Genomic DNA, 144,179 nt, shown 5'->3' on the forward strand with positions numbered 1-144,179 from the left:
AATTTCATTTACTGATTTCAAAAGGTTCCCATTTTAGCAAGTTTATTACATAAGGGAAAACTGATTGTACCGTGATTAAAAAAAAAAAAGTTAATAAAGTTTTTCTAGGTTCATTAGCTTTCCCCTACCACAAAAGCTCAGTTTGCACAGCAGGACTTTTTTCTTGAATGTGAACTATTTCAAATACAATACATTCTTCTACAGAGAAAACAATTTTAATGGTTACACCCTGTAAAGATGGTCTATTGAGGGCATTACTAATTGAGGTCATTGCTATTAATGAACTGAGGGTGGAGGGGAAAGACAACTGGAATGGGATATAGTTGGGTTCGCAGTCCAACCAAATGTTTAGGGCTGGAACAGAGTAAAAAGGTATTGGGGGGCTAAGAAGGGAAAGGGGAGTTTCTGCATTTTTGGAGATACATAGATAAGGAGGGGGCAGGGCCAGGGCATCAGACTCAGGAGAGATGCTGCAATAATGTTTACATGGGAAGAAAGTGCAGGAAAGGGCTTATAACTCTTTTATGTGACTTGGCATTCTGGAAATATAACAATTTCTTGGGTGGATAAACCATCTGTCCCAGCAACACAATTAAGACCCTGTCTAACACAGGCTGGATCCATTTACCTACCTTGTAGTGCTCAGCTGAATGCCCCTGACTTTAAAATAAGAGTTGGGTGGACCTCCCTGGTGGCGCAGGGGGTTGAGCGCAGCGCTGTGAAGCTGTCCGCAGCCTCTGCAGAGGTGGTTCGATTCCTGGCCGGCCAGGGAGATTCCCGCGTGGCAGACCTCTCCTGTCTCTCCTGCTGCTCCCCTCAGCAATGTTTTCAGTCCTTCTGCCTGCTCTGCTCCCTGCTCTGTCTCTGGTGAATTCTCTCACCCTTCTGTGCCTCTGGCCTGTACCCCAGTGCTTGTATAAATAAATAAATCTTGGGGAAAAAAAAAGAGCTGGGGTTGTGAGGAGGGATTGTAAAATGATTAAAAACTGAGGAGCTCTCTTCAGTGAGGTGACCAAGAACTATGAAGGCATAGGAACAACTGAGGTATAGACTGCTAGGGGTTCTCTTCAGACAACAAAATGAGAGAAAGGGATCACATGTTAAAGTGGGGTTTTAAATATACTGAAAAGAGAGGTGTATAGCTGGATATTGGCAATGAGAGAAAGACAGTGAATTCAACACAAGATCTGCCCTGCAGTCATTTTAATCCACACATCACAACCTCCCCATAGTGGAGCCAAGACAGTAATTCCTTTGCAGAGGTAAATATGGAGGCAGCTTTGCAGCTGAACCCTGGTTCATCTATAAGTTGGGACAAAATCAGTATTGTCCTACAGGGTTCTAAGAATGATGTGACATCCCTGTGTCTATGCTGCTACTTGAGTGTCACATGAACAAGATCTTCTTCAAGGCACCTACATGCTCCATCAGAATCAGCACTCAACTCCATGTTGCACTCCATGCAATGATTAGTAGGTGAAGAGCTGTGAAATTATGGAGAGGAACATGCAAATAACTGTCTTCCTATGTGTCTTCCAGGGGGATTGACAAAACCATTTGATAATGTGTTTAACATAGTGTGACTCTTACAGGCATAAAGCTTCAAGGAACAGAATTTCCTAGGTTGGCTTTCCAAGGAATATTAATGAGATATGCCAAAAGAAATAACTGGAGTTGACTCTCCCCTTTCTTATTTTAGTTTCCTTTGGAATGTAGTAAAATCTGAACTGTTTATTAAAAAGTGCACTATGAGCATAAAGCAATCATATGCAAAACAATCGAGCACACAGAGCTTGGTAGAGGCAGGTTAAGAATCTTCAAACTTGGGTCTGTTTGTTTCAATTCTGATTTTATCAGCACTGAAATATGAAAAAAATGCATATGTTGAAACAAGGCATATAGCTGGCCCCATAGGCCGAACTATGAGTGTCTGCAAGGCCACATGCAGGCAGGAAGAGTCCGGAGCCATAATCAACACAGAGCCAAAAAGTTGTTTCTTCAATGAGGACAAATCTCACTTTAATTGCAAAAGTCTTCATTTACAACACATTCAATAATGAATAAACAGGAGAGATGTGACTTTTGGACATACAAACATACAAAAGTCCCTTGAAGTTCAGGTAGTCAAGAAAAGAAACAAGGCATGAGCAAGGTACCCCTCCCCATTTTCTTGACTGTTTTACATTGTAAAAGATGATGAGTTTCACTTGGAAGCTTAAAGTAGTAGGGTGTGCCTTGCAGGGAGAGAAGATGAAAACCTTTATCTTTGTTATCAGGCAAATAAACACATATCAGCAATTCCACTGATAAAGTAAGGAGGGGAGGGCAGAACACAGTGTCAGGGGCCTAAGGTGGGATGAGAAACCTGGAGAAAGGGAGCACCAGATCCCATGCTGTGCCAGTACGTCAGCCCCACCCTTCAACTGCAGACTTGGGGTACAAGACAGTTGGGATTGTCAACAGGTTTCAACTTAGCCTTGGCCAGCAAAGTCAAAATGTCACTGAATTTAATTCATCAATGATCTTTTAGGAAATTTTTTTTTTTTTTATAGATAGATGGACTCTTACTTGCCTAATTAGAGCAATGATTACAGAGTTAACATTCCTGTTTTTATACAGGTTTCTCCTATATAAAGAGAAGACTGAAGAAAAAGCAGTATCTAGTTTTGATTTTATTTTACACACTCAAAAAAGACAACAGGGAACAGAGAAATAAAGTGTTAACTAATTCCCAACTCTGGGGCACAGCAGGTACAAAAACAGATTCCTCTAACTCAAGGTTCATCCACATTACTGGGAGGTTTCAATGCCTATAGAAGACCAAGGAAGCCCATTACACCCTACCCCTACAGAAAGAATTCCACAATTAATCTATCACAGTCCTCCAGCTAAAATGCACATGTATGACTACAGAGGGTTTCAACTTAATATCTAAATTTTATCAGGGTAGCATTTTAGCAATAAATAAGCTCAGAGAGCTCATCTCAGAAGTGAAATCAAAGAGCTACTACTCTGAAAATTCAAGTTGCTGCTCTCGGCCCCACCCCAGCATCTGGCTCAGGCAGACACGTAAGGTGGCGGCGGCTCCTTGGCAGCACCATTCACAGTGGCATCATCATAGGGGGGTAACAGCACCTGAGAGGAAAGAGAGGATTAGGGTCAGTGTTTCAAAGTGCATGTAGGTTCCCCTGAGCTTTTTAATTGGACTTTTGCACAATTAAACATTTCCACAACCTGTACCAATTTCAACTTCGCAGCAAGTGGAAACACTGATGAGAGACTTTGAAAATCCTTACAGAAGCAAATGGGATGAGACTTTTGACCCTTTGAGTTTTCCCAAACCAGTCCAGATGTGCCTGTGCTATCAGCCTGTACTCCAAGCCTGGCTCAGCCCCATTTTATCAGCGTGATCTCAAGCTACTCAACCTCAATTTCCATGTCTATAAAATAGAAATATCCGAGACTTAGAGGTGTGTAAAATACCTAACACACCAGGGGGGAAACTGAATTCTCTATAGCAAAGCTTTAGCTTTCCTCTTGGGGGCTGATCATCTGACTTTTGGAATCAGCCTCAGTGGGTGCATGTAGATATGGTGGTGTATCAACTGCTGTGATCAGCACTAGAAATGTTAACTTTTACATAACCCCAGCATTATGCTCCACAAACTCATTGAACAACGGATTGAGTCATATCTGTCATGATCTCCTTGGACAAGTTTGCCTAAAACACTGAACTACTTAAAAAGGAAAAGACATCGGCCATCCTGTCTAACTTATTTTTCTCCCTGAACAAAATAGAACACTCAAATCCCCCATAGTGTTCATAGAAGATTAAACACAAAATTTTCTTAAAGAAAAAAAAAAAGGTGTATTGCAAATGTGTCTGTTTAAATAAATTTATTTTCCCATTAATTTTGGTAATTTGTCACTATTTCTTGCTATTTGACTTCAAACTTTTTTAAAATCAGTATTTTAATATCCTAGAGGCTTTATCTCTCCAAGAGTCTATGCCTCAGACCCTTTATCCAAAGTCGAGGTGTCTGTAGGTGTCTGTAAGGGCAGGACAGGACACTGAGCAGGTTTTCTATGATCCAGCAGACCGGGTAAAGGAGGAGTCAGAGTCCTCAGTAGTTTTTTGCAGGTTTTTACTGGGATTTACCCGGTACACAGCAGGCAGGGGTGCTGGGGGGTCAGGAGGCTGGCAGGCCTCCCAGCCCACAGCAAGTCTTCACTCTATCTGGACTCTCTGGCCTTCTCTCTGCTCCTCTTCTTTCAGCTTCTGTTTGTTCTTGGCTTCTCTTTTGGCTTCTGCTGGCGTCCCCGTGACGCCGCCCTTAAAAGCCCAGTCTCAGCCCAGGTGAATCCCATCTACCTATGCCCACACCCTACTCCAGGTGCCCGCCATCAGGCATGCACTCAGGACTGCAAGGATCCATCATCTATCCTGATGGCGGGAGGGCAGAAGAGCCTGACATTTTTCCTTACCCTACAGCGTCTCTCCTTTCACTCAAGTTTCTGACTTGTCTTCACTTCTTGTTACCACGTTCTAACTGCTGAATGCAAAATCATCTCACCAGGCATCTCGTGCTACTGCACTACTTTCCAAAGTTCTCCAAATGGAATTAGTTTTAAATTCTTAAGGGACAGAGTCATCTTTCTAACCAACTGATGTTAATATTACTGATTTTTAAAGGCAGGGGTGAAGTAAGGATTGCCATCCTGTATCTAGAGCAGAATATTAATACTGATTAAAATCACTTGTTATTTTCCTTTTCAACTAAGATCAATGAAGCACTTACAAATCTGAGAAAATAACTGCAGGGTCAATTGAGGGAGGATATGCCAATTTAGAGGTCATAAAACAAAAATGGTGAAAACTTAGTTATTTTGACATTTTTACAAGTTGGCATTTAGTTAAACCCAGTCTTTTATTTTCTAATTTTAAAATTGAATCATTCACAATGAGTAACTGAAAATAATCTCTGAGGACTGAGAATATAGGCCAGGTCCCACTTTAAAGTCATTGCCTGGTGAACAGCAGCTACCAGTGAGTAGAGAAGCCAAATGCACTGCTTTGCTTCAAGCAACATTCAGTATAATCACATTCTCATCTAAATCAGTCCCTTGCAGTTTGCTGAATAGCATCTCAACACCAGGGTGACTGCATGATGGTGTCACTCTCTTGCACACAGATTAAAAAAAAAAAACCTCCCTCTTGTCAATGACCCTGGAAGGCATCAATTAGAAAGATTAACATCTTATCTAAATATAGTGGCTCCTCAATTGGTAATCACCATTCTAGGTGACAGCATGCTGGTGGGGAAGCTATTCTCGGTTCATTTCAATTCCATTCAACTAATATTCACTGTTACCAGGGGAACTTCATCCTTTTTAGTCACATCAACACACAGAACAGTTGGAGGGAGACATACATTTACATCAAAGGTCACAAAATCTAACACCCTGGTGTAGAAATGATTCCAACTGGGTGTAAGCCCACAAGTTACTAAAACTTGGGACATTAAACCACTCCATCAAATATTAAGACATGACAAAATGCTCAAGAGGAAAGAACTACTTGGTGAAAATGGAAAATGTTAAGGGACTGTGGATATTTACTGTAATATTAGAGTTTTAAGCCAGTAAAGGCTTATTTGGAATGCTGCCATTGCTAGGATTAAATTCCCAAAAGTATTATGTATACGTTACATAAATTTCTTCAGACATACTTTCACAAAATGATATGCCAAATTTTGTGTTATACGTTTATTTTCCTGGGGAGTGTTTAGAACTTTCATCAGATGCTAAAAGAACCACCTCTGGAGATTCAGGGCCAGGAGGCAGGACAAGGTACAGGGCACTTTGTACCAGAAGTCTGTGTTGGCCCCCATCCTAACAAGGGTGATTAGGTAAAGGGAAAATGAAATTGAGGCCCAATCTGATGGCTGGGTGACATTTTTGTCTACCTTGGAGATGGAGGGAGAGTGTACCAGGAAAGACAGAAAGTAGACAGATTATCTTATAGAGCCTAACATTAGGGAAATAATATTAACTGGTAACTTGACAGCTGAAAAAACAAGGCCAATCTTTGCTTCACAAAAACAAAAATTGCGTGGGCCTCCCCTGGTGGCACAGGTAGTTGAGTGCAGTGCTGTGAAGCTGTCTGCAGCCTCTGCAGCCCATGGGTTTGCTCCTGGCCAGCCAGCAAGAATCCTACATGGCGCGGCAGCCCTCTCCTATCTCTCCTGCTGCTCCCCTCAGCAGTGTATTTCAGTCTGTCTGCCTGTTCTGTTCCCCACTCTGTCTCTGGTGAATCCTCTCACCCTCCCGCACCTCTGGCCTGTACCCCGTTCTTGTATGCATCAATAATTTTTTTTTTTTTTTTAAAAAGTGATATCCTTTAAAAAAAAAAATTGTGGGCCTCCCTAGTGGCGCAAGGGGTTAAGACCAAACTATATGGAACTGTCCGCAGCCACTGCAGCACAAATTCGATCCCCTGGCTGGCCAGGGAGCAACCCACATAGTGCAGCAGACCTTTCCTGCCTTGCCCACTGCTCCCCTCAGCAGTGCATTTCAGTCAATCTGTCTGTTCTGGTCCCCACCCTCTGGAGAATCCTCTTACCCCTCCCAACACCTTTGGCCTGTACCCCAGCTCTTGTATGCATAAATAAATATTTTTTTAAAAAATTGCTTAAGATGGGCTTCCCCAGTGGCGCAGCGGTTGAGCGCTGGGTTGCAAAGCTGCCCACAGCCTCTGCAGTGCCGGTTCGATCCCCGGATGCTCCCCGGCCACAGAGGGGGTCCCCACATGGCGCGCAGACCTCTCCTGCCGCCCGCTGCTCCCCTCAGCAGTGTACTTCGGTCCTTCTGCCTGCTCTGCTCCCCGCTCTGCCTCTGGTGAATTCTCTCACCCTCCCTCGCTTCTGACTGTACCCAGTGCTTGTATGTATAAATCAATAAATCAATCAATAAATAAATAAATCTTTAAAAAAATTGCTTAAGAAAGGGGATGTACACCATGGAGCTCTACACTGAACAATGTTCACATATTTGCACAAAGTAAACACTAACTGATGTTGTCACCAAAAATCTGGTATCAGGAGGATGAAGGCCGCAGACACTGTGGGGAGGAGAGTAAGAGTTAAATCCCATGCAACAAGAAGCCAAAAGAGAAGTTGATAAGCAAAACATTAGTGAAGGTATTTTAAAATATGGAGGTAAATATGATGGAAAACAAGCAAAAGATTTTACAGTATTTTCTGCTGGGGTAAAAGTGAATGAAGGGCAAGAAAGAGAATGTCAGAGGAATACTACAAAACACATTTGATACTGTGAATCTTAACTATATATATATATATATGTAACACTGCATTCACAAACACTCATGGAGTCTTGAAGGGAAGAGGAAGTCAGTCTTGAGGGGCAGCCAGCTGTCAACCTGAGGATGACAAGCAAAGAGCCACCTCATTCCTTTCACCTTCTCAGTTGGCAGGTGAGTTGTGGATTTGATAGGAGCTTCTGTAGGGGCCTAGAATAAATAGCTCCAACTTGTGAAAGATGCCACTTTCAGTGCAGGAAGGGCGTAGGGCCAGACAAGTTCAGTACAGACACTGAACAAGGTAATAGGAAGCAAGGGGCTGTTTGAAGTTAGGGCCTACACGGTGAAATCTGTTTTTGCAGAAAAGTTGGTCAAGACCCGGCCCTCACCAGCTCAAGACACTCGGCCAGTCCTGTAAGGCTCAATCTCCACATTAAAACACAATAGAGAGTGACCCCAAACACCAAGGGAAGCCAGAGCATTAACTGCCGTGAGGTGTCTCCAAGGGGACAAATGCACCCAATGGGAAAACAAGCATTTCCCTTACTTAACACTACATCCCTTGTGCCACTCAGGCCCAGGCGAGCAGCAGCCCCAAACCTGACTTTATCCTACATAATTTATTTCCATGTTCATTACCAATCTGACTCCCTTTTCTTGTGACTTTTTTTTCCTGAAATGTTTTTCTATCTTATGTCATTGCATACAAAGTCCAAACAACCCAAGGCTCAAGTTAAATTCACTTCAAACATAGAGAGGTGAAATATTCCAACCTTACTATCTCCCTTCTCCTCTTTAATTATACTCTGCTAGGGCAGAATAAAAATGTCCTTAAAATCAAAACACTGTAATGATATGTTCATATTCTTTTTAGATAATATAAAGTCATAAGAATGATGCTTGAAATGGTGGTCATTATATTATGGCCCGCTGAACTCACGTATAAAATCACTTGCCTGAAGCACTTACATAATTTATCAATTAAAGGACATGCTATCTTATACTACTATTAACTGACTTGTATGCATTTATGTTTCTCTTCTGCAAAAAGTTTCTAAAAGGCAAAGTCTTAGACATCTGTATCTTTTCACATCACTGGCTCCCAGATAGTGGTGTTTTAAATTGAGGTCCTGTCACAAAGTAGCTGTGTGCTTAAAACCAGAGGCAATGTAGTGGTGGAGAATCAAACACAAGGACTCTCGGGCCTTCCCTGGTGGCGCAGCCTTGGCTGTGAAGCTGCCCCCAGCCTCTGCAGCACTGGTTTGATCCCTAGCCACAGGGAAGGGTCTCTGGCGCACAGACCTCTCCTGCCACCCCGCTGCTCCCCTCAGCAGTGTATTTCGTCAGTCTACCTGTTCTGTTCCCCACTCTGGCTCTGGTGAATTCTCTCACCCTCCGGCGCTTCTGACTGTACCCAGTGCTTGTATAAATAAATAATCTTAAAAAAAAAAAAAAAAAAAGGACAAAACACAAGGACTCTGAAAACAGACCAAGGCTCAAGTTCCAGATCTAAAATGTATGAACCCCAAGGCCCTAACTTACTAAATCTACCTGGACTTTAGTTTCTACATCTATATAATCTATAGAACAGGAAGGACTATGGTAAGGATATAAGTGAGGCAAAGTGGCCCACTGAGGTGGGCTGTGGTGCTGGGTGCTAGGGAGGCAGAGGTGAAGGTAAGTGACTGAAATCTGGAGCAGGATACCTGGTCTTAACCAGGCAGGGCTCATCACAGGAGCATGGGGAAGCAATGTAAGCTGCATGTCACACAGGACTAAGACACACAGGTATAGGTGTAGGTGGTGTGCTGTAGTCAGAGGGCCAGGTGTGGGAGGTGGGATTATGAGAGATGACTCTGGAACAACAGGCAACATCCCAACTGGCCTTGGAAGCAATGACAGGGAATTGGACCTTCTTCTGTGAGAGCTAGTGGTCCTCACCATGTTGGGGGGGTTGGGGAGCTGTGGGGCTGTCCCCAAGTAAGACTGCTGTGGGCACATGCAGATGTGTTGTCATGAAATCAACTATTCTCTCCTGACAAGCATGGGAAGATAAGGAAAATATCACTATAAAACAGAGACTTCTCTTTCTTCTTTTTTTCCTTCTTCCATTGGGGGTAGAGGGAGGGGAGCGAGGGCATGGTGCTCATGAAAGCACAGTTGCTCCCAAGGGCTGCAGCTGTGGGTACCATCTCAGTAACAGTCAATCAAAGCTGCTTCACCAAGATGGACTTGGCAGGATGAAGTTACAGCTCCACTCCCCCCTCTCACATCCAGAAAATATTAGGCTGCAAACAGCTGAGACTGATGTCATTGTAGGGGTAATCGGGAATCTGTTACACTAAGAAAAACAGTGGCTGAGAGTGGGCAGAGTCGGCCATCTGGGGGCGCCACTTTCCAACCCTTCATGCCTCCCTTTCCTCCAACTATAAATGGGGACAAACCAGGCTCTATCTCACAAGGTTGGGGAAATAAATGTAAGGCCAAGTAATTAATGTGCCTCGGACAGTATAAGGCATGTACCAAGGCTCAACAAATCTTAACTATATTCTATACATTTGTGAAAGCAGTAGATGCTTGTGCTATTGGAAATAATGCAAAATAAGACAACTGAGTGTTAAAAAGGACCCAGAAATAAGGCAAAATGAACATTTTTCGGTTATGAAATTTTCACTTCTATATACCATTGACTAGACAGACATATAGATAAATAAAGGGAGAAAGGAAAAGAGAAGGAAGGAGGACAAAGGTGAATATTACATTTTTCTGGTAGCAAATTAAAACAGGATTTTCTAGGATGAATCTTTGCATCCTAGGTGATCCTAACACTGCATGGACAGCTGTCACTTTCACTATGGGTTTTCAAGCAAATTATTCTTTTATTGATTTTCCTCTATAGTGTATAAACATAAACCTGATTTAGAGATGTAGGCAAAAATAATAACTATGGGAGAAAACATTGTCAGGAAAAATATATCCTTAAAAGGAATGAAAAGATGAGGTGCTGTTATTTGTCAACCAACTTCAAGAGGAAAGGACTCAACTTTGAGGTCTATCTAGCCTTAAAGCAGGGTTATTAGATTTCCTGGGATGGTTCAAATAGTTGAGCTACAAATGTCTAGAAAATTAAGCTCAAATTTTGATGAAGGCAGGGCATTTGTGGACTATCTGGGCCAAATCTGGTCAGCCACATGTTTTTCTTGAGATCTTCAAGCCAAGATTGTTTTTTATATTTTTTAAATTGTTTAAAAGAAGAATGTTAGTGAAATGTAAAATTATATAAAATTTAAATTTTGGTATTCATAAATATTTACTGGAACCCCAACACACTTTTGACTGTATTTTTTTTAAAAGATTTATTTATTTATACATACAAGAACTGGGGTACAGGCCAGGTGTGTTGGGGGGGGTAAGAGGATTCACCAGAGAAAGTGGGTAACAGAAGTAGCAGACTGAAATACACTGCTGAGGGGGGCAGCGGGCATGACAGAAGATGGTAGCCATGTGGGTAGCTCCCTGGCAGGCCCAGAGATTGAACTCATGCTGCAGAGGCTGCAGATCGCTTCACAGTGCTATGCTTAACCCCTTGCACCACCAGGGAGCCCCGACTTTCTATTGTTGCTTTGATACTACCATAGCAGACCTGAACAGTTATGACAGAGGCCATATCATCTACAAAGCCTAAAATATTTGCTATCTGGCCCTTGTAGGAAAAAAAAAAATGCCTTTGCCTGCACTAAGGGAAAGTATTATCCTGAATTCCGAACTTGGAAGATATGATAATGTAAGACGCGAAAGTAAACAGAGCCAAAATAATCTTGCCATTCAGAGGTACTTTAGCCTAAATATTTTCTTTTCTTCTCTTCATCATGTTATACCCCTAACAGTGTACAATTTATCTTGTTTAAAACAAGCAGCACGTCTATCAAATGCTTGGTCACGTGCATAATGGGCACATCTGCCGATTTAGATATGAGCTTCCTTTACTCAGGCCAGATAGGCAAGGGGAGACATCAGCTTCCATGATTAACTGAAATAACCATTTGGGCACATGTGGGATAGGATCAACACAAAAGGAAGTCTGAGTTAAAAAAAAATAGAATAACTGTCTCTAAAGTTTTTGATTGCCCCCCACCTATAACATAGGTAAGTAAACACACACAGTGCCATATATTTTGGCTACACATTTTTGTATGCTTTAATATCTCTGAATTAAGGTTGTATTTTATAATGAGGAACACCTTACAAATAAGAGGTAGCCCCCAAAATGATACAATTTATAACTGATGGCATCTTGTATTCAATGAATTGAAAATACCAGGAGGCCAAGAGGACGAAACAAATTTTGGATGATTCTGAGAAGCTCTCCCCAACAACTCTTATTTCCTCCCCTATCTCGGCCTGGAATAAAGTAATTGTTTGTTCCCAAAGGTAGATAAGATAGGTCATTTTATCCTAAATTCACTGCAAAACTACTACAAACTGTCTTCACCAGCCAGGATGCTGAAATCATAATCTTGCCAACTCACTAGTCATGTGACCTCAGGAAGTGACCCATTTGGCACCTCAATTTCCCTCTTTTGTACATCAGGATTAAGAGTCTATTTCAAGGACTTGTATGATAAAGAGTTCATACATGTAGCGCACCTGGCCTGGAGCCTGGCAGGCGGCAACCACTATATAAACATTTGGGGAGAAACCTACAGTACAAAAGCTACAGAGGAAAAAGTAGAAAAGATGAGATAAAAGCAGAACAGCACTGTAATTATTGAGTCTTTAGCTGGATGACATTTGTGGGAAAAGTTGAAATGAATGCATTAAGAGGTAGCTAGATCAGATAACTTTTCAAGACCCTGTCGTACCTTTCAGGTAAGTGATTTTTCTGCAGTTACAGTCACACATGAAATAGCCTCCAGAATGGTCTTACCCATAATCCCCTCAATTACCAATTGTCATGTGTACCTCCTACAATTTTCTCAAGTCCCTTGCTTCTTCTTCATTCCCTCTGCTCTGGCCCTGGATCCAAACTTCATCAACTTCATCATTAAAATAACCTGACTTTGGCCTTCCTGGTGGCGCAAGGGGTTAAGCACCGCACTAAGAAATCCGCAGCATCTGCAGCACGAGTTCGATCCCCAGCCAGGGAGCAACCCACATGGCGCAGCGGACCTTTCCTGACTCGCCTGCTACTCCCCTCAGCAGTGTATTTCAGTACATCTGCCTGTTCTGTTCCCCGCTCTGTCTCTGATCAATCCTCTCAACCCATCCCCCCACCCCCCCACACACACCTCTGGCCTATACCCCAGCTCTTGTATGCATAAATAAATATATCTTTAAAAAAAAAAATAAAGTAACCTGACTTTGGAAATAGTTTCTGGGCTGTTCTCTTGGCTTATCTGGGATTTCACCAAGTGCATATTAAACTCTCATACTGTTACAGGACAGGGAGAGGGGCACTCCAGACCCCGCAAACCTGCCTCCTCTAAACGGGTTCTGCCATCCACTGCATTGCATCAACACAAAACATATGAGACTTTAATGCGAAGGAACTTTAATACAATTAGGAAACAATACAGAAAAGACAAAGAATATAGTTTCTAAATCAAGCACCCAAAGTTGCCCATCCCCTTGTGGGTAAAAGTCCATCCAAATGGGATTGGCCCAGAGCAAGGCCCCAAAACCTGCCACAAGTCTAAGGCATCTTCCAGAGGGGACCCACAGAAAAGGATCAGAAACAACCAGACAAGTCTGGAAGGAAAAGAGCAAAATCAAAATCAAGACAAAAACCGTCATTGTCACCTCCCCATGGGTCTCTCACCCACATCTGTGTCAACCAGTCCACAACCAAATGGCAAGTATAGTTTCTTCATGTGTCTCTATGCTCCATGTGCCTCCTCCAGGTCTCCTGTGGCTCTCCATCCTGCTTCCTTCCTTCCTCAGTCTCCTCTGCAGCTTGTTCTCTCTGCTCAGCTCCACCCTCTCTTGGGTGGGTCAGGAAACCTGGAACCTCCCCCTTTCCTGGGAACCACCCTATTACAATATCTGCTCTGGTCTTTTAAGGGAGCAGAGGGAGAAGTCATGCAAACTATTAAATTACAAGGGAAAAGAGATACCTAAATTGAAGATGCTCCCTTTTATATTCCAATACTTAACAAGCTAGAAGTTTCAGAGCCAAGAAATCACAGGCTAGAGTTTCAACCCCTTTGTTTTGTTCTTGAGAACCTTCTTTCCTTCTCCCCACCCTTAGTGACTCCTGGGTCCTCTAGTTCATACAGGCAGATAACAATAGTGAAAGGTTTGCTTTGGTCATGGACATTTTAAGTGCACAAGTCTGGAATGGCCAGGACTGAAAGAGATCTTAAAATGAAAGCCAGTCTGGTTACCAGTGTTTAGGTGAAGGCCTTTTCAAGCCATTTCAGAAAAGTTAGGCCTTTTCTAAAGCATCTGCAAGATGATGAGCATTACAATCTAGCTTCTCAGGTATGAAGGAACTTCTGAAGTCTATAGAAACTCTCTCCGGTAGTCAAGTTAGTTCATTCCCTCTCTTTTTTTGTCTCTCCATACTGGAGGAGGTAGTAAACAAAATTCATGTTACCTATGCAAGAACTTGTTTCTAATCATACCCAACCTGTACCTAGGAAGTAATGAACAGCCTGACTTTTAAAAGCAACCAGAGAGGAAAAAAAACAGTGGAATTCTTTATGAATTTTTGAAAGTCCTTGAGACCACTATTAACTCCCTCCCCACCCCCAGTCTCTCTCAGTCAACTGAGAATTTTTTTTGACAGCCCAAGGTCAGTCTAATTAACCTTTGGCAGCTCAAAGAGAATCTAATGGGAAAGGACTGCTGGGGAGATAATCTGGCTTTCACCCAGGTCACTAACTTGTCTCTTAATTGTGTTTTCCAAGCAGTCAAACTCAACAGAATGCCCCACACAACAAATACTTTTTGAATGCAAAACAATAAGCTAGTAGAGTGTTAACCAAGACTAGAACCTACAAAATACCATGGCAAAACAGACTCCAAGAAGTTTAATTTTCTCCTATTTATCCCTAAATATTTGGAATTTTCCCACATGACTCAAGTATTTTATCTGATTATTTTATCTGGAATCAGAATGTTAGACACCATTTTGGCTAAATACTAATCTCACTCCTTTTAAAGTGCCTCAAGCTGGGTTTCTTAGATTTGGATTTAGCAAGTCTTTTATTTATTTATTTTTTAAAAGATTTTATTTATTTATACAAGAACCAGGGTACAGGCCAGATGCACGGGAGGGTGACTCACCAGAGATAGAGTGGGGAACAGAACAGGCAGACTGACGAAATACACTGCTGAGGGGAGCAGCAGGCGAGACAGGAGAGGTCTGCCGCACCATGTGGGACCCTTGCCGGCCAGCCGGGATCGAACCCCTGCTGCAGAAGCTGCGGACAGCTTCACAGTGTGGCGCTCAACTGCCTGTGCCACTAGGGGAGGCCCAGATTTAGCAAGTCTTTTTTTTTTTTAATAAAGGCATGTTTTATTTATTTATGTTTGTTTGTTTGTTTATACAAGCACTGGGTACAGTCAGAAGCACAGGAGGGTGAGAGAATTCACCAGAGCCAGAGCGGGGAGCAGAGCAGGCAGAAGGACTGAAGTACACTGCTGAGGAGAGCAGTGGGCGGCAGGAGAGGTCTGCGCACCATGTGGGACCCTCCTCTGGTGGCCGGGGAGCAGCCGGGGATCGAACTGGCGCCGCAGAGGCCACGGGCAGCTTCACAACCCAGCGCTCAACCGCTGCGCCACCAGGGAGGCCGGATTTAGCAAGTCTTAACCATGATTCAAACCTTCATTAATATTAGCAGTATTAGCAAAACAAGGTTGCATAGAACAGTTTTTAATGTCTCAATTTGCATACATTTTAATGTGAAAGAAATCTGTTTCTGTAATCTATATTCCTAGTACTTTAATACAATGTTTTTTCCACTTAGGGCAAATTTTGACTGAGCGGGTGAGAGGATGTGGTGTTAGATAGCATGTGTGCAGAATGTGATTTCCTCAACAATGTTCTGAAAGGAAGGTGGCATTTCCCAGGGTTCCCAGCAGTGTGCAGCAGTGGCTCAAAGGGGCAAAGCGACACCAGTTAGGTGTCATATAACTAGGACTCATAAGTTGTCTGGGCCCAACAACTTAATGAAAGGATAGGTATGTACTTCTTTTGGGCTAAGGGCACCATGAGAAAAATGCCGAGACCATACATCATAATGAACTAACAGAAACCCCTATGCCTTAGGCATGTCTTTTAAAGATTTTTTACTTTGGTTTGGTTGGGAAATTGAAGGAGAGATTAACTTAGGTAGCAATGGCCAATATCTAATAAACTCTTACCTACCCTCCCTGTGAGTAGTATTTGGAAAACCCCATCTGGCTAATAATATCGATAGGGGCTGGGAAGGGGGAGGAGATTGGGTGAGACACTAAGCTGGGATAGTAGGAATCTGCACACACATATTGTTTGTAGCCTGTCTGCTCTGGTTCATTTTCCAGCCCAAGGACGCGTCTGGAGGAGTGCGAGGAGGCAGTGCTATCTGAAGACCAGCCTCAGCATGGGGGGATGAGCCTGAGAGCAGGTTTCCAGGAGGGCAATAAGGAGCTCCAGGGACTGGACATTATAACCTCCTGGCAGTCCTGAAGGCCTGCTGACTGCTGCTGAACTCGCTTTGTTCAACTCACTATAAAAAGGCAGATGGAAATGAAATGTTAAGGCGGTTTCTTTAGGGTGTTAACTCCTCGTCTTCCAGATTGCTGCCTGTCTGATTAAAACTCACTTTAAAGATTCAATTCCTGTCTCTACTTTATTGGCATTCTGTGACAGGTAGCCCGCACTCTGGTCTTCCGGTTACAATATGTATACTATTTTAGAAAAGAAAAGGTGTATTTATTTTCTACCAAGAACCCCATTCAGTATCTTTCCACAAAGGGCACCCTGAGACTACTGAATCTGGGAGAAAACCCATCTGGCCTAACGTTTGGTAGGATGTGAAAGACACAATACATTTTTTTTATCAGTGAGGATTCCCAATGAAGACACGGACAGACGAGGACTGAGCGTTATTACACACTATGAGGATCTTTATACAGCCAGGGAGACTAGGGGAGATGACAAAACTACGGAGATGACAAAACTAGATCATTCTGCCTCCCATTTAAGGTCTCAGTGAATCTCCAAAATACTTGGTTTTCTTAAGTCAGAAAGTTGCATCAACTCCTTTAGTTCTACTCAAAACAATCTTTACATATGCAAAACCCTGCTTAAAAAAAACAACAAACAAAATGTTCCTCCAGCCCCAGAGATCCAGCTTATGGTCTCCACCAAAAAGAAGGAAGACTTGGGCCTCCCCGGTGGCACTGCGGTTGAGCGCTGGGTTGCGAAGCTGCCCATGGCCTCTGCAGCGCCGGTTCGATCCCCGGCTGCTCCCCGGCCACCGGAGGAGGGTCCCACATGGCGAGCAGACCTCTCCTGCCGCCCGCTGCTCCCCTCAGCAGTGTGTTTCGGTCCTTCTGCCTGCTCTGCTCCCCGCTCTGGCTCTGGTGAATTCTCTCACCCTCCCGTGCTTCTGACTGTACCCAGTGCTTGTATAGACAAAAACAAACAAACAAACAATAAATAAAAAAAATAGAAAAAACATGCCTCTATTAAAAAAAAAAAAAAAAGAAGGAAGACTCCTTGACATATGGCTGGTTCCAGGACTGGAGCAGGAAATGGAAAGATGAGTCTAGAATGCTGCATCAACCTGAGAGCAAGGCTGTCATGGAAGACCAACAACATTGTGGCAAAAGACTGGGGTGGCAGTCTGGAGGCACTCCAGTTGGCCAAAGAAGGCACAGTGTAAGCATTAATCAGGATATTAACTATAAAGCGCTAGCTTTTTAGAGAAAACATCCTTGCCTCCTTTGAAAGGGTCACAGTAGGTCTGGAATAATAGGTAATAATTTAGGCTTACTGATCAAATTTATTAAAATAGATGTACTTTCCCACTGGACACTCCCACCTCCCTTTTCATTGCTTCATTCTCTTTTTTTATTTGCATAGAAGAACTGGGGTACAGGCCAGAGGTGCAGGGGGTGAGAGGATTCACCAGAGACAGAGTGGGGAACAAAACAGGCAGACTGACTGAAATACACTGCTGAGGGGAGCAGTGGGTGAGACCGGAGAGTCTGCTGCACCATGTGGGTTAGATCCCTGGTGGGGGATTTATCTCAGGCCATAGCCGTGATAGAGCTGAGACCTAATCAATAGGCTACAGAGAGGCCCTCATTAGTTCATTCCTAAGAAAATAAATAAGAAAAACCTCATCATTAGAGAACAACAGACCAATCTGTGGTTTTGCAAGCAAATAAACAGAATCAAACACAAGTACCAAGGATCAACCAAACTACACATGAGGGAAAGCTCTTCTACAGGAATATTCCAGCTAATAAATGAAAAATGAGTGACAGAATGCAGTTATATTACAACCCCCAATGAATCAATGCATTAGGCATCAGGTAACAATGGTCATTGATATCCCCCCCAAAATAGATAGAATTAATCTTGCAAAAAAAGGGGGTGATAAATGTGAGAAATCTCTAGATCCAAATACTACTTTCCTGGAAATTCAGAGGACTACATTATATGTATGCAGTCAGAAAAGTCTAGCTTGTGGGACCGACTGACAAGTTTCTTTAACAAAAAGAGTCTTAAAATACATAGTGACCTACAGCTCCTGTTTGTTAGAACAATTATAACATTTATGAGACAATTAGAAATCTGAGCACTGACTGGATACTTAATGATATTAAGGAATTGTCATAGGAATAACAGGTATCTTATGTATAATAAGGACACTTTAAAAACAAGTACAATACCATTCTATTTTTTTTAATACTGTCATAAAATTGAAAATTCCATTGATGATCTAGCCCCAAGTTTTAAAGTGGACTATCAGTACAACAAAGTTATGAGGAATCATAAATCTCCCTTTCCTGGGAATATCACTCTTTCAAAAAAAGAAAAAGATTCCCTGGGAACACTGAGAAAGTAGTTATCAGGAATTCAATTTCCTCATCTTAAAAATGTTAGGTTGATACAGAACGACTGAGGAAATAATGACAAATAACATTCGTCAAACTATTTCCAAGGATCTTCTGGCAACACACCATAGGGGGGAAAAAAATCATAGTTGGCACTAGTACATAGTCCCAAATCCTACTTACTACAAACTAGTGCCAGGCTGGAAACCTCCCGGAAGAGGTCTATTATTAAAAGAGCTGCAGATGTGTAGTGGAAATATACAACTACTACAATTTGATCTCAGCCTAATAACACTTACTTGCTATTCCATACCTAATTTTAAAAGTCAGATAAGGAAAAAAAGAAGTTTCCTTTACAAAGCTAGTGGGTTACATTTTAGGGAGTTATTCATGGTGTCTTAAATTCTCTAAGTACCTCAATTTCTAGAAATTTCAGAATATCCTTTGATTTGAGGTATATCTATACAATGTGTATATTTTTAGCCCACCCATTTTGCTTCTATTGAAAATACACACACACAAAAAGAAAATGTTACACACAAGCCTTTAGAAAAGCACTGAAAAAATCACCACACAAAGTATATCAAGACAAACACATGGGCCTCCCTGGTGGCACAACGGGTTGAGTGCAGCACTGTGAAGCTGTCCGCAGCCTCTGCAGTGCTGGTTCGATTCCCGGCCAACCAAGGAGATACCCACATGGCGCAGCAGACCTCTCCTGGCTCGCCTGCTGCTACCCTCAGTAGTGTCTTTGGTCCGTCTGCCTGTTCTGCTCTCCACTCTGTCTCTGGTGAATCCTCTCACCCTCCCGCACATCTGGCCCATACCCTGGTTCTTGTATAAATAAAAATAAATCTTAAAAAAAAAAAAATACATACTGCACAGGTGTGATCTTCTCTGAGGCTCTTGAGAAACATGGCAGTGTCACAAGCCCCACACATCGTGCTACTGAGGGCAAGTTTCTAATGTACCTTGCTAGTTTATTGATTCATTAATTCCTCAAACTCAAAAATCTCAGTCTTTGTGCAGACATCTGATAGTTCAGGAGAACAATAAATGTACTGAGACTCCTTTTTTTTTTTTAAAGATTTATTTATTTATATAAGAACCGGTGTAGTCAGATGCGCGAGAGGGATTCACCAGAGACAGAGTGGGGAACACAACAGGCAGATTGACAAAATACACTGCTGAGGGGAGCAGCAGGTGCAATAGGAGAGGTCTGCTGCACCATGTGGGACCCTCGCCGGCTGGCCGGGATTGAACCGTCGCTGCAGAGGCTGTGGACAGCTTCACAGCTCGGCGCTCAACTGCCTGCGCCACCAGGGTTGGCCCAAGACTCCTTTTTTTAAGAAAAAAAAAAAAAAAAAACAGAAAAAATGAACTTCCTAAATACCCAGAAACTCAGAAAGAAGGGAAAAAATTCATTTAAGTCAGTAGTAATCTTATCCAAATCAGTCATCATGAACAGCAACTTTTTTCAAGATTCTTACTGACTAAAGAGGAATTCTTTAAAGGGTCGAGTAAACATGTGCAATGTAATCAGTGTGCAGCATATGCAGACCCCAGGAGAGGACCCTGCAGCACCCGCCTACTGGCCTTGCACCTCTTCACGGCAGAGCCTTTTCTTAAACAGCTACTCATGCGTACTCGATTCCATTCAACAAATGTTTGATGAGCACATAGGGAAATTATTCATGCCTAATATGCTTGCTCTCAGCAATCCCACAGTTCTCAATAAAGCCAGCTTGCAGCTATATATTTCACATAACATGAAACTGTTTTGTTCTCATTTTACATGCAGGAATATAAAATCAGGGACAGGTTAAATCATTTCACTAAGTGAACATGCTACCAGGATTTATATATATATATATATATATATATATATATATATATATATATACTCAGTTCCAGGTTAGACTTCACATACCATTTACCCCTTATCTGTCGCATCCATTCTATCCTGTCCAGTCCTGTCAATTCTGACCCATTCCACATGCTCACATCACCCATCACCATCTTTCCACTAACCAGCCCTGGAGCACTTACTTACTTGTAGCAAGCATTGTCTTGGGAACTGTGCTGAATGAAAAGATGAAGGAGTGACAGGGAGGTTGACACCTAGAGGACTCGTGTTTTCATCTTTACCTTCAGCCTGTTTATCTTTACCATATGGCAGTTTCAAGATAATTTACACAAAGTGCAAATTATTCCAAAGACTCTTCCAGTGAAGACACATTCTCCAAAATCATATTTGGTAGGTTTAAAAATTCTAAGTATGAACAACTAGTAATAGAATAGAGATCACATAAATTATTTTGATAAGGTTTTCATACACCGCAAGTTCTAAAGATACAGTAAGCTTTGTCATTCTTTGCTACCTATAAAATCACATTTCTAAGTCTGACTTCATATGTGAAAGGTACAGTCATTCTACGGAGAATGGAGCTCTAGAATTATGTGTCATAGTTTATTGATTCAGGTTGAAGACCCATAAATATGGAGAAGGTACAGATATTATTTGTAATATTTTAAAAAATATACCAGAGGTTGAGCCATCTAGATTTTAATATCCAACAAAGAAAATGAAACAAATTTCATCCAACTAAGATCCTTTCATGACTAATCAGCTCATGAGAATGGTTCAACAGTAAGAACACAGCAAACACTAGGAACATTCTGAAGTCATCAGAATGTGTCTGGAGATGTCCACAGACTTCACACCTACCATAGTATCGTTGCTGATGGCATAAACCAGGACATCGGAGGAGTTCCTGCCATTGATGTAGTGGTAGCAGTTCCAAACAGAGTTGATCAGGCAAAGCTGAAAGGTAGTGGTGATTATGTCATCTTCTTTTTTCAAACTTCAGGCAATTTTAATCACCACAATAGATATAGGTATATTCTAAAGCTTCAATTTACATAAATTATAAATGTACTTAATAAGTATTAAACCAAAATAATGTGATTAAGAAATGTACATCCCCGCAGAGCAGAGGTGAGCTGGGAAGCACCCCCATGCCAGGCCCCACCTGGTCAGCAGTCCGAGCCCAGAGGGGAAGCAGGCAGCCAAGGCCGGGGCACACCATGCGCGCAGGAAAGTGAGTCTCCACCTTGCCATTTTATAATAGGGACCTTCCTTCAATAAAGACTGCTTGAAACAGGAAGAAGGCTCCCTGTGCAGTCAGAGGTGAGCTGAAGGCCCCCACAAGCCTGGTCCCACCTGGCAGGGAGTTGGAGCCCAGAGGGGGATTCAGCGATTTGGAGCCTAGAATGCAATCCAGCCACCCCTCCTCCAGGGAAGTCTGTGGGACTTCAAGACTCACCTTTGGAATTAAACAAACATAGAAGGAGGAGATATTCTGTGACAGCGACCATTAACATACTCAAAATATCACTGCCTCACTGGACTTCTGGCATAACAGTATTTGACTCGTTTGGACCGCCAGTTTCCAAAATCCCAGAAAGAGAACATCAAAAAGATGCCAGCCAGTACTAGCGACCAGTGTCCCAACACATAGGCCAAATTAGAAAACAGGCAGCAGGGAGAAGAAAAACTACATGCGACCTAGCAACTCCTCAGGAAAAAGACACACCACAAAAAGAAAACCACCCACCAGATTGCAACAACAGTGACTTGGAAGAACTTCTGAGCCTTCTAGAGAGAGAATTTAAAATTGCCATGATGAAAAAACTGACAGAAGTCATTAAAGAAAACAACACTTAGAAGAATGAAATTGAGTCCCTAAAGAGGGAAATGAAGGAAATGCAGGAGATCAAAGGATTAATGGAAGAGCTAAAGAACCCTGGGAAAAGCAGTGATAACAGAATAGATGAAATGGAAGAATGAATAAGCACTCTCGAAGACCCAGAAATAAAAAAAAGCAAAACAGAAAAGGAAAAAGAAGTACAAATGAAAAAGACTGAAGAAAGACTTTGGGAACTATCTGACTCCATGAGGAAAGGAAATATAAGAGTTATAGGAATCCCAGAAGGAGAAGAGAGAGACCTAGGAACAGAGAAAATATTCAAAGAAATAATTGAAGAGAACTTCCCAAACGTGAAGAAGGAGCTGAAAATAGACATACAAGAAGCACACCAAACTTCCATGATGAAAGGAAAAATACAGCAAGACACATAACAGTAAAGCTCCTGAGAATCCAAGACAAGGAAAAAATAATGAAGCCGACAAGAGGGAAGAAATAGATAACATTCAAAGGAAAACCAATCAGACTTCTCCAAACAAACACTATGGGCAAGGAGAGAATGGAGGGACATAGTAAACAGACTCCAAGACAACAAATGCCAAGCAAGAATACTCTATCCTGCAAAGCTTTCCTTCCTCTGTGAAGAAAGAATAAGGACCTTCCCAGACAAACAGAAACTCTGGAATTTCATTACGACTAAACCCCCACTCCAAAAAATACTACAAGGAGTTTTAAAGCCAGAACCAACAGAGGGATGAATAACAGCAAAACAAGGCCAAAAAAAAGTTATTAAAGAACAAATAAATAAAATCAGAGGAAAGACAAACACAATGACGAATACAGATGCTAACATATCAATATTAACTCTAAATGTAAACTCTTCAATAAAAAGACACAGAGTTACAGGTTGGATTAAGAAACAAAACCCAACCTTTTGCTGTCTCCAGGAAACACATTTAACTACAATAGATAAAAATAGACTCAAAGTTAAAGTATGGAAAACAATCCTACAAGCGAATGGACCAAAAAAGAAGGCAGAAACAGCTATACTTATATCAGATAAAACAGATTTCAAACTCAAAAAGGTAAAGAAGAGACCCCAACGGTCATTACATTATGATCAAGGGGACAATACTTCAAGAAGAAACATATACTCACCAAATGAAGGAGCACCAAAATATATCAGACAACTATTATCATCTCTGAAAACTGACATCAGAGAAAACACATATGTAGTAGGAGACTTCAACACACCACTATCAACAATGGATAGATCAACGAGACAAAAAATAAGTAAGGACACTAAAGCTCTAAATAAGGATCTAGAGCTCATGGGCTTAACAGACATCTATAGAACACTAAAACCAAAAAAAGTCTGAGTACACATTTCTCTCAAGCACACGCGGATCATTCTCTAGGATCGATCACATACTGGGACACAAGACAAACATCAACAGATACACCAAGATTGAAATCATACCAACTATCTTCTCTGACCATGAAGGCATCAAACCAGAAATAAACCATAAAAAGAAGGCAAGGAACTCTCCTACCTCATGGTGATTGAAACCCACACTACTGGAAGACCACTGGACTAATGAGGAGATCAAAGAAAAAATTAAAAAATACTTTGAGTTGAATGACAAGGAGGACACCCATTTCCTAAATGTATGGGATGCAGCAAAAGCAGTAATAAGAGGAAAATATATAGCAATAGAGGTTCACATCAAAAAACAAGAAAGAACTCAAAGAAACAACCTATTCTCAAAGCTCAAAGAACTAGAAAAAGAACAAAAAAACCCCAAAACCAGCAGAAGAAAAGAAATAATAAAAATCAAAGCAGAAATAAATGAAATCGAAACTAAAAAAACAATCCAAAAGATCAATGAAACCAAAAACTGGTTCTTCCAAAAAATAAATAAAATAGACAAACTCCTAGGCAGGCTCACAGAGGAAAAAGCTCACAGAGGAAAAAAAAAAAAAAACGAGAGAAAGCACAAATAAATAGGATCACAAATGACAGAGGAGGAATCACAACAGACATAGCAGAAATCAAAAGAATAATCAGAAACTACTATGAACAGTTATATGCAAACAAGTTCAACAATCTAGAAGGGATGGACAAATTCCTACAACTCTACAATCACCCAAAGCTAGATAAAGAAGAAAGAGAACATTTAAACAGACCAATTACAAGCAGAGAAATTGAAATAATAATCAAAAACCTCCCAAAAAACAAAAGCCCAGGACCGGATGGATTTACAAATGAATTCTACCAAACATTCAGAGACGAATTAGTGCCTATCCTTCACAAACTCTTTCAAAAAATTGAGAAGGAAAGAATAATACCAAATACATTCTATGAAGCCAACATTACACTAATACCAAAACTGAACAAGGACAAAACAAAAAAAATAAACTACAGGCCAATCTCCCTAATGAACACGGATGCAAAAATCCTCAATAAAATTTTAGCTATCAGAATCCAACAATGTATCCATAAGATAATTCACCATGACCAAGTAGGATTTATTCCAGGGACACAAGGATGGTTCAACATCCAAATGTTGATTGCAATGTTATCCAACACATCAACAAAAAGAAATATAAAAACCATATGATAAGGGCCTCCCCGGTGGCGCAGCGGTTGAGCGCTGGCTTGCGAAGCTGCCCGCGGCCTCTGCGGCGCCGGTTTGATCCCCGGCTGCTCCCCAGCCACTGGAGGAGGGTCCCACATGGCGCGCAGACCTCTCCTGCCGCCCACTGCTCCCCTCAGCAGTGTACTTTGGTCCTTCTGCCTGTTCTGCTCCCCGCTCTGGCTCTGGTGAATTCTCTCACCCTTCCACGCTTCTGACTGTACCCAGTGCATGTATAAACAAACAAACAAACAAACAAACAAATAAAAAAAAAAAACCATATGATAATATCTATAAATGCTGAGAAAGCTTTTGACAAAGTACAACACCCATTTATGACAAAGGCCCTTGAAATTCTTGGGATACAAGGAACATACCTCAACATCATAAAGGCCAGATATGACAAGCCCATAGCCAGTATCATTTTCAATGGTGAAAAGCTGAAAGCATTTCTATTAAGATCTGGAACAAGACAAGGATGTCCACTCTCACCACTGCTTTTCAATATAATACTGGAAGTCCCAGCCAGAGCAATAAGAAAAAGACATACAAGGAGTCCAAATAGGGAAGGAAGAAGTTAAACTATCACTATTCACAGATGATATGATAATATACATAGAGAACCCCAAAAACTCCACAGAAAAACTACTTCAACTAATCAGTTTAGTAAAGTGGCAGGATACAAAATCAACACGCAAAACTCAGTAGCCTTGCTATACACAAACAATAAATCTGAAGAAGAAGAAATAAAAAAACCATCCCTTTTATTATTGAAACAAAAAATCGAATACTTGGGAATAAACCTAACAAAAGAGGTAAAGGACCTATACAAAGAAAACTATAAAACACTGTTAAAAGAAATAGAAAAAGACACAAAGAAATGGAAAGACATCCCCTGCTCATGGATTGGAAGAATTAACATTATTAAAATGGCCATCCTACCAAAAGCAATTAAAGATTCAATGCTATTCCAGTAAAAATTTCAATGACATTCTTCAAAGAAATAGAATAATTATTGATGAAATTCATATGGAATCACCAAAAACCCTGAATAGCCAAAGCTCTCCTGAAAAAAAAAAAGAAGGGAATGGGGGCATCACACTCCCAGACTTCAAAGCCATAATCATCAAAACTGCATGGTATTGGAACAAGAACAGACACACGGACCAATGGAACCAAACAGAAAATCCAGAAATAAACCCACAGATTTATTGTCAACTAATCTTTGACAAAGGAGCAAAGAATATGCACTGGAGCAAAGAAAGTTTGTTCAATAAATGGTGCTGGGAAAACTGGGTCACTACATGCAAAAGAATGAAGCTTGACTACAACCTCACATCATGCACAAAAACCAGCTCAAAATGGATTAAAGAACTAGACATAAGACCTGAAACCATAAAATACATAGAAGGAAATATAGGCAAAACACTACATGATATGCATCTCAAAGACATCTTTACAGACACATCACCCAAAGCAGAGACAGTAAAAGCAAAGATAAACAGCTGGGACTACATCAAATTAAAGAGCTTCTGCACAGCAAAAGAGACAATAACCAAAACAAAGAGAAATCCCACTGACTGGGAGAAAATTTTTGCACACAACACTAATGATAAAGGACTGATCACAAAAATCTACAATGAGCTGATGAGACTCAGCAAAAACAAAGAAAAGAATCCAGTCAAAAAAATGTGTAGAAGAGCTAAAAAGAAACTTCTCTGAAGAAGAAATACAAATGGCCAACAGGCATATGAAAGAATGTTCAACATCACTTGTAATCAGGGAAATGCAAATCAAAACTACCATGAGATACCATCTCACACCAGTGAGAATGGCACATATTAAAAAAACTAGCAACAACAAATGTTGGCGAGGTTGTGGAGAAAAAGGAACTCTCCTGCATTGCTGGTGGGAGTGCAAACTGGTCCAACCACTGTGGAGAGCTATGTGGCAATTTCTTGACCTACTAAAGACAGAGCATCCATATGATCCAGCAATTCCACTCCTGGGTACTTACCCAAATGACACAAACATTAATTCCAAAGGGCACCTGCACCCCTATGTTTATAGCAGCACTATTTACAATAGCTAAGCTATGGAAACAACCCAAATGTCCAAAAATAGATGGCTGGATCAAGAAGATGTGGTACATATACACCATGGAATATTACTCAGCATTCAAAAAAGATAAACACATGCAATTTGCAGCAACATGGATGGCGCTGGAAGGGATCATGCTCAGCGAAATAAGCCAGAAAGAAAAAGAAAAATACCGGATGGTCTCACTCATAGCAGGAATCTAGAAAACTTAAATAAAGGACCAGGAAAATGAATAACTATAAGAAAGAAAATATCAAAATCAACAAAAAACTATGAACCAGAGACACTCTATGGGGGATGGGGGGCAGGGAAAAGAGGGATTGGGGTCAAAATATGGGGGTTGTAATTGTATGGGGAATATAAAAATAAAATTTCAATTAAAAAAAAAGATGTGGTATATATACACAATGGACTATTACTCAGCAATCAAAAAAGATAAACATATGCAGTTTGCAGCAACATGGATGGAGCTAGAAGGGATCATGCTCAGTGAAATAAGTCAGAAAGAAAAAGAAAAATACCGATGGTCTCACTCATAGCAGAAATTTAGAAAACCTAAATAAGGGACCAGGAAAAAGACTAATTAATACAAAGTAAATATCAAAATCAACAAGCAACTATAAACCAGAGACACACTAAGGGTGGGGAGAGGAAGGACTAGGGTCAAAATAAGGGGGGGGTGCAATTGTATGGGGACTATAACCAAAATGAAAATGCATACATTGTGCAAAAATGAAAAATGATCTAAGAATTACATAAAATAAAAAAAAAGAAATGAAATATACAATTGTTGGGTCTAGTAACTTCCTAGCAAAGATGCTACTACTGTAGCTTTGTTCTATTACACTACCCTCAAAGTTGGCAGAGGCACTGAGAGCAAAATTAGAAATTTCTAACGAAAAGTAGTTGGAAAAAACCTTACTCCCAAATTTACTAAATCTTCCATTTACTCAACAATGCTACTGTTTCTTTATTGAATAAAAAAAATCCTTAGACCTTTTGAGAATTATAATACAAATAAAAAAGGAAAGTGAGGGTAGAGAATTCACCAGAGCCAGAGCGAGGAACAGAATAGACAGACTGACAAAATACACTGATGAGGGGAGCAGTGGGCGCAGCAGGAGAGGTCTGCGCACCATGTGGGGACCCTTGCCGGCGGCCAGGGATGTAACTGGCGCTGTGGAGGCTGCCGGCAGGGGCTCAACTTCTGCACCACCAGGGGAGGCCCTAGAATGACATTCTTAACAGAAAGGTTAAACAGCAGAAGGGAAGTGCCCAGGGTCTGGAATTTCATAAGCCCAGAATTCCCAGGACCCCTTGCAACACCAGGTGCATTCACTTATTAAACACTCCAAAAAGGAAAATAAACCCTGGCCTGTTGTCTCAAAAACGAATATTCCATTATTCTAATGACCTTATTCTTACTTGACAGCTCTGTAATCTCGAATAGAGAAATAAATATTTAATATATTTCTCAAACTTGCATTGACATACTACATCCATCATCTACTTGCCAGGGGGGAAGCACTGCTCCCTTTATTGTCTTTGGGCAGAAGGAAACTGCAAATGTCCTGGCTTGGGGACATGTAAATATTGAAATATTCAGAATGGTGTTTTATGGAGGAAAATATAGACCTAAACGATTTTCATTCTCTTTCTACTTCTCTTCATCATATTTCCTTCTTAAAATGATTTTTCTCCCTACATTCAGCTTCCACAAATATACTAAGACTTGCTTTTTGAATAATTAGTTAATTTATGCCAAAACAAATGAAGGATATTAAGAATTAAAAGTTTAAAGTCTAGTAACCTTTTGAAAATTCTGAAATTACTAGCATCAGGCAAGCCCAAATTATGGTGTTTTTAATTATTAGGTTGACAAAGACAAAAAAGAGTAGACAGCACTTAATTGATGAGGTAAGGGAAACACTGCTGATGAGGGTGTTAAGTCAACTTTGGGGGAGATCAATCTGACAACCTATCAAAGTCTTCAAATTATGCATACATTCTAGCTTTAGGAGATGTATCTTGAGATGCATGAAATATATTCATTGTAGCACCATGATCAGAGAAAAAGTAGAAACCACCTCATTGTCCTGTCCAGCAGTAGGCAATTTATTAAAAAATGATAAATTCATGTAATAGACTGATATAGAATATTCAGAATGTATCACATCATAAAAACTTCTTTTGTATGTTTACATACATTGTGTTGGATGCTGTGCTATACTATACATGCTGGGTAATGTACAACATATTAACTTATTCCCATCCAAATAGATTCTGGAATAACCCTTGTTTAGCCTAAGGAAGCTTTGTTAGTGTTTATCTCTAATGTGGATAAAAGAGTAACAGAATTATTAGGAAATCAAAAAACACTTACTTAGTTACCTAAAGCAAGATATTGAACTGACTGAGTGAAGACAGCTGACTCCTTTGGCATTCATGAATATGTTTAATAATGTTTAAATCATAAATAAATTATTCATGCTTACCTTAATTAACAAGATAACGATGACAAACAGGAAAATAATAATGTCCAAATAGGGAGGCTCCATTGACATAATATCATCTCTGTAGGGAAAATTAGGAGGCTGCAAAGGAAAATGTCTCATTAGCAAACCTCATGAATCAATCTATCATTGTATTCCATCAGCATTAACTAGAGGGACTTATCAGAAAGCAATTAGTTAAAGCAGCAGAGTTATCAGGTAAGACCAGTACAATATTCCTACCTTACCTCTACTAATGACGAAGTTACAGTATGTTGGGGGAACGATAAGTCTGTTCCTATCAGACAATCACTCACAAAAAGAAAAATCTGCAGGGCAAGTTGGCAAAACCTATTGAAACAGAGTCTTTATATAGAGAGTGATTTGCTGATGCTGTTTCAAAAAGCAAAATCTCTTATACTAGTAGGTAGTATTCACAGCATTAAAAAAAAAAAAGGTCAAGACTTACCACCTGACCACACAAATTAATTACCAGGTCAAAAGAAACCTTTATGATGAGGATTAAAAACTGTTACTATGGTCAGTGTCACAGAACTTCACTGTGAATCCACTGCACAGCACTGATCCAAGTCCTCCCTTTAACTGGCCTAGATAAATGGGCAGGGAAGGGAGACCAAGATATTATGTGAACTGTTATCATGCAATGCTATCTGTTTGGATTACACATTAGCAGTATTCTGAGACATAACACACAATTTGGAAATGTTAAGGAAGACTATGAAGAAAGCTCTTGATTTCTGTGCTTGGCTCCTCCTCCCCAGCGTGAACAATATCCAATAGTTTGGGGAAAAAAACCTAAAAAGTAAAATCAAAGTCACTCTGTTATCTAGTCATGAAATTGGTCCTTCCCCTTGGTGCCTGGAAATACTGGTTGTACTGATAATAAAGGGTAATAATAAAACAAATTATTGCTTTCTCAAGACCAGCATGAAATCTACTGTTCCATGTACGATAGAAAAAGGGGTTAAGGGTTAAAGTGGGAGTATGTGAGCCTATCCAAAAAGATCTCTACACTCTATTCCCCCCAGAAAACTGAACATAGTTTCTATGTCCAGTTCAGACCTAAAAAACCACATGCACAACTTATTTAAACTGCATTTTACAAGACTTCACATAAACAGAACAGGCATTAGAATTAAGCAGTTGCTGCCCTGCTCCCCCACCCTTCTCAGATAACAGTCTCTCCAGACTCATCTCTCCACTTGTCAACAAGGGACCCATACCAGAGGTATTTAACACTCCAGACACTGCTGTCCCTGAGGCCTTGCAGCAGACCTCACCTTCCCAATCTAGACTGATCTTTAACTAGAACAAATGGAAGATACTTACTTGTATTATTTGGTTTGCAACTGCAAATAAAAATGGGCGGTGACTTTTTTGATAACTGATAACACAATTACTGTGAGCATCACAAACACTATCAGCTTACCACTGGTGGCTCTAAAGCAAATGAGTATGGAGTAACTGAACAATATGGGCTATGATGAAAGTGTAGGTAGTATTCTAATGTTCTGCACGCTTGCCTACATTTTAGGCTTTGTACTCCTTATAAATCTCTGTAATAGATGGAACGTAGCACACAATACACTAATCATATAGTCCTGGGGCTGCCACATGGCTTTTCTTACCCAGTGTCACCCTTCCCCAGCCCCTCAAACGGCAGTCTGTGCTGAGATTATGTTTCTCTCATGCTTCCAAGGTTGATTTTAGGAACCGAGTACCAGATCATCGTTACACAGTAAAAACCCAGACCTTAAAAAGAGGTAATTCTACAACCTGCTTATCAAAGATAAGCCCCTTCATGCAGAAACACTTGACTGTACCACCTGGGACAATATGTAAAATTAGGACATGGGAAATACTTAAAAATTCTCAATACTACATTCTACCCAAACATGGACCTGTTCCTAAAATAAAGAGAAGCAGTTACTAACAAGCATGACAGCCACAACAATGACTTTCAAGAAGCGAAACTTTTCAAGCTAAGTGTGCTGGATCTCAGTTAATGATCTGGGGGCATTACTGCCAGCAAGATCAAAAACTTCTGTTCCCATATCTCTCCAGCCCCACCTCTATACCCTCTACCCACTCCATGTCTCTCTTTCCACTGAATTTCTTGACTTCCATTGTCACATTGAATACCCCACCTCAACTCTCACATCTCAGAAAAGTCTAGCTCCTCCCCTCATGCTTAGATAATACCATTAAAATCTCCAAAGAGTGAAAGGTCTGTTTAAAACATTCTAAGATTTTGAAAAAATTAAATGTTAAGGTTTTCACCATTTCCATTTAAAAGAGAAAATTTCAAAAATGTGAAGACACAGAAGTTTTCTGATCTCATACCGCCACAAGCTTCTTAATGAGCAGTCACCAATATTTGCTTATGTGGGCACAAAGGACAGACATTTAAGGGAAAACTTGATCCAAAGATGCTTGGAGAAAAAAAGGGGGTTCTAAGGTTAAATAAGTTTGGGATCTATTGTAGAGTTCTACTTTTCCCATAACAGCAAAGACAAAAGCCATCTTTTGTTAATAAATGGAGTAAATTGTATTTTACTAACATTAAGATAATTAATAATTAGTTTGTAATTTAGGTAGGTGAATCTAATATTATCATCATAGTCCCCAACTTATCTGCCTCAGGAGAGAGCCCAGATACCTTTCTCAGGCTAGCTCAATCTTCCCAAAAAGCATTCTAAGGATCTGCAAGAAAACATTCAAGCTTCTCTAATCACTAACTCAGATGCAAGTGAAAAGCCCACAGATTAACCTGTGTGTGTACGCTTATCACCATACCTACAGCTTCCGTACCTCACCACGTTTCATGAAGAGACACAGTAACTGGGACACCACGTACCAGCTGTCGGATGAATTCCGGGGTGGAGTATGGATAAACGACCATAGTGAATACAGCAAAGGTGATCAGGGCAAAATCAAAGATCTGGTAACAGAAGAACGGGATGATCCAAACAGCGTGTTGCTAAACATGAGAGAAAACAGGACATGCATGTGTTCAATATTACAAAACACTTGCAGCTGACTTCAGAGACATCTTTTTTTAATCTGAATGGAAATGGAGGAATAGAAATTCATTGAACCAGGTCTCAATGGCAACTGGCACGCCAGAGAGAAGCAGTCCAAATGAGCCTCAGTGAACATTTCTGCTACTATAATACTGGTTTTCCCAAAACTGCCTAATATTAGTGAGAGATTTAATCTTGCAAACATTCTTATGGGAAACTGAGAATAACTATTCCTCACAGATCACACAAATAAGGGACAGGGGAAAAGACCCAGCACCTTATTCCAATGCTGCTTACCTTGTATGCTCCATAAGTAGCCATTGTGCCTACCAGGAATAGGAGAAGAGAAACTGCAATAGTAATCCACATTTCTGCCAAAAAAGTAAAAACAATAACAAAAAAAGATAATCAGTAATAGAAATACTGTTTAAAGATTTTGCAGTCTTTCTTTAAATGCATTCTGTTTATAAACCAATTCTAAGTGAGAGCTTTACATTAAGTAAACCACCAGAGTTCTTCTGGGTTTTGAGAAGATGATAGTTAATGAAAGTTAAATGCCCCAAAGATGGTCACCGTAGACATCATATTAATGTCTAATTAAGAGATGGAATTTACACATAAGTTTCTTCAAAAATAGAAAGACAATGGTTATGGATATTTTTTAAAAAACTTAGTCTTTCCACCCACTGAATTCTACATATATATAAAATGAATCAGGTAGTACTCTAACATATAGGAGTCTGACTTATATTTTATAAACCTATGTTTGTCAAGTCTCTATTAAAATGCTCACCAGGGCCTCCCCTGGTGGCGCAGATGGTTGAGAGCAGCGCTGTGAGGTTGTCCACAGCCTCTGCAGCACTGGTGTGATCCGGGCTGGCCGGCAAGGGTCCACATGGGGTGGCAGACCTCTCCTGTCTCCCCTGCTGCTCCCCTCAGCAGTGTATTTCAGTCAGTCTGCCTGTTCTTTTCCCCGCTCTGTTTCTGGTGAATCCTCTTACCCTCCCGCGCATCTGGCCTGTACCCCAGTTCTTGTGTAAATGAATAAAGAAATCTTTAAAAAAAAAATAATAATAAATAAATAAAATGCTCACTGGCTTAGCAACTCATTTAAAATAGAAGTTTAATTTCTTATCACAGCCTTTATGTCTGTTTATCCTAAGCATGCCCACCTCTTTAATCTCAGCCCCCCACGTCTCCACACTTTCTTGCACACTATAATCCAGTCACACCTCCTGGTTCCCTACACAGCAAGATCATCCCAATGAAGTGCTTTGTGTTTGTAGTTCCCACTGACCACAAGAAAAGCTCACTAAGAGATGGTCCCTGAGTATTCTAGCTCAAGTAGCCTCTCAGCACCTCCACCTTGGAATGTGTTTTCTCCACAGCACATAGAGCACTAGCACCTTATTTCTATTTGCTGTGTATTGTTTATCACCCTCTGCTAGAGGAACTTCCTGAGGGAAAGGCTTTTTTTCTAGCTAGTTCACTACTACAGCCCCAATATCAAAAAGGTGACTGAAACCCAATACAGTTGCTACTACTAAAACGAGGGCATTGAAATGTGGTCAACATGAACTGAAATGTGCTGTAGGCTTCAATTATATTCCAGATTTTTTTTAAAAGTTTTTTTTTTTTTTGAGATTTATTCATTTATTTATACAAGCACTGGGTATAGTCAGAAGCGCAGGGGGGTAAGAGAATTCACCAGAGCCAGAACGGGGAACAGAACAGGCAGACTGATGAAATACACTGCTGAAGGGAGCAGCGGGCAGCAGGAGAGGTCTGCTCGCCATGTGGGACCCTCGCCGGGGATCGAACCAGTGCTGCAGAGGCTGTGAGCAGCTTCGCAGCCCAGCGCTCAACGGCTGCACCACCAGGGGAGGCCCTATATTCCAGATTTTAAGGACTTGGCACCAAAAAAAAAGTAAAATATCTCATTTATAATTTTTATACCAATTATATGCTGAAACTATTTTGGTCATGAGTTAAATAAAATAAACTTTTAAAAAATAAACCATTATTAATCTCACTTGTTTCTTTTTTCCTTTTTTTTTTAATGAGGCTACAAGAAATTTTTAAATTACATGTGTTTTATTTAAAATTACTTGCATTAGGAACCAGGCGCCCAGGCACGGGAGCGGTGCAAAAGGCGCCATTCCTGCGCCACTGAACTGGGCTACAGCCCGCGTCCTGGAACTGAGGGCTTGAACTGAGACCCGGGGCACGAAAATTCGGGGCGTGGTTTCTCCACGACGGTGGGGCACAAGGCAGACACAGCACCCCAAAGCTGTTGAGGTGTACCCTACCATTCCCGCTCTGTTCTCTGTCCCACGGGGTGGGGGGAGGCGAAAAACAGCCCCCCAAGGACAATAGGAGAGATCTCTGGCGCCACCTAGCGACCAGGAAAAAAAAAAGTCACTAACACCCTATAAAACAGGACATTTCTTAAGACTGCTTGAAAAGGGCAGAAGGTTTCTGGAGGACCCAGTGGCCAGCCGGGAAGTTATTCCACGCCAGGCCCCTTCCGACCAGCAGTCTGAGCCCACAGAGGGAGCAGGCACCCACGTCCGGGGCAGACCGGGTGCGCAGAAGAGTGTGCCTGAAACCGGAGGCGCAGGGACTGCATCCCGCTTCGCCATTTGAGAACAGGGACATTTCTTCAGTAAAAACTGCCTAAAACCAGCAGAAAGCTCCCCCAGAAGACAGAGATGGCTCCTGGAAGAGCCAGAGGGGAGCGGAGAAGTTCACCCAAGATGTCAGTCAGTCCGAGCAACACAGTGTCCCAACGCATACGACAAATTAGAAAACAGACAGTAGGGAGTAGAAGAACCACACGCAACCTAAAAACTCCTCAGGAAAGAAGCACACCACAAAAAGAAAACCACTCCCAGATTGCAACGACAGCAACTTGGAAGAACTTCTGAGCCTTCCAGAAAGAGAATTAAAATTGCCATGATTAAAAAAGTGATAGATCAGAAGAAGGAAATTGAGTCCCTAAAGAGGGAAGTAAGAGAAATGCAGGAGATCAAAGAATTAATGGAGGAACTAAAGAACTCTGGGAAAAGCAATGAAAGCAGAATAGATGAAATGGAAGAACGAATAAGTAATCTTGAAGACACAGAAATAAAAAGAACCAAAACAGAAAAGGAAAGAGAAGTACGAAGGAAAAAGAATGAAGAAAGACTTCGGGAACTATCTGACTCCATGAGGAAAGGAAATATAAGAGTTATAGGAATTCCAGAAGGAGAGGAGAGAGATGTAGGAACAGAGAAAATATTCATGGATATAATTGAAGAGAACTTCCCAAATGAGAAGAAGGAGCTGAAAATTGATATACAAGAAGCAAGAAGAACACCAAACTTCCACGACAAAAGGAAAACACAGCAAGACACATAATAGTAAAACTCCCAAGAATCCAGGACAAGGAAAAAATAATGAAGCTGACAAAGGAAGAAACAGATAACATCAAAGGAAAACCAATCAGGCTGACATCAGACTTCTCTGAAGAAACACTACGGGCAAGGAGAGAGTGGAGGGACATAGTCAACAGACTCCAAGAAAACAGATGCCAACCAAGAATACTCTATCCCGCAAAGCTCTCTTTCCTCCATGAAGAAAGAATATGGACCTTCCCAGACAAAGAGAAAGTCCGGAATTTCATTGCGACTAAACCCCCACTCCAAAAAATACTACAAGGAATCCTAAAGCCAGAACCTCAGAGGGACGAATAACAACGAAAGAAGACCAAAAAAAAAAAAAAGTTATTAAAAGAATAAATAAATAAAATCAAAGGAAAGACAAACATAATGGCAAATACAGATGCTAACATATCAATATTAACTCTAAATGTAAATGGACTAAACTCTTCAATAAAAAGACACAGAGTTGCAGCCTGGATTAAGAAACAAAACCCAACCTTTTGCTGTCTCCAGGAAACACATTTAGCTACAAAAGATAAAAATAGGCTCAAAGTCAAAGGATGGAAAACAATCCTACAAGCAAATGGGCCAAAAAAGAAAGCAGGAACAGCTATACTTATATCAGATAAAACAGACTTCAAACTCAAAAAAATAAAAAGAGACCCCAATGGTCACTACATTATGATTAAGGGGACAATACTTCAAGAAGAAATAACACTCATTAACATATACTCACCAAACGAAAGAGCACCAAAATATATCAGACAACTGTTGTCCTCTCTGAAAACAGACATCAGAGAAAACACATACGTAGTGGGAGACTTCAACACACCACTATCAACAATGGATAGATCAACAAGACAAAAAATAAGTAAAGAAACTAAAGCTCTAAATAAGGACCTAGAGCATTTGGGCTTAACAGACATCTATAGAACACTAAACCCAAAAAAAACGGAGTACACATTTTTCTCAAGCGCACACGGATCATTCTCCAGGATCGATCACATACTGGGGCACAAGACAAACATCAACAGATACACCAAGATTGAAATCATACCAACCATCTTTTCTGACCACGAAGGCATCAAACTAGAAATAAATCATAAAAAGAAGGCAAGGAACTATCCTACCTCATGGAGATTAAAAGCCACACTACTGGAAGACCACTGGACTAACGAGGAGATCAAAGAAGAAATTAAAAAATTCTTTGAATTGAATGACAAGGAGGACACCAATATCCTAAATGTATGGGATGCAGCAAAAGCAGTAATAAGAGGAAAATATATAGCAATAGAAGCTCACATCAAAAAACAAGAAAGAACTCAAAGAAACAACCTAATCTCGAAGCTCAAAGATCTAGAAAAAGAACAACAAAAAACCCCAGAACCAGTAGAAGAAAAGAAATAATAAAAACCAAAGCAGAAATAAATGAAATTGAAACTAAAAAAACAATCCAAAAGATCAATGAAACCAAGAGCTGGTTCTTTGAAAAAATAAATAAAATAGACAAACCCCTAGCCAGGCTCACAAAGGAAAAAAGGGAGAAAGCACAAATACACAGAATCATAAATGAAAGAGGAGAAATCACAACGGACACAGCAGAAATCAAAAGAATAATCAGTAACTACTATGAACAGTTATATGGAAACAAGTTCAACAATCTAGAGGAGATGGACAAATTCCTACAACTCTACAATCACCCAAAGCTAGATAAAGAAGAAATAGAACACCTAAACAGACCAATTACAAGCAGCGAAATTGAAATGGTAATTAAAAACCTCCCCAAAAACAAAAGCCCAGGACCTGATGGATTTACAAATGAATTCTACCAAACATTCAGAGACGAATTAGTGCCTATCCTTCACAAACTCTTCCAAAAAATTGAGAAGGAAGGGACAATACCAAACACGTTCTATGAAGCCAATATTACACTAATACCAAAACCGAATAAGGACAACACAAAAAAGGAAAACTATAGGCCAATCTCCATAATGAACACTAATGCAAAAATCCTCAATAAAATTTTAGCTATCAGAATCCAACAATGCATCCATAAGATAATTCACCACGACCAAGTAGGATTCATTCCAGGGACACAAGGATGGTTTAACATCCGAAAATCAATCAACGTTATCCAACACATCAACAAAAAGAAATATAAAAACCATATGATAATATCAATAGATGCTGAGAAAGCTTTCGACAAAGTGCAACACCCATTCATGATAAAAGCCCTTGAAATTCTTGGGATACAAGGAACATACCTCAACATCATAAAGGCCATCTATGACAAGCCAACAGCCAGTATCATTCTCAATGGTGAAAAGCTGAAAGCAATTCCATTAAGATCTGGAACAAGACAAGGATGTCCACTCTCACCACTGCTTTTCAATATAATACTGGAAGTCCTAGCCAGAGCAATAAGACAAGAGAAAGACATCCAAGGAATCCAAATAGGAAAAGAAGAAGTCAAACTATCACTATTTGCAGATGATATGATAATATACATAGAGAACCCAAAATCTCCACAGAAAAACTAATTCAACTCATCAGTCAGTTCAGTAAAGTGGCAGGATACAAAATCAACACGCAAAATTCAGTAGCCTTCCTATACACAAACAATAAATCTGAAGAAGAAGAAATCAAAAAAACCACCCCTTTTATTATTGAAACAAAAAAAATCAAATATTTGGGAATAAATCTAACAAAAGAGGTAAAGGACCTATACAAAGAAAACTATAAAACACTGTTAAAAGAAATAGAAGAAGACACAAAGAAATGGAAAGACATCCCCTGCTCATGGATTGGAAGAATAAACATTATTAAAATGGCCATCCTACCAAAAGCAATATACAGATTCAATGCTATTCCAATCAAAAAATCTCAATGGCATTCTTCAAAGAAATAGAACAATTATTGATGAAATTCATATGGAATCACCAAAAACCCCGAATAGCCAAAGCTCTACTGAAAAAAAAAGAAGGAAATGGAGGCATCACACTCCCAGACTTCAAACTCTACTACAAAGCCATAATCATCAAAACTGCATGGTATTGGAACAAGAACAGACATACAGACCAATGGAATCGAATAGAAAATCCAGAAGTAAACCCACAGATTTATGATCAACTAATCTTTGACAAAGGAGCAAAGACTATGCATTGGAGCAAAGAAAGTTTGTTCAATAAATGGTGCTGGGAAAACTGGGTCGCTACATGCAAAAGAATGAAGCTTGACCACTACCTCACACCATACACAAAAATCAACTCAAAATGGATTAAAGAACTAGACATAAGACCTGAAACCATAAAATACATAGAAGGAAATATAGGCGAAACACTACGGGATTTGCACATCAAAGACATCTTTACAGACACATCACCCAAAGCAGTGATAGTGAAGCAAAGATAAACAGCTGGGACTACATCAAATTAAAGAGCTTCTGCACAGCAAAAGAGACAATAACAAAAACAAAGAGAAACCCCACCAACTGGGAGAACATTTTTGCACCCAACACTAATGATAAAGGACTGATCACAAAAATCTGCAAAGAGCTGATGAGACTCAGCAACAACAAAGAAAATAATCCAGTCAAAAAATGGGCAGAAGAGCTAAAAAGAAACTTCTCTGAAGAGGAAATGCAAATGGCCAACAGACATATGAAAAAATGTTCAACATCACTTGTAATCAGGGAAATGCAAATCAAAACTACCATGAGATACCATCTCACACCAGTGAGAATGGCACATATTAAAAAAACTAGCAACAACAAATGTTGGCGAGGATGTGGAGAAAAAGGAACTCTTGTGCACTGTTGGTGGGAGTGCAAACTGGTCCAACCACTATGGAGAGCTGTGTGGAGATTTCTGGACCTACTAAACATAGAGCTTCCATATGATCCAGCAATTCCACTCCTAGGTATTTACCCAAAGGACACAGAAACATCAATTCCAAAGAGCACCTGCACTCCTATGTTTATAGCAGCACTGTTTACAATAGCTAAGCTTTGGAAACAACCCAAATGCCCAAAAGTAGATGACTGGATCAAGAAGATGTGGCACATATATACCATGGAATATTACTCAGCATTCAAAAAAGATAAACACATGCAATTTGCAGCAACATGGATGGCGCTGGAAGGGATCATGCTCAGCGAAATAAGCCAAAAAGAAAAAGAAAAATACCGGATGGTCTCACTCATAGCAGGAATCTAGAAAACTTAAATAAGGGACCAGGAAAATGAATATAAGAAAGTGAAAATCAAAATCAACAAAAAACTATGAACCAGAGACACTTTTTGGGGGTGGGGGGCGGGAGGGAAGGATTGGGGTCAGAATGGGGCGTTTGCAATTGTATGGGGGAATATAAAAATAAAATTCAATATTTAAAAAAAAAAATAAAAAAAATAAAATTACTTGCATTATATTTCTACTGAGCAGTGCTGCTCCAGAACAAAGTCTTTATCACAGGAGGAGCCAACAAAGCACTCATGCAAGAGGTGATGGACTGTATCTCCAGGAGATTCTGATTTGCAGTACGGGGTGACTGGGTTTATGACGAGGTTCCTAGGGCAAGGGTTATCATGAGGCTATGAGAGCACAAACACCCATGCAATAAAGGAACAGGATAGTGATCACAGTTTCCAAGGCATTTTCAAAGATCTATCATTTCATCTTCCTAATTCTTGGACAGACTGTTCCCATCAGACAGATTATAAAGCTAGGGCCCTGAGCTTATGTGAATTGATAACAAATGTGATTTGCATTTGTATCAAAAGGCTGAACTATTATTAATCCTGCCCTTACTATTTTGTATTTCTCTTCCTACTATAATATGCTGCTTCTACTTAAGTTTTGAGTACTGACCTATGGACCAATCTGGGTTGCCACTTCCTACAGCTATCTCTCCAAAAGGAATTATTCTACTTTAGATCCATCCTGTCTACATCCTCAGCTTCAGAGAGGAGAGAATGTTACAAACAGAAACACAGGTAAAAGGACATTCTAGCACAGACATACAGACATATTAACAAAGACCATTTGCCCTCTTAAAAAGACAAAGGTTCCTCAATTGACCTACATTTAATTTAATATAGTCACAACAATGCTGATGACTGCTATTAAATGAGTGAAAATTTGATCCTCTTAAAAGTAAAAAAATAAAGATTATAAGAGTCTTAAAGAATGAGTAACACCAGTCAGTACTTTTAAGGTTGTGATTTTTTTTAGAATGCCTATACATTTTAGTTTATTTTATGATTTTAATGCTAAAATAACTTCTCTTTTCCTACTTATAAAGGAAGAAATACCAACAAGGAAATTTCACACTTCCCTCAGGGCAAGGAGGAAAAATTAAATTAATATTTGATATTTATTTAATAATTTAATAATTTAAAAGTAATTTTCCTTGCAGGTTTAATGGGAGGTATAAACATGAATGAATTCTACATGCAAATCCAAGTTCAAGAGACTTAACTCCTTAAATGCAAAGAGAAAGTCTATTTGCTTTCACATGCACACATGCATAAGTATACACACGTGCATTCTAGTTCTGTAATTTGCATATGAAACATTAAGCTTCCTGCATGAAGTTATCACCACAATGGAATGACCACCATTTCCTATTTTCCCCACTTAGAAGTGTGCTTTTTTCCTCAGTCAACTAGGCACTGTGTTCTTTCATTTAATCCTTCTAGTAACTCTAAGAGATAGGTTCTGCCATTATTCCCTTCTTAGAGATGACTAAGAGAAGGCAAATGACCTACCCAAGGCTGACCAGCTACTGAGTGGAAACAAGATATTCTACCCAACAAGACTAATTGCAGAGTCAAAACCCTTAGCTGGTATGCTACCTAGTTGTGAAGAAGGTGGATCAAATGAAATAGGGGAGGTCAAATGCTGGAAAATCATAATTTTCCCTAAAAGAAGCTGTACATCAATACGTACCTACTATGTGCAAAGCCTATTAGAATTTGTAGCAATCTCTGAAACCTGAACTTAGTCAGAAGTTTATTATTTTTCTTCTTTGCCTACTTTAATGGCTTTCAAATTTTTACAAGTGTATTTTTTAATGAGAAAAATAGGTTATTATTTTTAATGAGAAAAATAGGTTATTCTTTGACTACCTCATAGACTTTAAAAGACATAAACAAGCAGACTAATTCAAGTCCTTATTCAAAAAATAAAATATTAGGGCCTCCCCTGGTGGCTCAGACAGTTGAGCACAGCGCTGTGAAGCTGCCCGCAGCCTCTGCAGTGCCGGTTCCATCCCCGCTGGCCTCAGAGCAACCCACATGGCAAGCAGACCTCTCCTGTCTCGCCCACTGCTCCCCTCAGCAGTGTATTTCGTCAGTCTGCCTGTTCTGTTCCCCACTCTGTCCCTTGTGAATTCTTTCACCCTCCCACGCATCTGGCCTGTACCCCAGTTCCTATATAAAATAAATAAATCTTTAAAAAAAAAAAGATGAAAAGGACATAATCTTTGCTCTGAGACACTTGGCACTACTAGGAAGAGAAGGAAGAATTTAGTAGGTGCTAGGAGATGAAAAACTAGGGTGGTTCAGATCAGAGGAGACATTATTTTCAGACCAAGGGAATGATAAGGGTTGATCAGAGGAAATGGGTATTACATTGACTTAACACATCAATTTTTTAAATTACAATATAGTTCATATACCATCAAATTAATACTTTTAAAAACTGTAAAATTCAGTGGGTTTTTCTTTTTAGTATATTCACAAAGTCTCATAATCATCACCACTAATTCCAGGAATAGAAAGCTGGGTGGGGAAAACGCATTTGGAAAGGCTAATGAAAGACTGGTGTCTGAAAGTTCCACTTAACCAGACTATTTTCATCACCTATTGGAAACTCATCCCCTGGGCCCCACCCAAGTCACAACTTTCTCTTTTCAGCTTATTCTAAGAAAAACTATCTGCTCTGCACAGAAGGAACTGAGGCAGAATAGCCAATACCTGCTGTTGAATGTTTAATCACAGAAACAGTCTCAACCAGCTCTGCCCCATGGCAGAATTGCTCCTACCAGAACTGCTCTGAACTTTGACTTGGTGCCGCCATAGAAGTCTGTCCACAACTGCTTAAATACCCTGGCTTAGCACGGTGACTCCTCCCCTATGAAGGCTCTTCTTTCTGGCAGCTATTCCTAAGATAACTTCACGAAGGACCAACTTCTATAACACCACCACAGTACACAAAAGAGATTTTACTTGTTGGGTGTTATCAGTATGGCCCAGGACATGGGGCAATGTACAGGTGGGAGCCCCACTGACAACTCCAAGGTCTCTGGATGCTCTGTTTATTGGGGCTATGCTAGGGTAGACAACCTTTTAGTAGTCATCCAAATTGAGAAAAGTCTGGAATGAGATGGAAGTGGTAATTGATATTTTCAAACTCTTTACATTTCATGGTACACCAACATTAACCCATGCTTTTCCAACCTAACCTGAAACTTCACCTGCATTCCTTGGTATGTACAGTTGGCAAGTCCAGAGGGTTATTTGCTCTTTTCCAGAAATAAGTGCAGCTTATACAATGCTAGGTCTGCCTGATGGGACTTCCACAATGTGTCCACCGGCACGAATTGAATTTTATTTGATCAAAATTACAAGGAATGGAAAAAGAAAAAAAAAATCCCTCAACCCCCCCAAAAAAGCAGGCAGACAGTTGACATCCAGGCTGTAATTATCCTTACTGTGCTATATTTGGAGTACAAGGTTTACATGACCGGCAATCATCATGGGGGGCAGGAGAGTGGAATACCAATTCTACCATAAACCCAACCAACAGAAAAATACCACTGGCATGGTTTGTCAGTAGTTAAAATGACTGGCTGGGATGGTGTCACAGTGCTTGGGGTACTGAAAGGCCAGGGAGTTTAGAGAGTCGAAAAGGCAAGACCTATTCAGGCTCACACAGGTGTTTACTTGCACGCCAACCCACCCCCTTCCCTCCAGTCTGTCTTCACCTACCTCTGAGAATAAGGGCAGCAGGCCTAATATTAGCAGGAACTCATTGCCTTAATTGGCTCTCTAGTAGGGTTGACAACCCAGACCATTTATAGCACATTAACCATCGCCATGAAACGTCAACGGTGGCATCCAGGGAGGCGTCTCCCATAGCTTCCATGGTTGCGATTGGTTGCCCAAGAAAGAGGTCTGAAGTTTAAACTCTTGCAAAAGTTCACTTGCAACTATGTTCCTGAATAGCTGTATAGCTCTGGACTGTCTTGCAGCCCATGAGGTGGTGTCTGTACCTTGGCTAACAATTTCTGTTGTTTGTACACCAGTGCCCGTGGAGCAACAGAAGAGCGTGTGGCCACTGTTTTAGAAAAAGTCAAGTGCATCACCAAAGAGGGCACAGGGTATCCAGATCACATCTGGAAGGGAATCAGACAGGCTTTACCCTGTTTCTCCATTTCCTAGAGATCCTCTCAGTCATTATTCTCTTGCTGCTTTTCTGATCCTGCATCTTAAATTGTCTGGTCTCCTTTGTTTCTAAACATCTCCAGGCTATCAAACTTCAAATGGCCATTATCCAAGGAGTAAAGCAAGTAGGCCTCCAACCAGGCAACTCAGACCTACCTAGGAAAACCTTGCATTCCTTAACCAGCCCCAGCACAACCCTGTATCATAGGAGGAAGTTGCTATGGAAGACTCAGGAAGTCATTATGATACAGTTAACAAGTTTGTCTTTTCCCCATTTCTTGCAATTCCTCCTTATCTAGCATTAACAGGATTAATAGCTTGTCTTTCCCATTTGTTGCAGCTTCCCCCTCCCCTTGAGAAGAAAAACAACCTGGCGCCCACCAGTTTCCTGCAGACCCTTCCCCCGCCCCCTAATGAAAACAAGCTGGCAATCACCTGTCCCTGTGCTGACACCTTCCCCTTCCCTTAAGATGAATGAGTTGACACCCATCGGCCTCTGTGAAGACCCCTTCCCCTTCCCCATCTCTTTGTCGAGGTGGCGCCCACTTGTCTCTGTGCAGACCCCTTCCCTCTTCCCTTGGCAAATCCCTACTCATCTCCCCCTAGTATAAATACCCCTGCCCACTGCCAAAGAGCAGGACGGTGGTCTTTCAGACATGAGTCTGCAGCCCTGCTCATTTGTCGACAAATAAAACCGCTTTCCTTTTCCTCAAACTCGGTTTCCTTTTATTGGCTGAGGGAAACTGAGGCCCACATTCGGTAACATTTCTAGCTACTCTGACTCTAGAATTAAGGCCATGAGTGCTGCTAGACTCTGTAATAAGGACAATCATCTTCAACACTCCCCCCACCGCCCCCAAAGAAGAGCAAACCCACAGAGGGGGTCTTTGTCAGCTTTTGAGAACTTGTCTCCTGGGGCACCAAAGTCATGACCTTCCCTTTTCAGCTTATTCTAAGAAAACCATCTGCTTTGCACGGAAGAAACTAAGACAGACCAGCCAATATTCATTACAAAATCTCTAGCCACACAGCCAGTCCCAATCAGCTTCTACCCTACTACCCTCTCCATGACCTCAACTCCTCATTTTACCGAGTCAGCATAGTAAAATCCACACTCCCTGGAGCCATCTAGGTGCACTTGCATCTGGCCCAGCACAAATCCACCCATCCCTCTCAACTCACCTTCCCTTTCTTTTTTTTTTTTTTTTTATTTTTTTAATCTTAAATTTTATTTTTATATTCCCCCATACAATTGCAAACGCCCCATTCTGACCCCAATCCTTCCCCTCCCGCCCCCCACCCCCAAAAAGTGTCTCTGGTTCATAGTTTTTTGTTGATTTTGATTTTCACTTTCTTATATTCATTTTCCTGGTCCCTTATTTAAGTTTTCTAGATTCCTGCTATGAGTGAGACCATCCGGTATTTTTCTTTTTCTTTTTGGCTTATTTCGCTGAGCATGATCCCTTCCAGCGCCATCCATGTTGCTGCAAATTGCATGTGTTTATCTTTTTTGAATGCTGAGTAATATTCCATGGTATATATGTACCACATCTTCTTGATCCAGTCATCTACTTTTGGGCATTTGGGTTGTTTCCAAAGCTTAGCTATTGTAAACAGTGCTGCTATAAACATAGGAGTGCAGGTGCTCTTTGGAATTGATGCTTCTGTGTCCTTTGGGTAAATACCTAGGAGTGGAATTGCTGGATCATATGGAAGCTCTATGTTTAGTAGGTCCAGAAATCTCCACACAGCTCTCCATAGTGGTTGGACCAGTTTGCACTCCCACCAACAGTGCACAAGAGTTCCTTTTTCTCCACATCCTCGCCAACATTTGTTGTTGCTAGTTTTTTTAATATGTGCCATTCTCACTGGGTGAGATGGTATCTCATGGTAGTTTTGATTTGCATTTCCCTGATTGCAAGTGATGTTGAACATTTTTTCATATGTCTGTTGGCCATTTGCATTTCCTCTTCAGAGAAGTTTCTTTTTAGCTCTTCTGCCCATTTTTTGACTGGATTATTTTCTTTGTTGTTGTTGAGTCTCATCAGCTCTTTGCAGATTTTTGTGATCAGTCCTTTATCATTAGTGTTGGGTGCAAAAATGTTCTCCAGTTGGTGGGGTTTCTCTTTGTTTTTGTTATTGTCTCTTTTGCTGTGCAGAAGCTCTTTAATTTGATGTAGTCCCAGCTGTTTATCTTTCTCTTCACTATCACTGCTTTGGGTGATGTGTCTGTAAAGATGTCTTTGATGTGCAAATCCCGTAGTGTTTCGCCTATATTTCCTTCTATGTATTTTATGGTTTCAGGTCTTATGTCTAGTTCTTTAATCCATTTTGAGTTGATTTTTGTGTATGGTGTGAGGTAGTGGTCAAGCTTCATTCTTTTGCATGTAGCGACCCAGTTTTCCCAGCACCATTTATTGAACAAACTTTCTTTGCTCCAATGCATAGTCTTTGCTCCTTTGTCAAAGATTAGTTGACCATAAATCTGTGGGTTTATTTCTGGATTTTCTATTCGATTCCATTGGTCTGTATGTCTGTTCTTGTTCCAATACCATGCAGTTTTGATGATTACGGCTTTGTAGTATAGTTTGAAGTCTGGGAGTGTGATGCCTCCATTTCCTTCTTTTTTTTTCAGTAGAGCTTTGGCTATTCGGGTTTTTGGTGATTCCATATGAATTTCATCATAATTGTTCTATTTCTTTGAAGAATGCCATTGAGATTTTGATTGGAATAGCATTGAATCTGTATATTGCTTTTGGTAGGATGGCCATTTTAATAATGTTTATTCTTCCAATCCATGAGCAGGGGATGTCTTTCCATTTCTTTGTGTCTTCTTCTATTTCTTTTAACAGTGTTTTATAGTTTTCTTTGTATAGGTCCTTTACCTCTTTTGTTAGATTTATTCCCAAATATTTGATTTTTTTTTGTTTCAATAATAAAAGGGTGGTTTTTTTGATTTCTTCTTCTTCAGATTTATTGTTTGTGTATAGGAAGGCTACTGACTTTTGCGTGTTGATTTTGTATCCTGCCACTTTACTGAACTGACTGATGAGTTGAATTAGTTTTTCTGTGGAGATTTTGGGGTTCTCTATGTATATTATCATATCATCTGCAAATAGTGATAGTTTGACTTCTTCTTTTCCTATTTGGATTCCTTGGATGTCTTTCTCTTGTCTTATTGCCCTGGCTAGGACTTCCAGTATTATATTGAAAAGCAGTGGTGAGAGTGGACATCCTTGTCTTGTTCCAGATCTTAATGGAATTGCTTTCAGCTTTTCACCATTGAGAATGATACTGGCTGTTGGCTTGTCATAGATGGCCTTTATGATGTTGAGGTATGTTCCTTGTATCCCAAGAATTTCAAGGGCTTTTATCATGAATGGGTGTTGCACTTTGTCGAAAGCTTTCTCAGCATCTATTGATATTATCATATGGTTTTTATATTTCTTTTTGTTGATGTGTTGGATAACGTTGATTGATTTTCGGATGTTAAACCATCCTTGTGCCCCTGGAATGAATCCAACTTGGTCGTGGTGAATTATCTTATGGATGCATTGTTGGATTCTGATAGCTAAAATTTTATTGAGGATTTTTGCATCAGTGTTCATTAGGGAGATTGGCCTATAGTTTTCCTTTTTTTGTGTTGTCCTTATTCGGTTTTGGTATTAGTGTAATATTGGCTTCATAGAACGTGTTTGGTATTGTCCCTTCCTTCTCAATTTTTTGGAAGAGTTTGTGAAGGATAGGCACTAATTCGTCTCTGAATGTTTGGTAGAATTCATTTGTAAATCCATCAGGTCCTGGGCTTTTGTTTTTGGGGAGGTTTTTGATTACCATTTCAATTTCGCTGCTTGTAATTGGTCTGTTTATGTGTTCTATTTCTTCTTTATCTAGCTTTGGGTGATTGTAGAGTTGTAGGAATTTGTCCATCTCCTCTAGATTGTTGAACTTGTTTCCATATAACTGTTCATAGTAGTTACTGATTATTCTTTTGATTTCTGCTGTGTCCGTTGTGATTTCTCCTCTTTCATTTATGATCCTGTGTATTTGTGCTTTCTCCCTTTTTTCCTTTGTGAGCCTGGCTAGGGGTTTGTCTATTTTATTTATTTTTTCAAAGAACCAGCTCTTGGTTTCATTGATCTTTTGGATTGTTTTTTTAGTTTCAATTTCATTTATTTCTGCTTTGGTTTTTATTATTTCTTTTCTTCTACTGGATTTGGGGTTTTTTTGTTGTTCTTTTTCTAGATCTTTGAGCTTCGAGATTAGGTTGTTTCTTTGAGTTCTTTCTTGTTTTTTGATGTGAGCTTCTATTGCTATATATTTTCCTCTTATTACTGCTTTTGCTGCATCCCATACATTTAGGATATTGGTGTCCTCCTTGTCATTCAATTCAAAGAATTTTTTAATTTCTTCTTTGATCTCCTCATTAGTCCAGTGGTCTTCCAGTAGTGTGGCTTTTAATCTCCATGAGGTAGGATAGTTCCTTGCCTTCTTTTTATGATTTATTTCTAGTTTGATGCCTTCGTGGTCAGAAAAGATGGTTGGTATGATTTCAATCTTGGTGTATCTGTTGATGTTTGTCTTGTGCCCCAGTATGTGATCGATCCTGGAGAATGATCCGTGTGCGCTTGAGAAAAATGTGTACTCCGTTTTTTTGGGTTTAGTGTTCTATAGATGTCTGTTAAGCCCAAATGCTCTAGGTCCTTATTTAGAGCTTTAGTTTCTTTACTTATTTTTTGTCTTGTTGATCTATCCATTGTTGATAGTGGTGTGTTGAAGTCTCCCACTACATATGTGTTTTCTCTGATGTCTGTTTTCAGAGAGGACAACAGTTGTCTGATATATTTTGGTGCTCTTTCGTTTGGTGAGTATATGTTAATGAGTGTTATTTCTTCTTGAAGTATTGTCCCCTTAATCATAATGTAGTGACCATTGGGGTCTCTTTTTATTTTTTTGAGTTTGAAGTCTGTTTTATCTGATATAAGTATAGCTGTTCCTGCTTTCTTTTTTGGCCCATTTGCTTGTAGGATTGTTTTCCATCCTTTGACTTTGAGCCTATTTTTATCCTTTGTAGCTAAATGTGTTTCCTGGAGACAGCAAAAGGTTGGGTTTTGTTTCTTAATCCAGGCTGCAACTCTGTGTCTTTTTATTGAAGAGTTTAGTCCATTTACATTTAGAGTTAATATTGATATGTTAGCATCTGTATTTGCCATTATGTTTGTCTTTCCTTTGATTTTATTTATTCTTTTAATAACTTTTTTTTTTTTTTGGTCTTCTTTCGTTGTTATTCGTCCCTCTGAGGTTCTGGCTTTAGGATTCCTTGTAGTATTTTTTGGAGTGGGGTTTATTCGTAATGAAATTCCGGAGTTTCTGTTTGTCTGGGAAAGTCCATATTCTTTCTTCAAAGAGGAAGGAGAGCTTTGCGCGATAGAGTATTCTTGGTTGGCATCTGTTTTCTTGGAGTCTGTTGACTATGTCCCTCCACTCTCTCCTTGCCCGTAGTGTTTCTTCAGAGAAGTCTGATGTCAGCCTGATTGGTTTTCCTTTGAATGTTATCTGTTTCTTCCCTCTTGTCAGCTTCATTATTTTTTCCTTGTCCTGGATTCTTGGGAGCTTTACTATTATGTGTCTTGCTGTGTTTTTCCTTTCGTCGTGGAAGTTTGGTGTTCTTCTTGCTTCTTGTATATCAATTTTCAGCTCCTTCTTCGCATTTGGGAAGTTCTCTTCAATTATCTCCTGGAATATTTTCTCTGTTCCTACATCTCTCTCCTCTCCTTCTGGAATTCCTATAACTCTTATATTTCCTTTCCTCATGGAGTCAGATAGTTCTCGAAGTCTTTCTTCATTCTTTTTCCTTCGTACTTCTCTTTCCTTTTCTGTTTTGGTTTTTTATTTCTGTGTCTTCAAGAGAACTTATTCGTTCTTCCATTTCTTCTATTCTGCTTTCCTTGCTTTTCCCGGAGTTCTTTAGTTCCTCCATTAATTCTTTGATCTCCTGCATTTCTTTTACTTCCCTCTTTAGGGACTCAATTTCATTCTTCTGACCATTGTTTTCCCTCTTTAGGGACTCAATTTCCTTCTTCTGATCTATCACTTTTTTAATCATGGCAATTTTAAATTCTCTTTCTGGAAGGCTCAGAAGTTCTTCCAAGTTGCTGTCGTTGCAATCTGGGGAGTGGTTTTCTTTTGTGGTGTGCTTTTCCTGAGGAGTTGTTAGGTTGCGTGTGGTTCTTCTACTCCCTACTGTCTGTTTTCTAATTTGTCGTATGCGTTGGGACACTGTGATGCTCGGACTGACTGGCATCTTGGGTGAACTTCTCCGCTCCCCTCTGGCTCTTCCAGGAGCCATCTCTGCCTTCTGGGGGAGCTTTCTGCTGGTTTTAGGCAGTTTTTACTGAAGAAATGTCCCTGTTCTCAAATGGCGAAGCGGGATGCAGTCCCTGCGCCTCCGGTTTCAGGCACACTCTTCTGCGCCCCCGGTCTGCCCCGGACGTGGGTGCCTGCTCCCTCTGTGGGCTCAGACTGCTGGTCGGAAGGGGCCTGGCGTGGAATAACTTCCCGGCTGGCCACTGCAGAAGCCTTCTGCCCTTTTCAAGCAGTCTTAAGAAATCCTGTTCTATGGGGTGTTAGTGACTTTTTTTTTCTTGGTCACTAGGTGGCGCCAGAGATCTCTCCTATTGTCCTTGGGGGGCTGTTTTCGCCCCCCCCACCCCGTGGGACAGGGAACAGAGCGGGGATGGTAGGGTACACCTCAACAGCTTTGGGGTGCTGTGTCTGCCTTGTGCCCCACCGTCGTGGAGAACCCACGCCCCGAATTTTCGTGCCCCGGGTCTCAGTTCAAAGCCCTCAGTTCCAGGACGCGGGCTGTAGCCCAGTTCAGTGGCGCAGGAATGGCGCCTTTTGCACCGCTCCTGTGCCTGGGCGCCTGGTTCCTGCTCACTCAGGGAGGGACCTTCACCTCAGTGAGGACCTCCGCGCGTCTCCCCGCAAGCCTAGGTCGCAGGCGCGGGGACCTGGGCAGCCGCGATCCTGGTCTGCACTTGCTTTTCAAGCTCCCCAAGCGCGCCGCGTTTCCGCGCCAGCTTACCGGCAGCCCGGGCTGTGTTGGCGTCTCCCGGGGTCTTTGTTCTTCTCTAATGGCGCCCGGAGCCGTTCACTCACCGCCGCGGCGGATCCTGCAGGGTTCGCCTCAGCTCCCGTTCACGGGGTGTGGTGGCTGCAATAGTTCCTTTCCACTCACGGTCCCGCTTGCTGCGTCGTTTGTTCTTGTGGGTTGTTTTGGTTTGTTGTTTCCTCCTCTCTGCCGGTCGGAGAGTGCCGCCTCTGTGGGCGGGGGAGGGGAGCAGGGTTCTGCGCTTCCCTCCCTTCTCGTCCTCTTTTATGGCCACTTTCTTCTTCGGGTAATTTGCTGGAGTCACCCGTTTATCTTCCGTGTCCCAGTTCTCACTGGGACCTGCCGCTTTTCCTCCCTATTAACTTTTTTTAATGGGAGATCTTACTTGCAGTGTCTCCTCGCCGCCATGTTGCTCCGCCCCCTCTCCTATTAAATATAACTCACCTTCCCTTTCAATAAACTGGAGCTACTGCCCAGTCTCACAGAGAAGGAATTTAGAGCATGAGCTCACCTTCTCCATTCTTCCGCCACTGAATAAACTTTTGTTTTGCTTCATCGCTCACTGTCTGGAGAATTACTTATGTCATCAGTGGGAAAAAGAACCATAATGTTTCAGTGACATTTTGCTTGTTACACATTTTCACACTGTGCTGACAAAAATATACCAAAAATTCTTGAATGTCTTTTCAAAATTAGATACATTAAGTCTACGGAATACCTTGCTTTGTTTGATGGCCTAGATTTTCCACCGGTTAAGCAGGAACAGAGGCCATCCTTTCTCCAACAGAAGTATTGGTGTTTTTATTCTAAATCAGGTGACCATTTCAGGTAACCATCAATTCTTGATTACTTTTCTGGACAATTCATTTCTCAGGGTAGGTGTGTTTACCTGGTTAATAAAATAAGTTTATCCAGAAAGACAAATTTGCTGCAAAACTAATCAGAAATTGGGGGCTCCCTGGTGGCACAAGAAGGTAAGCACCGCACTATGAAGCAATCCGCACCCTCTGCAGCACGAGTTTGATCCCTGGCCTGCCAGGGAGCAACCCACATGGCGCAGCAGACCTCTCCTGTCTCGCCTGCTGCTCCCCTCAGCAGTGCGTTTCAGTCAATCTGCCTGTTCTGTTCCCCACTCTGTCTCTGGTGAATCCTCTCACCCTCCACATCTCTGGCCTGTACTCCAGCTGTTGTATGCATAAATAAATCTTTAAAAAAAAACTAATCAAAAATTAATTTGGATGATCTGCTGTTTGGGAATAAGCATTCTGTTATAGTTTTTGCTAATCCATTAAAATTCACAATAGGGAGCCTCCCCTGGTGGCGCAGGCGGGTACTGGTTCGATCCCGGCCGGCCGGCAAGGGTCCCACATGGCGCGGTAGACCTCTCCTGTCTTGCCTACTGCTCCCCTCAGCAGTGTATTTCGTCAGTCTGCCTGTTCTGTTCCCTGCTCTGTCTCTGGTGAATCCTCTCACCCTCCCGAGCATCTGGCCTGTACTCCGGTTCTTGTGTGTGTAAATAAATAAATACTTAAAAAAAAAATTCACAATAGGGCCTCCCCAGTGGCGCAGTGGGTTGAACGCAGCACCATGAGGCTGTCTGCAGCCTCTGCAGCATCAGTTTGATTCCCAGCTGGCCAGGGAGACTCCCACATGGCGCAACAGACCTCTCCTCTCTCTCCTGCTGCTCCCCTCAGCAGTGTATTTCAGTCCTTTAGTAACAGGGTAGTCCCCAGGGAAGGGGGAGGTTCCAGGTTTCCTGACCTACCCAAAAGGAGGGTGGAGCTGAGCAGGGAGATAAGAAGCTGCAGAGGAGACTGAGGAAGGAAGGAAGCAGGATGGAGAGCCACAGGAGACCTGGAGGAGGCACATGAAGCAGAGAGACACGTGAAGAAACTACACTTACCATTTGGTCGTGGACTGGGTGACACAGATGTGGGTGAGAGACCCGTGGGGAGGTGACAATGACAGTTTTTGTCTTGATTTTGATTTTGCTCTTTTCCTTCCAGACTTGTCTGGTTGTTTCTGAGCCTTTTCTGTGGGTCCCCACTGGAAGGTGCTTTAGACTTGTGGCAGGCTTTGGGGCCTTGTTCTGGGCCAGTCCTGCTTGGGTGGACTTTTACCCACGAGGGGACAGGTAACTTTGGATACTTGATTTAGAAACTAGATTCTTTGCCTTTCCTGTATTGTTTCCTAATTGTATTAAAGTTCCTTCCCATTAAAGTCTCATATGTTTTATGTTGATGCGGCGGATGGCAGAACCTATTCAGATCAGACAGGTTTGCAGGGGTCTGGGGTGCTGCCCTCCCTGTCCTGTAACACTTCTGCCTGTTCTGCTCCCTGTTCTATCTCTGGTGATTTCTCTTGCCCTCCCGCGCCTCTGGCCTGTACCCCAGTGCTTGTATAAATAAATAAATCTTTAATAAAAATTTTTTTCCACAATAAAATCCCGTAAGTCTACTTGCACTCAGTTATGAGTGTCTATATAATATGCTACATATACATAACCTTTCAATCATCTTTTGATCTTCTAAGTCAATAGACTGATCTATTTTTTTCTTTCATTTCTAGTTCTGAACCCTTTTACATGTACAAGAAAGTTACAAAAACAGTAGTTTAAATATATTCTTCACCCTGCTTCTCCAGAATAGGAACAATTTACCTAACCACAGTGTACTTGTTAAAACCATTGGAAGTTAACCAGGAAATTAACATTTGTTTAATGGTACTAAAGTACAGGCCTCATTTGAATTTCACCTGTTTACCCCCTCAATGTCCTTTCTCTGTTTCAGAATCTAGTCCAGGATCTCATGTTACATGTAGTTGTGTCTCCTTTGTTTTCTCCAATCTTTGACAGTCCCTCATTCTTTCCTAGTATAGTCTATTTTGAGGAATAACATAAAAAATACTTGCACTTCAACCTGGTCCAACCACTATGGAGAGCTGTGTGGAGATTTCTGGACCTACTAAACATAGAGCTTCCATATGATCCAGCAATTCCACTCCTAGGTATTTACCCAAAGGACACAGAAACATCAATTCCAAAGAGCACCTGCACCCCTATGTTTATAGCAGCACTGTTTACAATAGCTAAGCTTTGGAAACAGCCCAAATGCCCAAAAATAGATGACTGGATCAAGAAGATGTGGTACATATACACCATGGAATATTACTCAGCATTCAAAAAAGATAAACACATGCAATTTGCAGCAACATGGATGGCGCTGGAAGGGATCATGCTCAGCGAAATAAGCCAGAAAGAAAAAGAAAAATACCGGATGGTCTCACTCATAGCAGGAATCTAGAAAACTTAAATAAGGGGCCAGGAAAACGAATAACTATAAGAAAGTGAAAATCAAAATCAACAAAAAACTATGAACCAGAGACACTTTTTGGGGGTGGGGGGCAGAAGGGGAGGGATTGGAATCAAAATGGGGGGGTTGCAATTGTATGGGGAATATAAAAATAAAATTTATTATTTAAAAAAAATACTTGCACTTATTTACAAATTTTAAATGTGTTATTACTAATATTTTTGTATTTATTAAACACAGAAATACAAGAGCTACAAGATTAGATTTAAAAACAGAGGAATCCCTACATTCTTTATCCCAGTGGATATTATTTACATTTTAATGTAAATAAGAGGAATTCAGCTTTCTTCTAAGAGATCATTTTCAGAAAAGATCACATGGAAAAGTGAGACACATTCCTGCTCTGTCCTCCTGATTAAAGCCCTCAGGTGGCTACCACCATTCCAAAAATATATCAGCTTAAAATTGCTGTATTCTATATTTTTCAAGAGAAATTGTAAGTAATTAATTGTACTCAATTCAAAGACTATTTAATTCTATCCCAGTGTTAGTTGAATATAGAACAGCTTATCAGAAACAATGACCTTTGACTTACAAGTTTATTATAGAAAGGTCATCAAAACATATGAAAATATAAGATAAAAGGTAAAAAAGTTCACTTCTGTGAAAATCCACTCTTTTGTACCTTTTTAGCCTGGTTTATGGTTAAAAATCCTCAAAGTAAATACAAACCATTCCTTCCTTTCAGATATATGAAATATGAAAGAAACCTCAAATGTACTGGAATATCCAGGGCATGACAAAACTATTACTATTTTAAAGTCTTATATACCAGCAACAAGCCTTTGAAGTCAACTAAATTAAATCTATACTGTCAAATAGTTTCTACCCCTTTACCTCTAGCAGTTAGACTAACACAAGCTATGTTACTATTCAATACAGATAGAATCACAGCTATATAATTTCAAAATTCTTTTTCTAACTTCAATTACCTTTTTAGAAAAGGAATCCTGCCATTGGAAACAGTAAAAGATAATTTATTTTTAAATGTCAATCAAACATTGTTATTTATGGCTTATATATTCTTTTAACTCCGAGAAGGCAAGCAAAGAGATGTTAATATTAATGAATTCAGTATCCTTTCTGGAAGGATTCATAAGTGTAGCAGGGTTATTCAGACTAGAGAGAATGAGCAATGTTACACAGCAGTTTGGTCTCAGTTGGACAAAATCACAAACTCAGGACAATACAATGACCTGACTTCTTAGCACATACTACAGAGCAGCGGTGGCTTCCCAGCCTCCTGCTTTAGCTTATCAGAGGCTGCTTTCAGGCTCCTCATGCTGATCTCAAGTGTTGGGGCTCGTTCAGGGTTCAACCCTGAATCCCTCTTCTATTCTCTTTACTATTTACCTAACATAAATTCCATTTTAAGGCTGATGGTCTCAAATTTCTGTCAGCCCAGACAATGTCTGAGTTACAGATTCATGTCTCTGATACCTTTTAAACTCTCTGCTTTTAAGATAGCTCACATTTCAACCATGCCTTACCTAAATAAGAATAGCTAGTAAGAGTGAAATATGCTGAACACTTTCAGGAGACTCTACTCTAAGGTAGAGTCATGTATCAATTTATTTAATTACCCAAAACATCCCACCAGGTAGATACTATGATCATCATTATCTTTCAGAGGAGGAAACTAGAACACATAAAGGTAAGAAACTAGTCCAATGTTAACACATTATACATGGCAAGGTCAGTTCATACTAAGATATTTTGGCTTCAGCATCTGCCCTAACTACTAAGCTAAATCACTGAAATCAAAGTCAAGTTTTCCCCACAGGTTTATCCCCATTTCCTGACTTCAGACTCTTCCCACCCCAGTAAAGCTGCAAGTCAATTTCTCAAACTAGAAAGCAAGAGTCCTTTTTGATTCCTTCCCTTCCCCTCACTGCACATACCAGCAAATTCTGGCAATCCCACCTCCAAAATTCACCCTCTTCTGCATCCCTGATGTAGCTGGGATAGCAGAGAAATGTACCTGAATTTAGTTCCCTGGATCCTGTGCTCACACATCCAGTCCTCTAAATGCATCCTCTCCCCTCAGCAACAAGAGGGATCTTCTTAAAACTCATCAGTGCAAAGCCACTGAATTCCTTAAAACCATGGAATACTTTTTCCCTCTCTGAGAATAAAATCCACAAGCCTCACTATGTCCTTCGCATGTTCTTGGTTTATCTCTAAAACTGCATCTTGAGTCAATTTCCTATTCTTACTCAGCCCTAGTCACATTTTTTTCAAATGCATTTAAAATAAATCAAAGCCACTGAGAAATCAATTTGCATGATCTTTTTGTGCAATTATGCATAGCATTGACCCTTTCAGAGATAGCAAGGACAGGACACAATGTAACTATAATTCAAAAATGTTCAGATTTCCAGGGTCTTATTGCTGAGAGCCTAGCCTCCTCCCTATTTACACCACATTCACATTCCTCTACAGGTTTCTAGTTACAGGTTTGTCCCACTATCTAAAAGTAGAACATTCCTAATTGGTATAATTTGGTAGGATATTTGGAAGGATCTGGGAACACTAAATAAAATTCCATATAACTTCATGATAATAGTGTTCACAGGTCCAAAATAACATTCTACCAAATCCATCATTTATTCTCCTTCTCCCCCAAAGGCCAAAAGGTTCAGGGTATAAAGTCTATGACAAAGCAATAATTTTTTTTAAAAATGGGTAACTTATCCTAAGATGAAAAGACCAATAAGAGATCCTGTTTAGATTCTCACACTTAGAACAGATACAGAGCAGGGCCTCCCAGGTGGTGCAGCGGTTGAGCGCTGGGTTGCGAAGCTGCCCGCAGCCTCTGCAGCGCTGGTTCGATCCCCGGCTGCTCCCCGGCCACCAGAGGAGGGTCCCGCATGGCGCTCAGACCTCTCCTGCCGCCCGCTGCTCCCCTCAGCAGTGTACTTCGGTCCTTCTGCCTGCTCTGCTCCCCGCTCTGGCTCTGGTGAATTCTCTCACCCTCCCGCGCTTCTGACTGTGCCCAGTGCTTGTACAAACAAACAAACAAACAAATAAATAAATCTTAAAAAAAAAAAAAAAAACAGATACAGAGCATGGGGCAGAACATAAATATCTGTTGATCTGATTTGCAAAGATGGAAAGAAAGTCAAGTATCAGTTCAAATGGGCCCATGAATCAATATTTGGAATTTAGTAAAAAGAACGGGCAGCCTGATTCCCTGTCCTTGAAAAACCAAAATATCTAAATTGCTATGTGATGTACTTACTGGCATCATTCATGAACTCAAAGACACCTCCTAGTGCAGAACCTGAAAAGTAGTAGTGGTCTGGATCAGCCAGGGTGCTCAACAGAATCAGCAGAACCAAAGCATTGGTGATCTGCAACAAGAAAGGGAAAAAATGTAAGTAACCCCAGGATGTGGTCCTTGCAACAGAAAATTATGTTGGCTGCATGGAGTTTTGACTTCAACAACTGCTTAATTTTCAACTAAGTCCCACTCCTTAAGGCAGAGGAACAGTCCCAAGGCAAAAACACACCAGTCCATTCAGATATAGCCAAGGGCATATGTATGGCCTGGTATGTGGACACCAGCTGACTTCCCCTCACTGCTCTCCTCCGCTGAGCACCCAGAGCAGTGAATATAGGAAGCAGCCCTGACATCTGCCGCTGAAATAGCACAAGAACGCTCGGGCACCATGCATGTTCTAATGAGCAACCACAAATTTTTTCAGGTGATCAAATATTTTTCACAGGTTCCGAAGCTTTGAGAGGTTCTGGAAGACTAATGCAAGGCAACTTAAAGAGCCAGAACAGTTACTCCTGCAGTAGTACATGTGAGGCCCTTCCTGTCCCAGGCCTACATTTGTGTTTTCTGGATATTGTTGAACACCTATTCCTCAGGTGCTTCAAACTCAGCTAAGTGGATATCATCTTCCTTAGCACTCCTACCTCTGCTCCTCCTTTCTCTATCTAAAAAGTAGCATCACTAGGGCCTTTCCAGTGGCGCAGCGGTTGAGTGCTGGGTTGCGAAGCTGCCCGCAGCTGGTTCGATTCCCAGTTGCTCCCCGGCCACCGGAGGAGGGTCCCATATGGTGCGCAGACCTCTCCTGCCGCCCGCTGCTCCCCTCAGCAGTGTACTTCGGTCCTTCTGCCTGCTCTGTTCCCTGCTCTGGCTCTGGTGAATTCTCTCACCCTCCCGCACTTCTGACTGTACCCAGTGCTTGTATAGATAAAAAAAAAAATCTTTAAAAAAAAAAAAAAAAGTGGGATACACTCAGGTACTGTGCTAAGTGCTTTATGTAGATCCCCTCTTAAAGTTCTACAATAACCTAATGAAGTGCTAAAATTATTCCAATTTGATAGATGAGAAAACTGAGGTTCAGGGTTAAGAATAAGCTCAGGCAGCCAAGAAACTGTGAAGAGAAATTTGAATCCATGCAGTCTCCTGTTCATACCTGACAGCTGATTATCTTTGGGCTTACCATCTTCCTTATCCCCTAACCAACCACCTGCAATATTCTGGCCATTCTACTTTAGCATTTATAATTTCCTTTATTCTTTCTAACTGTCCTTGCTGTGTGAGACACATAAGTACCAACTCTGATGGGGGGAGGGGGGGCAGGGCGCCACTGGGGCCCAGGTATTCTAGTACTTAAGTGAGGCTCAGGCTGAGAGTGGTTTGTTGTTTCTACTTTTTTTCTCAGTTTAGAAACTTATGAGAGAGCTAGATGTTTTACTCTTGTCAAAGTGGAGAAAAAAGATGTATACCTTCATACGTAGAGAAAATCCTTTTACTGACACTAAAGGCATAACCTACTATAGAAATTGTATTTGGAAGTAATAATCTATTTACAAGAGACTTTCAAATAGTCAGGTTGTTTATTTTACAAAAGATCTACTCTTAGAGCCCATTTTGAAATGGTAATTCCAAGAGGTTGTTTTACAATTGTTATAGGATTTGGAATTTTTTTTTTCTTCATCTGTTCAAAGTCTAATGTGACCTTCTGGGGGGGGGGGAAATATAATGACAATAGCAATTTCCCAGAATACACATCTACCTTACTAGACTACAAGCATATGGTTAATATTTAAGGTAGAGAAGGCTATCTAGTGAAAAGTTTACCTCCCTCCTGTTCCTAGCCTCCAATCACCCTCCCCGAGGAGGTTATTAAAACTGCCAGTTTTCAGTTTCTTTCCAAAGACCCAAGAAACTTCTTAGCACATTTTAAAGAGCATGTGATTAGCAAAACTCTATTTGAGAGTATTTTTCAGAACATATCTAAGGCTTAAAGGAAGCAACAAGCTAGTACCACAAATGATGCATGAGGAAGTGAGGCTGGTTACAGGCGGTCAGGTAGGATCAGGGTGTCCCAGCCCAGAGAAAACTCAATCTTCCGAAAACCCACACAACGCCAAAGCAACAGACCAAAGCACCTTCCGGGAAAATAGATCAAGTAATCTGGGAGACCCAGTAGGCCACATCCAATGAACAGTGACACAATGACATTGACATACACCCAAATTCTGAACCCCCACCTCATGCTCACCAAACACATATAAACTCCCTCTTACCCCTTCAGTGGCGACCCACTCAGGACACCTCTCTGTTCAGAGACCTTTCCTGTCCTACTTCTTATCTGACAATAAATTTCTAGCTTTTCTGCCTGACTCTGGTCTCAACGTTGAATTCTTTCCTCACCGAGACAAGAACGGAGAGCCCCTTGGGGTCTGGCTCCTACACTCCAAGAGCCCCATTCACTGGCATATGATGTCTGGCAAAGACGTTCTTTGATAAATTGTCAAGTTTTCTCAGCATTTCATTCCCTCTATGTACCTCTCTTTGAAAAGGGCATGTGAAAGATTATAGGCTGAAATAATATCAGATGAAATAGGGCCTCCCTGGTGGCGCAGCGGCTGAGCTGGGCTGCGAAGCTGCCTGCAGCCTCTGCAGCGCCGGTTCGATCCCCGGTCGCTGGTGAGAGTCCCACATGGCGCAACAGACCTCTCCTGCCATGGCCGCTGCTCCCCTCAGCAGTGTATTTCGTCAGTCTGCCTGTTCTGCTCCCCGCTCTGGCTCTGGTGAATTCTCTCACCCTCCCACACTTCTGACTGTACCCAGTGCCTGTATAAATAAATCTTTAAAAAAAAAAAAAGAAAAAACATTAGCATAAAAAAGCCACTCAGGCCTCCCTGGTGGCACAGGGGTTAAAGACACAACACTATCACACTATCGCCAGCCACTGCAGCACACCACCAGTTCGATCCCAGCCAGGGAGCTGACTCACATGGTGTAGCAAACCTTTCCTGTCTCACCTGCCTCTCCCCTTAGCAGTGTATTTCAGTAGATTTTCCTGTTCTGCTCCCCACTCTCTCTGGTGAATCCTCACCCCCCACACCTCTGGTCAACACCCCGGTTCTTATATGCATAAATTTTTTTTAAAAAGCCACTCAAATGAGTCCCCTACTTTTTCACACCTTAACAAGAACCATATAAAAGCTCTTGTCTGAGAGCAGAAAATCACCTGTTTTCTAGATCCTCCAAGACACAGCTATTCAGCTTCTTTCTTACCTTCATAGTTCCAATGAACCTGTCAACTCTTAATCAGCTCATTATTATTCCCTTGCCAGGTTTACTTCTAATACACTTACTAATTGCCTACGGCATAGCCAGCACTGGAAGAACTCTCTGGGACTCAGAAAATGAGTTTAAATAAGTTGTGTACCCAAATAACACTAAGTATAAAGCGGAAGGCTCATGACAAGAGTTCAAAACAAGAATTACAGAAGTTCAGAAAGATAAGGTGCAATAAACATGGTAGCATTTGGATAGTGACAGGAAAGACAAGGCTTTAAAACCTCAAAGGCATGAAAAAGAGTTTTGAGTATAAGCCAGGTCACTGGGACAGGGAACTATACTGAAAAGAGCAAGTAGTTCAATTCAGTGAGAACACAGTCTTGGAAGGGAAGTGTTAGAGGCTGACACTAGATATACAGGCTGGGCCTAGATAGTTCAGAGTCCTCAAAATCAGGGCAGCCTGGGCTTTTTTTGAATAGCTCATGAAGATGTCTTTTTTTTTTTTAAATAATAAATTTTATTTTTATATTCCCCATACAATTGCAATCCCCCCATTTTGACCCCAATCCCTCCCCTTTTGCCCCCAACCCCCCCAGAAAGTGTCTCTGGTTCATAGTTTTTTGTTGATTTTGATTTTCACTTTCTTATAGTTATTCATTTTCCTGGTCCCTTATTTAAGTTTTCTAGATTCCTGCTATGAGTGAGACCATCTGGTATTTTTCTTTTTCTTTCTGGCTTATTTCACTGAGCATGATCCCTTCCAGCGCCATCCATGTTGCTGCAAATTGCATGTGTTTTTCTTTTTTGAATGCTGAGTATTATTCCATGGTGTATATGTACCACATCTTCTTGATCCAGTCATCTATTTTTGGGCATTTGGGCTGTTTCCAAAGCTTAGCTATTGTAAATAGTGCTGCTATAAACATAGGAGTGCAGGTGTTCTTTGGAATTGATGTTTCTGTGTCCTTTGGGTAAATCCCTAGGAGTGGAATTGCTGGATCATATGGAAGTTCTATGTTTAGTAGGTCCAGAAATCTCCACACAGCTCTCCATAGTGGTTGGACCAGTTTGCACTCCCACCAACAGTGCAGAAGAGTTCCTTTTTCTCCACACCCTCGCCAACATTTGTTGTTGCTAGTTTTTTTAATATGTGCCAATCTCACTGGTGTAAGATGGTATCTCATGGTAGTTTTCATGTGCATTTCCCTGATGACAAGTGATGTTGAACATTTTTTCATATGCCTGTTGGCCATTTGCATTTCCTCTTCAGAGAAGTTTCTTTTTAGCTCTTCTGCCCATTTTTTGACTGGATTATTTTCTTTGTTGTTGTTGAGTCTCATCAGCTTTTTGCAGATTTTTGTGATCAGTCCTTTATCATTAGTGTCGTGTGCAAAAATGTTCTCCCAGTTGGTGGGGTTTCTCTTTGTTTTTGTTAGTCTCTTTTGCTGTGCAGAAGCTCTTTAATTTGATGTAGTCCCAGCTGTTTATCTTTGCCTTCACTATCACTGCTTTGGGCGATGTGTCTGTAAAGATGTCTCTGATGTGCATATCACGTAGTGTTTCGCCTATATTTCCTTCTATGTATTTTATGGTTTCAGGTCTTATGTCTAGTTCTTTAATCCATTTTGAGTTGATTTTTGTGTATGGTGTGAGGTAGTGGTCAAGCTTCATTCTTTTGCATGTAGCGACCCAGTTTTCCCAGCACCATTTATTGAACAAACTTTCTTTGCTCCAATGCATAGTCTTTGCTCCTTTGTCAAAGATTAGTTGATCATAAATCTGTGGGTTTATTTCTGGATTTTCTATTCGATTCCATTGGTCTGTATGTCTGTTCTTGTTCCAATACCATGCAGTTTTGATGATTATGGCTTTGTAGTATAGTTTGAAGTCTGGGAGTGTGATGACTCCATTCCCTTCTTTTTTTTTCAGGAGAGCTTTGCTATTCGGGTTTTTTTGTGATTCCATATGAATTTCATCAATAATTGTTCTATTTCTTTGAAGAATGACATTGAAATTTTGATTGGAATAGCATTGAATCTGTATATTGCTTTTGGTAGGATGGCCATTTTAATAATGTTTATTCTTCCAATCCATGAGCAGGGGATGTCTTTCCATTTCTTTGTGTCTTCTTCTATTTCTTTTAACAGTGTTTTATAGTTTTCTTTGTATAGGTCCTTTACCTCTTTTGTTAGATTTATTCCCAAATATTTGATTTTTTTTGTTTTGATAATAAAAGGGATGGTTTTTTTTATTTCTTCTTCTTCAGATTTATTGTTTGTGTATAGGAAGGCTACTGACTTTTGCGTGTTGATTTTGTATCCTGCCACTTTGCTGAACTGATTGATGAGTTGAATTAGTTTTTCTGTGGAGTTTTTGGGGTTCTCTATGTATATTATCATATCATCTGCAAATAGTGATAGTTTGACTTCTTCTTTTCCTATTTGGATTCCTTGTATGTCTTTCTCTTGTCTTATTGCTCTGGCTAGGACTTCCAGTATTATGTTGAAAAGCAGTGGTGAGAGTGGACATCCTTGTTCCAGATTTAATGGAATTGCTTTCAGCTTTTCACCATTGAGAATGATACTGGCTGTTGGCTTGTCATATATGGCCTTTATGATGTTGAGGTATGTTCCTTGTATCCCAAGAATTTCAAGAGCTTTTATCATGAATGGGTGTTGTGTTCATTAGGGAGATTGGCCTGTAGTTTTCCTTTTTTGTGTTGTCCTTGTTCGGTTTTAGTATTAGTGTAATGTTGGCTTCATAGAACGTGTTTGGTATTGTCCCTTCCTTCTCAATTTTTTGGAAGAGTTTGTGAAGGATAGGCACTAATTCGTCTCTGAATGTTTGGTAGAATTCATTTGTAAATCCATCAGGTCCTGGGTTTTTGTTTTTGGGGAGGTTTTTGATTACCATTTCAATTTCACTGCCTGTAATTGGTCTGTTTAGTTGTTCTATTTCTTCTTTATCTAGCTTTGGGTGATTGTAGAGTTGTAGGAATTTGTCCATCTCCTCTAGATTGTTGAACTTGTTTCCATATAACTGTTCATAGTAGTTACTGATTATTCTTTTGATTTCTGCTGTGTCCGTTGTGATTTCTCCTCTTTCATTTATGATCCTGTTTATTTGTGCTTTCTCCCTTTTTAATTTTTTGTGAGCCTGGCTACGGGTTTGTCTATTTTATTGATTTTTTCGAAGAACCAGCTCTTGGTTTCATTGATCTTTTGGATTGTTTTTTTTAGTTTCAATTTCATTTATTTCTGCTTTGGTTTTTATTATTTCTTTTCTTCTACTGGTTTTGGGGTTTTTTTGTTGTTCTTTTTCTAGATCTTTGAGCTTCGAGATTAAGTTGTTTCTTTGAGTTCTTTCTTGTTTCTTGATGTGAGCTTCTATTGCTATATATTTTCCTCTTATTACTGCTTTTGCTGCATCCCATACATTTAGGATATTGGTGTCCTCCTTGTCATTCAATTCAAAGAATTTTTTAATTTCTTCATGAAGATGTCTTAATGGTGGTGTCTGAGGTGAGATGTGAGGTGAACAGAATTATGTCATTAGGAAGATCACGCTGGAAGAGGCTAGGGGCTGAAATGGTGGCAAGTAACCAATCTGGAGACCATCGCATAGTCTGATGGAAAGGTAATAAGGGTTTTATCCAATTTCTCTCTAAATCTTATGACAACTCTGTAAGACTGTAATCTTATGAGTTAGTGTGAGAAGTTAAATCACTTTATAAATTAGATCCTATATGGAAAAGTCCAGGTTTGAACCTGAAGGCCTTTCCACATGGAGATGGGATTATTAGAGCCTTGGTAACAGATGCAAAGATAAAGAAAGCAAACAAAACTCAGAGATTTCAAGCCTAGGGCCTCCTTGGTGGTGCAAGGGGTTAAGACGCAACCCATGAAGCTATTCGTAGCCACTGCAGCACAAGTTCAATCCCTGGCCAGGGAGCTACCCACATGGCACAGCAGACCTCTCCTGACTCGCCCGCAGCTCCCCTCAGCAGTGTGTTTCAGTACATCTGCCTGTTCTGTTATCTACTCTGTCTCTGGTGAATCCTCTCACCCCAACACCTCTGGCCTATACCCCAGTTCTTGTATGCATAATAAATCTTTAAAAAGAGAGATTTTAAGCCTAGAAGATTGTTTGAAGGACTATGATGAAGTTGCTTTTAGATGCACTGTGCTGAAAAGTATCTGCAGGGTGTCCAATTCATTCTTTTTCTGCTTGCCCATCTGGTTACTCACACTCTTTTTATCCACTCTTTGGTATTCACATCTGTCCTCTGTTCTTCTGTTTGCTTACTCAAGTTCTGACAGCCTAGTTGCCAGCTTTATATGCATTCCTGCTCTCTCTTGCTCAGTCCCCAACATGCACATGTCCCTGACAACAGAGTTCTGGCTACCAGTCCACTGGTGTTTCCTTCACACTCCAGAGTGGGGCTTAATTCCTTACTTGGCTGTGCTCTAGCTGCTCCAGTAACTACTGTCCTCCACCTTGTAACGCCTAGTCCCATGCCCCTTCTCTTTGTGCTCACATACCACAGACCTGTGGCCAAGTCCAAGTGCCCTAGTTTTTCATGAAATAGTCCAAAGAAAAGAGACATAGATAAAACAAAGATATGATGGTTAGGTCTGCACATATCACAAATGAAGCAATATTGTGCTCTTTTTTTTTTTTTTTTAAAGATTTATTTTTAGGGCCTCCCCAGTGGCGCAGCGGTTGAGCGCTGGGTTGCGAAGCTGCCTGCAGCCTCTGCAGTGCGGGTTCGATCCCTGGCCGCCGGGCAAGGGTCCCACATGGTGTGTAGACCTCTCCTGCCACCCGCTTGTCCCCTCAGAAGTGTATTTCATCAGTCTGCCTGTTCTGCTCCCCGCTCTGGCTCTGGTGAATCCTCTCACCCTCCCACACTTCTGACTGTACCCGGTGCTTGTATAAATAGAGCCGAGGTATAGGTCAGATGCGCAGGAGGGTGAGCAGATTCACCAGAGACAGAGCAGGGAACAGAACAGGCAGACTGACGAAATACAATGCTGAGGGGAGTAGCAGGCAAGACAGGAGAGGTCTGCTCGCCATGTGGGTTGCTCCACGGCCGGCGGGGATGGAACCGGCACTGAAGAGGCTGCGGACAGCTTCACAGCGCTGCGCTCAACCGCCCGTGCCACCAGGAAGGCCCCAATTGTGCTTCTTCTAATCAGAGGGAAATATTCATAACTGAACATCTGTGACACACATTTACTGATTACTGTGTAAAGCCTTAATTGTTGGGTGGGAATTGACATATCACGGATGATATGAATACACTAAGGCAAGTAGGAGGACCTAGGTCTGTGCAAAGGGGTTGGATTACAAGTAGTCACAGTAGATCCTAAACACAATTGTATAGAAAGGGTCAAATATCAAATATAAGTCAAAGTCCAAAAAACATTGGGTAAAAAGTCTTCCCAAAAGAGAGAAAATGGAAACCACCCAATCATCAATTCTGACCAAGGATGAAATTTCACCACAAATGAGAACCAAGAAGATGGTAAAACTTGCCAGGAGCAGATTATGTAATGACCACAGTTAATCCAAACTTAAAGAAAGAGGGCATATTTATATTCTTTGTTCTTTGTTCAGTTAACGCTCACCCACTTACATCTGGGTTTTCTTTGTCTGTTTTGGTAGGTTGTTTACAAGCTGTCCCTGTTCTATTTACAAAGTGTTCCTGTGGTGTCACATATTTTTTTTCCCTTGTTCTTGACAATGATTACTTCCATATGTAAATAAATTCCACTTCTGTCCAAGTACTTAAGTGGTGTTAGGCCCTTTTATATACTTTAGGGATCCAAAGTGCTCTTCACCCTGAAATTGTATATCAGATCCTAAATGAACAGTGAGACATGCAGCTTTAATCTAAACAACTGAAAATGCAAATTGTAATCACCAGCTCACATTTTTAAAGCCTCAATAAGAGAATCTTAAGAACATTCAAACCCAGAGATAAGTTACACCAATTAGAAATTTGCATAAATTTGTGTCCAAATATGATCATTGCAGGCTTATCTATAGTGAAAACATGAAACAAGTGTTATAACCAAATAATAGAATCCCATATAAGCATTAAAACTCCTATTTAAATATTAATGACAAGAAATTTTTCACAGTATAATAATAGTAAATAAAAGTGCTGCATAAAAATGTTACATGATTCCAACTTTATTGTTTATGTTTATAGATGGTCACTTATATAAACTAGACTAAAAACACTAAATTATATAACATCAGATAACCCAGAATGCAGGGTGCATACTACTTGTTTCCTCATATTAATCACTGAGTAAATGTAACTCTTCCAAGTGAAATAAGCCAATCTGAAAAGGCTATTCCAACTAGAAGGCAATTTGGAAAAGCAAAAGTACAAGAAAGTAAAAGATCAGTGGTTACTAATACTGGGGGAAGAAGGAATAAATTGGCAGAGCACAGAGGATTTTCAGAGCAGTGAAACTGTTAGGGGGAAAGGATGACCTGAGCTAATTCCATACAGGCTTTGTGGACGCCACCCCCACCCCAGACCAAAGCCAAAAGACATTGGGAAACACAAATCCCATCACCACCAAAGGGAAGGTGGCTGGAACCTGAGGGTGGAGTTAAGCAGCCAGGTTTGGTATAAAACCAGACACGTGGGCCTTGGGGGGGGGCCCTTTTGGCTCTCCGCCAGCTCGCGGCTCTCGGCCAGCTCTCAGAGTGCCACTGGGTTTCCAGGTTGGCGGATCGGGTAGGACGCATTTAAGATTTTATTTCCCTATTTTCTCCCTAAGTTGTACATTTCCTCATTTCCCCGTCCCTTGTAAATAAACCTTTTATTAACCTTTTGTGTGTGCATGCAGTGGAGTATTAACAAGTCCCTTTTAAGAGCGCAGGTGAGGTCCAACAGCCAGGTAACCCGTTTTATACCGGGGCAGCTCTGTAACAAAACTACCCTGTCTGACACTATACTGGTAGATAAATTTCAATATGATTTTTTCCAAATCCATGGAATTTATAATACCAAACGTGAGCCTGAATGTAAACCATGGACTTGGGGTGATAATAATGTGCCAGTGTAGGTTCATCAACTATAATAAAAATTCCACCCTGGTAAGGGACTTGGAAAATGGGATACTTAAACATGTGTTGGGGACAGGAGGCATATGGGAAATTTGTGCCTTTTGATAAATATTGCTGTGAACTTTAAAGTGCTCTAAATTATTTTGAAAACAGGAAAGAAATAGAGTGATTCTGTATAAAATAAAAGATGCCAGATTTGCAGAAGGCTTGTACTTTAAGTATCATTATACCCTTATTGTATTAACATTTTCCCATGGTATCCTATGCGTATAATTGCTTTTATAGTCAGGGAAAATTTCAAAGATATATTTAATATAAAATATGTTATAGGATATTATTAAGTCTGACTCTTTAGCGAGAAACAATAGTAAGAAGACCCAAAACAAGCAAATATGGGCAGGCATCAAGTCAAAATTTGGAAATAGGTCAATCAAGGGAGAAAAATCAGAGTAAAATAAAATAAAATAATAATAACTAACAATGGTGAACTAGGTAATAGAAAACAATCCTCTGGCTGAGGACAACTAGAAAATCTGGACAAAATATAAACAATATACAAAGACATTAGAGAACTAACAACACAGTGAAGAATTACTGGGCTAAGATCCAGGAGATCCCTTGGGTGCATTTGTTGATTCTAAAATAAATGAATGAGAACTAAGAGCTTGAGCAGCACCCTTGAAGTCTTACAGGGCCGTGGAATTGTTAGGGGGGAAAGGATGTCCTAAAGCTAATTCCATACAGGCTTTGTGGACTCCACCCCCACCCCAGGCCAAAGGCAAAGACACTGGGAACCCCAAATCCCATCACCACCAATGGGAAGGTGGCTGGAACCTGAGGGTGGGGTTAAGCAGCCAGGTTTGGTATAAAACCAGACACGTGGGCTTTGGGGGATTCCCCATTTTGGCTCCCCTCCAGCTCGCAGAGCGAGGCCAGCTCGGAGAGTGCATTTGGGTTTCTAGGTCGGCGGATCGGGTAGGACGCATTAAAGACTTTATTTCTCTATTTTCTCCCAGAGTTGTACATTTCCTCATTTCCCTTTCCCTTGTAAATAAACCTTTTATTAACCTTTTGTATGTGGCTGTAGTGGAGTGTAAATAAGTCCCTTTTAAGTGTGCGGGTGAGGACCCACAGCCAGGCAACCCGTTTTTATAACGGGGCTGCTCCGTAACAGAATCAAGAGCTGGAGTACAAGAGTTTTCCTGACATTTCTTTAAACCAAATTTTAGAATTCTAATCCAAATATGCTCTCTTATTCAAATAAGCCTCAGTCTATATGATCCTGTTCTGATAATAAATTCTGGACACTTGCTACTCAATTCAAACAAGTATGGCTAATATAGTCTGGGGGTAAAATAGCTCTACCATAAAACCCTATTTGCCTAAGAAATTGACTAAATTGGTTCACCTACTATGTGCCCAATGCTCTGCTTAGAACTGAGTTACATAAATACGAATAAGAGGCCTCCCTGGTGGCGCAAGGGGTTAAGACACAACCTATGAAGCTGTGCGCAGCCACCACAGCACGAGTTCGATCCCCAGCTGGCCAGGGAGCAACCCATATGGCCCAGCAGACATCTCCTGACTCGCCCACTGCTCCCCTAAGCACTGTACTTCGATCAATCTGCCTGTTCTGTTCCCCACTGTCTCTGGTGAATCCTCTTGTTACCGAACGCCGGCCTCAGTTTCCCTCAGCCAATAAAAGGAAACTAAGTTTGAGGAAAAGGAAAGCGGTTTTATTTGTCGACAAATGAGGAGGGAGGCAGACTCATGTCCGAAAAACCACCGTCCTGCTCTTTGGCAGTGGGCAGGGGTATTTATACAGGGGGAGATGGGTAGGCATCCGCGAAGGGGAGGGGGAAAGGGTCTGCACAGAGACAAGTGGGCGCCAGCTCAACAGGGAGATGGATAGGTGTCAGCTCATTCATCTTAAGGGAAGGGGAAGGTGTCAAGGCACAGAGACGGTGATCGCCAACTTGTTTTCCTTAGGGCGAGGGGGAAGGGTCTACAGGGAAACCGGTGGGCGCCAGCTTTTTTTTTTTCTTCCCAAGGGGAGGGGAAGCTGCAACAAATGGGAAAGACAAGTCATCAATCCTGTTAATGCTAGATAAGGGGAATTGCAAAAAATGGGGGAAAGACAAACTTGTTAACTGTATCACTCTCACCCCCCACACCTCTGGCCTGTACCCCACTCTTGTATGCATAAATAAATAAATCTTTTAAAATAAATAAATATGAATGAGACCTGGTCCCCACACTCAGGATTAGTAGCCAGCAGGATAAACACACATCAACAGGCAAATAAAATGTAGAATAAATGCTAAGCCATTAATTCTATTGTTCAAAATTAGGCAACAAATATAAGCCAGGCATTATGGTAAATATCACCTACATTGTGGCAAACCCCTCAGGGTAGCCTATTGTCTAACAGGAAAGACAGTTCAATACAAGTTCCATCAGAGTGAAAGGTATTCTGGTATTCTAATAATTTGGGCAGAAGGGGATACAGTTGAAAAACTTCACAGGAAGATGACTTTCTTCACACCAGAAAGTAACAGACTTCTGGAAACCTTGAGAGACAAAGAGTAGAACACAAATAATTTTAGGGTATCAGACTAAGTGACTAAGAATGAAATATTAAGCAAAAAGCCAAGGAAATAAAAACATAAAAATGAGCCCCTCTTGGCAGTCATTTGAGTTAGATTTAAATTACAGGCAATGTTTTGATGTTGGAAGCTACAAATCAAAAGGCAGTCTCTAGGTTTGTTTAAGCAGTAAAGTGGAAGTTTTTATCTTTTATTAGAGTAGGCATAGGCAAATTAGAAAATGTATAATAGGGATTTGTTTCCTGCAAATTCAATGAGATCATTCTCATTCACCTGTGTAATCCACAGTGCCATTCTTTTTACCAAATCTTCCCCATGAGAGAGGAATTAAGAATTCACCACCACTACTGAAAGGGAACAGCAGAAGAAAAGGAAATCTTTCCCTGTTAAAGAGTCATAGACCTGGAAATGTAAAGTAAATAACAATTTGCCTCTTTAATAAGAATATCTAAACAAGGCCTAGCGGCCTAGGGCCTTGGCCGATGGATCTCCCAGGCCATCCTCAAAAGTCTGCATCCTTCCCCTTTTCCCGTGTCAAGAATTTGTATGCTAACTAACCAATGTTATCAATGTAAAGTGGTTGTGTATAAAAGAAACTGTTTGTCTCTAGACCAGTGCTCAGACCTTAGGGGGCTACCCAGGTCTAAGACCTCATGCATGAGTAATAAAGCTTCCGACCTCACCATTCCTGAAGTACTGCTTGTTCTTCCCTTGCCTGGGTAAAAGGCTAGAATTTATTTCTGCAACACTACAAATACCATATTATATATAAAGGCAGCGTTGCCTCCCCTATGAAGAGTGATTATAATTACAACAGCCTACAGATAAAAACTGACTCTAGAGGAAATCCTATCTGTTTTCAACTGAGCCCCAATCATTGGTCCTTTGAATATAAATGTTCTTTCCAGCAAGATTCCCAGGTTCCTCCCCAAAGTTACCAGACCCTGCTGCAAGCCCTGGGCAATGTGTTAACCAATCCCCTGGCAGCAGACTGGGAATTCTTTTCAAGGGAATTCCAAACAGTCATTCTCAATTATCACACAAGGTCAGCAAGCAAAATGAACCTGATTGCCACCCCAGCAGAAATAACCCCAAATTTCTCTGAATGGACTAGATTGGGTTTTGACCTTCACTCTCAGGCACTATTATACGCTCTTCCAACACAAAACCAACATGATTACCAAGAAAGATGTCTGGACGCTGGACAAAGGCAACAGATTCTCTCTTTGCAAAATCCAGAAAGAGGAATTACTGTAATTCCAGAAAGAGGAATTACTGAGAGCCACTGGGAGACCCAGAAGTCAGGTGTGTCTAAGTAGAGAATAATCATGTTCTCTTTTATATCTTAGAGAACATTCTGGATCACTGAATTATGAAGCGATAGGCCTAGTCCAGAGCCAAGTTTTAGGATGAGTTGTGGAGATTTAAACTGTAGTAAAAAAAATGACTCAAGTACTAGAAGTTTAGAAATCTGGCATCTAAAAAAATGTAGAGAAAATCTGAAGTGCAAAGTGGCTAAATTTACTTTTTAATACAACAGAGATGGGGCTTTGTATTCTAACGTGCTCTATTCATTAGGTCTATTGTATTTGTAACCATCCTATTCCAACAAACGAATTATCATAAAATCTGTTTTTTATCAGACCATTTGAAGAGATATTACTGCTTCCTGTTTAAATAAAAAACAAAAACTTCTAGAATCAAACAGTTTTGCAAGTCTAGAAAAGATGTTAGAGTAAAATTGCATAACTAAGTTTTTAAAGTTTTTTTTTTAAAGATTTATTTATTTATGCATACAAAAGCTGGGGCACAGACCAGAGACAGAGCGGGGATCAAAACAGGCATATCGACCAAAGCACACTACTGAGGGCAGCAGCGGGCAAGACAGGAGACGTCTGCTGGGCCATTTGGGTCACCTCCCTGGCAAGGGATCAAACTCATGCTGCAATGGCTGCGGACAGCTTCACAGGCTGCATCTTAATCCCTTGCACCACAGGGAAGGCCCAGCATAACTAAGTTTTCAAAAGGTCTTAATTGCCAAATTAATGAAACGAGGGCCTTCCCGGGCGGCACAGCGGGTTGAGCGCAGTGCTGTGAAGCTGTCTGCAGCCTCTGCAATGCGGGTTCGATTCCTGGCCTGCCAGGGAGATACCCACATGGTGCAGCAGACCTCTCCTGTCGCGCCCGCTGCTCCCCTCAGCAGTGTATTTCGGTCCATCTGCCTGTTCTGTTCCCTGCTCTGTCTCTGGTTAATCCTCTCACCCTCCCATGCCTCTGGCCTGTACCCGAGTTCTTGTATAAAAATAAATGAATCTTTAAAAAAAATTAAATGCAATGATACATTGTTCCCTAACCATCTCTTAGACAAATATTTCATCATCATAATGCTGAATTGTTGCATGTTCTTCTCTTTTGTGCATAAAGTGTATGTGAAAAATATTCATTATTATGAATCTAAGTGACAAGATTCTTGCAGGTGATGTCACTATCTGACTTTGCTACTTTTAGTTAAAACAATATCAGAATACTTCAAAAGTAAATAATCTGTAAAGATTCTCAAAGTAAACTAATGAAAAGATAATCTAGCAAATTCATTAATTATGTTACTAGTATAAACATCATTGTTTTTAAGATTCTATTCCTGTTTACATGCTTATTTAAGAACAAAAAGTAAGATTATGGAACTGCTGGGAGAAAAGAAAACTAGGCAAAGAAATATTCTCAGATAAAAATAACCAAAAAAAATAAAAACCACACAGAGAAAGCACCTGTTGTAATTGACTAACTTAAATTTTTTAAACATTTTCACAAAAGTTCTGCGGTATTTCTGTTATTTTAAACATGTTCCTTGCAACTATATTTATATACTGTACTTAAAATTAGATTCTGATTTTTATCAAGCCTAATACAGGTTCCTAACACACAAATCTTCTCAATAAAACTGATTTTGAAAAGGAGGAATGAAAGGAAGGAGGGTTAGAGGAAGAGAAAAGCTGGACAAGTATCAGCATTCCCTCTAGGTTTAAATTTTCCATAATTATTATCTTCTTAGCAGGAAAGTCCTGATTCATAAGCATGGCTATGGTTTCCAGATCCGTAAGCTAGCAGCATTTTGTGTCTAATACACATGTGTTCCATACAGAAATTACAATTCGTGTGATCCTCATTTTATCTTTTTGAAAATTCCTAAAACATCCCATTAAAAACTCCATTAATGGAGCACACATGGGAAAAAATGCATTCTCAGTTGGATACTAGTTTTATTCATAGTCATAACTTTTTATGACTTGTTTTTACTGTTTTGGGATACTTTTTAATAATTATTTATTTAGGTTGCCCTTAGAATTGTACATGCCCCTGTCACACACCCCCAGTCTGTTTTCCACTGCTTTCACAGCAATAGGCTTCTCTGAATATACAAACGCCCAGTTAAAGATAACATGTCCCATTTAATACTAGTGTGCAAAAAGAAAAGGGAAAAAAAAGATAACATGTTCCAGCCTCCCTTGCAGCTAAGTCAAATGTCCTATTTTTGCTTACTAGGATATAAGAGAAAGCACTGTGTGCAAGTTCCACTTCTTATGCTAAAAAAATAAAGTTGCTTGTCCTCCAGGTACCCTATTCCCCTTCCCACAGGCCAGAACATAAACATGGTGCCATTGAGCTGTTAAGCCATGAAGACCAGGATAAAGGAAGCAGCTTTCCTAGAACCAGAGGAGTCTGCAGTTAGTATGGCACAACTACACCACCAGCCTGGCCTATAAATGGCCTCATGGGAAAAAGTCCGCTAACTTCCCTGGTCAGCTAACAAGAGAGAAATAAACTTCAGTCTTAGGTAAACACTACATTTTTGCATATATTACAACAGTTTTATCTAAACCATAAATATATAGGTGAAAGCAGACGTTTATGAAAAAGAAAAAAATAACGTTTTCAAGAATCCAGTGCCATTTTAAAACTATGACAAGGGGGAAAAAAGACTCTTAGATCAGGGGTAATTAATTGCATAGATATATGCATTCCAATTAAGGGCAGGGTAATTAAAACTGAGACCTCAACAAAGGACTATCTGTAAGGCAAACCCTTCTCTTTAAGCACAGCTGGAAGAAGATGCATTTTCCAGGCCCAGAGACTTGATCTGTTTAGTCCTTAATCTTATCTCTTCTGTGGACTCACCAGACTATCCTCAGGAAAAGCTTTTAAGCACCCAAACTGTGGTCAGGCCTGAACAAAGAATAACTTGACCCTTGTGCTACATTCCTTGGGGCCAGATAATGGGTTGCCTAATGCTTAAGGAAATACTTCTGTTCTGTCACAGGATGCTGATAACATCAGTGCCTGACACCCTCGGGTCATTTTAAATTGATAATAGCATAAGAAAGTAAATATTCCAGAAATGTATCAAGAGTCTTGTGGTTGACTGTCCCTAGACTCCTGGCCACCTTCCGGACCTGCTGGAAGAAACGTGCCACGCTCCACAAGTCCCTGAGTTCTTTTCTTTCCTATGCAACCTTCCTCCATTGCTGCTCACAGGGAGGGTTTTTTTTTTTTTAAATACTACTGACCATGCTCCCGGTCGGTAACGTGTGGTGCTACCACACATTAACAGAGGGTTTCCTTTGGAGAAAGCCCAGGTAAAAGAAATTGCAAGCCCATAAGTGGAGTGGTCCCATCCCGTTAGAACAGGCGGACTAAATCATCATCTTGCGAGCCCTGTCCGAACAACTCAGCCCACTACACTGACCATGAGGCACCTTGATAAGACAAAGCATTAGATCTGAATAATGATAATCCCACAGTCTCCAGAAGGAGGAGAGCCCACACGCATGCAGGTAGTTGGAATGTTACCGAACTGTGCGTGCCCTGACGTAGCCCAACCCTAACAAGCTATGTTGCTGTTCTCTTCCCCACTTTACATACCTCATCCTAACTTCCTTCCAAAAGCAAGGTGATACTCTCCTTTCCCAAGCTGGTTTCCTCATGCATGAGTTGAACCCATGCCTAGTTCAACTAGAACTAGCACTTCCAGTAAATTCTTCCCTAGAGAGCAAGAACCAGATTTTAGTCAGCAATCTTTTTGGACTTGTCTCCAATGGCAAGGGAAACAAAAGCAGAAATGAAGAAATGGGACAAACCAAAAACTTTCTGCACAGTGAAAGAAGTCATCATCAAACAAAAAGGTAACCTGCTCCATGGGAAAAGATATTTGCAAATCATAAAAGAGGTTAATATGCAAAATACATAAAGAACTCATACAACAACAAAAGGACAATGGAGTTGAATAGACACTTATCCAAAGAAAAATCACAGATGGACCACGGATGAAAAGATATTCATCATTATTTATTATTAGGGAAATGCTAATGAAAACCACAATGAGATTTCACCTCACACCTCTGAGACAAGAAACAAAAAAATGCTGATGGGGGTGAGGAGAAAAAGGAACCCTCATCCACTGTTGGTTGGAATGTAATCTCGTGTGGCCACTATGGAAAATAGTATGGAGACTCCTCAAGAAAATAAGAATAGGGCTCCCCTGGTGGCACAGGGGGTTGAGTGCAGCGCTGTGAAGCTGTCTGCAGCCTCTGCAGCACTGGTTCAAGTCCCAGCAGGCCAGGGAAATACCCACATGGTAAAGCAGACCTCTCCTGTCTTGCCCGTTGCTCCTCTGGCCTACACCCCAGCTCTTGTATGTAGTAAAGCTACATAAATAAATAAATAAATCTTTTAAAAGTAAGTAAATAAGTAAATAAATCTTTTTAAAAAAGTAAATAAATCTTTTTTAAAAAAATCTGACAGCTAGAAATAAACTATTAATCTTAAATAAGCATACCACCGTCAACCAGGCCTGATCACAAGGTTTCTTTGAAGTCTAAATAAGAGCAAATGAGAAAGTCCATTGAAAACTATCAGTCATTCTGCAAATATGTCAGTCTTGCTATCCAATATTACTCCCCAGACAAAAAATCAATAGCTATCACACCAGAACTTCTCAGGATACAAAAAGAATCCATCAGGTCTATGTACACAAGCAAGCCATGATGTTCAAAGTGAACTAATTGATCATTTGAAAGGTCAGGTCATAGAGTGAATGTGGTCAGACACTGTGACTCCTCTCATCCTTTATAATCTGACATACGGCCAACTACGCCATGAGTAGTGTCCCACTCTTAGAGGCATTCCATGTATCTGCTGAAAGACTGTTCCTAAGATACACTTGATAATGATAAAAAGTATTATATACATAAAGGGGGAGCCATCCCAGGTGGATATGACAGATGTTTCCAAACATCACTACCACTTCTTAAAGCATACTAAGAAAGTCACATGACAAAACAATGAAATATAATACAAAGGAAAAAGTATGCTTGAGTGTGATGAGAGAAATTCAGGTCCTGATGATAAGCCCTATTCCATATGAAGTGGGGCTTAGAAGTTATCTGATTAGCCAATAAGCAAAGATAAACTAATCCACATCATTAGTCAAAAGGAAAAGCTAACTAAAGCCATTAAGAGTTACTAGAAAGGGGCCTCCCCGATGGCGCAGCGGTTGAGTGCTGGGTTGCGAAGCTGCCCGCAGCCTCTCCAGTGCTGGTTCGATCCCCGGCTGCTCCCCGGCCACCGGAGGAGGGTCCCGCATGGCGCTCAGACCTCTCCTGCCGCCCGCTGCTCCCCTCAGCAGTGTACTTCGGTCCTTCTGCCTGCTCTGCTCCCTGCTCTGGCTCTGGTGAATTCTCTCACCCTCCCGTGCTTCTGACTGTACCCAGTGCTTGTATAAATAAATAAATAAATAAATAAATAAATAAATCTTAAAAAAAAAAAAAAAAGAGTTACTAGAAAGGCTGAAATTAAAAAGTCTAGTAACACTAAAAGATAACAAGGTTATGGAGAAACTAGAACTTCACACATTGCTAATTTGAATGTAAAATAGAAGAATTCCTTTACAAACTGATTGGTAGTTTTCCATAAGTTAAACATATTTCTACCCAACAACCAGCAATCATACCTAGGATTTTACTCAAGGAAGAGAAAAACTTACATCCACAGTAATTCTTATGTAAGACAGTTCAGAGTTGCTTAATCTATCATAAATCCAAACTGAAAACATTTGGCAAATGAAAAAAACAGATTGTGTTATATTCACACAACAAAGTAACACTCAAGCAATTAAAAAGAAACAAGCTATTGAAGCACTCCAATAAAATGAATGAATCTGAAAGACTTTATTCTAAAAACCGATACAAAAGAATATATCCAATATAATTCCATGTATCTACAAACAGGTAAAATGCACTATGGGGTGAGGTTATGTATACAAGGGATTAACTGGTAAGAGACACAGGAAACATTTCTGGGTTTTTGGAAATGTTCTTTAAGGTGTACGTTAAATAGGCAATGCATTTCTCAACTCAAAGAACTGCAGGCTTAATATCTGTAAATGCCACCATATGTAAATTATACCTATAAAAAAAGGAAAAATAATACAAAGAGTAATAGAACAAAAAACAAATTCTAATATAAATACCTGAAATCAGGTACTTTGCTACTGGACTAAAGGATACCTTTATTACTTACTCCAAGGCATAAACAAAATGCATCACTTTCTTTTTTTTTTTTTTAAAGATTTATTTATTTATTTATACAAGCACTGGGTACAGTCAGAAGTACCGGAGGGTGAGAGAATTCACCAGAGCCAGAGCGGGGAGCAGAGCAGGCAGAAGGACCGAAGTACACTGCTGAGGGGAGCAGCGGGCGGCAGGAGAGGTCTGCGCGCCATGTGGGACCCTCCTCCGGTGGCCGGGGAGCAGCCGGGGATCGAACCGGTGCCGCAGAGGCTGCGGGCAGCTTCGCAACCCAGCGCTCAACTGCTGCGCCACTGGGGAGGCCCCAAAACACATCACTTTCAAAAGATAAAACAGAAATTGGACAGACTAAAACATCACTCAGTTCACAAACCAACTATGTGACCTAGTAACTCAACTGAACTGTTAGTCTGTTTTCTCAGGAGTAAATTGAGAATAAGAACTCTACCTCATCAGGAGTATGTAAAAAATAAGCTTATGAAAAGTATCCAGTAGATTACCTGGCACATAGAACTTAGTAAAAATGGTAGTGGTATCAACAAACATGAGAAAACACATTTAAAAGGTCCACTTACTACCATCTGGCATTACAAACAACTTACTAATTTAAGGAAGAGTTCTAGGAGACTCTTACTTGAATAACTGCCCATAACCCTATCCTTTTCTTTGGAAAACTCTCCCATTTCTGATAAATGACCCCATTTCATCCAGGTTGGTAGGATGAGGGGGACAGGAAAGGAGGGTGCCATGTTTTTCAGTGACTCTGGTTCCCTCATCTTTAAAATGTTCATGCAGGGCCTCCCTGGTGGCACAAGTGGTTAAGACGCAACCTATGAAGCTATCTGCAGCCTCTCCAACACAAGTTGGATCCTCCACTGCCAGGAGCAGTTGCCCACATGGCGCAGCAGACCTCTCCTGACTCGCCTGCTGCTCCTCTCAACAGTGTACTTGGGTCCATCTGCCTGTTCTGCTCCCCACTCTGTCTCTGGTGAACCCTCTCACCCCCACACCTCTGGCCTAAACCCCAGCTCTTGTATGCATAAATAAATAAATCTTTAAAAAATTAAAAAAAAATAAAATGTTCATGTAAACCAAAGTTTTAATAACCAAATTATATTTAAAGGTATGAAGGAAACTCAGTTGTTTTTAAATTCAACATTTAAAGTCTAAATTTTATGAAAAGCAAAGGAATTTTTATACATTACCTATACTTACGCTATTTCCCATATATTAGATTTGCCCAAAGTGGCGATCCTATTCATATCAGCTAAAGAACATTCTAATTATCTTTCAAAAGGCTGTGTAGTTCTAAAGGCTAAAACATGCACAGCAGTAAAGTACTTTCCACAGCAGCATGCTCAGAGAGTAGACAAAGCATGCAGAGTACTCTCCTTTTAACACACCAGTCCTGTCTGATTGGATTACAGCCAACAACAGGGCTCAAGTAGATTTATCTTTTCAGTAGATCATGTAGTACATTTGCCTAATGCAGTGTCCCAGATTTTACAAATTACAATTCACTGATGTACTTGCAAGTCTGCAAATTTGAACATTTTCAGGGAGGACATAAAACATTTGTATAAAATTGTCTTGAAGATCAATAAAAAGCCCTATTTTTCTGCTATCCCTTTGCTATAATTCAAAATTTCTGTAAAAGATTTCTTGACTTTTAGCAAAGTCAGGGGTGAGCCAATATGGTGACGTTTTATCTGCATTCACACTGCACAGTAAGAAGTCACAGGTACCAAAGATCTGTCTGAAAGTTTTAAGACCAAAAATTTCTATTATACGGCCTGTGAATAGGCAAAGGAAACTTTAAACTATAAATAGCAGAGAACACCATATGGGAGGGATGTTTTGCTAAAAATGGCACAACAGAGTTCATAATTTGACATAATGTTCATATTACATCAAAAAAATTAAATATAAAGCAACAAAAACCTGATGATTAAGAATGCATTTTCAGGGCCTCCCCTGGTGGCACAGTGGTTGAGCGCTGGGCTGTGAAGCTGCCCACAGCCTCTTCAGCACCGGTTCGATCCCCGGCCTCCGGGCGAGGGTCCCACATGGCAAGACAGACCTCTCCTGCTGCGCCCGCAGTATACTTCATCAGTCTGCCTGCTCTGCTCCCCACTCTGGCTCTGGTGAATTCTCTTACCCTCCCGTGCTCTGACTGTACCCAGTGCTTGTATAAATAAATAATCTTTTAAAAAAATGCATTTTCAATCAAAATCAACAAAAACTATGAACCAGAGACACTTTTTGGGGGTGGGGGGCGGGAGGGGAGGGATTGGGGTCAGAATGGGGGGATTGCAATTGTATGGGGAATATAAAAATAAAATTTATTAATTAAAAAAAAAAAAAGATTATCTACCTGGGAGCAAAGTAAAGAATATCCTTTGATGCCATCTTCTCTGCCTCCCACATGAACTTACGAAACTTTTCTTTAACAAGCATGCAAAAGAGGGAAAAAAAATGCTATTGGGTTTTTTAATTGAATATGCCTTAAACAGACAGCTCAATTAGTAATTAACATGATTACATTTAGTTTTTCTCTCTGAAAAAAAAAAATGCATTTTCACTAGAAAGTTTTACATGCCCTCCTATTACCATTTTATAAGTATTTCCTCATGATGCAGTGATACTGACTGCAAAGTGGCTTGGGTCTAACTCTTCCTCATGATGTCACAAAACCCAAAATGCAGAGGAATCAGTCATACTGGTGCAATCTAGCGGTGCCAACAATCAACGTGAAGCAGGCATAGGGCAGGATTCCTCAGGTTGCCTCACTGCCCCAGATAACCACAAGATCTTAAAAGCTCCAGACTAAAATAAGTAAATAAAATAAAAACAACAAAAATCATCAGATTTGCCTGCGGTGTCTGTCCAGAGAAGTCCGGATCTTCTGTCAATGCCCAGGAAATAAGCGGGTATCAAATGCAGACTGAAACGCAGCCTAGCAAATCCCTTCCTAGGTAGGGGTTTTACATATGTGGGGCGGGGGGAAATCATTCCCATAATGTCTCCTACCCCCCCCCCCATTCCAATTCGGGATGCAAACAAACGTGTGCGGGGATCTGGGCAGCAAAGTCAAGTCTGGTGCGCGGGAGCTTGGGCATGCCGGGGTCGGGGCTGCGGAGTCCCAACCGCAGGGGTTGCAAAACGTGCGGTCACCTGTGGAAACACACACTCCCAGGGGTGGAGGGCAGAAAGGAAGACGCACGTGCTCCGCAGATACCACCAGACTTCTCCGGCCACCGAGGGCACTTTTCACCGCCCACCGCGGCTTCTCCCCGCGGCCGCAGCCAAAGAGCAGCAGAAGCGCTCGGGCTTCGCGCGCCCCCGCCCACCCGGCACCCCACAAATGTCCCTAACTCCAGCCCTGACCCGACCCCCCACAGGCTGGCGGATCGGAGGGCCAGGGGGTGGCTCGCGGACAGGCTTGCCCGGAGAATGAAGTTTCTAACAATACAACTCTAAGCGGATTAGCGGCCGCGCCACCCGACCCAGAGGCCGAAGCAGGGGGCGTGAAAGGCTCGGGGGCCCCGCGCCCGCCCCAGGTGCCGCGCTCACCAGGTACCAGACGCCGAGCAGGACGGTGCGGGTGTGCGCAAGGCGGCACAGGCAGCAGGGCTTGGAGTGAGACGGCGTCCGGGGCGCCACCATCTCCATCGCTCCGGCCGCAGCCCAAGTTTGCAGGACGGTTGCTCGCTTGGCCCCGGCCCGCCCGCGGCTGCCCCGCTCCCTTCGCGCGCTGCTCCCGCGCCCCGCGCCCCGCGCCTCGCGTCTCCCCGGTGAGCTCCCGCGGCCGCTACGGCCGGACCTGGCGCTCCGAGGGCGCGGGCAGGAGGTGGAGCCCGCGGAGGGGCCCGCGGGCCACGTGACCCGCGCCTCGGGCGGTGATGTCAGCCGGGGGACCCCAGCCAGCTGGGGGGGTCCGGGCAGCTGCGAGCCCCGTGCGAGTAAGTCCGCCTTCTGGCACCCGGGCAGATCCCAGAGTCCGGCCCATTGTGCAGCTCCGGCGTTTGTGTTCCTCTATCAGGAGTTTGAGATTCTTGTGTGGTTGTGAGTTTTCTCCCGTGCCACTTCTGTCTTGCAGGTAGGCTGCAGGTGCAATGCTATCACTGCTTTTATCTTGAAAACTGGAGGAGGGTAAATTGCAGGTTGTGGTTCCGGTCAGATGCAGTTCTTTGAATCACTGCCGAAGTAGCCAAGAGCTCTCGTCTCGGCTGCCCAGCGAGATTACTTGGTGGTGATCTCTTCCCAGAAAATAGGATGTGTGTCAAGGACATCCCGCTGGCCTTCGGCCTTCAGGGGCATTTTTAATCGCTCTACAGAAACAATCAAGTCAATATTGCCTCAAGGTCTCTGGAAGACACAAGTCACAGCTAAAGGGATACTGAAAGATGAGCTGACTCCAGGCTGGAGTTATTTCCTGCCATCTGGTGTTTTGTCTCCCAGCGCTCTTGCCCTAGATTGGCCTCTAGTAACAGTTAAAGCAAATTTTAGATAATCAGCAGTTTAGATTATCAGCACATGTCAGAGTTTCATTTCAGACTTGAAGAAGAGAAAAACTGGTTGGATTTGAATTCTGGATGTGTTCTATTAGAAGAAAGGAATGCTAGGTAAGACTATTTAAGTGCAGGGGTGGTTAGTTTTACGTGGTCATAAAGTTGTCACAATCTTACTGTGTAGTTTAAACTGGAATCTAAAGGTACCTGCGTTATCCCCAGAGATGTCAGGTGAGGATCCTTAATCAGAAAGATCTGAATGAGGAAGTAAGCCTGGGTATAGGCAGCAGGGTAGGGTCAGGGTGCCCCAACCCAGTAAAAACTCAGTGTTAAGAAAACCCACACAATGCCAAAGCAACAAACCAAAGCTCTTTATGGGGAAAACAGACTAAGTAACCTGGGAGACCCAGCAGGCCTCAACAAGACATACACCAGGCACCCAAATTCAGAACCTCCACCCCCTGCTCACATACCTACATAAACCTGCTTCCTGACCCCTCAGCTGCTGCCCACTCACGACCCCTCTCTGCTCAGAGAGCTTTCCTGTCCTACTTCTTATCTGACAATAAACCTCTTGCTTTTCTGCCTAACTCCGGTCTTGATGGGAATTCTTTCCATGATGAAATAAGAGACACGAGCCCCCTGGGGACCAGCTCCTGGACTCCAAGCCCCATTCAGAACAAGGAATATCAGTGTGGAATTCCTCAGAAATACTGATGAAAAAATCTCAGTTTTTGTTTTGTGTTCTCATAACAAGGTTGTTTCTTTTCACATTACAGATAATTTTCTCTCTGGGATCTTCCATTTAATATATAATTATATCCAGAGCTACTTTAAATCAACTAGAGGACAAGCATTAATGCTTGCAGAAGGAACAGAGATATGAAAATCAGGATGGGCATGTGTAGGGTAAAGTAAAAAGTATCAGGCTTTTCTGCCCTCCCACCATTAGGATAGATGAGGGAACCCTGTGGCCCTGAATGCATGCTTGATGGCGGGCACCTGAAGTGGGTACACCTGGGCTGAGAGACTGAGTTTATAAGGACGGCATCACCGGGACACCAGCAGAAGCAAAAAACGAACAGAAGACGAGAGAACGCCAGAGAGCCCAGATAGAACGAGGATTTGCTGGGGGCTGGGAGGCCAGCCAGCCTCCCGGCCCCCCAGTACCCCTGCCTGCCATATGCCTGGTAAATCTAAATAAAAGACCTGCAAAAGCCACCGAAGTCTCCAGGACTCTTTCTTCCTTTACCCTGCCTGCATGGGATCTTAGAAAACCTCAGTGGTCCTTCCTGCCCCTACAGCTCCCCACCAAAATTTCATATTCATTAAGCGAATGACTTGTTGATTCAAGGGAATTCTACATTTCAGAAAGCTTGCTGTTCATGATCTGAACTTACAGGCAGTTGCCAGATCACTCTAGCTAAAAAAGAAAGCAGAGGAAACATGGCTAGAAAAAGGAGGTAGAAAGAGAAATAATACATCTGCAGACAAAGTTTAAGTAAACCAAGGTCAGTGTCTTGAGTAGTATTTATTTGGATGCAAGGAAATATGGGGACTGGCTTCCAAAAAAAGAACAGATTTCTCAAGGAACTTAGTCACACCTGGGTTACTCGTTTTCAACAGCAACATATTTAGATGCAATACTGATTGCAACAGTACGTTTTTTAAGACAAAAAACGGCCTTGTTTTCATCCTGGGAAGCCTCAACTTCTAGGACTACACTTGTGCCATTTCTGCTGGAGCAGAGGACAGACAGCCTCCATGACCTTGATCAGTTTGCCCTGCATCTACTCACACTTCTCCCATTCTTCACTGTCTCCATGGTGCCTTTGTTACCAAATTTAAAAAGCTTTGTACCTTTATGACTTGTCTTTTTTTCTTTTTAATATTTATTTATTTATTTATTTATTTATACAAGCACTGGGTACAGTCAGAAGCGCGGGAGGGTGAGAGAATTCACCAGAGCCAGAGCGGGGAGCAGAACAGGCAGAAGGACCGAAGCACACTGCTGAGGGGAGCAGCGGGCGGCAAGAGAGGTCTGCGCGCCATATGGGACCCTCCTCCGGTGGCCGGGGATCAAACTGGGGCTGCAGAGGCTGCGGGCAGCCCGGCAACCCAGCGCTCAACCGCTGCGCCACTGGGGAGGCCCTCCCTTGTCTTCTTTTTTCCACCTTTTCTCTCCCTATATCTATCCCTGACTCCTTTCCTCCACGTTCAGGTATTTTCCAATGAGTTGGGGGAAGTTTTTTCCCCATTGGATAAAATCACTCTCCTTCCCTTTTCAAAGCTCTTTTTTTTTTTTCCTATAACTAATATTTCTATCTTTTTGTTAGAAATGCAAATTACCCAATGTTAATTTGAGTAATGAGTTGGTATAAAACATAAAGACTTAGAGGCTACAAAGACAAGAACATTTTATTCAATCCCTCAAATACTGTAATCTAGTCCAGTGGCCACGGGTACTAGGGCAGTCAGAATGTATGCAAGTACACTGCAGATGAAAATACAATACAGTGGGAAAGCAGAGAGGGATTAATTACATTGTAACTATAAGGAGTTAGTGTTTCGGTTGGGTTTTGTAAACAGTGACCAGAACATAGACTAGGAAAGGTGAAGGAGAGTGTCTTGCCCCAGGGAGTTGCAAAGGGCCAGGCAGTTGGTAAGAGTAGGGAAGATTTCACTTGAACTACTTCCATGACATGGGTAGGAGTTTATCCCAAGGGAGACCCGGGGGCCCCTCTCAAAGGATGAAAAATTCAAAAAGCGATTGTAATTTAACTTTCCTGGAAAGGAAAGAAGGGAGGCAATGCCTTCTTTAATGCTTTGCAAAAAGAATCCATGTGCCCATGTCAGCGGGTACTGTTGAATCTCTTCTTCAATAATGAAAGTACTGCTATCTCTAGGTGAGACAAAAGAAAACCTTATACTCTCATACATTCTCCAAATAAACCAGGCATCTGTTCATTTGTTCATTTGTTCATTCATTCATTCATTCATTCAATGAACAGGAACTTACTGAGTACCTCCTTGGAGCTGAGTCTGGCTACTACCTCAGAGAACTTGAGGTAAGTAGTCTTCCCCTGCAAGAAGCTCACAAGTTTAGGAACCACAGTATTACAATAGCTAAGAGTTAACATTTAAAAAGGAGAGGGACAGAGATGAGGCTAAAGAAGCACTAGGGGTGTCCATGTAGGTGAAGGAGGTAACGAGATGAGAAGTTTTTCACGCCATCCTGCACTGAGAGGTTTGAAGTATATTTCCTGTGGAAAATGAGGAACTCTGAATCACAGAGGGTTTCTTAAATATCAAACCCATGTGAATCGATAGTAAATTAACCTCACCAGTTTAAGGTACATACAAATGAAAGTAGCAGAGCCATATATATCCTATATGGGGTTCAGTGCAAAATGGAAAGGTGGAGCTTCTTGTTTGAAATGTATGAGGAATTTCAAGATGGCCACAGTGGAATGTTAATCTAAGCATGAGCCTTCCTAAGTGCAGGACCCTGTCCTGCCCGGGTCCCGTGCCCATGAAGCTGGCCCTGAAGATAAGGCCCATATCTCTGTCAGAAACTAAAAACAAAACTAAACAGAAAAAAAAAATGTGATAGCTGCCTCTTGTTTCTGTCAGATAACAAAGAACTGCTTCATGAAAGTTGTGATAAATGCCAATTTCATAGGAGTGTGTGGAAGAAAATAAGTAGGATGCCGGATGATTCATTAAAGAATCTGGAACTTGTCCCAGTCTGGGGTCAGGACTGTGAAGGTCAGAACGTGGAGCTGCCTCCAGTGCTGAATGGCTGCCAAGGTGGAAGTCAAAAATTATGATTGATACGCTCTCAGAGACCCATGTAATTAGTCATATATTTATTAAAGCACACATTTGGGGGTTGGTCAGGTTCTGGACTGGAGGTTATATGTGTATAAGACAAATTCCTGCCTCCTCCTAAAATAAAGAAAGGGACAAAGAGGGACAGAAGGAGTTATTAGTGCTGGATAGTGCAGCTAACAATAAAGCAAGAGTATTCTGATTAATAGTGATATTAAGATGCACTCTATCTAATGTATAAAAACTTAGAATGCAATCAAATGCATCGATATCAGTCAGAGTCCAGTCAGGAAAGTAGAAACTGCTCTCAATATTTCAAGGGGGAGAGGCATAATACAGGAAATTGGTATAATAAAATATTTCACAAGTACTTTCTTGACCCAGTTTTGAAGTCATTGCTTAAAAACCCAAATCCCCCTGACAGTTGGCTAAACTCATCCAACTACTTCCTTTATCAGGCTCTCACATGCCTAGATTACAAAGTACTCATCCCAGATCAGAGAGCCAATACCTAACACACAGGATGTCCTTTTTTCCTGGGGTCTGAACAATTATTCAAACTATCCCATCCCCAGTAAGCCTGGAAACCCGGCTAACCACACCCAGCTTGCTCTGCGAGCCGCCTCCTGCAGTTCCAGCTTCCTGTCACTCCGTCCCTAGGTGCAACCTTCCCTCCTTTGGAGCAGTAAGAACAATGAAAGCTGCATTCCATCTATTGGGGTGTCCTAGTGTTGTGTCTCACCATCGAAGGAAATCTTTAACTCTTACCATTGTGGCAGACAGACAAGAAGACAGGTGTGAGACAAAGATAACTTAATGGCTGGCAAAAGCAGGAATAAAACTGCCACCACCCCCCTGGCCAGGGGTGAGACCTGCTGGGAAGGGCGGCTCTCCTCAGCAGTGTATTTCCGTCTGTCTGCCTATTCTACTCCCCGCTCTGTCTCTGGTGAATCCTCTCACCCTCCTGTGCCCCTGGCCTGTACCCCAGTTCTTGTATAAATAAATCTTAAAAAAAAAAAGACTTTTACTCCAGTTAACATAGGTGTAGTGGAACATTACTCAGCCTTACAAAAGGCAGGAACTCATGTAACATGCTGGAAGAAAATAATGAGGCGCAATCTCCCAGCCAGTAGGTGGTGCTCATAGCCAGCTTGATGACAAAAGGTGGAGCTTTCCAGATTCCACCCCCTGACTCCCTGAATGGGGGCTGTTGGGACCCAGTGGGAGAGGGCAGCTACCAGGTGGAATTTAAGAAGACTGAACACAGGTGGGCTGCTTGCTTTCTTTAACTTCCACTTGCACACTGGTCTCTGCTAGCTGAGGCTCTGCGCTGGTAGGACAGACATCCTGCCACATGTGGGCTAACTCATTTTCTTCTCATTCTCTCTCCCTTTTCTCATTCTTTTGGCTTTTGTCAAAAGATATCAATTGGCTTTTGTCCTCTAGTCTTAAGTATGTGGGTGAGTTCTCACGAACTGGGTCAGCCCCTTTCCCCCAGGTTTGCCCCGTGGCAACGCTACATGGATGCACTGTGAAGACATTGTGCTAAGTGAAATAAACCAGTTACCAAAAAAGGCAAACACTTTCTGATTCCACTTTTATTTACTGATTGGCTGGGTACAGCGTACTTGATTGATAAGGCAGGGCGCTCTAAGCTCCTGCCCTTTTCTAGGGGATCTGGATGGAACCATGACAGTCAGGAGATTCTCAGTATATTGGATGATTGGGGAAGGACTCCCCATTGATATTGGGCAGGATCTCACTTCTAGAAGATGGAGATGAACTTTCCATTGATGGAAACTTTCCCGTTCTCAGCCTTGACTTTGCCATTGAGCTTGCCATGGGTGACTCACACTAGACCACATAGCTGAAGTCAATGAAGTAGTCCTTGATGGCCACTTTCCATGACGTCAGGCAGCCCTGGTGACCAGTTGCCCAGTTCAGTCAAATCTGTTCACTCTGACATTCACCATGGTGTCTCAGGCATGGCACGAGAGGAGGCTGCTATCGATCCATCCAGAACAGAGAGCCTGATTCCATTTACATGAGGAACCTAAAGTCATCAAGTTCATAGAAAGTAGAATGGTGGTTGCTAGGAGCTGGAGGAGGGGGAAAGAGGAGATACTGTCCGTATATGTGGTTTTCTTTTTCCTTTTTTTTTTTTTTATGTAGAAGAGTATAGGCCAATTGGTATAGGCCAATAGGGTGGGGTAGTATGGGGGGCGGGGTGTGAGAGGACTCACCAGCGACAGAGTGGGGAACAGAACACTTAGATCCACTGAAATACACTGCTGAGGGGAGTAGCGAGAAAGTCAGGAGAGGTCTGCCATGCCATGTGTGTAGCTCCCTGGCCAAGGATCGAATCAGGCCGCAGTGGTGATAGCACTGAGGCTTAACCCCAAGGTCACCAGGGAGGCCCTCCATATATATGTTTTTCATGGAAGTCTGTGTCACAACAGTGTGAATATACTTAACATTACTAAATTGTTAAATTAGTTAAAATGGTAGATTTTATGTGCTTCTTACAATAATAAAAATATTTTTAAAGGTATAAAATTCTGGGCCTCCTGGTGGCACAAGAGGTTAAGATGCAACCTATGAAGTTATTCACAGCCACTGCAGCATAAGTTCGATCCCCTGCCGAGGAGCTACCTACAAGACGCAGCAGACCTCTCCTGTCTTGCCCACTGCTCCCCTCAGCAGTGTACTTCAGTCAATCTGCCTGTTCTGTTCCCCACTCTGTCTCTGGTGAATCCTCTCACCCCCCCACCTCTGAATGCATAAATAAATCTTTATGCATAAATAAATCTTTATGCATATCCCAGTTCTTGTATACATAAATAAATCTTAAAAAAAATAAAGGTATAAAATTCTAATACATGCCACAACATGGATAAACCTGGAAACACTATAAAGTGAAATGAACCAGTTATAAAAGGACAAGTTCTGTATGATTCCACTTATATGAAGTACCTAGAGTGGGGAAATTCATAGAGGTGGAAAGTAGAGCAGAGGTTACTAGAGGTTAGGGGGAGGCGAGGATGAGTAGTTACTGTTTAATGAGTGCAAAATTTCCCCTTTGGATGATGAAAAAGTTATGGAGCTGGACCTACGTTGACTTCATTCTTTTGTTATTTTTTTCCTTGCATCATTGTAGTCTCCATAGTTCTCTTGCTACCATATCACCCATGAACCATCACCATATTCCCTTGTGTTCTTCCCTCCCTTGTTTTGACCCCCCCTCTTCCTCCCCCTCCTTTGCTGTCTGCCTCAGGTCTGTGGTCATCTTGCTAGTTTTGACTTTTTCTTGACCTTTTGTTTGGCTTCTCTATATTCCACATATAAGTGATACCCATCCAGTATTTACTTTTGGTTCTGACTAATTTTGGTTTGCGTAATCCCTTCCAGCTCTATCCACATTGCTGCAAATGGCATGAGTTTGTCTTTTTTGATTACTGAGTAATATTCCATTGTATAAATATACCACAATTTATTGCTCCAACTGTCCATTTTGGTGCATTTGGTAGTTTCTTTATCTTGGCTATTGTAGGTAGTGCTGCAGTTAACATAGGAGTGCAGTTCCTTTCAAATTAGTGTTTTTGTACCTTTGGGTATATTCCTAGATGTGGAATCACTGGATCATATAGTCGATCCATTTTCAGAATTCTGAGGAACATCCACACAACTTTCCATAGTGTCTGGACCAGTTTACGTTCCCATCAGCAGTGTAAGAGGGTACCTTTTTCTCTACATCCTCTCTAGCATTTGTTGTTTCCGTTTTTTTTTTTTTTTAATGTGGCTCATTCTTACTGGAGTGAGGTGGTTTTGATTTGCATTTCCCCCTAACTAGTGATGTTGAACCTTTTTTTCATACTTATTGATCATTTGCATTTCTAGAAAGACAGACTCTTACAGTGCCTTAGCATGAGCAGAAGACCAGTTAATCTCCCCCCTTGTCAATTTGTGAGTTATAGGAAAAAGATATGAGTTCAAATTGGCAATGATTCTGTCTTTGGAAAAATCGATCTCTGGATTTTATAAAATGGGGATACTAACCCTATTTTTATTGTTGGGAAGTTATTATGGAGTACAGCATGTTACATGCTTGTACACAGTAAGTGTAATAAATGGTAGATTTAGATTAACATGCTAGTGTTTTACATGTATCAGGTAAGGTTCATAACAAACCTGTGAGTTAGGTGTTAAAAGCCCCTTTTTCCAGATGAGGAAACTGAGGGTTGGTGCCCTTAGGACACTTGTCCTGAGTCTTGCTGCTTAGCAGTGCCAGGGCTGGGATTTGGACCGAGGACGGTCTCACTATAGAGCCTGAGTTCAAGTTGTCCTTCAAGCTGCCACTTAAGATCCTCCTCGGGTATTTACAATGTAATGAAACAAAGCACATGCACAAAGCACTAAATAAAAATGTCAGTTATGTCAGTTAGCCCCTGAACAATATGTTCCTAAAATATATATATAAGAAACTAGAAGTGGTTCATTAAATTACACAAATTGTCACCAGGTTAAAAAAAAAAAAAAAAAGAAAGAAACTAGAAAGATCAAAAGTTGAGGTAATACTTTCTGTTCCTGGGGAGTTAAAAATCTTTCTAATTACACCCCAACTTTTAACCACAAGCTTTGATGACATTGCTCTAGCTTTTTTTTTTTTTATAAGTTTCTTAATGTACTTTCTTCACAAATGAGCAGAGTCTATTAGCTTGGATTGTCCAGGGATCCTCTGATTGAGATTTTCACAGCTTCTGGCACAAAGATTCCTCTTAAGGGTTTTAACTTTATGAGACCTAAGTTTCTCATGACTCATCTCAGCACTTTAATTTTCCATTTTCCATTCATGGTTATAGATTAATAAGGGCTAAAATGCAATAAAACATTTAAGTGCTTGCATAAATAGTTTCTTCCGGGGGCAATGATGCTGAAATTGGCAGTACTGACAGGTGAGGTCACAGAGTGGTTGTTCGTCAACTGAGAGATAAAAGTTCAAATTCAACCAAAGAAACTACATTTCCTAAGAGTGTGTGGGAGATTGTATTACTGACCTATTCACCAAATCCTCTCGCTCCTCTCTGTGGTGCTCTTCCCAGCAGGAAGATTAGACATCCCTGTCCTCTCATACTCCAGAGTGTCCCCCCCCATGGGTTAATATTATGGCTACAAGCCAGGTGGGTGGAGTTTTTAGGAGTCACTTGATAAGACCAAGCCTTTGCCTGCTCTACTTAGAAACAGGCCTGATGTCAGGGAAGATGGCTCCATCAGCAGCACCAGGGTGAAGACAATGTGGATCCTGCCACCACCATCCATTTGGGACACGGAGTGTCGGCAAGAAATGACGTGTGGGATTGTTCCTAGCATAGTGACATTGCCTGTCCTGATGATACAGGGTGCCTGCGTCACACGTGAAAATGTGGTTGGTGCCCAAACAGAGCATTAAAAAGCAGCAGGGTAAATGCCCCAAAGTGGCATCTACAGCAAAGCCACCAGGAAACTGGCTGAAAGTTTCCATGGGAGACTGGGGCGAGCAGAAAGACTTCATAGCACCCAACAGAAGCTACGAATGGAGAGGAGCTTAGATGGAGTGGCATGCTTGTCTCTTTTGTCCTGTTTTCATGGTTTCTTTATGCGTATTTAAATGCCAGATGAGTTAATAATGGTCAGGAAAAAATATGAGAATTAAGCTTTTATTCTTAAATAAGTGGTTTGAATAAAGTGAAAAATATTCAGTAATATAATAAGCAATTTTTGTATCCATCACAAAGATTTCACCACCTGTTAGGATTTTGCCCTTTTGGTTTCCTGTTTTTTTTAAAGAAATAAAATAGTACCAATGCAATTAGTTCAGGCTTCTCCCTATCCCTCCCTGATCTACTTCCCTCTGAAAGTCTACATTTATAATTCAGATATTTTATCACTGAAAAAAACTAGAAGCCATAAAAAATGAAAACCCCACTTTGATGGCAAAATTGAGAAACACACTGGGCCTCCCCGGTGGCGCAGCAGTTGAGCGCTGGGTTGCGAAGCTGCCCGCAGCCTCTGCAGCGCTGGTTCGATCCCCGGCTGCTTCCCGGCCACCAGAGGAGGGTCCCACATGGCGCGCAGACCTCTCTTGCCGCCCGCTGCTCCCCTCAGCAGTGTACTTCGGTCCTTCTGCCTGCTCTGCTCCCCGCTCTGGCTCTGGTGAATTCTCTCACCCTCCCGCGCTTCTGACTGTACCCAGTGCATGTACAAACAAACAAACAAACAAATAAATAAAAATACATGCCTCTTTAAAAAAAAAAAAGAAATGAGGAACTTAGATTAAATAACTACAGGGAAGTTTTCATAAGAGTATTTTAATTTAGTGAGTCAACCATTTTAGATGGCATGAAGCAATCCCTCTTTACCTATGCCAAGTCCCTTGCTACACAGAGGATTTCATACATTCCCAACATGTGTTTGAAAAAGACTGTGGGCACTTTGTTTATGGAAATGTTTGGCAGCCTCTCCCGTTTTCCCCATGGACAAAAATATTGCACTTTTAAAAATGAACAGTGCTAAGATCCAGGAGTCTTTACTGATATAAACAAATGATTGAATAAACAAATGAATGGGGAAGAAAAGATAAATACCTGGTGCAGAAAAATTCCAAATAATTTATGTAGTTCCTTTGCCAGCAAGAAGTTGGACATCACTCCCCACTCTCTGAGTGGACTACACATAATGACTTCCTTCCCAGGAGCACTGCACAGAAAGTGGGAGAAAAGAATACCTTGAAAAAGTCTGATTTGAAGGATCTGAGCCTAGTATCCAGGTCAACATCAACAGTGGTAAGTCATTTGATAGTATGTACCCTTGATAGGATGTGATAGAAAGGCATCCAGCTGCAGTGATCTTCTTCCAATTTCATTGGGAAAAAAAAATCAACAAATCCCAATTGAGAGACAGTCTACAAAATATCTAACAGGTAATCCTCAAAACTGTCAAGATCAGCGAAAACTGTCACAGCTAAGAAGAACCTAAGGGCATATAATAATGTGACATCCTGGGTGGGATCTTAGCTGGAACAGAAACAGAACACTAGGGAAAAGCTACCTAAATAAAATATGTACTTTCATTAATAGTAACATGTCAACATTGGCTCAGTTCATTGTGTTGACATATCATACTAATGTCCCATGCTAATAATAATAGGTAAAACTGAGTGTGGGGTGTATGAGAACTCTGTGGTGTATCCATAACTTCTCTATAAATCTGAACTGTTCTAAAAATAAAGGCCATTAAAAAAGACAAAAAATAACTGCTGTAATAAGGAACGAGCACAATTATTTTAAGACATCATTAGACACATTTTAAAATGTGCAATTGTTAAAAACAAAAATTTTTGGAGACTTCTTGATTTGCTGTGATACCGCCTATGCCAAGTAATTTAGCCTCAACATCATCCTTACAGAGGAGAAAGGATGTTTTCTGAGTTAATGCAAAATTGATAAATCAATATTTTAATAAGTTAAATGAACCTGTAATACTCCGGAAAGTGCATTTTGCGCTCATTTTGGAAATGCCCTCTTTGAATTCCTGGCACTTAATGAAAAGAAAGTTTTTATTGGCTAAGGGATTTAAAGCAAAGAAATATGCCATTTTCTACTTAAAATGTTTTTCTCATTTAACCCTGATCTTTGCTTCCTTTTCCTTAAGTCTTTATTGTTCTGCCAAGAATGCCCTTTGTGTTTTTGCTTTATCATTTACTTAATTTTATACTTTTCTTGAAATTGTGTTTTGATAACAGTTCCCTTGTCACCCCTTACTTAAAATCTTTTTCAGTTAAATCAATGTATTCTTGACTATGATCTCTCAAGGTCTTGATACTTATAACGCAAATTTGGGGGATATCACAAAATATTTCAGAAATTGACAGTTAATAAATATATCATACTGTTTGACAAAGAAAAATACAGGCAGGGCCTCCCCTGGTGGCACAGCGGTTGAGCGCTGGGCTGTGGGCCTGCCTGCAGCCTCAGCAGTGGCGGTTCAATCCCTGGCCACTGGTGAGGGTCCCACATGGCGCGCAGACCTCTCCTGCCGCCCGCTGCTCCCCTCAGCAGTGTACTTCGGTCCTTCTGCCTGCTCTGCTCCCCACTCTGGCTCTGGTGAATTCTCTCACCCTCCCGCGCTTCACCCTCCAGTGCTTGTATAAATAATTAAATCTTTAAAAAAAAAAAGAAAAATACAGGCAACATTAAGCAGTTAAGAGCAGTCTACATTGTTATTTTATAGATGAATAATGGAGAATATTTCATGAGACTTTTGGGTCTAGGTTTGGTGCTAAGCATACAGGAATGAGAGCTCCCCAATGTTCTGTACAAATTAGGAAATGATTTCAATGCAAAAATGCGGTAAATTTGCCAATTCTAATGTTTAAAATGCCAATGTAGCACTTCAGTTGACCTGAGACTAAGCAAGGAGCACTGCCTCATGTGAATGGTGCTGGGGATCCCAGTTAGTTATTGGGAGTCTTTCAGTCCACGTCCATAGCATTTGTTGGTAATGGCTTTGTATTCCACCGTGGGACATGTAGTGATTAGGATGCAGGCGCTCCCTTCCCTGAGTTGGAATCAGACAGGGGAAGAGCCATAGACTACAATATTCTCACAGTGAGACCCACTTGTGAGTCCCAGAGAGAACACTCTTCCCCAGCTCCTGCTCTTGCTTCTTCTGGGGTCTCTCCCTTCTTCAAGTCCCCACCTAAGCGTTTGACCAAAAGAGAATTCTCTCAGGGCCTCCCCAGTGGCGCAGCGGTTGAGCGCTGGGTTACGAAGCTGCGCGCAGCCTCTGCAGCGCCGGTTCGATCCCCGGCTGCTCCCAGGCCACCGGAGGAGGGTCCCACATGGCGCGCAGACCTCTCCTGCCGCCCGCTGCTCCCCTCAGCAGTGTACTTCGGTCCTTCTGCCTGCTCTGCTCCCTGCTCTGGCTCTGGTGAATTCTCTCACCCTCCCACGCTTCTGACTGTACCCAGTGCATGTATAAACAAAACAAACAAACAAATAAAATAAATAAGTAAATAAAGCATGCCTCTTAAAAAAAAACAAAACAAAACAAAAAAAAAAGAATTCTCTCATTGATAACACTTGGAAAAGACCTACTGGGTAGCCATTGTGGGGAAGATTGAACTTGAATTAGCACTTTTCATATTGAATTCCCTCCAAAACACATTTTTTTAGAGTTGGACTAACTAAGTGATGATTGAAATAAAATTCCTAAATATTCCTAAGTTTCATTGGTCTCCTATTAAATCAACTCCCCCCTTCATTATCTATTCCTTTTCTAGCAACACAATTCCAAAATAGTTTACTGAAGTCTTAGTCCAATCATAATTCAAATATTTCTTCTGTGCTCTGGGTAATATATTTGGTTACTTGACAGCAAACCATTATTAGCCCCATAAAGCATTTGGTCACATAGCAAAACTTCCTATGACCTTGAGCTAGTTTTTCCCCTGTGCTCTAATTCTCAGATCAACTATTGCAGTTACTTTTTGTTGCATTCCAGGGGATGTATAAAATTTGTAATAAAAAAGAATAATTAGACACTGCTCATCTGAGTACAGCTTTCCTCAAGAAGCCCAGACAGCTCCAGGGAAGGGTTGTAGAATATGAGATGAGAGCTTAACAAACACATTTGTACTCAGACAGAATTCCCAAGTGTTTGGAGGCTCGCATATCCATTTTTTCTTTATTTAAAAGATGGACCTTAAAATGTGGTATTAGTGATACAGGGCAGCAAGGGGCACTAAAACTGGCCAAGGACACTGCCTGAATAGCTTACCGGTCACCACCTGAGTTTTTTATCCGTGCACGCAATTGCAAGACTACTTAGGTTCAGAGAACAACAATAATGGGATGTACTTAACAAACCAGGAAAAATAAAGCGTTACTGAGGCCAAAAATGGCCATTTACCTCACCTGAAGCAGTGTCCGTGTTAAAGTCCTAAACACAAATGCTTCAAGATGGTGTCTTCATGCCCTGAGGACACGGAGCTCCTATCCCGGACAAAAGGCCACACTTTCAAGATGGCGTCTTCCCACCCCTGCAGACATGTAGCAGCGAGGCTATTGGCCAGTTTTCAGCTCACGAAGACAGAAGACACAACAGGAGATGCTCTCTGGAGCTGCCGAGATGCCCCAGCACACCACCAGAAAAGCAACACTCAAAATAGCAGCTGCAGTGGCCGAAGGACCCGACAAAAGGCCACACTCACGCAGCTCAGTGAGACCCTCCAGGTCTGCTCCCTGCCAGGCTGTAACAGCTGCAAAAGCAGGAACGGTTTTAGCTGCTCGGCTACCTGCAAAGCCTTTGAGGTTGGCTGCTGGAAACCTCTCCACATTCTTCAGAGGCCCACCACAGCCTCAGCATGGTGGGGGCAGAAATAGCTGAGCCTGGAATCCCTGAACATTTAAAAATGCTGAAATCTCAAACCCTGAATCCCAAACACTAAATGCTCAGGGCTGCTTCTGCAGTCCTTTAGATTTCTTATCAGTCTCCACTACCTGCCAGCCTCCAGCATTCCTGGGCCTATCCATCCTCACCAACACACCCCTCTAGGGGGCCCCACCCATTAGCAGTCTTTGGCTTCAGGCATGGGTTACATTAGGACAAGAGATCAGCATCTGCTGTGCTTTATTCATCAATTAGTATCCTGGTCATGAGCAGGTCAAATGATGTCAAAGGAAGATCATTGTCATGAAAAGGCAAGAATAATAGAGACTTGGACACCAGATTGTTTGCATCCAAAGCAAAATAATATTTTTTTGAGAGTAGAATTTCTTAGATCTTGAGCATCATGATTTGCCCCCCTCCTGGAGTTCCATGGCCCCGGTAGTTCTGGCCTGCTCAGCCTCCTGCTCATCCCAGTTCCCTGGAATGATTTGTGAGCAAGGGAGCACTGTTGGAGGCTAGCAGGTGAGGAGTGTGTGCCTTGCTGTGCGGTACCTGGAACTTTCTCGGCATCCTTCATCCCACCACCATTGACTCCTGCAGCCGTCTTAGGGGGACCAGCTGTCTCTGCTTGTCCCGGGACTCAGGGTGGAGGTGGGAGGAGCGATTTCTCATAATGCAGAACCTCCATTACTAAAACTAGGAAAGTCTGGGCAAATAGCAACAAACTGGTTACTCTGAGCAGCCTCCTACCCGGTGTCCCTGCATCATCAAATTCCCCTTCTGATCTTTCTCCAGAGAAAAGCCAGAAAGATCAGACAAATTTGGCCATGTCACTCTCCCCCTAGAAACCCTTTGATGGTCTCCTTATTGCCTGTTATTAAAGCTAAGTGTCTTAACAGAGCATTCAAGGTCTTCATGAGTCATCCTCTGCCGTCTCCTTGGTTTCATCGCATATCAACACTCTCCTCCTTGCCACCCCGAATCCCAGGCAGCTGGCCTGCGCTCACAGCCACGCCAGTTCCCCTGCCTGGGCAGGAGGTGCGCTGGTCCCCAGACATCTCCACTCACATCGGTCCCTCTCACTGAAACACTGCTCCATCCACTTGTCTGCCACGGTCTCCCTTTGACATCAATCACCTTCTCAGGCTGCTCTGCTCTGATTGACACTACTTGAGTTAGGGAACTCCAGCTATAGGATGACTTCTTTGGTTACCCTTAAGAGACATGACTAGTTTGGCTCAACAGGGTACCACTTCAATGCTTTTTCAAGTAAAGTAACTGTGAGGGGAGTGTGGGGGCAGGAAGGGCACAGGGCAGGATTCTTTATGACCCTCTGCAGATGGTTGAAGGAGAGTCCTGGAGCCCTCGGTGGCTTTTGCAGGCTTTTATTGGGATTTTACCAGGTACGAGGCAGGCAGGGGTGCTGGGGAGCCGGGGGGCTGGCAGGCCTCCCAGCCCCCAGCAAGTCTTCACTCTTTCTGGGCTCTCCGGGGTTCTCTCATGGTCTCTGCTTCTCCACTGGTTCTCTTCCATCTCTTGCTTGTTCTCTTTCTCTCACTTCCTTTCGTCGTGATGCCGCCCTTATAGGCCCAGTCTCAGCCCAGGTGAACCCACCTACGTCTGCCCACACCCTGCTCCAGGTGCCCGCCATCAGGCATGCATTCAGGACCGAGGGATCCATCATCTATCCTGATGGCTGGAGGGCAGAAAAGCCTGACAATCATTTACCCTACAGGGAGCTGGTCCAGAGTGGTGGGGCAGCTGTGCAGTCATCAGGAGCCCAGAGGCCTGTCTTTCTGTATCCAGATCCTAGTGTGGGTCACCTCCTGGTCTAGGCTGACTGTTTCAGCCATTATGTCCACAGTACAGGCAAAGTGTTTTACATGCTGTGTTTGTTTAATTAGTATACATTAATTCTAGGGCCAAATGACATCTACCTTGGAATCCAGATGGTTTATACTCTGAACCATCTCTTTTACTTAACTCTCACACAGCAAGTCAATATTTCCCCTGCCCTAAATCATCCTGGGATTGGATAGCAGACAAATGAAGACAGTCCCCGTGTCTCAAAGCCTGCTGGAATTATACAAACTAGCGAATCCTAATCGTGCCTGTCCCCAGAAAACACAATTAAGATCATGACCTACACTTTCCTCTTGCTCCTGCTCATGCTTCCTGATGGAATCTGGCGCTCCCCACGTGGCCCTGCGTGGCTGGTTGCCCATGCTGCTCTCAGGAACCATCATAACAAATTTTCTTTTCAATGGTGTTGGCCTGTCCACATCACCACTCATTCTCCTTTATGAATGAACACAAATCACAAAGTGAGCTCTAGCCCTTTGGGCAGCATTGCTATTTGGGCCACAGGACATTGCAGCACACAGTGATAACTAGTGTCCTCTTGACAACTAGCTTCCAGGAGAAGCCAGGAGGGTGCCTTATTTGCCAAATAAACCAGGGGGTGGCCGGTACCCCACACTTCCTGTGCTGGCATTCTCTTCATGTCCCACGATTCCCTGCTATCTTATTTGTCATCTCGCTAAAGGCAAATTGGTCAGATGAGGGACTGATTGGTCATATTTCCTTGTTGACTGTTGTGTCCTGTACCTAACACAGAGCATTGAACACAGTATTTACTCAATACTGTGAAAGAAAACCTAGTTTGTTAACTGTTAACTTGGGAAAGAGGTGACATTGTTAAGTGCACTTCTTTACAAAATAGTCAATACAGTGGATATAGGTTTGGTTATTTATGGAGTCAGTAAACATACAAATATATTTTTAATACCTAAATCAGGTTCATTACTGGTTAGAAGTGCCAGAGAGACAGGGGTGAGCTAAACAGGCAAGGTCTTTTATTCAGTACTATGTTTAGAATAAATTCCTGGCAGCAGATCTAAGCCTTGCTGGGTTCACCTTCCTTTTTCCTTCAGGCAAATTTAATTCTGTGCCTTTTACAGTAAGTATTCAGTAAATCTCAATTCAGCTGTTGGTTCAAACAAGAAGGACAGAGTGGGGGATTTTAAATATCTGTCATTATCATTCCAATTTCCTCTTTAAAAATGTTACTTGATCATCCTTCCCTTTTAAGTTTTATAGCCCCAAAGAAGTGAACAATTGCGTAATAAGGACTGGATATAAATTCTATTTCCCTTCTTGGAATGTATCTTTGTAACACTATGTACTATTTTCCATTGAACTTTGGCTTTTGCAGAAATTTATGCAGAATAACTTTTTAGAATGAATTGAGCTACACAGCATCCCTTAGTGTAACCTTTTCTGGTCCCAACTTAAAGGTCTGGGATGGCCTGGAAGGCCCCAGTTACCATCTTCACTCTGCACGGATTCGTCAAAGACATTTTCCCCTACTCCTGAACGCTGAGAAAACAGGTTCACATTCAGTTTTTTATTGGAATAAATATATTTTTCTCTTTTCAATTTCCTGCTAGTGATATTGTTCTATAGTTTGCAAAATAATACCTTTGAGGGAAACTGGTAAAGGGGTCTATATTATTTCTTTCAACTGCATATAATCTATAATTATCTCAAAAATAAAAGTTTAATTAAAAAAAGTTTGCTTTTAAAGATACTGCAGCTTAAATTCAATAAACTATTACAGAGCAAGAAAAGTTTTTATTGGTCGCAAAGAACAAAAGGCATGCACTGCAAAATATAACTGCAGGCCTCAGGAAAGATAGAAATTGCTTCTGTTATCAAGAAAGCAATTTGGTATCAGTAGCTCCTAGAAGCTGATGTGAGGAGAACAGCATAAAATGAAAGTAACCTAGATAAAATCTGAACTTATGCACGTGCAGACTGACATTTGCACACAGGCCAATTTGTATGTTTAAATGTTAATGATTATTCTTGTGATACTTAAAAACCCTCAGTCTCACAGATGGCTCTTCCAGTCCTGCTGTGTGAGGGACACTCTTAAGGGTACAGAAGAATAACAGATGTAGAAGACCTTCCTCACTGGAGGAAAGTGTGGAAGATCGGGCAGCCATAAGTACAATGGAGTAAAAGCAATAGTGCTACAGAGGCAGGTCAGGGCTGCACCGTGGGCTGGGGTGCGGGGTGACTGTGTCCTTAAATGTGTGTGTGTGTGTATAAGAGACAAAGAGAGACACAGAGAGACAGAGAGAGACAGGAATGAGTACTGAGTTGTCAGACAATAATTCCAGCAGATTGTATTTAAACTGATCTTGAAGTGTTTGCCTACGTGACTCTTCCAATACAGCACAATACAACTGAATGACACAGCTCCTCATGGCAACACCCACATCGTAAGTATTCAATAGCCTCCTGTGGCTAATGGCTTCCATATCAGACAGCAGGGACAGTTCCATCATGGACAAGGTTCTATAGTGGCTCTTTCTTAGAATTGGTCTATTTGGAGATGGGAAGGATACTCTAGGTGGAGCAGGCAGCAGAAACAGTCAGGGACGGTAATCAGGTTTGGCTGTTAATAAATCAATCCCCCAAATAGACAAAATTCATTTTCCAGTACCTCTGGCTGCTTGTCACACACGGCTATGATCTTGTCTCTGCTACGAGTTGACTAAGCAAGGACATAAGAGGAGGCCGAGCAGAAGCCAGTTGCACACCCACAGGTGGTGGGGTGGCCTCCAGTGGGGCAGAGACGCCTGCGGAACACTGAGCTGGTGGTGGACTTTAAAAAAAAATCTGTTGCGGTCTAGTTGGAACTGAACTCAATTTCTGTTAATTTTTGAAGAACTGATGTTTTTGTTTTCCAAAGTAACGATGCAGCTTTCCAGCTGATTGTTTTCTGTCCTTCAATAAGACTTCAGACAGTTTTCACCTGGTTTTGTATTGTTCATGAAAATTTATTTTTAGGTATGAATTTCCAGTTGTGATGCTATTGAAATTTTTTCCATTTCCTTCCCTGGTTGCTTATTCTAGTACAGAAAATTCTATTGATTTTTGTGGACACCTTAATGCATTCTCTTCCTAGTGCTCATAGCTTTTTATTAGAATCGTTTGGGTTTTCCAGGAAACAAGCAGAAAATAAAAAAAGGAATGTCTTTTCTGTTACACTAGTTTTTAATTTTCTTTTTGCATCAATACCTTTCCAAGACCATGTTGACTAGCAGTTAACTTTCCCTTACTTTGATTTTAATGAAGAAGTCCTTAATAATTCACTTTTTTTAAAACCCTAAATCGGGAATGGCTGTTGACTTTGTAAAATACCCCTTCAGCAGAATCTGCTGTAATTTTATTTTATGATGAAATGCTAATTCTTTCCTTACCTCAGTCCACACTTGCATCTTTGATTGGTATTTTCTTCTTTTGAGAAATTGCTGGATTTTATTACCTAATAAAATAAAGACCCACAGATTTCTGACATTTGGATGTACCCTTTCCCTGGTTTGGGTTTAAGTTTTTTCCCCAGTTTTCATTATTGTGGTCATTTGAATTTTGATTGGAAATGGAAATAGGTAACTTTTCCAGATAAACCCATAATATTTTTAATTACCTTAGACAATTTAGAAGGCAAAGAAATTTATAATTCCACTCTCTTCAGGTACTGCTAACTCATACTGTTTTGCCACCCCTCCCACCCTGAGGTGTTTGTCAGTTTCCAGCCTGGTAACAACTCAAGAAACCCTTCCCCTCAGCAAATGTCTCCTGCCTCACCCACAGCTCCCCTCAGCAGTATATTTCAGTCAAACCACTTGTTCTGCTCCCCACTTTGTCTTTGGTGAATCCTCTCACCCCCTGTACCTCTGGCCTATACCCCAGCTCTTGTATGCATAAATAAATAAAATAAATTTAAAAAAAAAAAAACTCTTCCCCTAAGCGGAGCAGGTGCTGCTTTCCTGAATCCCGGAAGCTCCTGCCTACTAGAAAGCCTTGCCATCCTTCCTCCTGGAAAGGCTGCCACTTAGCATGCACTACACAACTCTGGGGACGGCATGCACACAGAACTATCGTGCCTCTGTGTATTTGTCACAATTTCCCAGCAGATGTCAGTGGAAAAACCTGAGAAAAGAGCTACAGTGCAGCAGCCGTGACACAGTCCCAAGACCAGGCTAGATATTACCTGGAGCCCTTAGCCAGTTCTGGCACCAAAAAGGACCTCTGTCAAGTTAGCACATTTGAGAGCAGCAATTTTCATCCATGCCCTCCCCAACACTGCCCCCTCTCCCCACCAACCTATTACCAAACCAGAATAAGAACAATGAAAGTCAGGTTTGCCCCCAGTAGATCCTCCTGCTGGTAATGTTCTATTTCTTAAGCAGAATGGTGGTTTCAGAGGTGTTCATTTTATTATGCTTTAATTTATGTACATGTTACATATATTCATTTTGAATGTCTGATACAATAAAGGAAAACACAATATACAAATAAGAATGCCATTATCATGGGGATGACCTTGAATCTACTTATATTTCTCTTCATATTAGTCAACTTATAAACCTCAATTATATAACTATTATTAGTTAGCAAACATCTTATAATGTACTTTATAGGCTGGCTTGATGCTAGGATTAGAAATCATTGTTCTGTTAAAGTATTTGAAAAAGAATAGTAGTAGCGCCTTTTAGTTTTTAAAAGATCACTTTATACACAGGGTAATTCTACTAAAATCCGTTATCATCTAGACTCTTGTGTGTGTGGGGGGAAGTTTCCTTTAGCCCATCTCTAGAATTTAAAGCAGTAACTGAGTGACAGAAATTTCTTCCAGAATCTATATTACATGTAAATTGGATAATCTGTAAATTGGAACATTATTATCTGTTACTTTGAGCAGCATTCAAGTGATTTCAAAATTTCTGGTCATCTAGAAAAGCTAAAACCCGACCTTAGAAATGATGCTTGGGTACTATTTATACAGCGTATGTCAACCCTGTGACAGACTTTTATCTGTGCCTGATATCCAATTCGTCACTGCTTCCTCAGTAGTAAATCCTGAAATGTTAATTTGGCTCATGAGAGCCTACAGTAAAGACTTATTTCCTTCCCATCCCCTCTTGTGGTTAGTAGGATCAAATGATTTGAGTTTGGGTTGGTAAGCCTAAGTGTGTGAATAACTTGTATTAAAGGAAGGGGGTATGCCTTTTTCCAGCTGGTAGAAATGCTGATATGAAGCTTCTAGATGGAGCAAACTTCGGTAACCATGTGAAAGCCACAGGTTCAGAACGGGGAGGTGCAATATAGTAGGAACCTGGACCCCACACTCTGCAGCAAGTGGCATAGTAACCCTGGACTCTCTTCCCAGGCTTTTACATGCAAGAGAAATAAACTCTCTTGTTTAAGTCAGTTTGGGACACAGCTCAAGTATTATATACAAACGCATTAGTGCCAAACTTGAATCTAATTTTCTTAATTTAAAAAGTTGACACAAATCATAATATTGCACGTGGTGGCAGTTACATCTATTGCTAAGATGTCTCCCACAGAGAACACTGTGTGTCACAAACAGGGATATTGTAAGAATGCTTAAATAACTGATTCTCCCAGTGCTAAAGCCTACACGTGGACCTATGGATTCAGAAAAACAACAAGAACACAAAGAATTGCCTTTAGGACTACCTTAGAATACACAATGACTGAGAAGTCCCTTCCCACAAGAGAACTATAAAGAGCAATTTAACAAAACAAAAATTTTTTTTTTTTATTTACAATACTCAATGCATTTTACAAATAACATATTTGCATTCCCTAAGTCTTTTGGAAAGTAATTCCAGTTTGTGCAATGAGTTTACAGGTAAGTCTTAAGATATCTATCAGACATCTTAAACCTAAATTCTAAATTTCAAAAGATAGTTCACACTATAATAGAGGACTGATTTTAATTAAGAAAAACTAAACTCTGTAGTTAAATATTGCTCTTAAATATCTTTTACCCAAGTACAAACCAAATTAGTCTATGAAATAATACTGTTAGATTTGGATGAGTCATTTCCACCCTCCCCAATAAAATGCATGCACAAAGTAAACAATAGTAAATTACATTAATGACATTTTAATTCAATGCCTTTTTTTGGACTCTCTCAACTATTTATTATTCTGTTTAATCCAGGATATAGATAAGTAGGATTCCAGTCTGGGAAATCCTAAACTACTACTCTTTGCTCCGGAAGACAGGAGGATTTTCATTAGGTATATGGAGACAGGTCAGGATTAGAGTTTTGAACAGTTTCTCTAGTGGCCTTGTTTGCTAATCAGAACAAGGTTCCCCTCCAGACTTGGTGAAGGCTAAAGGGATCAATTATCTCCCTAGGTTGAGCACAATTTACTCCAAACCTCCCAGAATCATTACTTTGATTTTAGTGCACTCTGAATTGGTGATGGAAGCAGTCCATCTGTTCAGATGCCAGAAAATGCTTTAAGGTGACATAAAGGTCTTCTGGAACAGGTAAAGAACAATGAATGCACTGATTTTATCACTCACAGCTGCCATCTCTTAAAACAAAATCCATGTCCTAGCTCTTGAGGCAGAGAGAAGGGACTAAGGTATCTCCATGCTGGATCCACCCCAACTAAGCAACACTCTTCTCAATCTTCAACTACATCTCTCTTTGATAGGTGGTGTCTCTTATCACCTAGCAGAGGTGGCTGAATGGGAGATGCTAAGCTGGAGAAATAAAGTCCAACATTTGACATAGCCAACACAATTCTAAGATAAAGAAATGGTGAGGTAGAGTTGAGAGAGTTCAATTATTTTTTGAGCACAGACCTTTTGGCACATTCTAAAATTACAGACTCCCTATCAAATTCTCCTTTATGATACCCTTACAAAGTGCTGGCAACTTAGAATGCTTGGGTCTATTTAGGAAATCACTATGAAAAGCTAACAAAAAAAAAAAAAATCATTTGAAGAAATCCGTTCCTGGCACTTCAGCTTATTTACCCCAATATTGAAGCAGATCAAAACAATGCTATCCATTTGCTGAATTTATTTAAACAAATCAATTTAGAAATATCATAGAATTAAACGAAACTTCTGACATGTAAACATACTGCCATGTTCCTGAAACAGATGTTAACACCTGATAATAATCACCTATTAGGAAAGCTGTCCATTAATAAGGCCAGTTTTCAGCAAAACCAAAACTATTTTGTTCCTTTAGCTTTCCTAGTCTCACAATGCAATACTATCAAACCACAAAGATAATAAAGATGACATTGGATGGATAGATCAGTACCATTGGTTACAGCTGTTAAACAGTTTCATTCTTGGCGCCACATAAAAACAAGTAAGCCAATCACATCAAATAAATCATGGCTTTTTTTTCACAATTCACTAAGTGATGTTAATTATGGTCCATGTCAAACACGTTTGGTAAAGGCTATTTACAGTGTACATGGCTGAGCATGCACTATTTATAGTTACAAAGATACCTGCCAGTTTATTACAATAGAATTACACAGTGCCTGAAAATGGTGGAACATCTCACACATCATTTAAATCAATACAGTTTCAAGCAGAAACGTTCCTTATTTGACCACAATTGCAATAATTACATGAAAATTCTTATAAAAACACGAATCCCCTTCAAGAAATTGATGCATATTCTACGCACTACAGGTTAAGGCAGTAAAAAAATGTATTCCTGATAACTGGAGGTCTTGACAATGTCAATTAAAGCTGTCTGACTCTAGTTTTTCACTCTCCATCATATACTCAAAATTCTGTCTGTATAACTAGTTTGTGAAAATTTCATTTTTAAAGTCAAAAAGTATTAGTAACGAAGAATAGTTGACACTGGAAAAAAGTAATTGCTACAGAAAAGAAAAATGTAAGTTGGATTTTGTCTGAGTTTTCAAATCATAAACAAGAGCATTATTTGTGAGTCTGAACCTTAAAAGTATAAAAACAAATCATAGTTTACCTTTCTCTTAATTTAAAATATACTGCACTTTGAACAATTCAAGTAATGTAAGACTATCAAAAATAATTTCATAAGCCATACTAGTGTCAACTGCATTTTCAATGTTTTGATTAAGAACGCTTTAAAAATTGTAAACTAAATCAGGACAGTTTAGCTCAACAAATGAAAATGACTTCTTATTTGCACTTGTGATTCCTTTAATACAAATTGCTACCAACAAATGTGTAAAAGATATGGCAGATTATGCATTTGATCAAAGCACTTTGATTTAAGCATAAAACAGATTCAAATGGTATAAGTTCAGTGCACAAGATCCAAGAAGCTGCCTACTAATCTGTAGGTAACTCTCTAGAGAATCATATTCCTTTATTCCACAGCTGCAGATGAGATAGGGCACAATCTGTTGTAAACAGGGTACTGTTGTAAAACCAGAATATTCTTAAATTAAGATCATTCTTGCTAAATGGAAAAGACTTTCCCATGTGTCTTCCAGCACTGTAGTATATTCTGATGACCTCTTAATTTCATAAATTAACTTTCCTTTGATTCCGTTTTTACGGTGGTTGTGTTCACAGTTTTGTTTTAAAAATTGGTTTAAATTTATATAAAACTCTGTACATGTTCACAAATTATTGCATAAACTGCATAATCTTCAAGACAGTGTTTGCAAACACATGTCCAATTCAGGGGGGGAAAAATTTCACGTTTCCCGTCTGGCTTTTTTCTTCTTTTTTATCTGTTTGGGAGATTCCCAGCTAGTATCAGGCTTGGCTAAAGGGAAAAAGAAAAAGAAAAAAAGCGAGAGAGAGAAACACATTAAGAAGTGAGCAAATACTGTTATGTCCCAAAAATCTAACAGGGTAGCAATAATAGAAACATTCCACTAATAAGTTCACAAATTTTATGTTTAAAATTTCAATTATAGCTACATGTCTTTAGGTTATACTAAGCCTTCCTCTTTTCCTTTCAATCCCAATGTGTCACTTGGTTTTAATCACCTGGATATTTCACCACTTTTCACCTAGAAAAAATATTTTGTATTACTCAGTCAAAGAGGTGGGAAAAGGCACAGAAAACGTTGAAGTCTCAAGAACATCTGCACAGGAGAATAGAGGATCTGACGGATAAGGGCAGGAACCAAGTCCTTTCTGAGTATGTGCTTGGCTCCTTCTCTTACCTGCAGTTATTTTAGTTTCTTGGTCCTCATACAACTGAGGTGCAGAAAGTGCTAAGGAACCTTTGCAAAGCAGGGAAGGGCTGTTCTATTTTACTCCATTAGAACTCTAAGTCTAATTATGTTAGATCTTCACACACGAACAATACAGAAACACAGGAAAGAAGGAAAGATGAGGTTCACTTACTCTGTGAAGGAGGCACACTATTTTGCTTAGTATTTGACTTGGATTTATCTGTTTCTTGTAATATCGGTGGCACTTGGGAAGAGCTCTTGTCAGAATCACTTTTTGATAAAACAACAGATGGCTCGGTAGAAACAGCAGGTGGAAGAGTCTTGATGGGCTATTTTGGAAAAAAACTTAGATTTTTATAAAAAATTTCAAATAAAACTAAATATCACAGTAACACCAAGAGGCTGTTTAGCAACCAAGAAAATACTAAGGTGGTTTCCAAACAGTATGTCAGCAGCACAACTCATGCATGCCCTCTAGTGACAAAGCCAAATAAATCTTCACCTACAATATCCACAAATACAAGTTGAGGAAAATCGATGAAAATGTTTACTGAATCTCAAAGAGGAATGAATTATTCCATTTTCTCATTAATTATATATATATATTTTATTGCAATAACAGCATGATTTTTTAAAAAAGATTTATTTATTTTTATACAAGAACCGGAGTACAGGCCAGATGCGCGGGAGGGTGAAAGGATTCACCGGAGACAGAGCAGGGAACAGAACAGGCAGACTGACGATATCCACTGCTGAGGGGAGCAGCAGGCAAGACAGGAGAGGTCTGCTTCACCATGTGGGATTCTCGCCAGCCGGCCGGGATCAAACCCGTGCTGAAGAGGCTGCGGACAGCTACAAAGAGCGGTGCTCAACCGCCTGCGCTACCAGGGAGGGCCAACAGCATGATTTTATATCTGATAGGGATTCAAAGTTTCTGTCTCACTTCCCATCGACTCTTAAACTCCTCAATCTTTTTCATGTGAAATACAAAAAGAAAATAGCTCATTTCTGAACTACCAGTAGGTGACACCCACTTGTCTACTTCTGAAGAGACAGGGATATCTCAAATAGCAGCAGCAATAGCTTCAGTTTCTTAGCCAAGGAAAAATATAGCCCCAGACAAAAGCAGGCTGTGGCTACATGTCCTGCCAATTAAAGCGACTGGTGAAAATGAGGTCCAAATCTCCAGGAGTTTATCTAATAGAGAAATTATAATGCTTAGGGTCTTGCTTCTTCCTCTCCAACCTGGGAGCAGAGAGAAGGTAAGCTGATTTGCTTCACAGAAGCCTAACTGTTGATGAATGGTCATGACCAGGTAATGATAGAAACTCCAATATTTGGAATGTCTTGAAGCTATAATAGGTGAGTAAATCATTTCGCCAAAAGCTGAAAAGCTTAACCATTATTCTGAATAGAGAAAACAAGGGTAAGTAATGTTTCTCTTGCCCCTTGTTCATCCAAGGCTCCCTGGGTTCCAGAGGACACAAGTGGAAAGGAAATGAGGTGGAAGCTATGTACACTCAGGTAACTTACTTGGATTCCTTCTTGCTATTGCAGGCATCTAAAGTTGTGTTTAATGCTGCTTAGTTCAGCTTCCTTAAATTCCTGTGTTTATTTCAGATTCAAAAGATTATTTATTTTTAATCTCCTTTCATTCTCTACTCTCTCAAATCACAGAGGGGCTCAAATATTCTTTATAAGATGGCTTCTAAAAATGACTTATGGGGGCCTCCCTGGTGGCATAGGGGTTAGTGTCAGAGCTGTTGCTGCCATGGCCTGAGTTCAATACCTGGCTAGGAAGCCAACCCACATATGGCAGATCTCTCCTGTTTCACTCACTGCTCCCCTCAGCAGTGTATTTCAGTAAATCTGCCTATTATACTCCTCCCTCTGTCTCTGATGAATCCTCTCACCTGCTGAGCCTCTGGCCTACATCCCACATCTTGTATGCATAAATATTTAAAAAATAAATAAATAAAAATGACTTATGAAGTGGAATCTCAAAATGTCCATGACCAAATTTTTGTAGTCCTATTATTAAACCTAAAACATGTAATGAGTTTTTATCCTTTTATCTCAAAATACTGTTAAGGAATTTAAAGCAACAAATCCAAAAAGGAAGTATGATTAAGCTTCTGTTTTAGGGCCTCCCTGGTGGCGCAGGGGTTATAGTCTCAGCGCTATCAAGCTATTGCCAGTCACTGTGGCATGAGTTCGATCCCTGGCCAGAGAGCTAAACCACATGGCTCAGCAGACTTCTCCTGTCTTGCTCACTGTTCCCCTCAGCAGTGTATTTCAGTAGATCTGCCTGTTCTGCTCCCTACTCTGTCCCTGGTGATTCCTCTCACTCCCTGCACCTCTGGCCTATACTCCAGTTCTTGTATGCATAAATAAATAAAACTAAAATAAATCTTTAAAAATTGTTTTGTTAAATATGTAATCTTCGCAAAATCAGAAATGTTCTTTGATTTGTTCTATGATGTATCTCCAGAAGCTCAAGTAGTGTGTGGTATTATGTAATACGTTCTCAATACATTTCTTTGTATGAGTATAAATAATACATGGAACTCTAATAAGACTTAAGGTATTTCAATATGATGTAATTTACCTCATTAGAAATCAGATTTTAAAGAGCTATGGTTTTTGTGTTACAGTCAAGACCTTCTGTAAAATGATACTCCCTGACAAAGTGAAAAATATTAAGAGAAGGCACAAAGTTCAAGACCATGTCACCAAATTTTAAAAAAATTGTATTTTGAGAGGTTGAACTAAAGTCACATGTGCACGCTTTGGGAAAAATGCAAGCAGTCCCATTTTCTCTAGGCTATTTATCGCTTCCATGCCTAGATTCTTTACAGAATGCAATACAGTCTAGGGGCTCTGGTTTTGCCACTGACAGTTGTATCACTTGGGACATATTATTAAATATCTCTAACGTCACTTTTATAATGGATCCTACCTTTCTCAGGGGGTTGTTGTGAGGAATAAATTAGTGTATTTCAAGTGCTTATCATGGTACTTCAATAGAATATTAGTTATGATAATTCTAAGTCATTAAAATGTTATTCTTTAAATATAAAAAAATTACCTGGCTATTTTTGACAAGTGCTTCAGCTGGATCACTAGTGCTTATGGTCTTCAAAGAAAAAGCTTTTTCCTGTTTTGGACGGACTTTAGAGGTATTCACTGGAAGCTCTTCCTTAATCTCTTTTTCTAATTCTTCTGTGTCCTATAAAGAAAAGTAATCTATTAGATGATAGTCATCATTCATTTTTACTAATGAAAATTTATTTGGTTTGTTATAATAACACCCAGCAGATATTTTAAGAGGTTAATTTCATTTTAGAAACTGTCCAAGTAACTTAAAAGAGCATATAAAACAATTATTTAGAGTTGTAATACATAGGTAGGTTTGAAACATATTCATCATCCCTTGTTTCCTCAGGGATTTAAATCAACTGTGAATTAAGAAATGATAAAGTTAACTCTCAAAATGAAAACTATTCAACTTATTAAATCAACTCAAATGGAATAAGCAAGTATTTTTCCTTTTAAATAATTACACAGTGAATTAGTTGATAAATGAGCTAAGACTAGAAATAGCACCACATATGACATTTTCAGGAAATAGAATGTTTATACATTTGTGCATTTTCTAGATAAATTAAGCTTACATAGTAGAAAGGACAGAGATAGGAATTTTAATCTTGGTTATGCCACAGCCCAGCTGTAAAATCCTAGGGACAAATCATTTAGTTTCTGTGAACCTTACTTTTCTCAACTATAAAATAAATTTTGCCCGGATAATCCCCCATAAGGTCCTATCTAAACTTCAGCATTTCCATTTCTGGGCCTTCAAACTTTTAAAAAGTTTCAGCAAAATAATCTTAAAGCATATTAAATGTGACATAAGTGTGAACTATAATACACTAAACAGGACATCAGTGTGAGCTGCACTGTTCTTAAGTAAACACAAACATATAAATGGTTGTTCTTTTTAACAAAGGCCAAGATAATCTTGAAAGTATCCTTTCAATAATATTTATAAAACTTGTTTAATATGAGTTAGACAGTAATTCAAAATTTTGTTGTGGATTTAATTTGAGCAAGTAGCTTTGACAGAATGCATGTAAGATTTGTAATCTATACAAAGTTAATGAGAAGACATCAATTTATTTTCATTTTAAGTTGAACACTAACAGTGAAGAAAATCACCAACCACATAACATACCTAAAAAGAATTTTACTACTCTGATGATGTGTGGTTTGTGACACATTTGAAGAGGTTTGTGAAACAGTACTCCTAAAATTTATACAATGCTATCAACCAATGTTACCTCAATAAAACAAAACAAAACACTTTACTGGTAAGAGAACAAATTCTAAAATTAGCAATTTATTGATAGAATACCATGTGCTATATGCTTGCAGAACCTCTCATAATGAGTACCTCATTTAATTCTCAAAGCAACTTATGCAGTTGAGTAATTTGTACAAAGTAAAACAATTAAAACAAAAAACTGGCAAATGACAGAACTAAAATGTGAATCCAGATTTGACTCTAAAGTATGTAACTTATTCACTATATTTGAAAAAAAAAATTTTTTTAGAAGAAGTATCAGAGTACCAAAGAACTTTCACATTTTAATGACCTTTGGCAAGTTTAAGGTGAAATGTATAGAATATATCCAATCTATCAAATTTCTTTGAAAAGAAACTCACCTAATCCACAAGCCTGAAAAGCAGTATTAGTAAAGGCTATAACTGAAGTCACAGAAATCTAGGAAATGTTTGGCTAAATGGATTTCAGGTAATATCACTAACAAAGGGTAGCTGTCGATAACATTTCTCATCAGCTACCTCAGTTAAGCACACCTATTGTGGAGTTTCAGGTTTTTATATGTAGTGTAGTCATGTTAGCCTTAATGCTCATGGGAGAAAAAACTAATATTAGTAATGGATTTGTATAATTTATGAAGGATTGTGCTTCATAACACATTATTTCCTAAGAAGTCCTTCAGAAACTTTTCCAAATAGAATAAATAGGAGAATTACTATGTAGATTATTCCTCTAGGAATTCTGGCTATCTCCTATATTGAAAGGAATGAAAACAATTACTTATTCACATGCCTGAAAGTAAAAAATGAGATTTCTGTACATTATAATGTAATGAAGATAGTGCTTTCAAAATAAATTTGTGTGTTTATGATAACTTTATGTATTTGAAATTAAAATCTTTGTTTTCATCTATATAGTAATCTAAAAAAATTTTTCACAGATAGGGAAGATCAAAGAAACAAAAAGAAAATACAGGACTGAAACAAATGGAAAGTTTGTTAGAAACCAAAACAGCAGGAAAGGATACTAAATGGAATAGCTAGCACATTCAGAGTTCAACGAAATACTCCAAATACACACGGTTTTCCTAATTGTGCTAAATTTGTTATGTGAAGGGAATTTTTGTATGTACAAAATAGTGTATCTCCTTTTCCATTTCACCATAATATAACCCAAAATGCATCTAGTTTGGAATTTTACTTATTTTGGAATTTATACCTTTGATATGATTTTTTTAACAGCAATGCAACTTTTATCAGACTATGATATATAAAATCCTGACAAGTGACTTTTCAAATGCTTTCTTTTCTCTTTTCATATTTTTAGAATCTGCAGCAGAGGTTTTTTCACTTTAGCAATATGGGCTCAATGAATGTTTGCTGTTTTGATTGTCTACCTGTGCAGGAGAACTATCTTCACCTTGCTTCTTCTTTTTCTTTTTCTTCTTTTTAGATTTCCCAGTTGGAAGAGCTCCCTCTGCCTTTTCTTTATCATCATCTGAAACCTGACATTAAGAGCAACAGTATGAAAGTGAACCAACTGGCTAAATTTTCATTATTCAGAAAATGAAATAATTTCATTCAAACAATTCAGCATTATCTCCTGAATTCTAAATAATTAGTAATAAGTAATCATACTGATTCAAAACTAGGTAACTATGTATTTAAAAATAAACAAAGCAAACAGAATTTCATTCTCACATTGTGATAGGCCACTTTTTCTTAAATCTTTCATTATTCACTACAAGATCAATTAAAAAGCTATGTAAATCCTGGTGTTTTAAAAACTCCGTGGGGCTAGAGGCAACTTCTATTTCAGAGTAAAAAGGAACCAACTAATTAATGACACACACAACAATCTGGATAAATTTCTAGATTTATAAGGAGTGAAAAAAAAGTACCAAAATGTCATATACTATATATAATTTTATTTATGGAACATTCTTGAAATGACAAAATTCTAGATGGAAAACATTACTGGTTGCCGAGTGCACAAAGAGGGCAGAGATGGGAGGAAAGAAAAGTGTGGCTATAAAAAAGGGCACCATGAAGGATTCTTGCAGTGACAGAAATATACAAGTGCATATGACTATAATTATCTCAAAATAAAAAGCTTAATTAAAAAAATTTGAATTTGAGAAGCAATGTCATTGAAATATTCAGCATGACAAAAATTCACTGTGACTTGAGATTGATAAATTAGTATATTTGCAATATTTCTTCATACATATACCATACAGTTGAATTTCCTACAGAAAAGTGTTATTTGCTTGTTCCTATACTCTCTTTATAGGAAGAAATGATATGTGAAACTGTTATTTCTTTGCTCAGCACCATAGTCATTAGAATAAGACTAGGTGCCTCATGAACCACCAAATAGTTTATAGAAATTATAAGCAGAGAGAAAAACAAAATAAAATCAAACTCTGCACACAGTGAGCCAAGAGATTTTCAGTCCAAGTTGGCTGCCAGTTATGGAGAAACTTCCACAGAAGTTTTCACCATAGGTTTGTAATGATTAAAATACCATATGAATTTACAGATGTAGTCTATGAAGGGATATTCGGGTCACAAGTTTGCTTCTCAGTCCGTTATAACCAAGCCATAAGAACACTATTTTTGTTCATGGGGAAAATGTTGAAAACAACTCTATAGCAACCTGAACTCAAATAAAAGTCACTGTTTTGACAATTTTAGATACTTTAATGTAAAAGACATTTCCAACCAACTTAAAATTCCTTTACATCCCCGTCTACCCCATACCAACGGACACTACCTCCTTATGGGTAACCACTATCATAAACTTCTTTTTGCATCCAGTTAATCAATTTTTTCTATAAATTTCTGTGACTCCACACACATTTACATAAATGGGATACTGTATTTTTCTGTACCTTGCCCATCATCAGTCAGCACGTGCTTGAAATTCTATTCATACTGATATTAATGTAGTTTTTTCTTACTGATTTTTAACAACATGTCATTGTACAAATGTATCACATTTTGTTTTCATTCCCCAATTGATGGGCATTTTGATGGTACCTTGTTTTTGCTTAGAAATATAAAAGATGGTCTCTGAATGTACTCAGAAAAAGAACTGCTGTCATAACTTTACTCCATCCACTGGTTCTGTTTAATTCTGATGACTAGGCATAGGGAAGTTCCACAGAAGATATTTTTGGTTATACCTTCACTAAATATTCAACCAATATTAGGATTAATTCCTTTGTAATAAAGCCTTATATCAGGAAGCTCATTTAAAAAAAGACTTTTTTGAGCAGTTTTAGGTTCACAACAAAACTGAGCAGAAGTATAGCAATTTCGCACACACTCCCACCCCCACATGCATAGCCTCCTCATTATCAATCTCCATTTTTCAAAGCCATCAACTTAGTTTGTTATCTCTTAGCCTAATTCATGTAATGATCTCTTAGACTCATATCCAAAATAGTACAAGTTAGCCTCAAAACCTAGTCTTCTAGTCTATTATGCAGCCTTATTTTTCCTAACCCTAGCAATGATTAGGTTATCCCTAGTTTAAAAGTTGTCAACAGATTCTCATTACTTACTGATTTCCATAAAAATATGACATATATTATTCCTTTCATTTATTTATTCATTTACTAAAAGTCAAGCATGTTACTAGAGCTGAAAGAAATAAAAACTTCATGGTCCCTTTCTTAAAGAAATGCAGCCTAGAGGGGAAGACAGACATGTAAACAACTGATCTATCACCAGCTGATTCTCCATATATATACTAATAAGGTCTCTGCCAAATGTGTTACCTATTTTCTTGCCCCCGTGCTGTTTTCATGATGTTCTCAGTCTTGCTATTGACATGAAACTTTTCTTAATCTTTCATTGGGAACCAATCTAGTCTTCTCTAAATACACTTTAAGTTTTAGTAAGCTAGTATAACAATATAACAATTAGGATTTCAGGACAGAACCATGCTGTTTTACTGATACAAAGAAGGCACGCAGTGCATGATGATTGAAGCAATTATAATAATAATGCCTTTACAAAGCAATTCTACCACTGGATATTTATAAGTAAAATGTAACCTCTAATAACAATTCTAACATAGTTGAGCGCACAGACAAATCAATACATCCACCAATCCCTTTACTCACTTTTTGATCATTAGGAACTGATTCCTGGGACTTTAGAAGTGAAGCTCTTTCTTCATCTACCCAATTACCCCACTCTTCTTCTGGTGCATTCCAATCAGAGCTGGGATCAGCAGAAGACAGACCATCTAAAAGTTAACAGTCTGAATTAGGCATCTATCATTTCTGTCATAAACTAAAATGTAAAAACTAAAATTCTTCACGATGAACTAAGTTTAAGATTAAACTATTGTTCTTCTTTCTCCCAAGTACATTTTAAAAGCTAGGAAAAAAATCAGTGACATGATAGTAAAAACCTCTATTCAACATCTACTAGGCACATCATATGGCTAATAAAATGGAATTTCTAAGAAACTCCATAAGACTTATGAATTACTCATTTAATTCTACACTTCCTACTTCTTTTGTTATCAGTTTCTTGAGTTTGTTCTCTTTTCAATGTCCAACTCTAATTTAGTCTAAAGCCTGGTTGTATTTCACCCCATGATTATTACAACTTTTGTGGAATTGATTTATTCTGTAGGGAATAGAATCAATTTTTAATATACTCCCTATAATATAAAATGAAATTTTATACTATACTTCTTCCTCTTTAGCTTTAATATTAGGTTCTTCTTTAAATTCATCAAGTCATGACAATATCTAACTTCTTTTTCACCTCTTCTTTTAAAACATAACTTATACTTTCTTAGATGTTTTAGATTATTCAATGCTTCTTTTATCTAATGATTTCAAAATTTTTGAGTCAGGGCAAAAAGCATCCTATTCTCAAGAATAAATTTTAACGTCAGATTTCCAAATGTCTTTCTTTCAATATAAGAGGCACTGCATCTTACCTCCTTTGGGGAGCTATCACTGCTTTATTTTAAAAGGAAAAAACATTCTTTGGCTTTATCCTAGGGTTTAATAAGTAACTCTCAAAGTTAATTTTTCCCTCCTCTCCCCCAGACATCATATATTATTACCATATGCATGCCTGTAATGTCTAATATAACTAGGTTTCAGTTATACTGGTTTAAGATGATAACACTGAGTTTCATTTTGAAATCGTAAAACAAATCATACTAATAAACCATTTACTAAAAATCCAACCTTTCCCCACTAATGTCAAATGCTATTTTTATCAAAATACAAGTGTCAATTATCTAACTGTAATACATTTTAGTATTTAGAGTGAGAAATCTGCCTTGTATTACTCTTGTTTTGTTTGCTATTCTTGTTTTTCCAGGTAAACTCTTAGACTTTTGCTTAAAGGAAAAGTATTATGATATATCCCCATAAAGATTTTAAAACCTGTATTTTGAAATAATATATAATATGGGGGGAAAAAACTACAGGAAAAAAAATCATGAACAAAATTGTCTGCATGATATGACTTTAAATTTACGAGGAACAAAACATCAAAAATTGATATATCTTAATAGTGGAATAATAGGGATTTAATCTATTACCCTTGTTAGCATTTATTATGTATACCAGAACTTGAGCTAGGAAAGAATCAGAAATATAAAAATGAGTATGATATAATCCCTCTTCACATAGTTTGTCTATTCTGGGATGGAGACAGGTAAGTACAATAGCTAATTAAGTGCACAGTGACAGACTGTGTCACAGGGGATGTGGAAAGGTTAGAAAGGCTAAATCAGTAGAGGATGGGGAAAGGTTGAAAACATAAGCAATAATTTATAATCTAGTGCAGGAAAAATACGGAACAACCAATAACAAGTCTGAAAAATGTTACAAAAGAGGAAATTCCTTGGGCCTGCAGCCTCTGCAGCGCCAGTTCGATCCCTGGCCACTGGGTGAGGGTCCCACATGGCGCGCAGACCTCTCCTGCCGCCCACTGCGCCCCTCAGCAGTGTACTGCGTCAGTCTGCCTGTTCTGTTCCCCTGACTCTGGTGAATTCTCTCACCCTCCCGCACTCTGACTATACCCAGTGCTTGTATAAATAAATAAATCTTAAAAAAAAAAAAAAAGAGGAAGTTCCTGCCTACATTTCCAAAATTTCATTAGCACAAGGAGGTATCTAGAGCCAGTATTATATGCACAGTATAAACACAGAAGTTAAGAGCCTGGGCCTTAGATTCAGTCAAACAGATCTACATCAGAATATTGTTCTACTTAATAACTGAAATTTTGGTAGTTCCTTAATCTAAATGAAGTATATACCAACTTCATGAGCTGCTGAGAGGACTATATGAAATTCACAGTAATGCACTATGTTTTCAATAAAAGGTTCCTATTGTTCTGAGGTATCATGCATGACATCAAACATTAGAAAGTCAGCTTAAATGGGCTATAGTAGAGGATTATTGGTGCCTTTGTAGTGGGTGTGCTGTGGTGTTGTAACCTAGATGTGAACTATACCCCTAAATCACATCCAGTGTTGTGAACCAATGTTAAAAAAAAAAAAAAGGATTCTATCGCCACCATTCATGGGTTTGATAGAAAATAGTAAATGTCAAATTTTTAAGAAAAGAGACTGTGAGGTCTTAGCTTTTTCACACTTGTTCCAATTCTCTTCACTTTCAAATGATACCCTTTTCCTTTGAAGTGGTTTTAAGTGTCAACAGTGTTGAGATCTCAACTTTTACATTTCATTAGTATGTAAATGAAAGCCAGTGAACGCCAGCGAACTTGGTTGGAAAATGGTTCTTAAAAGCAAATCAGGCTCCTTCACTATTACTAGAAATTGGACTTGTATTTTATTTTTTTTATTTTTAAAGATTTATTTATAAAAGAACCGGGGTACAGGCCAGATGTGTGGGATGGTGAGAGGATTCACCAGAGACAGAGCAGGGAACAGAACAGGCAGACTGACTGAAATACACTGCTGAGGGGAGCAGCAGGGGTCGGCAGGGATCGAACCAGCACTGCAGAGGCTGAGGACAGCTTCACAGTGTGGCTGCGCCACCAGGGAGGCCCTGAACTTGCATTTTAAAGGAAAATAAAAAGAAATTGAGACTACTGAAAACTTTGGATGTCTATAGAGGATTTCAGTATTATTATTACTGATATTGCAGTGTTGGAACTTTTGGAAATTACTTACTCTGCCCATTATTATTTTTTATTTTAGTACTTCTCTTAACTCTCTTCTCCATTGTCAATAAGTCATCTAAATCCAAAGGTGAAAAAAGCCAGTTTATAAGCTTTCAAGATATGTTATTAAGAATTTATTTCTCACAATCCTGATAAATCTCTCAATAACATAAACTTGGGAGGTCTTAATGTAGAAATCATTTTTACAAGCATAAAGTAATCTATATATCTGGAATCAATTGCTCATCTTACACCAAATATTCATTAACAATGGCATTAAGAGATTTAAATGCCAAAGGAGTTATTGGTTTTGCCGAGACCTTACAAATAAACACCTAGATTTGGAACACTGTGGTCTACCAGCCAGGTTTCTAAGACCTCTAGACAGAAGAGATTATGTAAAAGTTTAGGCAACACATAAAAATTATTTTAGACTCGTTTACCAAATATATAAAAATATAAAAACTATTTTCTTAATAGAAATGGTGAAAAAGGGATGGATAAAGACCTAGTAAGGCATACAGTAAAAGCATTCTTAAAAATGTTCAGAGAGTCACAAAGTTTGAGTACAACTGTAGTCTGTTGTTTAACTTCTACATGAAAATTGGCAGAAGCACAAATCCTTATTGGCTTTTTGAAGCCCAATGATGATTTTTCCAGGTTTATTGATTTCAAGTTTGTTTTTTAAAATAACTGTGATCAAATAAAAATAATTTAAAAGCAGCACGCCGATCATCTCTACATAAAGACTATTGGGAGACTTCTCAATGCATAATTCTTAAGATTCATCGGCTGAATGTGGGAATAAACTTCTCAGATGTAGTTTCTTTTAAAATTATGCACAGCATATAATTCTCTCTATAATTAGAATAATTTCTCAAAACTCTACCATTAGTCTGTCAATGTCTTTTCAAAGAGTCATCAGCTTCTTTATCAAAATGATAAGGATTTTATCATCCATTTAATTTGCCGTGGAATTTTTTAGGTTTATGTATCACATTGCTAGTCTCTATCTTACTTCAGTAGGAAAATGGTTGTCAGCTGTTTCTTGTCAGAACTTAATTCAGCATTAACTTTAATAAAACAAAAACAAATTAGAAAGACATTCTTCAGTGTTTAAATACACAACACTAACTAACCTTGCTGAGTAAAAAGAAAATCAACAATAGCACCATAGCACTTACTGAATTATTTACTATGTACCAAGTGTTTTGTATCATTTAACTCTCTCAACAGTTCTGTGTGAGAACGACTATTATTTTTACAGAAGTAAAAGTGAGGTGTAAATTATCATATACACTCCCTAAGAGCAAAGGCAAGGAAGGTAAGATTCAAACCCAGGCAGTCTGTCCTCAAAAGATCATGCTCTCAGCCCTTCACTGTGATGCAGCTAACTCATTCACTCTGGAGTGCCAACAAAAACAAAGTTCTATTCAACATCTGAATTTTTACAGGGGTTATGATGATATTATTCTTTTATGGTCAAGATTAAACTGAAAGATTAAATTTCTGCCTTTGAAAAAATGTTATCTTATTTTCAGCATCATAATCTTATATCCAAGTGCTTGGGTAAATTCAATGCCTTTTTGTCAAATAATAATGCCTATGTCTCAAATAAGAGGGTCAGTATAGTAGTCATATTTCACAGTAAGTGTAAAGCAAAAACATATTTTGTGAATCAGTAATCTCAAATACTGAATCGTATACTCTATATTTTTACAATTAACTATCAAAGTTAGCTACATTAAACATAACACAAAAAATAAAATTCACAGAGAAAATGAAGTCAAAAGAAACTTTAGACTTGAAAGACTAGCAATGCAGCATTAACAAACTTGAGGAAGACAGTGTTCCTGATGCATATTACTTTAAGTACAGAGTCCTGTGGATATACTGATTTTCAATCTTTATTTTGGCCACAAATTGTGTTTTTCATATTATAATCACTCCTATTATTCTATAATCACTCAATTTTATTCTTCACACAGATAATCTATCTTCTCAACAGGTAAGATTATTTCTTTCTAAAAATTACTTTCACATGCTTTGTAATACCTTGGATTTATACGATATTTTAATTTACAAAGAATGTTCATGTTCATTCATTACACCTCATCAAAACCTAAGTGCCTGATGCAGTAGATATGACATTATTTGCTCTAATTTTACAGCTCAACTAATGTAGATTCCAAGACACAAAGTTCAAGCAATATGAGGTACTGTGTTTTAAAGACATCATTAGAATAAGAATCTACCTTCTAAATTAGTACTCAAACTCCCAGCTCCCTAATCTTCAAGTCAGCAATTCGAGACTTTTTACTAATGGCTTTCCTTAATTTACCTTTCCAATCTCAACTCCCTAATCTGTAAGAAATGTGCTTCAACTAATCTATATAGAGAGTGGTTATTGATGAATCTGTTTTGTGTTAAAAGCTTACTTTCATGATTATAATCACCACAAAGGCTGTAATGTGGTGAAGAGCATGACCTCTGGAGACAGACTACCATAGTTGATATCATTTCCTTGACTGACTAGCTGTGTGGCCTAGGGAAATTAGGCAATTTTGCCTCAGTTTCTTTGGGGAAGTGTGGAAAAAATAATTCCTAATTCATAGACTTGTTACAAGCACTAAATAAGTTAGCAGTATGCACAAGAGTTAGACCAGAGCCTAGTACAGGCAAATACTTGCTTTTATTATCATTATCACTACCAATGCCTGTGTATGTACTGCTGTACTAAGGACTGAAGATACAAGAGTATGAGTTTCTATCTTCAGTCTCAACTGTACTTGAGGAAACAAAACACAGTCTTTTTTACAAAGTCTAAAACAGAAGTTCTATAACATAGAAAAGCTAAATAAATAGTACAAAAGAATGTGCCATAAAAATTATAAGGTTTCAGGTTGTGGGAAGAAAATAGCAAAGATATTTTAAAAAATGAAGATAGTATGAGCTTTCTGAACGTAAAAACCATATTCTTTCCTCCTTTCTCATTTTCAGGACTCTTCTTTTTAGCCTTTCTATGCTCCAATAGCAAACTATACTAAGAAAATGCTCTTCTACAAAAAAAAAAAAAAAAAAAAAAAAAATAATTGCATACCTTGCAAATCCATTCTATATATTGTTATATTAAAACTAGGAAGAAAAAGAGCATTTATTTAGAGCAAAAGTTTTAAAAACTACAGAGTAACTATAAAAAAATATTCTTTAAATATTGCCTCAATCATGAAAAGTGAATGTAGATTTAATTCTATATTCATCAATTTACTATTACATTTGATATTAAATTGTATCACTATAACCTAAAAGATGAGAAATTAGGATTAAATTAAAACATAAAGCATGAATTTAGGGTGCTAGAAAGAAAATTCTGGAAAAAAAAAAAAAAGAAAAACTGATAATTTTTAAAAGGACATACTTAACCCAGACCATTCATCATCGATATAGGGTTGATTACGGCTAACATCCCACTGATAATCAGAAGTGGTAGACTGAGAAACTGGCTCAGCAGTAGACCCTTAAATGAAAACGAATGCAATAAAATTAAAAATGGAATTTTCTAATGATGTTTCACAACAATAGTTCTATACTTTGCACATGGAGACTTAATTATTTTTTATTTCCCCTAAAAGAAAAATTCAGACATTAGAAAAAGAGTTAAGATAAAGGAAAAGTGAATTGAGGATAATTTCAGATTAAGTATTGCTCTAACTGATGAGGAAATATATATTTTTCCCTAGTATGAATCCATTAGATTTTTGTTATAACATATAATAATATATAGTTCAATCTGGTTATCTATGAATTTCAAGAAGTAAAAAAAAAAGTTGTTTTGTTTTTTCTTCTTAATGGAAAATAGTAAAGCACAAAAGGAATCCTGAGTGTTTCAGGGTATAGCTATACCCTTAGAACCCTGAAAAAGAAAACTAGAAAATGTCTCAGTCTGCTAGAACCTGTTGCCTAAGGAAAAGTTAAAGAAATAGATGATTTTCTAGAGGTGAGACAGAGAGAGGTCAAAGAGATAAGAACTATGCTAGTGGCTTACAAACCAAGTTCAATTCAGGTGTATTTAAAGAGACGAGAAATTAGATTCTAAGTTTTTTTTCCTTTTTCTTTTCTGGGGGTAGTAAGTAAGAAAAGGGAAGGGCAGGGTGTGTGTGTCAAACATTCCATTGAAATGAAGCTGTGGTGGACTAATGTTCAGAACTTACCCAAATTTTGTATATAGTTTTGGGGGCATACAAGATAATGGACGCCAGGTCAAAACCTTTTCACTATAACCATACATTCATTTTAAAACATAAAGGTAAAAAAAAGCAGTGGTTCTCCATCAGGGAAATATATATATCACAGACCTTCTGAATCAGAATTTTTGTGTGTATTGGACCCCTTAGGTGACTCTGATATTCATTTTGGATTCAGAGTCACTGACATAAAAAAATGGTTAAGAAGAACATCTGTTAGTATAAATGACCTACATACAATCACATCTCATCAAAGTCCTTACTAACAAAATAACTTAGCCATAGAAGATTTTATCAGCATTCTACTAATATAACTATTTGATATATATTCATGTTATATATTTACATAAATTTTAATAGAGAAATCCTATTAAATTTATACATAGTTGACAATTAAACTGCTTAAAAGTATTACAGTAACACTACAGTTATTTCTTTAGCAGCCCATACAGCTTTTTCTGAGTATATTCAGATATATTAAGGTAACAGCTTATGTGTCACACAAAATCACCAAATAAAGGAGGCCACTAACTAGAACCTCTGGAACTGAAATGTAATCTATGAAACCAAGGGTTGGCAAACTACAACCCACAGGTGAAATTCAGCCACCCATTTACTGTATGGCTCATGAACCAAGAAGTTTTTACAATCTTAAATGATTGGAAAAGAATTCAAAATACTATCAGAACCAGGTACACTCATTCATCTGTTTATGTATCATATCTGGCTGCTCTTTTTGCTACCAAGGCAGAATTAAGTTGTTCCAGTACAAACAATATGGCTGAATGCCTAAAATATTTACTATTGGGTTCTTTACAGAAAAAGTTTGCTGATTCCTATTCTAGACTGGTAACTCAAGTTACTGTATAACTACAATTTAGTACCCTGGGTTTGTTCATGAATTCATGTGAACCAAGTATTACAAACTAAAAATGCCCCATGTTTACGAAATATTTGTTAAGAATATATAGCTTCAATATGATTAATAAAAGGCATATCCATTTAAGTAATGCTGAACTTATAGTTTATTAGTAATAGTGTACTTTCTAAATCAAGTGATTGAGAAATACTCAAAGCAGAGATATTATGTGAAGGTTCACAAAACCTGAAAGGTTAGCTATAAACTCATGATGAGAAAGGGCAAGGAGAAGTATGGTAAGAGAAAACTGATGACAAAAAAGCTTCATGACCTTTAGGGAAGGCCTTCTATTTGCATTGTCTGTGTACAATATACTTTCAGTTACTTTAGATCACAGAATCTTTCTGTCTTCATTATAGAAAGGAACTGAGCTACCTGCAGGTATAAATTTAGTTCTTTCTTTCTCCCTCTTTTATTAAGGCCTCTGCACTCTATATATGATATACCTATTATATTGATAGCAGTACTTGATGTTCGTTAATTTCCAAATAGCAAGTGCTAAAATTAAACAGAAATGTTTTTGTTAACTAAATGAAAGACCATTTTCACATACCAGAAACAGCAGAGTTAAGTGTGAGAGATGCAAAAGAAGCAGAATTCTGTTCAGAGGTATTCATTCCCCTATCCACACTAGACCAAGCAGCTGTTAAAATAAAGAACGTCACTTGGAACCTTCAATTTGCAATGAAACTTGACAGATATGTACAGATTTAACACTATGATAACAATATTTAAAGATAAGCTTAGAAATAAGAACCACTTAATAGAGCAAAGGCTAATATTTACTGACTATCTATTATGTGCTGGGCTCCTTACGCCAACCACTTTTCTTCCAAGTTTCAGAATAGTCATTAAGTGACTTTTTGATAGCTAGCAAACAGCTGAGCCATGGCTGGAAGTGGAGTCAATTTCCAAAACCCTATCTTATAGCAAACTGTCTTATTATCTACTATAATCAAGCTACTTCTTTGGGCCATGCACTTGTACTTGACATTCATTACAGTCAATCTTCACAACTACTTAAATAGGACGTTCCAACAGGTTAAATAACAAGCCTGTTTTCTTTTTATAAAAGCTAGTATTTGGGGAGAAATGGGATTCATAGCAAAGAGGACTGCCTCAACTAGTCCATGCTCATTCCATTTCAACATTTTCCGGAGGTTTATTTCTTATGAGTATTTTAAGAACATATATATCAATGAGACCAGTTATACCTACATCTTCTCAATGAGTCAATGTAAACCTAACACAGTTCCCTTTCAATTTTGCTAACCCATCTAGGAAGGAATTAACTATCTAATCTGATCCTTAATTTTGTCTGTAGAAACATTAAGCAAATACCATCTAATTTATATACTAATTCTGAAAATACTACATAGCTTTTATAAGAAACTGTAAATATCTCAAAAGGTCTTAGTAACATTCTTCAATAAAATTCAGCCTTTTATTAAATGTGAAAGGATGCTTTCTTTACATCATAGAAATGTATGCTTTCTTTAGCGCTAAAAATGATGTTGGGAATTCAGGGATTATCTCTTCCTCCAAACAAATTCTGGTATTTTTACACAATTTTTGGACACTGCAAGGGGAGAAAAGGTCAAGTTCAAGAACAATACTAATAAATGATCTAGAGTTTGCTTCTTGGGGACATTAGTCAAAATGAGTCTAAGAGCTTAAAAGTGATGAGAAAAATAAACTACATAGGAAGGAACAGTTTTCTTTCCTATTTAAGCACAAAAAGCTCTGTATTGTATTGTTCTATTGCCCTCCCAAACTAAAAGAAATTCAAAAATCCGCAACAAGCATAACAGAAAAAATTATGAGTAATGCAGAGTAATTATGAGTAATCCAACTTAATTAAAAAACAACAGTAAGAGGCCATTAGACAAATGGACAGAGAACATTAATAGACAACTTTAAAAGAAACAGATATTAAGAAAGTTATGAAAAATATTCAACTTCATCAGTGATTTTAAAAAGTTAACCAAAATAGTTTACTTTTTGCTTGTCAAATTAGAAAATATTAAAAAAAAATGAGACTACCCAACCTTGGCACACATATCATAAATGGCATTCATACTGATGCTGACAGTATAAATTGGAACTCTCTTAGCAAATATTTTGATAATAGTCCTAAAGCATTATAAATATCCATATTCCCTTCAGCCCAGTATCACTCCCAAGAATCTATCCTAAAGAAATAATCCTAAACAAAATATATTCAATGCAATGATATTTACAATGGTTAAAAATAGAAAAAAATGAATATTGGAGAATTAAATAATCTATACTACCCTTACACAATATGCCATAAAATAAAAATACTTACAAAGAGGAAGGAAACATAAAAATGCCTAGCTTATTTGGATTATGTATGAGGATTATGGAAAAAAAAAAAGTATCAAAACTGTACACAGGGGAAGAAGTCCATAAAGATAATTAAAATACAATTGTTGTCACTGGGTGGTATGATAACAGTGGTTTTCCTTCTCCTTTTGCTGTTTTCTATATTAACATTAATTACTTTTCTATAACATACACACACACCTGAAACTAAGTTGCTTTTAACTTGATAGCTCTCAACAGAAATAAGTTTTCAACTAATGGTCTTTAATTCCAGGGGTAAAAATTAATTACAATTAGGCATTTTGTAGATTGTAAAATAGTATATAAATGGATGCTAAAAACTGCATTTTAATCATTTTTATTTATTATTATTATTTAAACTCAACAGTAGAACTGTTGAAAATAATCTAAAAGTCTGTTCACAGAAAATATTTATTACGTAACTAAAAATACAATTATACTAGTGAGATATACTGATAATCACGTGATAAAGTATTTGAAGGCACTAAAAGTAATAAACGTTACTGTTCACTTTAGTTGCCACTTTGCACCATGTGCAGGATTTGTGATGTGTTAATTTATTAATAACATTTCTACATGACATTACTAACTTTTCTACTCATGGTTCCTTTTTTTATTCATGGAAAATTCAAAATGCACCAGATAAACAATTTTAAATGAACTTAACATTCTCTAACAGTTCTTACCAATCCCGGAAAATATTGAACGGTCACTCCAACTCCTTCCCCAGTCTTTTCCATTTGCATTAGCATCTCCAGTGTCTTGAACCCAAGCAGATGGCTCAGTTTTCCTCTTTCCTACAGAAGTAGGTGAGACAGAGTTCCACTTCTCCTCACCTGCACTGATCTGTGAGGAGAGTTTTATAGACTTTTCATTCCAGCCTCCTCCATTTACAGTGAGGTTTTCATTCAATCCTGAAGAAACTTAGAGAAAAGAAAAAAAAGATTAAAAATTGAAAGATGACTCTTTGCTAAAACTGGGATATTTTAAAATTTCTATGATTACTCAGTTATAGTTATCATCCATGCCTCAACCCATCCTCTAAATAGCGTGAGTTTTCAAACAGACGCGAACAATTTAAAAAGTGACATGACTACCATGGATGACTTTTAATTTAAAAATTAAGAGTAGGTTTGAACTTTTAACACAGATACTAATGATGTTTTCAACAGCCAAATGATGGCCTGAAAGGAAGTAAAACAGAGCATATAGGAAAATATCATATTCTGTTATATTCAGAATACTTACCCACTAAGAACATAAAGACTTCTCTTTAATTACATGTTCTTTCTTTAAATATTTATGGATATATTTTATGTGATTCTAAAACCTGGCTGCACATTAACATCAACTGAAAAATTTCTTAAAAGAAGATACTGATAGGTCAGCCCCATGCATCAGGATGTATGAGTATATATTCATATGAAGGTATATGCACACAGCTGAATGTGTGTATACATACAAATATACACAGGAGTACGTGTGTTTATGACTTTTATATGTGTTAGTGTGTGTTGTTTTTCTAGCTTCCTAGATGACTATAATGTGTAGCCAGGATTGAGAACCATGGGGATGAAGGAAGCAGACAGTGTTAAGAACAAGCCTAAAATGAGAAGGTTTTTTTTTCATTTCTGAATTTATGTTTTACTTTTGTTTTCATGTAATGTATACCATGCTACTTAATTTCACTTTTTCATAAATGAGTAAATAAAATACATTCTCTATTTGTGAAGCACTATATAACCTTAAGACTACTGTCCATTTATTGCGAAATACTTAATACTATTAAGGAACTTGTTTAAAATAGTTTATTAAGGCTATTTTTTTTAATAATTAGGGGTTAAGTTTTTTTTAATCCCATATAGGCCTATATTAAACCCAATCCCCCCAAAAACTTTTTCTTTCTTGCTTAAATGATGCAAACAAGAATTAAAATTACATATAAACTATTACTGAAAGAATGTTTTTCTATATGGGGGAGGGGAAGAGGGGAGAGAAGAACAACTAGAACATACCAAAGACTATTAGAAGTGGGAGTGATTTTTCTTTTTATCTATTTTCCAAAATCTCTGGACTGTGCTTATGTTACTTTAGTAATTAAAAATCATTTTTAAGCCTTTTTTTCTTCTGTGTCATTCATGTGAGGAAAGAGACATGAATATAAGTTTCTGCTTTGATGGGCCTTCAATTTAAGTTACATGTAATTTCTCTCACCCTGAAGTGTAGAATCTCCTTTTCCAGACTTAAAGTTGCTAACTTGAACATTTAGATGAGAATCACCTGGTTGAAATAGAAATAAAATTTATTTAATGCTAATAGGACACTATGCATGTTAAATTAGGAGTAACATACAAATTAAATTTTATTTACTATTTAAAACAAATTGCTTTTTTACCACTAAATTCTTACAATAGAAAAATGTCCATTTTACTGACAACATATTTCACATGTCCTAAAGGAACTGAGTTATGTTATCTAATTACTGCAGTCTCAGTCAACTGAAATGCCAATAAAGATCCTGGAAAATTGCCCAAATATATAGAGAAACTGCTGGTCTATAATGACTATCAAGAGTCTTTTAATTAGGAGAACTGGAGAACTGGGCTCTGTAATTGGATTCAACTTTGCCACCTCTCAACAATACCAGCTGCCTTTCAACAATCCTGGAAGCAAACACACCAACTTAAGAACTTAGCCAGCATTTGAGACCAGGACTTAGGAAATATGGCAAGAGGTGAGAATAAATGTAATAACAGATATAGTATTTCTCTGACACTAAAAAGCATAATGATGACTACAATGTATTCCAAAGCTAGCAAGACACAGGATTGTGCTAGCAAGGAAGGCATGCACAAGACAGAGAAAAGAGGTCACCAACAAAAACAATAAAGCATGGCTATTTTGTAACAGTTAAAATGAGTAAGTAGAAGTCATTGCTGTACCATAGCAATAAATTCCACCAAGTCATCAAGCAAAAAAGTAAAAGTTTCCAAGGCTAAGAAAGTGGTCTGGAGACAAGGTGGAAGTTGGGAAGATAATTAAATGGTCAAGGGAGATAAGTCAATACCTTGAAAGCAAATTGAACAGCTTCACTTTGCAGACTGTTGTCTCCAGGGTAAAACTGATGGCAATGTAAAAAGTTGCAATGAAGCCATCAATATTGGTCAGTTTGAGCATTTGAAATACAAGGGAAGAATATTAGCTCTACAACCTTTAAGTTCTAGTGTAGTCTAAGGCCCTCTCAAAAAGTTGGGGTGATAAATCCAGCTAGAACCTGCATTACCCAGAACATGCTTTGCTTCATCATTCATCTTGGAATGAAAGCACCCAACATGCAAAATGGGAACAACTAATTACATTTAATGATGTTTACTGTAAGAAATGGAGATGTAAGAGCGTTGGGGTAAAGCAATATACATGAGGAAAAAGAAGCATTTTCTCATATGACTCAAGGCAGAAAAGCAATTTAGTTATTATTTAATAGGCCATTCATTAGGCAGCACGTGACAAGTTAACTGTTGGAATCAGGTAAGCCGGTACGTGGTCAGCAATGCTCTCATGAAGAAGGGTATATCAGCACAATGATGTTAAGCAGTTCAAAAGAGTCAGATTTTGACATAATGATATTTTGTACATCTGTTTAAAAGGAGTTGGATTTGATGTATCACTCTTATGTTCCACTAATATACCTTTGTTCTTCTTGGAACCAACAGGAAATGATGCAGTTGTAAGTTGCTCGGTGGTAACTGTGATGGTATTTTCTATCCCAGGGATAGTTGAATCCAATGAACCAGAATCAGTCTGCACCTTATCACGTTTACGCTGCTGTCGTTTCTCTCTGTGACTAATTTTAGTTTCCCAGGCTCCTGACATAGCCCCAGAAAAAAAAATGTTATTCAGCAAGGGGAAGACAAAAAGATTGTTTTTTTGTTTTATTTTGTTTCATTTTTGAGGGGGAGATATGGCAGGTAGACAAAATATTAGGATAAATTTAGATATTAAACTAAAAACAAAAAGTGCTTATTAAATTATACTAAGAATTTTTCCTGTTATTATTATATTGCTTTAAGCAAATAACTACCATTATTTATTCTGGTAATTTTTATCAAATCTTGTATCTATGGTTTAGAAAAAATTACAGATATAAATCATCTTGAATATTTTTTTATCTTGCTGATTAGAAACAACAAGACAGTGTTGCATGATATATTTAAGAATGGGGAAAAAAACCCAAATCAAACTTTTAGAAAACAGAGACAAAACAAATGACTTCTCAACTGCTCAAGATATTAAGCTATACCTTAAATTTCAAAGCAGTTCCCTTCAGGAAAAGAACTGTTGTATGCTTAATAATTTATATTCAAAAAGTATTTTCTAACAATGTCACAGATCTGTACATTAAAATCTGTATTATTTAAAAAAACTAGATACGAGATTAAGTGAAACAAATGCAACTTTTATATAATGCATTGGGATAAAAAAGAAAAATTTTTCTATAGTCCTTTTCACTTGCTCAAGTACCTTCATCAACTTCCTTTCCATCATGGCGTGAACTGTTCTGCACTGCTTTAGCATCTGACTTTGATTTCTTCTTATTTTTCTTTGACTGAAAGTAAAATAGAATGTTACTTAATATTTCATTATGTTTTTATAAAGGTAAAAGTCAGTAAAATACATATGAAATGTATAGTGCTGACAATCAAAAAAAGTAATGTTTGATTAAAAAAGTAAACATGAATGGCAATAGTAATATGTCACCATTTATTTGCTGCGTATTTTACACTTATTTCTTATTTATTCCATGGAAAGCTCATTGGAGAAGGTATCACTCCCATTTCAAAGATGAGGAAATGAAGACTTAGAGATGGTGAGTATTAAACAGGCTATCTGGGTCACATTAAGTTAGTAAATGATGGAGTTGTCATTAGGAAGTAGTTTTGTCTTGCTCCAAAATCTGTGCCCTTAAGACATCCTGCTATCCTAACTTACATCACAAATAAACACCTACACATGTTCAAGATATGGATATTTTGGAGTAGTTTTCAAGTTCCTTTCTGTTAATTTCCTCCTCTGGAAAGCTTGCTAAAAATTATAAGTTCATAAAGTCATTATTTCTATATTTAGCTAAGTATTTCCGGAAGAGAAGAAATATTCATAAGTGTTTTTATCTATGCTTTGTATTCATATATTTATTTGAGATTGGCTAATACATTGTTGTGCATTATCTTAAATTTAATAACTAAAGAGAATATATATCTTGATAAATCTTTTTTTATGGGTAAGCAGTAAATGACATGCAACTGCTTTTCCTATAGTAAAGAACTTTCAAATATTCTGAAGTAACATGACTTCTTAAAGACCATTAAAAATTTTCTTAGACAACAGAAATATGTTATTTTAAAAAGTTTTTACTTTCTCCATAGTTTATCTACATTGTTTCTTTGCAGGTTCTCATTAATCACTCACATGTGTAATATTTAATGTACTATTTTATATACAGACTCATATTCACTTAAAAAAATTGAAATATCATTGGTATGCCATTATATTTACTTTTAAAGTATAAAATCCAATATTCTTAGTATATTTGAAGTTGTACAATTACTACCATATCTAATTCCAGAATATTTTCTTCATCCCCCCACCCCCTCAAAATCCTGTACTTATTAGAAGTCACGGTCTACTAACTTTTATCCACTGGCATCCACCATTAATTTACTTTCTGTCTCTCTGTCTGTCTCTATCATATTCACGCCTAAGTAAACATAACACACTTAGCATCTGTCAATTACAGACTACAGCAGCAAACTTTTCCTATAAAGAACCGAATAGTAAATAGGTTAGGCTTTGTGGGACTACATGTAGCAATCACACAATTGTAGCTATTGGATAACAGTAGTCATATATTACACAATATGTAACAACTAAATGAATATGTTCCAACAAAACTTAACAAAAATAGGCATCTGACTGGGTTTGGAGCTTGACAACTCCATGTCTAGAACAGCAGCAGTGTCCATTAGGAATAAAATGCAAACTACATATATAATTTAAAATGTTGTAGGAGACACATGTTACAAAGTTAAAATAAATGGGTAACATTTCAGTAATATATTTAACTCAACATATCCAAAATACTATCACTTCGGTATGTAAATAATATAAAAATAACAGGTATCATATAAAAAGGAGTGCTAAATAGCGACGTGTGGCAAATAGCTACCATAATGTATAGTGGAACCTAGAGGAACTAATTAAAGTAGGTATGCCTATTTTACAACAAAGAAACTGAGGCCATAAAGAGATTATAGAAATTGCCTAAAATCACCAGGTCATTACATGTGAAACCAGGACTAAAATCCAGTTCTAATTCCAGTGTTTCATCTTGCAAATATTCAATACTCTTTACATTTAACTCAAAATTAAAATTTAATCATGTATCATACATGTGATTTGGGGATAAAATCACTTTTCTAAAAATTAATTAACTACCTAATTAGGGGCTAAATCACTCTTAACCCTTTCCCCCGACTCTCATATGAGATAAAAATTCCTATTAACTTCACATAAACTTAGTTTAAGAATTAAATAAGAGTTAAAGCAGACTGCTAACTACAAAGCAGTATACACAAATTAAGACAAGATATTTTTAGAAGAGGGAATCTATGAAAAATGGATAGAAATTACATTTACAATGAAATATATACTATGATTTGTCACTAAAACAAACACTACAGAAAAAGATTATCATTCCCTTTTAAAGTAATTAACCAAAAAATAATGCTCACTAGAAACCATTATGGGTCAGGAAAAAGACAAAACTTCCAAGCTAAGCATAACTCTGGGGCATGCAGCAGTGGGTGAGGAGAGAGAGGGGTCAAAACAGGGGAGATCTGTGGAGGTGGGTTACAGGTGCTATGTTGGTGGGAGAACTACAGTAACTACACCTAAGGGGAGAAATCAAATACTGTACAAAAATTAACAATGATGTAAGAAAACAAATTAAAATAAATAATAATAACCCAAAGGACACAAAAACATTAATTCAAAAGGACACCTGCACCCCTATGTTTATTGCAGCACTATTTACAATAGGCAAGCTATGGAAACAACCCAAATGCCCAAAAATAGATAATTGGATCAAGAAGATGTGGTACATATACGCAATGGAATATTACTCAGCAATCAAAAAAAGATAAACTCATGCCATTTGCAGCAACATGGATGGAGCTGGAAGGGAACATGCTTAGTGAAATAAGCCAGGAAAAAAAAAAAGAAAAACACTGGATGGTCTCACTCATAGCAGGAATTTAGAAAACCTAAATAAGGGATCAGGAAAAAGACTAATTGTAATAAAGTAAAAATCAAAATCAACAGACAACTATAAACCAGAGACATAGTACAGGGTGGAGGGGGGGAATAAGATCAAAACAAAGGGGGTGGGAATTTTACAGGGACAATAACCAAGATAAAAATGCATACTTTGTATAAAAAGGAAAAATGATGTAAAAAATATATAAAATAAACTTGAAAAAAAATAGTGATGTCACCACCACTAAAAAAAATTGTTAACGATAAATTGGAAGCAGAATTAAACTTTTTTAAAAAGGAGAAAAAAATAATGTTCACTAGTTGAGACTTAACATATTATAAAAAGCTTTAAAATAAATATGAATACATACTATGTGCCCCAACTATCCTGCTGAGCTGAACGAACACTAACTTCTGAACAATTCTACTAGTCAACGCTTAAGAAGGAACACAGCAAATACAACGTTCTAGTAGTTCCCTGTGTCAACAGTTATATTTTCCTTCTGTTTGCTATCAGACTCCAACATGGGTAATTAAACTTGCCTCTTGAATGGTTTTCATCCAACCAATAATTATTAAATACCTACTATGTGCCACACACTGTTTTAGGAGCTCAGTATATAGTACTGAACAGAAGTCTCTACTTACGTTATAATTTAACAAGTGAAATAGAAACATAAATAAGACATTAGTAGAAATCTTTACCTTCAAAGCTACCCTCCCAACATGTCTACACCAGTCCAACGAATTTACATTACCATTAACAAAACCCAGATATTTCCTATCTACAAAGTCTAACTTCCTCATATATGTATAAAGTCTTCTGCAAACTGATCTCAACATGATGTTTTTTTATTCACATACATAATCATTTGATTCCAGTAAGACTGTTACCTTGAAAAATTCCTGCCTGTGTACCAGCTGAACTGATTATGAATTTTTTCTCAAAATAAAGTGGTGCAACAAGGGCACTAGGGTGATTTTCTTTGCACTCTGAACCATCTGTTACCTTCCTGAAATGACTTGAACTCATTACATTTTTTTTTAAAGACTTATTTATTTATGCCTACAAGAGCTGGGGTATAGGCCAGAGATGCGGGGGTCGGGGGAGGTGGTGATGAGAGGATTCACCAGAGACAAAGTGGGGAACAGAACAGGCAGACTGAAATACACTGCTGAGGGGAGCAGCGGGTGAGCCAGGAGAGGTCTGCTGCGCGCCATGTGGGTTTCTCCCTGCCCGGCTGGGGATCAAACTCGTGCTGCAGAGGCTGCGGATCGATTCATAGTGTGGTGCTCCCATGCGCCACAGGGAGGCCCTCATTTTATTTTTCTTAATACATTTTAAGTTTCACTCCATTTACCTTATCCCTGCAACTGTCTATTTTTACTCTCATAAAATTTCACATCTCTAAACACTTAAAACTGCCATGAATTTGGCAATTTGTCACAAATTTCCTGCCACCTTTCCATGTGTGCAAGGTTCCACAGTTTTTCTAATATGCACTCCTTGAAGGCAAGAGAATAAGAGATATTTCATTATATTAATAAAATCGATTTTATTTTATTCAAATGGGTCATGATAAAGATTGATACATGAAGAAGAAAATAAATCTGCTTGAGGAAATCTGTCTAGCATTAGCAGGAAAGCTCAACTATAGCACAAAGTACCCTTAATCAAAAACCTCTACTATCATTTGAAATAGACTTCTCTTAAAGTATTAGACGCAATCTTAAAAATGTGTCTGTAGAGGGGCCTCCCTCGTGGCACTGGGGTTAAAGACAGCGCTATCAAGCGATCAACAGCCACTGCAGCACCAAGTCAATCCCGGCTGGCCAGGGAGCAACCCACATGGTGCGGCAGACCTCTCCTGACTTGCCTGCTGCTCCCCTTAGCAGTGTGTTTCAGCAGATAGGCCTGTGCTGCTCCCCACTCTTTCTGGTGAATACTCTCACCACTCTCCCTGCACCTCTAGCTTGCACCCCAGTTCTTGTATGCATAATTTTTTTTTTTTTTTAAAGTATCTGTAGGGGCCTTCCTGGTGGTGCAAGGGGTTAAAGTCTCGGTGCTATCAAGCTATCACCATGAATTTGATCCCTGGCCAGGGAGCTAATCCACATGGCACAGCAGACCTCTCTTGTCTCACCCGCTGCTCCCCTCAGCAGTGTATTTCAGTAGATCTACCTGTTCTGCTCCCCTCTCACCCGCTGCACCTTTGGCTTACACCCCAGTTTTTGTATGTATACATAAATTTTTAAAAATCTTAAAAAAAGTGACTGTAAAATATTTTCCTACCAGCTTCCATTATAATTTCATATTTCGTCTTCTCTCCATTTCATAAACACAATGCAGATATTACAAAAATTTTAAACTATAATAGTCTCATTAGAAGTTGTATCAGTGTTATATATGTATGCATGCACATGTGTATGTGTGCAAGCGTGAGTGTGCACACACACAGAGCTAAGATAAGAATGTATTAAATGGCAGTGAATAAGCATTTGTACAGTAGGTATTCAGTGGCTTGGAATTTAAAGTAATATTTGCACCCTGAATAGCAAATGGTTCCATTCTTTTAATGAAAAAGCCGTGATAAAGATAAATCCACCAACACTGCTTTTTAAAAACTGTATATATTTAAAAATATATACAAACTGGATGAACCGATAACTTTTTTTAAAAAAAGATTTATTTATTTATGCATCAAGAGCTGGGGTACAGGCCAGAGATGTGGGGGTGGGGGAATGAGAGGATAAACCAGAGACAGAGCAGGGAACAGAACAGGCAGATCAACTGAAGTACACTGCTGAGGGGAGCAGCGGGCGAGACAGGAGAGGTCTGCTGCACCATATAGGTTGCTCCCTGGCCGGCGGCTGGGGATTGAACTCGTGCTGCAGAGGCCGTGGATTGCTTCATAGCACGGTGCTTAACCCCTTGCGCCACCAAGGAGGCCCCTGAACTGATAACTATTTAAGAAATTGTGATGCCTGTGAGGTGAATTTAGAATTCAAAAATCTTATTAAGAGCAGTTATCTAAATATGCAAAACTCAGCTAGCAATCCATGTCTGGAATATGACAATTCCCATAAATAAAATACCTCAGTAAGTAAATCAGAGAAAGGGATTTGCTGTTCACTCTTAAAGCAATGGGTTAAATAAGTTTGTTGTTCTAATGCTTATATGAGAAAAAATTAAGCATATACTCCAAAATGTTTATTTGTAATCTTTATACATCTCTTATTGATAGCGCATGTATTTGTAAAAACAACTTTTTCGTTAGAGCATTATGATCAAATTTCTTCATTATTTTTGAAAATCTAAATTCATTCATTTTAATACTTGGTATTAAATATTGTCGGACAAAAGTAAAGAGATACAAACAGAGAACATATGCTACTGTCCATGAAACTGATTTTTTTTTAAAGATTTATTCATCTATGCATACAAGAACTGGGGAACAGGCTAGAGGTGTGGAGGGTGAGAGGATTCACCAGAGACAGAGTGGGAAGCAAAGCAGGCAGTCTGACTGAAATATACAGCTAAGGAGAGCAGCTGGTGAGGCAGGAGAGGTCTGCTGCGCCATGTGGGTAGCTTCCTGGCCAGGGACTGAACTCGTGCTGCAGTGGCTGCGGACACCAGGGAGCGCAGCCCCCTGCGCCACCAGGCTGGCTCCCCCATGAAACTAATTTTTCAATCTTATCCTCTAAGCATTCAAAGGAAATTTTTTTGTGGAAATTTAACTAGTAAAATTTAAATTTTCTTCAATATCAGTCAGTTGTTCCTGGAATTGAATCTGAAGTTTCTTTTTTTTTCTTTTAACAAATAACTCACTAAAAAGACTTAAATTGGTTGTAGAGTTATGACTTAGAGATAGCTCTTTGTAATTAACCCATATATGCCTCAAAATAACTCTATGAGGCAGATGCTATTATATTCATTTTAGAGATGAGAAAAGGGAGGAGGCACAGAGTGACTAACCAACAGAGATCATGTAATTAGGAAGTGTTGGCACTTGGACTTGATTCTATATTCTAGAAACTGGGCTGCTTTACTGTTTTTCTTTTAAAAGTTGGGCAGATACGAGAATTTTTACAAGTAACAGAAAATCATTTTTAATAACAAAATCATATAGTATTTAAACTTTTTAGAATACACTCTTAGTTTCATGATTTCCTTCCTTCCTTCCTTCCTTCCTTCCTTCCTTCCTTCCTTCCTTCCTTCCTTCCTTCCTTCCTTCCTTCCTTCCTTCCTTCCTCCTTCCTCCCTTCCTCCCTTCCTCCCTTCCTCCCTTCCTCCCTTCCTCCCTTCCCTCCCTCCTCCCCCACCTCCCTCCCCCACCTCCCTCCCTCCTTCCTAGATTTATTTATTTATTTATACAAGCACTGGGCACAGTCAGAAGCATGGGCGGGTGAGAGAATTCACCAGAGCCAGAGCAGGAAGAAGGACCTAAGTACACTGCTGAGGGGAGCAGCGGGGGGCAGGAGAGGTCTGCGGGCCATGTGGGACCTTCGCCCAGCGGCAGGGGATGGAACCAGCAGTGCAGAGGCTGAGGGCAGCTTCGCAACCCATCACTCGACCGCTGCACCACTTTCATAATTAGACTCATCCTTCACTTTAAACTTCTTAAGAGTGGATATTTCTAGTATTAAACACCCCCAAATAAGTGACATCACTTAGAATGACAAAAGGTACACAATGGCAGCAAAAACTAGATCTATTCAAACAGAGAACTGCCCTCTAAGATTTCGCAATTTTAAAGAACTACAAAGTATAAAGAAAGGCATAGCAGTGCCCTATTCATGCTGAAAACATCAATTTTGGAAGTATAATCTAATGTTTGTATAGCATCAGATTCTAAGGACACTAAATAATTTTTAAGTGATTATTTTCCAATTAGCTAATATTTGCACACAAGGTAGCCAGGTTCTGAATGTAATTCTTATTCAATTTGTTAATTTTTTATTCTGAAAGAACTGATCCTTAAAAATTTGGTGAACTGCCATCTCTAATGTACACAGCTCTATAACCATCTGTAAACTTTGCCAGTAATACCAGGAATGGCAAAGGAAATGGCAAATGAAAAAGAGGAATGTATTTTCTGAATGTTAGAAATGTATACTACAAATGCTTAAATCTGTAGGCTAGTGGCTGGGTATAAAGTTTTCACTAATTCATGGCAAAAATGCTCTGTGTTCTGAGATTTTTGTTTGTTTCTACTTTCACTATGTCAAAATTCCTGTTTTTTGGTAATGATAATGGTTGTTTTTTAAAGGTACTTGAGAAAAAGTCTGAAAATCACTATCTTACAATTCATTTCATCTACTTTTATCTTCAACAAATACGGCAAGTTCCTACTTTATATTGCTTCATAATTTGGTATTACTTATTTTTCTTGTTTCAACATGAAGATGAACTGCATATGTAAATTGGAAAGTATGGACGGTGCAATGGGCATACCAATTACCTTTCTCTATTTTATCTATCTCAACAGTTCTTAATCTTAGTAATGTGGTGACACAATATCAGGATGAGATTAATATGCAAAGTATTACAAATCTTTTTAAAAGCAGAGAGGTTTGCAAGGGGTTGTTCATTTTGGTGGTAGGGAAGGGGTGTTATAATTTAAACTACAGCAAGATTATTCCACTCAGTACTACTCTGATACATTTTCTGAAGGGAAGCAGAAGAGTTGCTGGTTTAGGGTACCCATAATCTACACTTACTTTCTTCCCCCTCACCCTGATAGCAGAACACTTATCACCACCTGACATCAGAGAATGTATCTGCTCATTTTTAGTTGTTTCTCTCACTAAACTTTATTGAGAACAGGTTTCATATCATTTTATCAATCATACATCCCTAATGCCTGAAACAGTACCTTGCACATAGAAGGTATTTAATTAACATTTGGTTCATCAATGAAAGAACCTAAATCTAGACATTATTACAGATATCCCTGTCTACCCAACCCTCAATGTCCCCCCTCATACAACCTGTGAGATACTATATTTGTATACTTGATCCATCATCCAACACACTAAATTATTTAAATATGTTTGGTGTGAATTTCTAAGTTATGGTACACTGCACAAACAGTATGGCTATCAACTCAAAATCTTAAAAAAATTTACAAGAAGTCTTTTTTCAGAACTCTGTTTATCTAGGCCTGAACTCTTTTGTAGATGTAAGTCTTACATTTCTAATACACTAATAAATTAATTCCACTTTGAGATCCAATTCTCACCTTAATCCCACCATATTTAAAACCAAATTTACCATGTTCTGACCCCCTCTGGACACTTCCTACCTGCTACAACCATAGTTTTGGTGGGAAAATGGTGGGCTAAGGCAGAAATCCTAGTTCTAGTCTCAGTTATGTTAATTGTTAGACAAAAAGCCTAGCACAAGTGAAGATTCTCTGATAAGATATTCTCCCTCTTTTATAGAAAACTACTTTGTTTACCTTAAAGGAAACCTTGGAAACTAAAAGTTGCTAAGTGGGAACCAAAGAAATCATGAAGCTATAGATTCTGTGACACTAGGGAACCTGAAAGGTGAAGTGTTCAAGTTTCAGAGAACCAGACCATATCAAAGCACTCTAGATGTGAAATATTTTAATGAAACCCAAGACTAAATAAGAAGTTTAAAATAAGGGTTCAGCAAAAAAAGGGGCCCAAGAGAAAATATTTTTGGCTTTGCACACTGTAAGACTTATGTTGCAACCACTCAAATTTGCTTTTGTAGGGCCTCCCCTGGTGGCGTAGCGGTTGAGTGCTGGGCTGCGACAGTTCCCTGGCCGCTGGCAAGGGTCCCACAAAAAAAAAAAAAAAAGCTTTTGTAGTGCAAAAGCAGACACAGTAAATAAATGTGACTGGTCCAATAAGACTTTCCAAAACAGATAGAGAGCTAGAATTATCCAATAGGTCATTGTTTGCCAATTCCTGGTTTTAAACTATAGTTTTTAAGACATATTATAGAAGGTAAAATGCAAGAATATATACACTTGCTGAGATGCAGGTATTCCCTGATATGAAAAGAGCTGCTATAGCTTATGCTTGTTTAAAATTTAAGCTATCTTGGAATAATTTTGCCTCTGACTTTTAAACCCACAGCAGTGGTTCTCAAACTTTTTGGTCGTAGGATACTCTTAAAATGTAGTAAAGACTCCAAAAAGTCTTTGTTTATGTGGACAATAGCTACTGATATCTACTGTATTATAAATATAAACTAAGATTTGGATTTACTGATTTATTTCAAAATCATGGTAATACACTGATTACTTATTATATAATTATACTATAAAAATAACTGTTTTCCAAAACAAAAAATATTTCAGTGCAAAAAGTGGCATGTTTTACTTTTTTCAACTATCTTTAATGGCCGGATTCATAAGAGCCAGCTGGATTCCTATATCTGCTTTAACATCAATTTATTGTTATATTTGTTTGCTTGAAGCATATGAAAAGAATCTGGCTGTGTATACATAGATATATAATTGGATAAAAGAGGAGTATTTCAAAAGTTTTTTCAGATAATTACAATATTCTTTGATATTAATGGTTGCCAGGGCTAGGGTTAAGGAGACATGAAGAGCAATTATTAATGGGGCAAAAGATTTCTTCTGGAAAGAAGAAAATTTTCACACAATGCCATAAAGACTACAGAACCTAAAATATTTGCTAAAATTAGTGTATATACACTAAAATTATATATTTAAAAGAAGTTAATTTTAGGGCAGATGTCAAAATAAAGCTGTTTAAGAAAGAAAAATAATGTGGCTGGGCCTCCCCTAGTGGCACAGCGGTTGAGTGCTGGGCTGTGAATTTTCCCGCAGCTTCTGCAGCGCTGGTTCGATCCCCAGCTACCAGCGAGGATCCCACATGGCGTGCGCAGACTTCTCCTGTTGCGCCCACTGCTCCCTTCAGCAGCGTATTTCGTCACTCTGCCTGTTCTGTTCCCCGCTCTGGCTCTGGTGAATTCTCTCACCCTCCAGCGCTTCTGACAGTACCCAGTGCTTTTATAAATAAATAAATCTTTAAAAAAAAAAAAAAAAGAAAAGAAAAAGAAAAATAATGTGGCTGAAGCTTAGAGAGGCTAAGAGGCAAGAAAACAGATGTGTGCCAAGGGCAAGGTCTTCAGGTTATAGCCAAGATTGTGGAATGTTTTCTAAGAGCAATGGAAAGTCACGCAGGTATTAGGTAGAGGAAAGAAAGTATATCACACCAAAATGTGTCCAGTAGCAACATCTTAAAAATTGTTTCAATATGGAAGCTAAAACTGCATCAATGAACTTTCCATATTCTACTACAATAAATAAAACCCATTGGTCTATCTTGCAACTTTTGCCTGATTTTGTAACACGCGCTTGCATAGGTCATTGGGAAAATATTGGTTCACTGAGTTATTCAAATGTTCCAAAATGCTGAAACATTCCATTATATATATAACACACACATATTTTTAGAAATCACATGTTAATATTACAATAGATATCAGAGGGCCTCCCTGGTGGCGCAGTGGTTGAACGCTGGGTTGCAAAGCTGCCTGCAGCCTCTACAGCGCCAGTTCGATCCCCGGCTGCGGGGCGAGGGTCTCACATGGCGCAGGAGACCTCTCCTGCCGCCCGCTGCTCCCCTCAGCAGTGTGTTTCCTCGTTCTGCCTGTTCTGCTCCCCGCTCTGGCTCTGGTGAATCCTCTCACCCTCCCACACTTCTGACTGTACCCAGTGCTTGTATAAATAAATCTTAAAAAAAAAAAAAAAAAAAACCAATAGATATCAGAAATTCTTTGAGTATTAGGAACTCCTGAAATTCATGGTGGTGGATTTAAATTTTTCAAATTTCTAATCTTTTATTGGCAACAAGATATTTTATCATTTGCAACATATAATACATCAGGTGTTTCCCTGGAAATGACAGAATCATTAATTATTTTGGAGAAAATGTTTGCAAATACTCAAGTCTAAACATGGCCTGTCCATCAGTGTTCTTTCAAGTAAAAATGGAGTAATCTGGGGCCTCCCTGGTGGCGCAAGGGGTTAATTCGCAGCCTATGAGGCTATCCGAAGCCACTGCAGCACAAGTTTGATTCCCCCTACCCCCGCCGGCCGGGAGCTACCCACATGGTGCAGCAGACCTCTCCTGACTCCCCCACTGCTCCCCTCAGCAGTGTGTTTTGCTCAGTCTGCCTGTTCTGTTTCCCACTCTGTCTCGGGTGAGTCCTCTCACCCCCCACACCTCTGGCCTGTACTCCAGTTCTTGTATGAATAAATAAATCTTTTTAAAAAAATGGAGTAATCTGAAGTGACTAAACTAGTTTAAAACTCAATTGCACATGTTTTTCCTCAAGATAAAAACTGCTCTTCCATATGCAGCATACTTTACACAAACTTCTCATTTCTCATAATTAAAAAGTATGTATTCAAAGGTCAAGACTTAATCAAATTATTCTTACTGCTCTGTCAAGGGCACACTAAGTGAACTAGCATTA

At 39.5% G+C, this 144,179-nt stretch overlaps 2 protein-coding genes across 12 annotated transcripts in view; both read right to left on the reverse strand.

The window, feature by feature from the left end:
* Positions 1 to 1,979: 1,979 nt before the first annotated feature.
* Positions 1,980 to 82,261, reverse strand: LAPTM4B (lysosomal protein transmembrane 4 beta). Of its 3 annotated transcripts, none has more exons than XM_037503641.2 (7): positions 82,101 to 82,261; positions 57,941 to 58,052; positions 32,647 to 32,720; positions 32,184 to 32,306; positions 29,309 to 29,407; positions 21,099 to 21,194; positions 1,980 to 3,135 (listed from the first exon to the last, which is right to left on the reverse strand). In XM_037503641.2, exons 1-7 carry the CDS (start codon positions 82,197 to 82,199, stop codon positions 3,058 to 3,060), a joined length of 681 nt encoding a protein of 226 aa, XP_037359538.1. In that variant the 5' UTR covers positions 82,200 to 82,261; the 3' UTR covers positions 1,980 to 3,057. The 3 variants fall into 3 exon arrangements, with proteins under 3 accessions (XP_037359538.1, XP_054548067.1, XP_054548066.1); XM_054692091.1 differs by lacking the exon at positions 1,980 to 3,135 and adding an exon at positions 19,478 to 19,709 and having other exon boundaries at positions 82,101 to 82,238; XM_054692092.1 differs by lacking the exon at positions 21,099 to 21,194 and having other exon boundaries at positions 82,101 to 82,238.
* A 23,946-nt stretch (positions 82,262 to 106,207) lies between these two features.
* The window catches only part of MTDH (metadherin), a 54,792-nt gene continuing 16,820 nt past the window's right edge, over positions 106,208 to 144,179 (reverse strand). The window contains exons 3-13 of one of the 9 annotated variants that reach the window (XM_054692094.1): positions 131,903 to 131,987; positions 131,071 to 131,247; positions 129,596 to 129,661; positions 128,218 to 128,304; positions 125,568 to 125,657; positions 123,270 to 123,368; positions 116,815 to 116,939; positions 114,079 to 114,186; positions 111,432 to 111,572; positions 108,516 to 108,672; positions 106,208 to 107,925 (exon numbers count right to left, since the gene is read on the reverse strand). In XM_054692094.1, the coding sequence (XP_054548069.1) occupies positions 107,855 to 107,925; positions 108,516 to 108,672; positions 111,432 to 111,572; positions 114,079 to 114,186; positions 116,815 to 116,939; positions 123,270 to 123,368; positions 125,568 to 125,657; positions 128,218 to 128,304; positions 129,596 to 129,661; positions 131,071 to 131,247; positions 131,903 to 131,987 (1,206 nt within the window). In that variant the 3' untranslated portion in view covers positions 106,208 to 107,854. Of the gene's footprint in view, positions 107,926 to 108,515; positions 108,673 to 111,431; positions 111,573 to 114,078; positions 114,187 to 116,814; positions 116,940 to 123,269; positions 123,369 to 125,567; positions 125,658 to 128,067; positions 128,305 to 129,595; positions 129,662 to 131,070; positions 131,248 to 131,902; positions 131,988 to 144,179 lie in introns of all 9 variants that reach the window. The other 8 variants (XM_037503656.2, XM_054692093.1, XM_054692095.1 and 5 more) reach the window with 8 other exon arrangements.

Source organism: Talpa occidentalis, unplaced genomic scaffold (assembly GCF_014898055.3).
Source record: "Talpa occidentalis isolate TD23 unplaced genomic scaffold, MPIMG_talOcc4v2.1, whole genome shotgun sequence".
Taxonomy (NCBI): domain Eukaryota; kingdom Metazoa; phylum Chordata; class Mammalia; order Eulipotyphla; family Talpidae; genus Talpa; species Talpa occidentalis.

Bases quoted from the DNA above. Each gene is read 5' to 3' on its own strand.
- LAPTM4B (XM_037503641.2), bottom strand. From the start codon at position 82,199: ATGGAGATGGTGGCGCCCCGGACGCCGTCTCACTCCAAGCCCTGCTGC. The intron at 32,721-57,940 runs GTAAGTACATCA...CTTTTTTGGCAG, and splicing joins TGAGTTCATGAATGATGCCA to AAATGTGGATTACTATTGCA. The intron at 21,195-29,308 runs GTAAGCATGAAT...ACTACCTTTCAG, and splicing joins TCGTTATCTTGTTAATTAAG to CTTTGCCTGATCAACTCTGT.